This window comes from Colius striatus, chromosome 10 (assembly GCF_028858725.1).
Source record: "Colius striatus isolate bColStr4 chromosome 10, bColStr4.1.hap1, whole genome shotgun sequence".
Classification (NCBI taxonomy): Eukaryota; Metazoa; Chordata; class Aves; order Coliiformes; family Coliidae; genus Colius; species Colius striatus.
The window spans coordinates 29,915,342-30,024,642 of record NC_084768.1 but is presented as its reverse complement, the minus strand read 5'-3'; the positions used below and the strand labels follow the sequence as shown (position 1 = coordinate 30,024,642).

Genomic DNA, 109,301 nt, shown 5'->3' with positions numbered 1-109,301 from the left:
AGGAAATAATTATGCACCTTTGCTATGCCATGAGGTACCTCCAAGCCCCTCCACAGGACTCAGAGGGAAAGAACTGGATCTCAGGAATGTCGTGAGAGCAGGCTGAGCTGCCTCAAGGAGAGATCTCCATTTTAGAGAATAAGCCACATGCTAATCAATGAAGGTCAGGAAGAGGTTTTCCTTGAAGGCTGAGGTGTTCTTTGCCGCTGCAGGTCTCATTCGAGATAATCAGCGCTAACTGGCAGCAGGGCCTGGCCACAGGCAGCAGCTACACACAGAACTGTTTACATTCCCCCCAGGAATCATGTCCCCATTTCTTTAACCCCAAAGGGCATTTCGCTCTCCATAAGAAATTGTTGTGACAGGGAGCACGCGCGAGCGCAGCATTTTGCCCCTCACCTTGGTTCACCATGGTGGCAGCAGGACCTGGGGGGACAAGAAGGGCTTTGTCCACCTTTGTCTCTCCCTGGCTGCAAAGAAGGACCTGGAGAGGCCATCCCAAAGCACCCTCCTGCCCCAAGGAAGAGCGCATCTTCCCAGCAGAGACCAGTCCAGCAGGATCTTAAGCTCCTCTGATGGCGGAGGCTGCGGGCTGCGGCACTACCACAGCCCGACTGCCTGGGAGTTTCTGCTGGCACTCGTGTCCCCCTGCAGCCACTGGCTCTGCTGAGGTAGAGGCTGGGACACAGCACCCCAGCTTGCCTGGGCCCTCTGTCACCAGTCTCTGCAGACCTCCCCTAGTGACAACCTTGCCTGTCCTTACTTACGTCGTCCCCGGAGGATGCCAATAAAGAGGATTTCAGACTTCAGCCCGAGCAGGGATGTTACTCATTCCCGACAAGCTGACTTTTCACTGCATAAAATGTATAATCCAGACTCAAATCAAAGCAAGGTCGGTGCAGTGGCTGGCCACTCTGTCTCTGGGGGGGTTAGCATGTTATTTCAAAGACAAATAAATTTATTTTTCCTCTCCCTCTTCATCTGAACATTTGTTGCTCCCCATTCCTCGCTGCCTCTCCCCGTGCCTCTCATTGCTGCCTTGAATTTCACGAGGGGGGAGCTCTCCTCCTCCCAGAGAACACGGGCAGACCTCTTCTCCCCAGGGAAGGATGCGAAATGTCAGCCTCCCGCCCAGCCCCTGATGCTGCTCATTCAGAGCCTGGAACCAGGTACATCAATAATTCACGGCACACTTTCCTGAGCCCAGCCATTTGCTGAGCCTCTGACACCGGCAGCCTCGATTCCCTTCCTGGCTTTGAGGCTGTTTGATCAGGGTCTGCTCACGCTGTGACCCACCTACTCCAGCCCTTCTGGCCCAAGCACTAGTGGTATTCACAGAGTGCTGATTTTTCATACAGGCCTCAGAAAGCATTGTATTTCAAGTCCCTGACTAGGAAATTTACTGAGCAAAGGGACCGGATCCCCCATGGCTCTTACACTGCAGTTAGGCAGCACTGCAATGCAATGTCATGGGAAGCTCTCTGGGTGCCAGCTCAGACAGGAGCTCAGCTTTAAGTTGCAGGTGCTATGGGGCAAGAAATCTGCTTTCCTTTTGCTGGAAACTAAATTCAAGAGCCCTAAAAAGAGGAGAGAGGAGAAAGCTGCTGTGGAGATGCCCTCTGCGGGTTTACTGGCACCTGTGCTTTGTTTTGTGGCAGACAGTAAGTGCTGGTAGGTGCCACATCTCAGGTGCCATCTCCTTGGCTGCTCCCACCTGCAACTTTGTATAGCTGCTCTCCTCTCTCCCCACCATGTCCAGACCCATCCTACGGAGAAAGATTGTCTTTCCCTGGGAATTTTCCCCTCTCTTGGATGCTCCTGTGCCTCTTTGGCATTGCTTTGACTCTGCACAGTCGATGTTGTGCCCTTGCTAACATGGGTAATGCTGGCTGAGCCTTGCAGAGATGACAACAGTGAACACCAAGAAAGTCCTCTGATGGCAGATGAAGATATGCAAGAGCAGCAGAAGCTTTATGGCCAATTAACTGTGAGGAAGGAGCTAGATAGCAGGGTGCAGGCAGCTGGTGAGCTCCTGCTCTGGTCACCCAGAGGATTTGCTGCTCCAAAAGCAACCAAAGTTGAGCTTATCATCAGCCAAGGTCCCTGCTGCAGCCCCCAGCCCTGGGCTCCCCTGAGAAGCATGGCTGTTTCTGCATTTCCCAAATTGCTGGTGCCATTCAGAGGAGAGGCAGGAGGGAAAGGCCACGGGGGGTAACCCAGCCTGCAGCTCCCCTGCCTTAGTGCACTCAGGAGCAGAGAGATCTGTTGCCCAGGATAGTTATTCCTTAGCATCCCTGTCGATCTGATGTCCATGAAGAGACAGGGAGCATCACTTTATGCAATATTTGGCTTTGCAAGCAAGAGGAGGAATATCTTGGTTTGGTTGCCTCTGGAGCTGAGCACCATTTTCAGATTCTCCAGTGCCTAGTAAGGTGACTGACAAAGCCTGTCTGAGCTGGAGAGTTTTGCCATCGAGCTGTTTGAGTCCCCCATGGATTCTCCACTGACTCATTAGTGCTGAGTTATTGCTGTGCTCCTCCTTCAGCAGGGACTCTAATAAAGCTGCTTTTCGCTAGCCAGACAGTTATTTTATGAAACTTTTCCAGGACTCGCAATCCCAGGAACCCTCTTCAGGTGTGACTGCAATTGTCTGTGTACTCAAAAGGGAAATGCAAGGACTGAAAGTACCATCTCCCCTCTCCCAGCACGGGCTGAACTCAAAGACTGGGTGTGGGATGGCTGCTCTCACCCTCACTTTGATACAAGAACAGCTCTGCTTGTCTGTATGTCCCTGTATCTGCTCAGGGATGTGTAAGTTTAAAGCAGCGGATGCTTAGGGGAGCTGCAGACTCTCTACCCTTTGTCTACTGCCAAGGGGGATAGTAATCCCTGGCAAAAACGTTGGCCCATCTTTGATCCACCCAGTACCACGCTATGTGATCCCTAGGGCAGCCTCCTCCACGGGCACCAGGAGTTAGGGCCTGGCAGGGATCCTGGAGAGCCTCAGCAGGAGGCTGGGATAGGTGAGAGGCAAGTCCTGCTGCAGGGATGCGGTCTGTGGGGCAGGGGGAAAGGTTGGGTAACTCCTTCTTGCAGCTGGGGAGGGGTCACACAGGAGCAGAGGGGCAGGAGGAATGGGTAGATGGTCTGGGGCAGCAGCGAGGAAGAAGGGAAAATGGAGTGAGGTGCTCAGGTACCAGGTGTCAGGCTGGGATCGGGCAGACCCAGACTCCCCCTCGTACAAGACCAGAGAATTACTGCTGTTGGGAGCTGTTGTTGCCTCTCTCCCATACACACATTACATCTCTGGCTTGCCAGGGCTGCCTTCCCCCAGCCCCCATAAGATTAGCAAAGTGCTGAGCCTCTGCCTTGCCATGGAGAGTTCTGCACCCTTCCAGCAAACACATTTGCTGTGCAGGCCAGCAATTAAGCACAGAGGAGCTGCTGGGCAAAGCCCCTTGGCTTCCAGGAGAAATGGTCACCTCGCTAGCGTGGAGTCTAAAAGCACAGAGTGCTCCAGAGAGTCACTCAGCCCCGTGGCACAGAGCAAAGTACCTCCTGGCCGGGCAGGGGGCTGAGCTCAGCAGGAAGCAGCGTCTCAGCTGATCAGCCGCTGAAGCTCCCACCCTCTCATTAGAGATGCTAAAATAGGCAGGGAATCATTTCCCAGGATACAAGAGTATGAATAGACGATGGTGAAGCGAGGTGTAAGCAGTGCTCCTGGCAGCCTGCAGCAGCAGCTCTGCTCCAGCTTCGGAGGCACGAGCTGGGTGGCACGTGGGAGTCAGGGCAGGGCTGGGGTCAGCCCTGCACCCGCCGTCACCCAGCGCACGCTCCCCTTTCCTGGGCAGGGAGCTGAGTGCAGGGCACACTGTAAGCCCTTAGAGTGTCACAGCCTTCAACACTCTTCCCCAGTGGTTATTACAACGTCAGTGGCTCTGAGCACTGACTTCCAGGAGAGGAGGAAGAGGTTAAACTGACGGGGAATGACATGCTGAGACAAATCCACTTTGTTTTTCAGGAGATGAGATCTGCAATGGTGGGAACACACAGATTCTCTGAGCTAAATAAGCAATGCAGAGGGGTTGGGAAATGGGCAAAGTCACACTCAAACAGGAGCTACAAAATCTTAGTGATGGAGTGAAACAAGCAGGGGCACAAGAGAGCTGCGGAGCCCTGCAGGCACGAAGCCGGGACGGGATCCTCTGGGTGGGCAGAGCACAGGGACGGATGATTGGCTGGCACGGTATGAATCCCCACAGCTGATTGGCTGAGAGGATACAATGCACCACGGCTGATTGGCTGGGAGGTTACAATGCGCCACAGCTGATTGGCTGGGAGGTGACAATACCCCATGGCTGATTAGCTTAGAGGATACAATGTGCCATGGCTGATTGGCTGAGAGGATACTGTGCCCCATTGGCTGGGAGATTACAATGCTGCACAGCTGATTGGCTGAGAGGCTACAATGCTGTGCGTCCGATTGGCTGGGGGATTGCAATGCTGCGCTGCTGATTGGCTGGGAAGCGCCAGTGCCACAGGGATGATTGGCTGGTCGGCGACATCGCTGGATGTTGATTGGCTTTGTGGCTTTACTACTGCATATTCATTTGCTGGGTGGCCTTATGATGGCATGCTGATTGGCTGGGCAAAAACAACCCCAACTAACTAATGACAAACCATCTTTGACAAAAGTCAGGTCATTTCAGCCCAATTTAGACTCTTTCTCCTCGTGCCAGGTGCTGCTGGTTTTGCAGCTGGGGACAGTTTCGCCAGCCCTGCTGAGCTGCCGTCCTCAGGCCCCTCTCAGCAGCAGGTGTCAGGAGCCAGAGATCAGACACCTGGGCTGGGACACTCCTTACCATTCATTTCAATAATCGATTCCAAAGCCATCTCCACGGGCATGTCTGTGTGGAGAGGAAGAGGAAAGGCTCCATCCTGCGACCTCATCCACACAGAGGTCCTCTTCCAGCAGATGGTAGCAAAGCTTTGTCAGAGGCGCCTGCAGTCCCAGCATGAGGCTGTGCCACTTGAAGCCACCCAGTGCAAGAGTAGAATGTGGCAGCTCAAGCGTTGCACCCAGCTCAGTCTGAAAAGAGACAGATGGAGAGAGACGTGGCAAATGTCCTCTCACATGGCAGCTCAAAAGGAGTAGCTTCTCAGCAAAAAACAGGAGTAGCAGTTTTAGGAAAGCTCCTACAAATGCAAGGACCAGGATGGGATCCAGCCTCAGCCTTGGGTTCTGTGACAGAAATCCACGTATGTCAGGCTGGCAGGATGTCTCTCCTTGGCGTGTTGGGTGGGCTTTGTCTGCTCACATGGAGATCACTTCAACCCCTCAGTCAAAACTATAAATAACAGGAGAAAACTATTCCCTCCCTGCCATTGTCCATCGGTAGTGAGCAAAGATCAGGGCTAGAAACCAGCAGCACAGAGAAACGGCTGCTTGGCTTTTGCACTGCAATGGCCAAACCATGCTGGGTGGACAAAGAGAAGAGGCAAAGCCTCGCAAAGCTGCATCACAGTGGCACTGGGAAGATCTGTGCAGGACTGAGAGAGCCTTGATTATCCCATGGTGCTGTGCCTCCGGCTCTGCCTCCCCAAAACACTCTGGACCCAGCAGATGGGAGGGAAAGAGCTGGGATGGGTCTCTCGTAGGACAGCAAATGGCTGTGGAGAGAGTTGGAGGCCTTTGGAGGGAGCTTTTGGAGGAAACAATGGGACAGGCAAACCTACTGAATGCACCTTTGCTTAAAAGTCAGAGAGGTGCCTCCCCACTCTGTCCCTGGGGGCTGCTTTGGGATTGCTCTGCTCTCCCTCTGCCAGCAGATGAAAGGTGGGTCAAGCCAAGGCATTTGAAAACCCAGGTCCTGGGCTCTGTCCCACCAGTGGCCTCATGCCCAGCCAGGCCCTGTGACTGGTGCCGGGCAGCCAGATGGGAATGAACGAGGCCAAGATGGGATGGGCTTCCTCAGCCCGTCTCCAACAGCCTCCACCAGCGGCCGTGCAGGGGCCACGAGGCGCTGGGGCTGGCTCCTTCCCCCGGCTGTTTCTCTGCTCTGTCCCATCTCCTCGGGTGACGCCACGCTGGGATGAACCTGGAGACCTACTCACCAGGGACGTCAGCAAGTTGGCCAAAGACACTCTCTCCAGCCCTCGTTGTCCAGCTCCCAGCCCACGACAGAAGGCAGCAGCCTTCACCCTGACCTCATGGAAGCAAGAGGGGCCCAGCTGGGCTGGGCTTTGAGGGGACAGAAATGCAGCCTCCCACAGTTATTTTGCCTAACAACAGTGATCCCTCTGTATATTTTCATTCTGTTTTCCTAGGCTCAGCTGCCTCCTCAATGAAATGTTTCCAAAGCAGCCTGGCTTGGCAGCACGCCAGCCCCGGCTGCAAGATGAATGGGCAGAGGAGGAGGGACCCATTCCTCTTCTTGACACAGCATCGCTGCACAAGAGGCCTCTGTTGACACTAGGACTGGCTGTTCCCCCTCCCCTGTGAGGATCTTGGCAAGAGGAGCACACTGGGCCAAGGCTGCATGTGATGTGGGGCTGGGATCTGTCCTCCTCCAGGCTGGTGGCACAGCCATGGTACCAGGGTACCACGGCACAGCACTGCCAGGGCCTGAAGTCAGCCCCAGCTTCTTGCCCTGGGCCATCCTCTGCTGAGCCAGCCCCCCTGGCAGCCAAGCACTCCTTGGGGCTCTTTGACTCCTACTAACAGCATCACTCCCAGAGACATCAGTGATGTGAAGAGACCATTAATTCCCCCAAAACACCTCTCTTCCACTTGTCTTTGAGCAAAGCTCCTCAGCATCACAGGAGTGCAGACACCGACATAGGTTTTGCAGAGCTCCAGCTCTCTGGCACCTTTCAGGGGGAACGATGCCATGGGGGCCACAAGTACAGCACCTCCCAAATCCTTCAGACCTTTGGACAACAATATGTAGAGCAGCAACTTCACCCTATACTCTTGCCATCGCTCAGATGTGTAGCACTTCACCCAAACAGTGGCACAGCTCTTTCTCATGCCTCAATTTCTCTACCCAAAGCAAGACACTAAACAAGCTTTCAGGGCTGGAAGTTTGTCTCCTGTGAGGTAACCAAATGATAGCAGTGCAGCACAGTGACACCGGACAACCCACCCACCACCAGATGTGATCCCTCCACCTGCCACTGCTAATTGCAGGTCTGCCAGTCAGGAGGGGAATGCACCTCTAGGCACACCCCACTCATCACGAGCCACCTCCTCACCCAGGACACTTTCAGGAGCTGCACAGGCCTGTGGCACTTAACCAAAGGGCTGAGGAAGCATCAGAAGGCAAAAGAAAGAGATAAAAGTCATCAGCATCCTTCCAGTCTGCAGCTCTCCCCTCTAACCAGCTCCCCTGGCATCTCCTGCAGTGGGGCCAGAGGCTGGGTCGGAGCAGCACCCAGCAGCACAACTGCTCCCACCAGCTGTGGTGGGGAGAGGGCTCTGCCTGGGTCTGGTGGAAAGGAGGCCAACCACACAGCGCTAAGATGAATTAGTTGCCTCAGCAGCACTGGCAAAATGAGCGAGAGGAGCGGAGCCCGTGAGGCCCGGCCTGCTTTGTTTCAATTACAGCAGCTGCCAGAAGAAAAAGATAACCTCAATATTGATGGCAGGAGCAGCAGACAGAGGTGCCCTTGCAGGCTGCTGGGAGCAGGTAGAGGAGGAAGGGGGGAGGAGGAGGGAGGGAGCAAGAGAGATGGAAGAGGGGGAGCAAGGTCTCAGCCAGTGACCGGCGTCAGAGAGCCTGGCTGGCTTCCCCGGGCTGGTGAGAAAGACCCACTTGACCCTGTTGCCCTCATCCCCACGAGGAAGAGCTCCTCTTCACCCTGGCTCTTGTCTCAGTAACTGTCCAGACCATCCCCCTGCAGAGAGAAGGCAGAGAGGTGCAGCCTCTGAGGGTGTGGGGCAGAAATTCAGCTCAGAGCGTCGTCAGCAGGACACGCACCACAGCAGGACACACACCACAGCATGGTGCCAGATAATGCTGAGCAGAACAAACGTCTCCTGCTCCCTACTCAGGCTACGGGGCCCAGAGAGGAGAGGCATTGAGCTGGGACTGTGTGAGGTGATTGATGGAGCTGGAGTGAAGGGCTAGGGGGCTGAGGCAGGCATGGGGCAGCTAGGGATGCAGCCCCACGCTGTGTGTGCAACGGAGGCCAGGCTGGGCACTGAGGGCAAGATATCCAAGGTGACAACTTCATCCCCATGACAGCAGCCCAGGGCAGGAGCCTCAACATCACACCTACGAGCCAGAGATCCAGGTGCTGAGACAAACTTCTTGCTGGCAGTGTGGGGTTAATGTCCTGTCCTGGACGAGGGGCTGAGCCCTGGCTTCACATCCTGGCAGGAGGTAACCAGAAGGTACGAAGAGATGAGGTCTTTGCGGTCTTTTACCTCCAGGTATCTACACCAGCTGCTGCTTCAAGGGGTCCACATCCAGCCCCAAGCGCCCCCTGCCTCCAAGCCAAGAGAAGCCTCCGTGGCCATCCCAGCACTGAGCAAGCCCCCCACCCCTGGGGCAGGCACCCCAGCAGCAAGGCCAGGCCAAGCAGGACTCACTTCACAGAGGTTTTATTCATACTCCAGATATCTGCATCACCCTCCGATCTCGCTTCTCCCCCGGGACAGACCCCGGGACCCTCCCCCCTGCTCTCCCAGGTCTGTGGGCCCCGGGTACAGCCCCCAGGCTTCCAAAAGGGACAAGGCCACCATCTTGCGGCCACCCATCACCACTGCACATCCCTGTCTGCAAGGCCTGGAGGGTCCCCGGGATGTCACAGCTACGGGGGGTACAGGGTTTGGACCTCCCACTGCTCCCAGTGTCCCCATCCCCTGCGACTGCGTCCTGCGGGGCACACGCTGTGCCCCCCCCCCGCTTCCCGGCCAGGACACCCGGGGTGCCAGGACACCCGGGGTGCCGGGACAGGCAGGGCATGCGGGCAGTGCTGCTCCCGTCCCGGCTCTGGCCCCTCCACCCCTGCCCCGCTGCTCCGTGCGGTGTCAGCCGGCAGCGACCGGGGACTCCCGGATTGCACGGCAGGCGTCATTGAGCACGGAAAGGCAGGCAGCGGCAGACAAAGGCTCAGACCCGAGCCCTGGGGCTGAAAAGGCAGCACCTCGAGGGGTCTGAGGGAGATTTTGGTCCCCGGTCACAGCCTAGGAGTACAGCCCACATGGGGGATGCTGGAGAGAGGTGTAATACCGATGCCGCGGGTGAGCAGCAGCCCAAAGCGAGTCCTCCTGTGCCTCTGGGAAGCGAGCTGGCATACTCTGCACACTACTGGGTTCTGCGAGGCTGCCCAGCCTGGCTTAATGCTCATTGCCCTCCTCCTGCTCCTTCCCCCCATGATGAGGCTGCCCACGGTCTCCGTGGTGGCGATGAACACGGGTGGCAGGTTTGGGGTCCCCCCTCGCGTCTGCAGCTCTCTCGCTGCTGATCTCGTGGTGGTGGTGAGGATGGAGGGGGTTGTGGCGGTGGATGGGGGCCTCTGACTCCTTCTCCTCTTGTTTGGGAAGCGGACTTGGGGTTACAGGGACCTCCATGGTACTGTTAGCCTGAGGAAAGCAACAGCAGGGATGGTGCAGTGTGTGAGGACACACAGAGTGGCACAGCGAGCCTGCCAGCATGGCTGTGAGCTGGGATGAAAGCAGCCGAGCATCAGTCACACAGGATGCAGGGGTCAGAGCGAAGGCTCTCCAGCTCTGACCCAGGGCACGGGGAGGACAGGAGAGGCTAGAGCACATGGAGCACAAGTGTCTGTATCCTCATCACTTGGCTCGAGCTGTCTGTGCTCCAGGGAATTCCTGAGGCAAGAGACTTTGTATTTAGTATTTCTGGATGGATTTTTCTCTTAGGAAGTGACTGAAGCCTGCTGAGCCCAGAGCTATGTCCTTCTTTACTTTTTGCCATCTCTGGGTCCACTGCCCGCCCTTTTCTTATGGCAAAGCAGCCAGCTACCTTAGTTAACTATTCCAGACCTGGGCTACTTAGTCCATTTAGTCCATTCCTTCTCAGCTGGAAAGGTCTGACCTATTTAACTGCCCTTATTCCAGACCTTTCATCACCTTCCCTCTCAACCACAGCTGAGAGTTGCTGCCAACCAAGAACTCGTCCCCGACGTGCAGGTAGGGTTGGTTTTATCCTGATAGGCAATGCCAGAGGAGAGAAGAGAGACCGAGCTCCAGCCGCCATCCCCGCCGCTTACCTCCCAGGTGGTGTTGGGGTAGAGGGAGCAGTTCCCGCAGAAGTCCTTGCCGTGGGTGAAGCGGATGGCCGACTCCACGTAGGGGAAGTGGAGGAAGCTGTATGGCAGCTGGATGTGGAAGGCCAGGCGGCCGCACCTGCGGGGACACGCCACGGCCTGGCTCAAGGCAGGGGGTCTGGGGTCTCCTGGCCACAGGGGAGCTCATCAAACACCCCGTAACCCCCCTGGGAAAGCCTCGGCCGAGATGGGGCCACTCACCGGTCGTAGATGAGGAAGTCGTCCTTGTCCCCACCCAAGACCTGCCAGACATCGGGGTCCTCCGGCTCCGGCTGGAGGACAGGGACGCCCGGCGGGGCCTGGCGCCGCAGCTCCCCCAGCATGGCGCGGGACAGCGGGGCCTTCTCGTTGATGATCATGTAGCGGACGTGGAGCGTGCCCTGCCGGGACAGCTTCTCCCGCAGGCCCCCGAGGCTGTGGGAAGGAGCTGCTGCGAGGGGGCCAGGCTGTGGGGGGACCCCCGCGTGCCGTGCCCCAGGATGGCAGGGCTGGGTGTGGGGGAGGGAAGCAGGGCTGACCTGCGGGCCTGCTGCAGGCAGAAGTGTCAGCTGGCCTTCAGCAGGGCCACCACTGTCACCTGCCCCGCCGCCCCAGCCATGGGGCTCGACCCGTTGATGCTCCACTCCGGTGCCTCCTGGCAGATCCGGCTACTGTTGGTCACCTCCTCAGAGGCTGAGGCCAGCCCCAGCCAGGTGGCCAGGGCCAGCACCAGCAGCCCCATCCCGGACCTCTGGGTCTGGCACAGGGGAAGCGGGGCATTAATCCCTCACAGGAACCTCCTGATATCCCTCTGCCCCAGGACTCGATCCCAGGACTCCTCCCAGCCTCACTGTGACCTCAAACCACCTCCCCACACAGCCCTCTGGGGCAGACAAAGATTGGTGGGCAGTATCATGCTGGTCCCAGCACAGCACTGGGAGCAGGACACCCACGCTGGGGGGTTGAGGAAAGGAAGATGAAGCTGGTGGACTGAGGTGTCTGTCTCTCCCCGTGGCCGCAGGGAAGGTCCCTCTCTGTCTGTGAGCCTTCTCCACCTCCCCAGCCCCAAAAGCCAGCCCCAGCTGTGGCCAGGATTCTGTCTTCGCCTCAGGGGTGGGCAGAGATGCAGCCCTCTTCATTCTGGCTATGGGCACGGAGTCAGTGGGACTGGGATGGTTTCACCTTCAAGTCACCTTGAGAGCTTTCAGTGCCCTACAAAGTGCTTGAGGGGTGCACAGAGCCTTTAATCCCCCTACCCCCAATATCTGCCTGAAACCCCTTTGCCCCACATTCCCTAACTCTGCCCACCCCAAGACACTCCCGTCCCTCCAGGTTTCAGCACATTTGACGGGCAGGAGGAGGACACGGGGCTGGGGAAAATGCTGCAGCGAGGTAGGGAAGGAGGGCTGCAGTTCCTGGTCAGGACAGATGTACCCCCTATCCCCACGGATGCACACCCCATCCCCAGCCCTCTCACCCAGGAGCCCTCAATACCGCACTCCTCCTCACCGCCGTCCTCTGGCCAGGCCTGGCTCCCAGCCCCAGCAGCTCTTGGCAATGCCCAGCCAGCCCTGGGCTCCCTTTTATCTTCTGTCCACTCCCCCCGCCCAGGAGGGAGGAGAAGAGGCCGGCTGGAGCTGCGGGGATTGCTCTCCGGCCGCCACCGCCTGCCTGGGGATGGCAACAAGGCAGCCACTGTGCCCCTGGGTGCCACACGGCCTCGGGGCCCGTGGAGCCTGGTGCCGGGCTGGTGCAGACAGTGCCAGGCAGTGCCATGGCGAGCAGGTGGGCACGGCGGCTTGAAACCACCCCTCAAGCACAGGAGGGCCAGGGGCATGGCCGAGGGCACCGCTTGCACCAAAGTGCTGCGGGACCGTGGGATGACACGCGTGAGGCCCTGGGGGAGCGGCCAGCCCAGCCTCCGCCACCTTGCAGCCAAAAAGATGTGTGTTTGTCCCCTGTCCCCTGGGCGCCAGAGCTGCCTGCCCCGCCGGGTGCCATCCCAAGGGCCGTGCCCTCCCGCCACATGGTGCCACGGCTGCTCTTGGGCCTCAGAGCGAGCCTCCCGCATCCAGCCCCGCGCCTCCTGCCCAGCCCTGCAGAGCAGGGGCTGTGGCGGCCTCCGGAGCCGGGGCTCCCTTGGGAAATCGCAGTGCTGGTGGATTCTCCCCCCCAGCCAAACAAGAGGAGATCGCTGCTGTGGCTGCACACGGACATCTCTGCAAATATTTGAGCAGTTTATTGTACCTGGGCTCGGTACAAAAACATGATAAGGCAGGGAAGGGCAGCAGGCACGGACACAACAGGGACAGAGACACAATCCCCACGGGTCAGTCCCATCCTGTGTCCAATGCCTGACCCTCCACGAAGCTGTCACACACCCCCAATCCCACGCTGCTCTCCCCAAGCCCCCACCGGGTACTCCAGGCTCCGTGAACACCCAGCACTGGGCAGGAGCTCGTACCCCCCTGCCCCAACGGGATTCGGGCCGGCAGGGAGCCACCCAGCACCGACATGAGCCACTGGCCCCACGGGACCGCCCCTCCATCGCCTGGCAGCCGGTTCACGGCCTCCCTTCGCTCATCCCCAAGCCCGTGCCTGCGGTTATCAGCCTGGGCAGCTCTTAGCTCTGCAAACACAGCCCGGCACCTCCGGCTCCGACACAGCTTGGCCGCAGGGCCCCGCTGCTCTCAGGGCGCCGGGGCAGCTCCCCGGTGCCGTCTGCCGGCCCCGACCCTCCCCAGGGCAGCGCCCACACATCGCCCCCGCCACGGAGCCCGCCCCTCGGCGGCGGCACTTCGCTCCGCAGCCCCCTCCGCACCGCCAACCGCTTTCCCGGTCCCGCCGGGGAGGGGCGAATCGAACCGCCTCTCCAGGGCCGGCCCCTGCCCCGGCATCCCCTTCGCCCGCAGCCTTGACCCCGGTGAGCCGCTGGCCAAGGGCGAGCAGGGGCCCCGCGGGGCCGGGGGGTGGCGGGGCTGGGGCTGGCGGGGCGGGGATGGGCGCGGGGACGGCGGGAGCGGGGCTGGAGCCGCGGCGGCGGGAGGGAGCGAGCACCGGCCCCGCACACGTGCTCGTCCGATGTGCTCAGCGGAGAGAGGCACCAGCAGGGCCTCCCCTGCCCGGTGCTGGTGCGGAGCAGCTGGGGGTCCCGAGGGCCGGCTCCCTGCTCCCCCGGGCTGGGGGGGGCCCTGGTTGTAGCACAGCCTCCCCTGTCGCCAGCCCGGCAGAGCCCTGGGCCGGGACACACAGCACACGGCCCTTTTTGGGGATGGTCTTGAGAGGTGATGCCAAGTGAGTTTTTGGGCAGCCGGTATTTGGATGGGGAAGGAGGTCTCTGTTCCTGGGTGTCCCTCTTATTTCACCCTCTGCACCCCTAGGGCAAGGTCCCTGCCCTGAGCCTGCTGCAGGGAGTGCCCCACGCTGTCCTTGCCGGGGAGGGGAAGGACACAGCAGCCTGCCATGCTCCCACTGCTCCTCTCCACTTGTGGGACAGCACGGGAGCCTTTTAGCTGTAACCAGGGTGTTGCTCCATATTTAGCAGTCCCATCTCCATGTTCCTGGTACAGGACATTCACGCCCTCCAACCATTGTCCCCATAGACTTTCTTACACACGCAGCACACCTCCCTCACCTGAATTCCCTGCTGCCTTGCCTGGAGAGACACCTGGCTCCAGAGGGGACCACAGCCATTCCTCCTCTGCCACCTCATAGCAAAGGGCTGGTGGGCCAACTCGGCCTCCTCAGGCAGCTCCTTGCAGCTGGGGTGCCCTGGCACATGGCTCGTGAGACCCACTTATTTCAAACAGCCTCACAGGGCACACATCCTCCGTGTGCATCCACCTGTGCAGGCGCCCTGGGGCTCTGTGCGAGGTGGGCGAATGGCTCTGACCCCCTGCGTCCTCCCCGCAGCCCGCCCGGCCATGGCAGCCTCGCTGAGCCGCCCCTGCTTCATCTCCCTGCACGTGCCGCACGGGCAGGGCTGGGCGCAGGACCTGGCGCGCAGCTTCGGGCTGCGGGCGGTGGCGGTGCGGGAGACGCGGCGCGTGCGGCAGCTGCTGCTGCAGCGGGGAGCCGCCGTCTTCCTGGCCAACGAGCGCCTGGCGCCGCGGCCCGCCCGCGCTGCCACACACGACTTCCTCTACGACGTGGACCCCCAGCCCGCCGTGGGCACAGCCTCCAACGTCTGCTTCGAGGTGGACGACGTGCCGGGGCTCTGCGAGCGGCTGCAGAGACAGGGATGCTCCCTGCTGGTGCCTCCCACTGAGGTGAGAGATGACAACGGCTCCGTCACCTACGGTGTGGCCGGCTCCATCGTGGGTAACATCAGCCATACCCTTCTGGATCGATCCCACTACCGAGGACCCTTCCTGCCCGGCTTCCAGCCCATCCACGGAGCTCCCTCAGCCAAGGGGGACGGGATCGAGATCAGCCACTTCGACCACATCACGTATGTGTGCCCACGGGGCAGCGCGCGGGCGGCCCTGGACTGGTACCAGCGCTGCTTCGGCTTCCAGCGCTTCCTGCTGAGCCCGCAGGACAGCCCGGCCGAGGGGTACGTGCTGGGGGGGCGGGGAGTGGGCATGCTGCTCCTGGCACTGCAGAGCGCCCAGGCGCGCGGCTGCAAGCTCGTCCTCGCCGAGTCTCTCTCGGAGAACGGCACCAACCAGGTCGACACCTTCCTCGAGCAGCACGGCGGGGGCGGCATCCAGCACGTGGGGCTCGGCACCACTGACATCGTCGGCACGACGCGAGCCCTGCGGCAGCGGGGAGCGCGCTTCCTCACACCCCCCAGCACCTACTACAGCCAGGGGGGCAAAGCGGAGGAGATCCGGGGGGCCGGGCAGGACCCCCACACGCTGGCAGAGCTCGGCGTCCTGCTGGACACCACGGTGCCCGGGCACAGGGGTCAGCTGGGCGCTGGTGATGCCACAGCAAGCCCTTCCCCGGAGTATTTGATGCAGATCTTCACCCGGCCCATCTTCTCGGAGGAGACCTTCTTCCTGGAGCTCATCGAGCGGCGGGGAGCGTTGGGCTTCGGGGAGGGCAACATACGGGCGCTGTGGAAAGCTGTGCAGGTCTATATGGAGCAGCAGCGGTAGGGGCAGTGATGCAATGCTCTTCCCTCAGCTCCCCTCCAACCCTGGGGCAACACACCACTGGAGAGATGCCAGCAGGGAGCTGTGGCACAGCCCAGGAGGGCAGGGACCAAGGGAGAGCTACAGGACACTCCAGACAACAGATCTGGGTAGGAGCAAGTTGCTCATGGTTGAGAGTGAGTAGGGCTCTGAGCATCCCCCAGCATAGAGAGCAATTTCTCCTCCTCCCTGTGCTCCCACTGATTGATTTGTCAACCTCACCTGAAGAACTTTTTGCCTTAATTTCATCTTAATTTAATGAGACTTGTGCCTGCAGCGTGGCCAAGAGTGTTGGCACAGCAATAGCCCCAGGTAGGGATGTTCCTCAGGGGAATGAGGGGCTGCCTGAAAGACAGTGGATAACCCCACAGCCACAGACATGGCCATCAAGTCACCCCCCAGGGCAGGGCCATCCCGTGCCTGGGGGTAAGCTGTGGCCTCTTGTGCCTCTCAATTAAAGAATTAACTTGCAAGCAGTGCTTTGGATTTTTTTCTCCTGCCATTTAAGCTGTGCCAAGTGCCAGGCAAGGATGAAAAGGCCCTTTCTGCCCCTCGAGGCAGGCTGGCCCCAGTCCTGCAATCCTTAACTGGAGGCCCTCTGCCCCCCCTCACCCAGCTCCCAGGCCTGGCCCCCTCCCTGTCCCTGCCATCATCCCTCCAGCTTGTGCCTGTGTGAGGGTGCTCCTGTGCAGCACAGCTGGGCAAAGCCCCAGCACAATGAGGAACAGGCTGATGGAAAAGTGAGGAAGAGGGACAAAACCCTCTTAAAATGCCCAGGGGAGGGTTTCTTGGCCCACTGGAGAAACAGCCCATGAGCAGCAGCTGCACAGGCCCCCAGCGCTGATGCCTGCCCACTGAGGTGCTCCGAGTGCCTTAGTTGGGGTCACAAGCTGCCCACTCCCCACAGCTTTGCACAGGGGAACAGAGGCAGAAAGTCACTTTAAACCCCTCCACCCACTTCAGGATATTTATTATTAGAAAACCCGTGGCTCAAGTTCCATAAAAACGAGTTCAGTATAAAAAGGGCTGTTGGAGGCCAGGAAGGGGTAGAGCAGCACCCCAGCAGGAGTGGCTGGGCAGAGAGGCAGCTGAGGCCAGGGCTGCAGGGCTGAGATGGCCACAGCCCTTCAACTGCCAGAGAAACCCTTGCTGCCCTGGGCGTGCAGGGCCAGAGCTGGGGTGGCTGCAGCCCTCCTGCTGCCCTGGGCTTGCAGGGCCAGAGCTGGGGTGGTTGCAGCCCTCCTGCTGCCCTGGGCTTGCAGGGCCAGAGCTGGGGTGGTTGCAGCCCTCCTGCTGCCCTGGGCGTGCAGGGCCAGAGCTGTGGCTGTATGAGGATGAATAAAGCCAGGAGGGCTCCAGGCAAGGGGAAGGGTAAGCCTGGCTCCAGGGCACATCCAGGACCTGAGTGGCCACATAAAAACACATCCCACGCAGGCTCTGCAGGGAGGGGGAGCCTGCTGGGGGCTGCAGCAGTGTGCGCCCTCCCCATGGCACGGGCAGGCCTGGCCACAGCACAGGGCTCTGCTGTCTCAGCCGTGGGAGCTGTCAGGAGGCAGTGGGTGCCCGCAGGAAGGAGTGGAGGGAGAGCTGTGTCCCGGGGCAGCTGCTGCCTGCTCCCTGTGATTTTGGCCCCCGCTTGCGCTTGGAGCCCTGTGGGAAACACACAGTGGGGCTGAGGCAAACCCCACGGGCCTCCAGCCATCTCCTCTGCAGCCCCTGGTACTGGGGACATCCAGGGCCACTGCCAGCCCCAGACATAGCCCTGCCCAGGTTGAGGATGCTCTGTGGCCTGACCCCAAATCCTGGGGGGGCTCCAGCCACAGGACAAGGCTGGCCCACAGCAACAAGGAACAGCTCCTGGGGCCTCATGGACCCTCCAGCCATCCTCACCTTGACAGGGCTGCTCTCCTTCCCACGCTGCTTCTCATGTGCTTTCAGCACCTGAAGGAGGCACAAGAGAGCGCAGAGCTGAAGAGCAGCTGTGTCTTAGAGCTGGGACAGCCCACACAGGCTCCCCCAGGAACCCAGAAGGAAGGAGGAAAAGGCCCAGGTGCCCCCCAGTACCTTCTTCATGGCCGTGGACACAGCTGAGGCATGGAACTCTTCCTCCGTCACCCAGCGGGATGGGGACAAGGCAGGGTCCAGGGTCACATCCTCATCCAGAGACAAGGCGTAGACCACATACGTCTGGTGGATGTGAGAGAAGACGTGGATGACCTGTGAGAGGATGGGAAGACACATGAAGAGGGAAGCTCAGCAGAACAGAATGTACCACTCACCTGCCCCACAAGCGCCCCGAGCCTGCCAGGGCTCTGAGGAGTGACAGCAGGGAAGGGGAACCCTCTTCCCTCCACGCTACACCCCCCATAGCTGAGCACAGGGGGAAAGCATATGGCATACCTCCAGCTCCAGGCTCACCTCTCCAACAAGCTGCAGGCCTCTGGCTGCCACGGGGCTCCCTGTCCAGGCCTGGAGCTGCTCTGCCAGCATCTCCCTCTGCTTCTCCTCCTGCAGACCCTCAGCCAGCGGGAGACTTGGGAACTCCCAGAGACCAGCCAGGAGACCTGGGGAGGGGCACGATGGCAACAGAGAGTCACTACAGCCCCCAAGGGACACTCTTCCCCACACAGCTTGCTCTGTCCCTTGTGCCCCCCTCCCACGCAGCCCCATTACCTGAGCTGGGTCTCTGCACGATGAGGTACTTGGGGCCCCCGCAGCCCCTCCGTTCCAGCACACACGTGGCTGTCCGTGCTGCCCGTGGCTGCTTCTTCGCTGCTTTCCGGGGGAAGTTGGTGACCCCCAGGCTGCTGTCCCACGGCTCCGTGGCTGGGGGGCACAGGGGACAGCCTCCAACACCTGTAAACGCCAATGGAACAGTTACTGCAGGGCCCAGACCCGCAGCAACAAGAGGGATCTCCTGCTGTGCTTACCACAGTCCTCAACATCAGGCACTGAGGTGGGTTTCCCAAACAGCTTCTGAGAGGCAAAGGCCAATTCCTTCTCCACCTGCAAGGAGGGACAGGAATGAGGGCAGATTCGTTCTCAAGGGAAAACTTCTACCCAGGGAGGGTGCGGAGCCTTCTGGAGGTTTCCAAACCCACCTGGACACGTTCCTGTGCCCCCTGATGGAGGGGAACCTGCTTTAGCAGGGGAGGTTGGGCTGGATGAGCTCTAGAGGTCCCTTCCAGCCCCCACTGTTGCATGATTCTGTGCTGCACCAGCCCACCTTGTCCCTCCAAGACCAGATTTTGGGGTGATACTCACCCTCTGCCATGCTCGGCAGTGCTGCTTCACGGGGCACTCCCCACAGAGCGGGGCCTTGGGCACACACACAGTTGCCCCCAGCTCCATCAGGGCTTGGTTAAAATCCCCTGGGCGGCTCCTGTCTACCAGGGCATTGGCCATGTCCCTGGGAGAAGCAGCAGTGAGTGGTGTGAGGCTCTGTGGGCACAGCCCCACGACCTTTGCCTCCCATCTGCCAGGGGGATGCTCCCGGGTAGGCAGAGCCCACGTGGCTCCACCACTCCCAGCAGCACCAGCTTCCCAAGAGCTCCCACACTTCCCATCTCCCTCCCTTTGCAGGCTCAGCTCCCCATGGCTCCTGGCTGATCTGCCACCAAGGCTGAGCACAGGCACGAGCAGGGCAGGAGGAGGCTCTGGTTGCCCTTACCAGAGCCGGTCGGTGACGGTCGGGCTGCCGGCGTCGGCGCCGATGCAGCGCAGGCGGCACAGCACCCGCACCACGTTCCCATCCACCACACCAGTAGCCTGTGTCACAGCACCAGCAGATGCAGTTTGCACACGAGGGGAGGTGGCCTGTGCTCCAGGGCAGGAGCTGGGGTGATCAGGATGGAGGGGGGACACACGGGAGGCCGACCCGCAGGCCAGGCTGGGCGGTGGGTGAGATGCACCACACAGAGCAGGGAACAGCCAGAGCCACACACAGCCCCGGGAGCCCCCAGCTCGTGAGGCCCAGCAGCAGGAGCAGGGCTGGGGGGCAGAGAGGGCAGATGTGCCCAGTGCTGCCCAGCTCTCACCTGCCCATAGGCAATGGAGGCAATGGCTCCCGCTGTGTACCGGCCCACTCCCGGCAGCAGCTTCTGCAGGTCCTCAGCCCTCCTGGGCATGTGGCCAGCCAGCTCGGACACCACCTGGCACAGAAGGGGTTGGGCTCAGGGGAGCAGCCAGGCTACATGCATGTGACCCGTTTTACCCACAGGAAGATGGGATCCCAGGCTCTGAAGCCTCGGCCTGTGACACACATGCTCAGCGAGGCAGGGCTGACACGAGCCAGGACCAACCCACGGGCCACAGAAGGCTTTGGAAATGTCTCCCACACCCCAGCACCTTCTTTGCTGCCTCCTGCAGACGCTTCCCTCTCGAGTAGTAGCCAAGTCCAGCCCACAGCTCATTCACCTCCTGCTCCAAGAGACATATCACAGCATTGGATGAAGAGCCACGAGGGCAGGGAGAGCATCCAGCCCCAGCAACACTCACCTCCAGAGATGCCTGTGCCAGAGCCTGCAGTGTCGGCCACTTCTGCGGTACCGAGGGAAAGGGACAAGTTAGGGAGAAGCAGAGCTGTGCTCTGCAGCTGGGGATGTGCCTCAGGCAGGAGACAAGGTCTCCAAAGGCCTGTGAGCACAGACTCAGTGAGGAGCAATCACCTGCATCCAGCGGTTGTAGTAGTCGATCACTGTAGCCACCTGTGTCTGCTGGAGCATGATCTCTGACACCCACACTGCAGGGAACAGGGCAGGGATCAGAGCAGAGGGAGTAGGGCAGGGGACACCAACACCACCCACACCTCGTGCTGTGGCCACGTTAGCACTGGCTACAAGCACTACACCAGTGTCCAACCTGTGGGACTCCTTCCCACTCTTCACCTTCCTCACAGGAGCTTCCTCAGGCCTCAAGTGGGCTCTCCCACCCCCCAGCGCCTCACAAGGAGGGACAGTGGCTCCTGTGGCCGCTCCAGGCACCTTGGCCCAGGCAGATGAAGCTTTGTTTCCTCCTGAGACCATATTGCACAACCATGCCAGGAGGCACACGCAGCAGGGCCTCCCCCACAGTCCCTGCTCCTCACCTGCGTACCCCCGTCTGTCAGCATCCGGCTCGGTGGCTGCCTGCAAGGGGAAGGAGGTGCAGTGTGAGACACGAGCTGGCACAGGATCCCTCTGCAGAGGGGACCTGCACATCAAATCAAGTTGCACAAAAACCACTTCCCCCCGTGCTCAGAAGCTCTGAGTTCAGGTTAATCAAGTGACAGCCAGAGCACCTCTCCCTCATGAAACATCCCCCAGCCAAAAGCTCATTGCTAGAGGTTCAGAGATGCCTCCGCAGCAGCTGTCCCAGAGCCGAGCCCCTCTGCCTGGGCTGCCGTCTCTGGCAAGTGCCCTGCAGCTCCCAGCAGCGTTCAGACGTGTTCCTGTCAAGCTGCTGCCCTCCTCCAGCGCCTCAGTCACGGCCCAGCCACTCACAGCCAGGCTGAGCCCAGGACGGGCTCTAACGAAAACGCTTGGCAGGCTTATAGCAAAGAGGTGGAAAAGCCTTCCCACGCAGCGCTCGCTGCTGCAGGGCGCCAGGGAGAGAGCACCAAAACGGCTTCAAGCGACGACAAGGCCGATGTTACCCGAGAAAAGCACCCTGGCTTTGCTCTTCCGACCCACTGGCCACCCACCACGAAGCTGCAGCTCCCCGGCCCCGCCAGCGCTCCCGCTTCCACGCGGCCGGGGACGCTCCGCACGGGGCGGACACCGCGGTCACCTCAGCGACGCTCCCTCGCGGCGAGGGGCTGTCTGCCCGCCACCCCTGCCCCGGGGCCTGTCCTTACCAGCGTCCTCCAGGGCAGGTCCCGCTTGCATCCGTCGTACCAAGCCAGAAGGTTCCCGCGCAGGGCCTCGACCTCGGCCGGGTCGCTGAAGAGGTGCGGGGAGGGCGGCGGAGCGGGAGCTGGAGCCGGGGCCGCTGCAGGGGAGCGGCGCGGCGTCAGGGCGGCGGGGCCGGGCCGGGCCGCGGGGCCGCGCGCCGGCTCTCACGAGGGCACCGGCAGCGGCCCGGTGGCCTCGCCCCGCGGCCGCCCCTGTGTGCCCCCCCCCGCCGCCGGGCACCTCCTTGGGGCGCCGCGCCCGTCCCGCCGCGCCGGGTGCCGGCGGCTGCCGCCCGCAGCGGCCTCATGGCGGAGCCGGGCCCGGGGGCGCCGCGAGCCCCGCGCGAGCCGTTCCCGGGAAAGCGCCGCCCCGCCCCGCGCCGCGCGGGGACGAATCGGAGCGCGCGGCCCCGCCCACCGCCCGCGAGCCAGCCAATCGCAGCGGGGCGCGGGAGGAGACGCGGCCGCAGCACGGCCGGCGGAGGGGGCGGGGCCTCGCGGAGCACCGGAGCCAATCAGCGCTCCGGAGTAGGAACATGCGGCTGGCCCCGCCCCTTCTCCCCAGCCGCTGCACCGCGAGGCCCCCCAGGGGCTGCCGCAGCTAAACGCCCGTTCACATAAACTCCACGTTTTGGTTGAAAACGCGTTTTGGAAAAGCAGGAAAACAAGGCGCGCTGTCGGCTGCCCGGAGCCGGGGCCCCGCGCGGGCAGGCAGCACGAGGCGCGGGCGCCGCGCTCGGCGGGCAGGCGGGCGGCAGGCGGGCGGCAGGCGGGCGGCGGGCCGAGGCCCCGGCGGCGGCGCGGCCATGGCGCGGTGGCGGGTGCCGGTGGTGGACGTGCAGAGCGACAACTTCCGCGAGCTGTGGCCGTCCATGGTGCTGGCGCTGCGCTCCGCCACCTTCGTGGCCGTGGACACGGTGAGGCGGCGCGGGCCGGGCGCGGGGCCGGGCGCGGAGGCGGCGCGGGGCCCTGACGGTGTCTCCCCGCAGGAGCTGAGCGGCCTCGGCGCCAGGAAGTCGCTGCTTAACCCGTGAGTGCCGCGGGCGGGCCCGGGGGTGGGGGACGGCGGCTCCTTCCTCCGCGCTTGCCGGCCGCGGCGGCTCCGAGCGCGTCCCGCCGGTGCCGCCTCTGCCCCGGGGCGGCCGGTGCGAGGGACCGGGGCCGTCAGCTCTCTCCCGCCGCCCAGGTGCATCGAAGAGCGGTACAAAGCCGTCTGCAGCGCGGCCAGGACCCGCTCCGTGCTGTCCCTTGGCGTCGCGTGTTTCAGGCAGCTCCCGGAGAAGGTACGTGCAGGGGCCGGGGAGCGGCGGGCTGCGCTCGTTCCCTGCTCCTCCCCGGGGCTGGCCCCGGCCTTTTACGCAGCTCCCGTGCCAGCCACCCCTGCTTCGCTCTGCAGCCCCAGCACACGTACCTGTGCCAGATCTACAACCTGACGCTGCTCTGCATGGAGGATTATATCGTGGAGCCCCAGTCGGTGCAGTTCCTGGTGCAGCACGGCTTTGACTTCAACAAGCAGTACTCCCGGGGGATCCCTTACCACAAAGGCAATGATAAGGTACAGAAGGACTCTTGTGGAGCAGAGCGAGCTGCACTGGCTGAAGGCTGCTGGGGAGGTTGCTGGCTTACCCCCCACCCCAGCCTCTCCCTCACACAGCTGCTGCATGAAGATGGGCTCAGTGCTGGGGGCTTGGTGCAGATTTATCCCTTTCCCCTCCCTCCCCCTTTATATCTAGCCTTGTAGCTGGATTCCAAGTCTCTGGGTCTCTATTTGGTCGAAGCAAGTCCTAGCTGGAGGCAGTACTCTGCTGCTGCAGGCCTCGAGGACCTCCAGGATGAGGGCAGGTCAAGTCCCTAAGGCTCCTTACCCCCTCTCCCTTCCTGCAGGGCAACGAGAACCAGAGCCAGAGCGTTCGCACCTTCTTCCTGGAGCTGATCCGAGCGAGGAAGCCGCTGGTTCTGCACAACGGCCTCATCGACCTGGTGTTCCTGTACCAGTGCTTCTACGCTCACCTCCCCGACAGCCTCGGCACCTTCACCGCCGACGTCTCAGAGATGTTCCCGGCTGGAATATACGACACCAAATACGCCTCAGAGTTTGAGACTCGCTTCGTAGCGTCCTACCTGGAGTACGCCTACAAGAAGTGGTGAGGGGCATGCTGCTGCTGAAGGCTTATGAGGGGAAAGGCAAAGGGAATGTCAAGTGGTGTGGTTGGTTTTCCAGGCAAAAGGGGCTGGGTCTTTGTGTTACCCCAGGGACTGAAGAAAGGTGTTTTTCCGGTGGCTCTGCCCCGTGCTTTTCCCATTTGTAAGGTGGGGGCTGAGGGCATGTAACACACCTCATCTGTTCAGTGGGCAGCTGCCCAAGGGACTTAAAGACTGGTGCCAGCAGGAGACTGTCCACACAGCTCCTTGATGCAGACTGATTTGCTGGCCAGCTCTTGGGACAAACCATTTAATGGAATGGAAAACGTTTCCCCATTGTCTACCTTGCCCAGGTTGGATGTGTCTGGGTGATGGCTGCTGGGTGCTCTGTGGGATACCTCTTTTTGGAGCATTTTTGCTTTGTCTGTCAACATTCTGAAGACAAACACATCTTACTGCTCTTAATGCTTAAAATCAATGTCCCCTTCTCCCATAACTTCACCAGAGCCACTGTTGTCCCTGCCTATGTGTCAGCATAAGGGAATACAACCTTTCAATCATCATGGAAGCTTCTAATTACTAAAGCTGTTCTCCTGGGACTGAGTTTCTTTCCAGTGAGCTGTCAAGGTGGAGCTCAAGAGTAGGAAACCAGTGGAGTTGAGAGTTGGTGGAGAGCAGTATGTTTGCAGCAGCTCCCCACATTGGTAGCTGCAGTGAGTTCACTGCAGTAACTGCATATTTTTTGCTGCAGCAAACGAGATAACTGCAAGCTGAAGGACTCCAGCAGCCAGCACCTCAGCATCGAGTTCTGCAGCTACCCTGCCAACGTGTCCCGCTACATCGACTATCGCCACTGCACTCTGGAGGAGGAAAGCCACAGCCTGGGAGGGGCAAATAAGGTGCCTGTCTGTGAAAAGTTCTCGGTGAGTACCACCAATCTCTGCTTCCTCCCTGGCTCCATGGACAAAGCCACGTGTGGCCAGAGCAGGAAGTGGCAGGAAAGCACCTGGGTACTTCCTCTTGCTTGCCTCACAGTACAAGGACTTTCAGACTTGAGGTGGCTCCGTGATGCAAAAGGCAATAGCGTGCTCTGTTTGGGGACACTTAATTCCAGAGGCTCTGTCATGACAAAGATATGGCCTTAAATAGGGGGATGGTTTGAGTTACAGTACTCAGTGGTGTCCTGGGACAGCTGTAAGTTACAGAATCTCAAGGGCTGGAAGGGACCTCAAAAGATGATCCGGTCCAATGGCCCCGCCAGAGCAGGACCATCTAGAGTAGGTCACACAGGAACTTGTCCAGTTCTAAATCAGTTTGGCTTGTTCTCTGAGCAACAAATGCCACCTCTGCCCTCCCCCACATCTTGATGAGATATAACAACAGTGTTACCTGTGTGCAGCTTCTGGCACTGTTGCAGTGTGATCCACAGCATCTTGAGTCCTGGTGCTGCTACAGCAGTAAACAAAGAGCCCATCTGATCAGATGGTGACTGGTTTCAGATGCTTCAGAGAGAAAAGCTCTGTCGAGTGTTGCAGAACAGCAGAGGTTGAGGAAGTCTCTGGAAGTTTCTTATCCAACCACCATCTCGGTGTTGCTCAGAGTATTGCTTGAAAGACAGATTACAAAACTCCTCCAGGCTGCAGTTCCAGTGCTTGACTGCTCCTTGTGAAAATGTTTTCCTCTATACTGAGTGAGCATTTCCCCTGTTCCCTCATCACCTTTCCCCGTGTTCCTCAAAGGAGGGACTCAGGGCTCCCAACACAGCCTCAGGAGAGGGCAATAATGAGGTCTGCTCCCATGTTATGGTAATTAAGCTGCTTTAACCAGGAGGCTGGTGGCTACAGAGTTCTCTCTCTTTCTCCTTAGGCCTATGGGTGGTGTCCAAAAGGGGTGAAGTGTCCAGAGTCTCATAACATTGACCTCATAATTGATGAGGATGACAAGTTGCGGGAGGAGAAGCGGAAGAAACGGAAGCACCGCTGGAAGCGTCGGAAGAACGCAGAAGCAGCTGCCGAGGTGCTGGGAGAGGAAAGCTCAGGGCAAGGAACAGAGCGAGCTCAGAATGGGGAGGAGGGGCCACCCCAGAAACAGAGCTGCTATGAGCCTGCAGCTGCTGCAGAGCTGTCAGAGGTCACACCCAACAGCCAGGGCAGGCCCCCAGAGGAGAACTCCATGGACGTGGAAGCAGAGGTCACCAGCGCACAACGGGAAGAGGATCTGGGGAGCACGGAAGGAACTGTTGCCCCAGTAGCAGCTGCTCTGAGCCCTTCTGCCAGGGGAAATGCCTCTGACAGTGACCCAGCAGAGGAGAAGTCAGAGGTTACTGTTGAGGGGGGCTCAGTCAATCATCCAGACATCCCTGAGACTGAAACAGCATGTGCTGCAGAGAAAGCAAGCCCTGGTCCCCCTTCCCAGGGGGGCACCCACCGCGCTGGCTTTGATGCATTCATGACTGGCTATATCATGGCTTATGTCTGGATGCTCAAGAAAGAGAAAACCACAGACACGGAGCCTTGGCTGCCAGACTGCCACAATAAACTGTACCTCAGTGGGAAATCCATGCCACTCCACATAGCGAAGAGCTTGTTTTCTAAATCATCCAAAGCTCACAGCCAGAAGATGAAGTTGGCCTGGGGCAGTGGATAGAGCTGAGAGGACTCCTCACTGAACTGGGCTTTTTTTTACCCCTTAAGTTTTTAAGTTCTTTATTCCATCACAAACTGACCAGAAAGGGAGCAAGTTCCTTACCCTTGTTTTTGTTTTAACGTCTGACCCATTAAATTGCTCTCACCTGGAGTTCCTTCTCTTGTTCCTGAGTGGTATGCTGGGCTCTGAGTGCAGGGGTGAGGCTGGAGAAGAGGGAGGAAAGTTGCACTTCTCCAGCTGCACCCAGGGCTGCAAGTTTCAGTTTACTGCGCTGCACACAAAAAAATAAACAACCACCTAAGTGTTGCCTTTCTGGAAAGAGCCCATGTCAGCTACTTCAGCATGGGCTTCACTTCTTGCAGAAGATGGAAAAAGGTAGTTGTTTCATAACACGAGGAGACAGAGGCCAGAGCTTCCCACATCTTAGGGTGTTAGAGCTCCAGTCTCCTGCCAGGTCTTGCCTTTATCTGTAGTGCTGCCACTTAACCTCCTGGTTTAGGGTGGGACAGACCTTTTCAAGAGGAGCATGTGTAAAAGGTCAAAGTCTGCCTACAGAAACACAGCTGACAGTTCCAAGCTGTTGCCCTGTATAGCCCGCTCTATAGGAACTGCTATAAACAGTCACTAGAGGAAGATGAGAAGCTTCTGCCAGGCTCCAGCTGAAGGCAGGCTCACTCTTCATGCACAGCATGCATTTTAATGAAGGTTCAGTCAAGTGCTTTCAGTCACTGCTGGTAGGGTAACTCACTCTCCTAAGTGGTCCCTTTCTTTCTAAAGAGTTATGAAGGGAAAAAAACAAGACACTGACCATGGTTGGTTCAGAACATGCAGCTGGCAGAGCCATCCCACTTCATAGCTGTACTTCACCTTAATCTTGGTTACAGCAAACAGAGACAAGACCTTTGCTCCTGCAGGAGAAGGTAGGAGAAAGCTTCAGGTAATTGTAGTGCAGGCTACGTGTGTGCAGAACCATGCCACAGCAGGTCTGCAAACTTCCAAGTAAGGAGAGATGCAGTGGGACTTGCAGACAGGTGTAGTCCTCAAACTGCACCATTTCCTGTGTTGCTGAAGCCATTTAGGCCCTGAGCTGAGCAATCACAAAGGTAAGCTCCCTGCAGGCTATTCCCAAAAGCCATCTTGTCCTGTAGGTCACAAGCTCCTGCTACTTTTCAGAGCCCTACAGGGCAGAGCAGGAAAAATAAGTCCTCAAACTTCATGGATTTAATGGTGTAACACCAATAAGGTGCAGGAGAGAAATAACACTGAGTAAGGGTGACAGTTGTTAAAAATTCAGCACCAAATAGTAGTGAATACAATCAAGCCAGGTATTCATGTCATCCACAACTTAAATAAGGGTTTTCTTTAACCTAGAGTTGCCCCTTTAATCACAAGACTCAGGCCTTGATTTCATTTTTATTTCGAAAGCAAGTTGGGAAAGTTTTACAAAACCTGACCAAGAAAAAAAAAATTAAGAAAATATTTAACTGGATTCATCTTTGGTTACTTCTTATTGCAGTTCCAATGAAACATCCACCATCTCCATCACCCCAAAAAAAGTCAGAAGGTCAATCAACATAAAAACAAGAGGTGCTTTTTTACACGGTCATAAATATCCACAACATTAGAAAAGTCGTTTTGCAAAGATTTTTGTTTGGTTGGGTTTTTTTTCTTCTCTCTGGCAGTGATAACTTACTATTATACACAGGCCACAAACTTCTTCCTAAGCCTTTAATTACAAGTCGAGCTATTTACAGACTGCAAAATATTAAGACAGTAAAACTCCTTCATAAATACGAAAATAGATCATCTCGCAAAGATCTTTATACTTAACCAAATATCTGGCTGCCCCTCCTCCCCTCCCCCACAACAAAAAGGTTATTTGTTTTGCATAGAAATGTAGTGACATGCAATATAAACAACAGCATTAAGTGCAAACAGGAATTATTCAAGTGTCTTTAGTTGTACTGGCAAAATATACCAATATTCTGTTACACATAATACATCGATGCCTCTCCAGCAAGTGTAAGTCTACCACAGCCCCTTGTCTGCACTGGTTTTGAGGGGCAGCAATTCACATGCATTCTCTTAGTTGCATTTTATTAACCTGCAACCACAACAAAAATAGCTTATAACAGACATTTAAATGAATTCAACGTAGAAAGGTTTGAAGTGGAATAAAAACGGCCTTGATCTCTTCAGGGAACCTAGCAGTGTGTAGAAAGTGTTTTAAAAGAGCAAGAAGTGCTCCCATAAGAAAGTAAAAAAATCAAGATAAAATCCAATCACAATAAAACTTTGTCATATCACTATAAAACAAGGAGTTTGCTGACCACGTGCTGGTTTTCATGTTCATCAGTAGCTGTCTAAATGGCCCCCTGTTGAAAAGCACCCTCAGGTAGGCAGAAAGCCCAGGAGCAGTTACTAGGTGCAGCTTTACACAGCCAAAAGGATGAGATGTATTGAGTGCCAACTGCAGCCAGACCCTTGGAAACCCTGGGGTTTGGCAAGCACTTGGCTATTTTTAAGTGGCCCTTTGTTTCATACACGTGTCTCTTTTCCCATGCAGACCAAGCCCCCGTAAAGCCTGAGACACTATTCCTTGGTATTTCTCTTTCTGACATCTCCACCTCTATACAAAAGGCTAAGAGAAGCTGACAGCTGTGCCCTGTGCAAGTCAGCTGGCTCTGCTTGGTGGACACTTCAGAAGAGAACATCTGAGCTGTGCTGCTTTGTAAGAGAGATATGCAGGGCAGGATTTTAAGAGACAGCGGTGTATGAAAACAGACAAGGTCACTGGGATGGCTGCCACAGAGGTACCCCTAAAGCCCCACTGCCCAGGCTTTGCAACCAGTGTCAAGAGAGGGCAAAAGGCTTCACAACAAGGTGTCAGTGCTGACAGCCAGAGCTAATGTAAGCCATAGAGCAGCCAGAGGCCTGTGTGCTCTGCCAGAGGCTGCAGGCAGCTGGAGGGGGCTGGACAGCTTCCTCGCAGCCTGCCCAGCCACAGGTAAACTATTCCTTATTATTGCTTGTTTGTCTGAAGTCACACACCTAAATGTACCTTGTGACAACAGGAGCTGGTGCTGATGGTTTCCCTCCCAAACAGCTGCAATTGTGTGAAAGATCAAAGAAGGAAAAAAAAAAACCAAAAAGAGGAGAAAAAACAAGCAGGCACCAGGCAGGCAACTAGCTGGCAATCGAGTTCTGCTGGTTCCCTGTCCTCAAGGGAAATCACACACACACAGTGCTAGCAGCCATTCGAGCTGCTCTGCACTCTGCAGACACCAGCCCTGCAGACAGGAGCAGGGCAGACTACTCTAAGGATCAGCACCATCGAGAGGCAGAGAGGCCAAAAGTAATCTCAGTAAGCACAGGCATTTTCTCTTTCAAAGTGCTAATTTTCTCTTTCAGAGTGCCTAACCTGGCAGGGACTGTGCTAAGTAACTCAGCAGCACCGGTGTCTCATTTAATTCTTCAAAGCCACTGCAAAGGATTAACTGCTGCTCAGGTTAACACATACTTCACGAGAGGGAAGTCATAATTAAGCTCACAGAATAGTTACCTACACCTCTGGAAAGATAAGCATCTCAGCCAAGAAAGTACTAAGGCTTTCTCCTTCATCTTTTCTTTGAGATGGGAAAAGTGTAGGAACAGCGTTGCTTCCACTGGAGGCTAGCTCACGTACTCCATCCTTACAGGAGAGCAGGAAGAGAGTGTAACAGGCTGCCTGGATGAAACTGACTCCACCACATCACCATTTGCTCAGCAGGTGTGCAATGCATATCTCAGGAATGACAATAGAGGTTAAAAAAATAAATCCCCATGTTGTTGGGACAAGGATAGTGAAAAAGGGCAAGATGTTACACAAAGGTCCTCACAGAACAAGCTGTCCCACACATCACATCCCAGAGCAGGGATCCCTGGTTCCAGAAAACAGCATTAAAGCCTACACACCACTGCTGTCACATGTACCTGCTGGTGGAGGGAAGGACAGGAAAGAAAGAGATTATCCTAGACAGTGACAGGAGAAGCCAACGAAGACAACAGCTTCTTGCTGTAGAGGAAAAAATAATCACTTGGGACAAGCAAATTTCCTTCAGTTTGACAATTCAAAGGCCTTCCATGAGTACTGCCTATCCTGTCCAACAGTACTTGTGTGGCTGCAACGCTGCTAGCAACTTCCCCTGAGCAGGAGACTCCTGTCCTCTACCACACACAGTCTGGTTTTCAATAAGGAGCCATCACTACTGCAGAGATGGCAATGAGACGGGTCATACCAGAGAGGGAGGTGAAATGTGACCCTTTGAGCTTAGTGGCAATAGTCAGCTGTGATGCAGATGTTGTATTGAACTAAACAGTCTGCAGAAACAGATCATGATGTCTATTCCTCTATTCAAAAGATGAGAGCCCACACCCCCCAAAAGCTCAGCACAACTGCTGTTTCCTCTGGCTGTTTCTCCAGAAGCCCAGAAATGACAATTGCTGAAATGTGACTCTGGTCTTGTGCCCTGGGCAAATCCTCCTCCACATTTGGGTTGAGGTACATGAAGAGCTGTGAGAAAGTGGTATTTACCACATCCTGCACTTGTGTGTTATATACATCATTACCAAACCCCCAGGGAAAAATTAAACACTAGGGGACAGATTCCTCTTGTCAATTGCAAAGTATTTGTCATGTGACTCAGCCTGCAGATTGCATCCAGCCTGAGGGGGGTTGGTTTTGCTGCTTTTGAAAGAAGAGCTTGTTTAATGCTGCAACAGCATTTGCAGCAGCTCTGGGACCAGACAGCACTCCTGGCTACTCACTGTTAACTCTAGAAGATCTCTGTGCCTGTTTCTAAAACAAAGTCTCTGACTCAAATGCACTGCTGCAGAATATTAATGTGGTTTAGAGCAGCTGGTCAGTCAGTGGAAGATAGAACATATAAGGGTCACTCTTTCTACCCAACATGGAGCTTAAGGCCTTGAAATGCTTCATGCTGGAATCCAGGTCATACACGGTGCCTGCTCTGGCTCCTGCCTCTTGGGAGGACTGTGGGGCCACTCTGGCTGGATTAGCTCCCCCTCCTAATGCAAATCAGGGAAAGGAATAAGCACAGTGTGAAATCAAGTTAAAATAATCAGTCTCTCCAGACACTGGCTGCAGCTGTTTGACAGCCATTTTCTACTATCTGCCGAGTCTCTTTCAAACGCGAAGCCCAGCACTATGGAAAAACAGGGTTTAAGTGACTAGGAACAACTGTTGCCTCAATGACATGTTCGGTTTGAGCCCTCTCTTCATAGAGAGGCAGAGTGCACGCTGCCACTTGCTGAGCTATTGGAGGAGGTCTGGGACAAGGGAGCAGGACTGTCCCCATCCTGCTCCTGGATGGGCCTTGCCTCTCTCTTCAGCTCAGTGGAAGGACTAATGCGGAACAGAGGCTTTGTGGACTCTAGTGGAGTATTTTTCAGTAGGTCATCTTCCACCTCCATCTCTTCAGAAAGGAGACAACCTGCAAACACCTGTGAGGAGCCACGTCCCTCAGAGTTCACTGAATTCTCAACTAGGAGCTTTTTGTAAGAGAGCAGCTCAGACTGGGCCAGCACTAACGGTGGATGACACGTTGGATAGCGACACGTGTTCTCAACAGGGCAAAACCCATTTTCCTCCTGTGTCACTGGCCCATCCGAACAATCCATATCCTCCTCTTGTCCTGGCACAGGAAGAAATCCTGGCCTGTGAGGCTTGGCTTGAAAGGGAGGAATCTCTGCCACGCCATATTTACTGCTACTCAGGAGTTTCTGCCGAACCTCTGCACCTAGCTGGGTCGGGTCACACCTGCTGATAGTTGAGGACAGTCCCCCGAACAGGCCATATTCCTTGTGTGGCAGTTCAGGAGAGAGCGGGAGGGATCTGCATCTCCTCCCTGGGAGGAGGGACAGTTCTTGCCAGTCTGTGCCATAGGCCTGCCGGAACTGGGGCTGGCTGGCTTTCAGGCCTCCACCTGCCTCTGGAGAGTGCAAGTCAAACACGAGGGAAATCACAGACTTGCTTGGCATGTCAAAGAATTTGATCTTCCCTCCCTTGAGGTCCTCCCGGGCACTGAAGGGATTCACTTTCCGGCCTAAGCCTTTGCTTGGTGTGTAGTAGGGGTCCTGCACGTTGATCTTCCTGGAAGGCTTGCGGGAGAAGATATCCGACTGGCTGCGCGACAGCCAGATATTCCGACGCTGCCGGGGTGACTTGGGTGGGATCTTATCGTCCAGGGAACTCAAACGTTTTACTCCTGGTCCTTTTTCAATTGACCCTGAGTAGAAGAAGAGACATATTCTTAGCTTATAGGAGCTATACACCTGCATGTCTGCTCACTCACAGAGCCTTCACGCAGCTTTTTCCTTACAGCCATCATTTTGGATGTTCCGAAGTCTCTTCCATAAGCACATGTCTGGTCTTTCCTTAGAAGTTCCTGCACAAACACAAAAGTACACCATTCTCTTCTCCTCAGTGTACTATTAGTTTCAAACATGGAGATTTGGCAGCCACAGGACCTTTTGTATGTAAGACAGTCAAAAACTACATTTGAAATACTCTAATCAGCCTGAGGAGTGAGTAAAAGTCATCTGGAAGACTTGGGGAAATGCAAATTCAGTTAATGCCATCTTACTCCCCAGATACTTGAAACTAGACTCCTCCTTTACTATTTTTGTGATCAAATTTGCCACCCATATCATGGAGGATGCCAATTTGTCAAGACTATTATCTTCAGAAAAGAGACAAAGTAAAGGAAACCATACAAAAATGTTCATATTTGGTAGGAAAGAGAAAACCTTTCCCTCTTCTAGCCAAACCCTGTGTTTTAGGGCCCTTTCAAACCTCCTTGCTGCCAGTACACTGACACAGCAGGGGTGTCACAGGGTGGTCTTGGAGAGGAACAATTGGCATATTCTGGATTTATCATCCTGGCTTCCAACAGAGGTTGACCAAGATCTGTTGATGATATTGAACATAAAAGACAATAAGTACAACACAGTTGCCAAAGGAATGGGGATTTTTTTCAACCTGATGGGAAAAGTCATAAAATAAATGCCCCTTTTGATTTAAACCATAAAGAGTTTAAATCAGTCCACCTCAGTCTTCATTCAGTACGTGATCCAGTACACAAACTAGAGATACGTGAGAGCTTGACCATAATGAACAGGAGTGTAAAAGTTCTACATATGTGTGTGTATTTATTTGCACACATGTGCACACACACATATATATCACTATAACAGATGGGAAAATTGGAGTTAGTCAGGGAAAGATGCTAACTTCTAGAGTGTTTGCAACATGTGGCTCTCAAGGTGCCTCTGAAAGGCTAGGGCAGAGCAATAATGAATGGATACAAACAAGGGATATCTCCTTTTGATTGCCATTTCCAAAATAAGCACATACAGATTTCCACTTTTCCCTTGAAATACTACCACATTTAGACTGTAGTCACTCCTTGACTATTCAAGTCAAAGATCAGCATGCAACACTTCAAGAAGGTGCAAATCTGGCACATGTGCCAAGGGGGAATGCCAGGAAAATGAAAAGACAAATACAAACCAAAAATATTCCCAAACAAAAAATGTTCCTTTTTAACTTGTTCCTCTTTTAGATGTTTTCCAGGTGTGGGAGAACTACCACATGCATGCATTCCTCAAAGTCTGAAATAGAGAGCTTGCTTCAATCTATATCCATGTTACAGATAGATGTGTCTATGTATTGTGTACGTTTCCAGTGCCAGAAGTCTACTAACATCAAAGCAGAACGCCAGAACGTGCTCCCGCCTGCAAGAACCTCTTGTAGTTTGCTCCCTGCACCAGGTGGCACTAGAGAGCTTTAGAGAAAGCCCTCCCAGGTCAGCATTCCAAAGATCTGGGATTCACCTTTTCCCCAGTCTTTCAGAGTATTTCTAGGCACTTGCATCTTCTCTGCTCTTCCTCCTGAAGGGATTTCCAAGTGTTACATGTAACATACACCACAGGGACCAAGTGTGGCAGAGACAAAGCAGAGGTTGACAGATTTTCATAACACCATTAGCAACATTCCCAAACAAACTGTAAATTTCCCCTCAAAACCTTGTGGGCAGAATCTTTTGAGGCACTTTAAGAAACAGATAGCTTTTTTTCCCAAAGCACACTTTCCAGTGCAAAGTATATAGTGCTGTTCAAAACGAAATGTCAGGCTTTCAGTAAAATCATTCATAAGCTGTAAACAGGTATCAGATAGAGCTGACATCTCAGTCTTCAAAGCAGGAAGTATTCTATCCTCTTGCTATTAGCCTGCAGCAATGTTTGTGCAATACAGACACTTACCTTTGGGTTTTCTTTCACTGTTGTCAAGGTTCAAAAACTTCCTCTCTCTCTCCGAGTCATCGCTTCTCAGGCGGTTTAAAATCTCCTCCAGTGTTTTGACAATATCAGCAAACGAAGGACGCAACTTTGGGTCCATCTGTGAATGCACACAAATCAAGTGAGTTCACGTGGGATTGTCCATGCTATTCTACTTACACAGTGGCCAGGCAGAGGGACAACCTGCTTTGGTAGGAGGGCTGGACTAGATGATCTTTCGAGGTCCCTTCCAACCCTTAAGATTCTGTGAACTCGGGAAATTCAAGACCCTTTGAAGAAGTGTGTTATTGCAAAAAAAAGGGGAAAAGTATTATTCTGTCCTAGTTTATTACACCCCTCACATTTAATAACTGAGTTGTAAATCCTCTATGAAGAGAGCCCAAGTGAAGTACAACCACCCCAATCATCAAGATGCAATCAGTTTGTCTTCATGCTGTGTTTATTTATTCACCCTGTTAGAAACGGATCTCTAAACAAAGTCCAATGCTAAAATTGTACTAGAGGGCAAGCACTTTGATTGAAGTAGCAATGTAGAATGCATTTAGTCATTTTGAACATTGACCTTGTATATATGTTACAAGCTTAACTTATAAGTTTAACTACTGGAGTTAGCAATGTGTAATTCACCAGCTGAAAATTAACTTCACTGCATTATTAAACGTGATTCTGCTTGACCTGATTCCTGTTTCCAGCCCTCTAAAGGCTTTTTCAGAGTGGACAAGTCCAGACAGACCTCACCTTTAGTACAAAGGGAACAGTGGTGCTTTGTATACAACAAACCCCAAAGACCTCCCTAATACTGCCTTGCAGGTCCTACAAGATGGATCTTTGTGAAGAGAACTGCTCTGATCAGTAATGCCAGAACACCTGCTAGCAACCCAGGGTAAAGGGCTAAAAATTCATACACACAGTAAGAAAAACAAGCAAATCACACTTGAAAAGCTCAGGAGCAGCAAGAAAATTGTTCTAATGCAGCAGCTGGAATTTCCCAGCATAGGAAAACATTTTTTCCCCGTTTTCCCTGTAGGAAAACTGCTTTCCCTGTTTCACTGAAGGCACAGGGCAGGGGCAACACCAAAGCACACACATTGTACTCTGACAAACATACTCATTTGGGAACCCCTGGGAGCTGTTGGAAGCTACAAGTAAGAAGAGCGCTCTAGCTATTTTAATTTGTGCTAGGTAAAACCCAGGGCAACAGCAGCAACAGAAAAGTGACTCAAAGTAACATTTGCCTCCTGGAGCAGTCCAGATTCTGCTCAAATGGAACAGAAGGTCCTTCTTCAGGGCAGCAGTTGCCCACAGTTCCAGCCATGCTGGTAAGCTTCTTGCATCATTATACGTTATTACATTTAGAAGTAGTTGCACAAGTAGGCTTATAGTTGTTGAGAATCTTTAAGTTTTAGACTTCCTTGCATATACTTCCTTAAAACCAAACCAAACCTAGTTTATAACAGCAAATTAAAGACATTTTAACGCATTACTCATATCAGCTTTTACTGGTTTTCTTAGGTTGCCCTAGAACATGTTTCCTAGCTGTAGAAAACCTCAGGGCTCTGCACATTAGTTCAGCTCATCAGCTGAGCTATACAGTTTACACTGTTTATTGACCTATTCAATAATAAAAAACTATATAAACACCCATGTTGAAGAGCAAATTATCACACAGATCACCTATTACTGAAGGACAGCATGCTCAGGAAGAAAGCCTTATCTGTTCACCACCTTTTTACTTCTACTAGATAAGTGACAGGTGAACTACAGCATACCCCACACTGAAATCAGCACATTATTGGCTTGATCACAAGACAATCATTTGAGTTTCAATTCAGGGAAGGGACATTTATTACACAGGAAGCAGCATTGGACAATGATTAGTAGGAGAAAATCTTCTCTCTCTGAACACCCCACATTCTTTCATGAGAACATAATGATGATCAGTCACTTCCCCTTTCTTCATGAGCCACTTTACTCTGAATTCCACCTGTGCTGAAAAGTCCATGTGTTTGGATGCAGTACCACTTCTGGAGCTTGCAGGTAGGGAGCTGAGATTTCCAAAGTCAAATCCTACCTCGAGCCAAACCTTTTAGTGCTTATGTAGTCAAAACATATCATAAACATGAGTCAGATGTAGCACTGTCCTGATGAAGCAAGTTTCCCTGTACTAAGGTGAAGAATCATCCACAGGGCTGGAGCACCTCTCCTATGGAGACAGGCTGGGAGAACCTGAAGAAGAGAAGGCTCCAGGGAGACCTTACAGCAGCCTTCCAGTACCTAACAGGGGCCTAACAAAGTGGGAGAGGGACTTTTTCCAAAGGCATGTAGCAACAAGGCAAGGAGTAATGGCTTTAGATTGAGAAAGGGTAGATTTAGATTAGTTATCAGGAAGAAGTTGTTCACTGTGAGGGTGGTGATGCACTGGAACAGGTTACCCAGAGATGTTGTGGATGCCACATTCCTGGAAGTGTTCAAGGCCATCTTGAATAAGGCTTTGAGCAACCTGGTCTAGTGGAAGGTGTCCCTGATCATGGCATGATCTGGATGATCTTTAAGGTCCTTTCCATCCCAACCATTCTGTGTTTCTATGAAATCAGAGTGAAGTAGCTTGTCCAGAGTGAGTTCCACAAACAGTTTTAGAATTAAATTACACTATCTTGTGTCAAGAGCAGCAGTAACCCCACCTGCTCACATCATCACTTTTATACTGCTCTCCCCTTGAGCATGTGTGTTTGTATTAATGCAAAGTAAAGAGATAGCTCAAGAAAAAAAGAGAATGGAAAGGCAGGACTTTTCCTAAAGACACTCACTTGGACACAGTGCTGGTATTGGCTAAAGCATGGCCTGGTTGGAATCCCAGGGAAAGTTTTATGCAACAATGTTTTTAGAAGTTGCCTCAACTTCAGTTGTGCAAACTGGACTTTCCCAACTTCAGCTGAATCTGTTGGAAGCTCAGGATACTTCATAGAAACACTGTTACTATACAAAGGTCCTAGCAACCTATGTTATTGGATAACCCACAAAAGAGATCTGCTTCCTTGGAATTCTCATACTGAGGAGCCATGAAAGTATCTGGCACTATGACAATGTTGTTTAAGTAACCTGCACAAAATACACTCCATAAGCACATTGCCTACGGCCTTACTGGCATTAAGTCATTTGAGTACAAGTTTGGATTTTTTGTAACACTGGCTAGGGATATGGAGGTTCACCCCACTTTCCAAAAGGCAGCATATTAGTGCCTGCTCTTGATTTGTTTGTCCCTTCTGTTTATGAGAACGACTCAGAATTGTTTCTTCACAGCTCAGTAGGTCTGTACACAATAACAGCTGGATTTTGTCAGCCTGAGGGCCAGGCACTGTCAATAGCATACAACCAGTTGTGATCAGCCTGAGCAGCCTGCAAGAAGCTGTTCAGTGTGCCAGATCTGTTTGTTTGGCATGACAGAATTGCATAGAAACGAGGTAGACCTTTTTGCAAGGAGAAGAGAAGGGTTATAAAAACTGCAAAGGACTTCTGAGTTATCTGGATGTACACTGTTTTTATAGGTAGGCTCTGAAGTCTCTTCTGTAAATGCTTTAAGCTCTATCTTCAAAAGCCAGATGGATTTAGAGAACTCTAGTTTAGGCCACTCCCCTTCAAAGAAGATACTCACATTACAGCAGTTGAAGGCCAGCTGGAGGAAGTCAGGGGGACAGTCTCCCACCATGTGCTGGAAGGCATCATAATCTAATCCAAAATTCTGTATAAAAAGCACAGCATAGAGATATAAATGAGAACTGTTATCTGGCCCAAAGCATCTTCTTTTCAGGGGGTCCCTACTTGAAAGTTATCAGGAATAACCACGAGTAACATCTCTCAGCAGCCACATACAGAGGATTTTGAGAAAACTGCAGCATTCCCAATTGGGATCCCTTGATACAAGATACCTGTAAGAGAATGAGCTGACTTTAAAGCCCATTCTTCTCCTTGGACTTATATGCAATCCACTGCACTTGAAATGTTGCCCATGTGGATCTGGAAGTAATATCTTATACTGTGATATTTCACCATGGTGATTTTCACAGTGTAAATTAACAGCCTGCTACAAAACCAGAGGCTTTACTGTGATAAAGAGTTATCAGTTAAAGTGCTTCATTTTTCAGTGGATGGTAGGTGATAATATAAGTTATTCAGTTCCTTAAATGCACTTCTAAAAAATCTGAAGGGCAGAGAAACAAAAGCATCTCTTATCTACTGCAGTTCAAGGCCTAAGTAATTTTCAATTTTCAGGACCAGAGGATAGGCCATTTGCCCCCCCTGAAAGGGCCAAAATCTGCCCTGCAGGTGGGACTCAACTAAAAAGCAACTGAAGAAAGTAAGAAAAATCCTGTTTGATTAGTTGATTCTAGCTCAGACAAACAGTGCTTTGCACAGTCTTTGAAAAATAAGGGTGAACTTACTTCAGCTGCTGCTAACACAGCTCTTGCCCCTTTTACAAGGAGGGACTGCTTAGTAGATGCACTGCACCAGGACAAGAGGCAACGGGTACAAGCTGGAACATAAGAAGTTCCAAAGAAACATAAGGAAAATCTTCACTGTTCAGGTGAGGGAGCACTGGAACAAGCTGCCCAGGTGGGGTGTGGAGTCTCCTTCTCTGGAGACATTCAAAACCCACCTGGATGGGTTCCTGTGTGACCTACTCTAGGTGATCCTGCTCTGACAGAGGGGTTGGGCTGGATGATCTTTCGAGGTATCTTCCAGCCCTTAAGATTCTGGGAAATACTCTGTTCTATAGCTGGCAAGAAGTCTGCAAAAGGAAGGTCACTGCAATGCTCTCAATGTTCTACGAGATAGGGGCAGAAAGGATTTCCCATGAGGACTGCAGCTGGACAAAATCTCTGTGAAAGTGTCTTCAATGGAGTTTCTTACAATAAACAGCACAGAAGAACAAAAGCCTTTTACAGGCTGTTTTCAATGTAACACCTATTCATGCTATCTTTGGCAGCAGTGCCAGAAGTTCTAAAGGGCAGCCATTATCATGGCATGCTGAGCCACCTCCCACCAATGTAATAAACATAACCACTTACCTCTGTGCGAGGGAGATAGTCTGGATCCGCCTGTATTCTTGCTATAATCTCACACAGAATTATACCGTAGGAGAACACATCCGCCTGAGACACACAAAAAGAAAGAGCCCCATGGTTCACCTATGAATACTCAGTGTTCTTATCTGCCACTGAGTTTCTCCTTACCCCAAATGGTTATCGTGAAACAACCCAACCAACACCACAGCCTTGCAACACTATGCAGCTGTGTTATAGCTGACATTTTCCATGTGAACAAACACATGCTCATAGTAAAACATTCTTGTTGCACAAATAACAATGATAGCTTTGGAACTCTGTCATGAATAAAAAAACACCCATCACTAAACCAACTCTTCATTCAGCAGTGTAAAAAAGTTTTCCCTTGTGAAAAGAAAGGTGAAGTGGCATTTGATGACTTACAGATGGGAGAAATTAAAAATACAGCCAAAACGTGACAGGCCTATTTATCACTGTGTTAAAAAGACAGGTTTAGCCTACACATGATCACAGTTTATCCACAACATTCATGCTGTTTCTAAGAAAAATTACCTTTTCCTCATCTCACAGTTCACTACCTCTGAAGACAACAGTGTCCCAAAGCTTGAGATACCCAGTAACATACCTGCATCAGTTTCCATTGGATTTCCATGGCCTTTAGTAATCATTTATCTGGCTACCCCAGCACTGCACAGTTCCTCAGAATTTCACCCACTTGAATCTATCATGCAGTAAAATTCAGGAAAACACAGAATACAAGTCTACAAGAGCAGAACCTGGCATCCCTCATCCCTTCCATACCAGGCAGGCTTCTATGTCATCTTCCATGCCGGTGAGGTATGAGACCTGCTTCCTCTTTCATCCTCGATGCCCTAGGGCTAGTGAAGAATGTGGCACCATAGATTTGGGCACTTTATTATTAATTTAGGTCAACTGGAACTCTTACATTCATTACTGAGGTAGCTACTGCTTTTCTGCAAGTTAAAAGTACTACCAATTAAACAGAGTATTGACTGCTAGCTATAAAAGGTACAGGGATGTGTTCTTTATCACAGAAAAGCTCTGCTGGCAGGGCTGAAGTAGATGATGCCACACACAGGAGAGAAAATCCGGTGTAAGGAAGAGCTTCATTGAAAACACTGTTTCTAAAACCCAGTGTGATCTGATTCTCCTCTGAAAGAAACAATCCCCAGTGCCACAAACAGGAAAACTTAGAAATCTCTTTGGAGAACATTTTTACCCAAGTATCTTACCTTGAGAAATGCTGACTGGTTTTTATTTTTCCATTAATCTCATTGTACAAGTTTGCATACAAACCTTTTCCTTCTACCCAGATTTCACTAATGTATGACCAGGGAAGCCAGCTCAGTACATTGCTCATGAAACTTCATGAAATTCAGTTGTGTTAAACCAACAAGCCAATACCATATTTCTGCACATGGGATGTTTCAGAATGGAAACATTATAACAGTGAATTATGATAAAGGTAATTCTATTCCCATACAAGAATCTACACCATGGATTTAAAATACTAGCTGTTCAACTCATGCTCTCCCTTAGTCTGAACGACCTACTCAGTACAGAAATGTCACAAATGAAAATAACAATCATTTTAGTATTATGGAAACACAAAATGTTGTATACAGCTATTGAAGAGAAACAGCTCACAATTAAAGTCCATTTCTATCATGTACCTACCTTTTCATTGTAAGGTTCATCTCTGAGAACTTCTGGTGCCATCCAAAAGGGTGAACCCACCACTGGTAACTTCTCACTATATAGATATGGGATAGATGTGGGGAAAGGGAGGAGGGTGGTGAGGGGAGAGAGAGGAACCATTAAAATGAAATGGTCAGGCATTGCTACTAAATTTTAATTAACTCCAAGTATCTGAAGAAACTTTCTCCAAAGGGAAGGCAACACAAGTGGGCTCCATATCATACTGTATTTTACAGTGGTTTCTTACTGGAGTCATTGAAACAATCAACAGCAAGAGGAGAAAGTGGAAGAAAAATAAAGCTTCAGTCAATTACTTTTTTATTTCTAGTTCTTAAATGCCTGGCTACTTAAAAAAAAACAAAACAAACTATTTTATTTTAAGGTCACAGCTCCTCAATAGTTTTGAGGTTTATTCATTTTACATAGAAGAAGACACTAGAAAAAATCTGACAGCACATTTCACAGTCAGAATACTCTGAAATACACAAGTCAATATACAGAGGGAATAATGAAACCTTTGTCCTTCATCTCCCTGATAGAGGGATGACAAAAGGACTATTTCTACTGTGACAATAGCTTGTGACAGTCACCTGTGCATTCCTCAAATGAGTTAAGATTATCATTTCATTCTAGGGACAGCAAATTGCTGAGCTACCGATAGGCAGTCGTTTTAATATCTCTTTGTTATAAACCTGGATCTTCACAACTAACCCAGAGGTTAAAGAGTGTCATACTGGAATTCCACCGAATAATGGTTATGAAATGGAATGAAGGTAGTTAAAGACGCTTGGAATCAATAGAGGACACTTGTTACAAAGTTATCCCAATGCAGGATGCTGAACAGTGTTTTTGTGTTTGTTTTGTTGTGGTGTTTTGGGGTTTAGGTTTCTTTGTTTGGGGTTTTATTTGTTAAAAAAACCCAAACCCTGAGAAGCTTGAGCAAATTCCCTACTCACTGGAGCCTTTGGAAGAATAAACGTCACTACTAAATCTATCAAAATGGATAGTAATTCAGACTTGAACATTTTGGTCACCCAGCCTGCAGTTCTAGACTAAAGACTGACATTATTTGTTGCAAATTTCATATCAGAGTGCAATAGTAGCCTCAGGGATCTGGCTCATTAGAGCTTTTGACCTGCAACTGCACTGTATTTTCATTACTTCACGTACCTGTGATCAGGAATTTTCTCTGCCAAACCAAAGTCTCCCACTATTGCTGAGTATCCATTCTCATCATGTTTTATTAAGCAGTTCTGGAAAAAAACAACCAAAAGAGTTATTGACTGTGCATGAAGCCCATATGCCATTGTTTTCTTTCTTTTTAATCTGCAGCAAGAGTACAAGATATTGTTTAGGAGACATTCATCTATGAGGAGCTTTTGTCTGAAAGCAACCACCCTTTTCTCCTACCCTCCCCCCCTCCACAATCACATGTCGGTCAAATTTAAGATGCTGCAAACAGCCTTATACTTAGTTAATAATCCACTTAAAAACTTGCTGAGAAAGCAGGCAGCTACAGGCAGCATGTAGCCAGCTAGGTTCTAGCAACTAAGTTGATTTAGCTCCCTTTCTGCTCAAGTATGCAACACATGCTGTTCTCTATGACACCTTAAATTTACTCTTTACAATGTGCCTGTACCTGACCAGAATACAAGAACACAGCAGACTCTGAATGCCTTTGTGTATTTTGCTACAGTAACCACTTAAACACAACTCATGGCTTTGCAGTAGATTTTCACTCTAAACAATGAGATGTGACAAACTTATACATGCTTTTAAAACCTCAAATGCAATTCCTTTTTCTTCAGGACATCACAAAACGTGTTTTAAAGGAAAAGTCTAATAGGAAAAAGCTGTCAATTCAGATGTGCTTTCCTATGCCAGGAGAAGAGCAGTTTAAGGATACATAATTCTGGTCTGGCAGCATCACATCACATCACATCACATCAGATCACATCCCATCCCATCACATCACATCCCATCCCATCACATCCCATCCCATCACATCCAGAGTATTATCATTTTTTACATATATTTATTTACAACTCTGAGAAATTTGTTTTGACTATTCCAGCATCTCATCTTTTCTCTTCCCAGTGAATGAATCTGTAGTTAACTTCATTCCCTCACCACATGCCTTGCTCTGTATCCCTCTCCAGGCAGTACAATAGCAATGACAGGCAGCAAAGCCACTGCCGACTCCTACAGAGTGGTACCCTGCATTAATTAGCTAAACAGCAGGAAACACTTTCTAGCTTTATTGTGCTTGGATGTACAAAAGCCCCTTGCTGACCCCAGAGCATTAGCTTGTCTGTATAATACAGCTACCAAGAAAAGTGAGTCCCTTGTCTAAAAAGATCAAGTTCAGGTCATCGCTGTTTACATTATTCAGAGATGACTGTGGCTCAGGCCATGAAGTGAGTTTTCTTCTTGCCAATTAAAAGGTTAAGCAAGCTACTCCTGGGATCATATAAAGAAAATGCATGCCAGCCTCTTGAAACAAATGCTGGGCTCCTGAGATGCTAAGTTTTATTTATTTGGCATGACTCAAGTACAGTTAGTTTGGGGATTCATAAACATGTACCAAGTTAAACCAACCATGCTTGCCCAGAGAGCAGCAAAGCTTCTCAGTTACGGGCTTTGTTATCTTTTATCAAAGAGCACATTCATTCAGCTTGCCTCTGTTTAAACATTTGGTCACTCTAAGTGGACTTAAAACTGAGAAGGATAAAACCTTTTCTGTAAAATCTTACTCAAATGATTCAGACAAGTGGAATTTCATCATGTACCACACAGAAACAAGTCCATGAAGGTGCCAGGGACTTTGCAGGGTATAAGAATGCTGATACTCTTTTATATCTCAAAATATCAGGTTATTTTCTGCCATAGATTTCTCAGCAATTAAAGATGATTCATAATTCAACTTCTTTTAAAAAACCCCTCTATGATTCACAAGACAACTAGTTTTAAAATCTAGATTTCCTTCTTGCATTACCTTTGACTACATTCTGTTCACTTTGAGCAGCAAGACTGTAGTAGTTCATATTACATTCTGAGTTTTGTGGATTAGGGTTACTCTTCAATAATTTCAGGGGAATTATTAAATCCAGACTAAAAACTATTTTCAACATACCTAAAAATCTGTAGAAAAAGTTCTACTGAGCCTAAGAATTGCAGTAATTTACAGGACTGTGCTGATACCAAAAGGAGGCTTTTGAAGTGCAATATCATCCTGACACCAAATTTTCCTTCAGCTTCTTCCTAGTATATGATCACATCCCATTAGACAGCAATACATCATCCAATCTCACACATCCCCTTCCCCCTACCCTGCAAGCCCCAGGCAATCTCAGCTCTCAGGTACAGGACTGAACAGCAGATTATTTCTAAATAAATCATAAATTAAGTCAATAGTGTATCCGATTTAGCTGCCAAGTAATGCTACCTGACAGCTCTGAGCTCCTTCCTGCAGGAGCTGCCTGCAGCAGGAGCTGCAGCTCCTTTTCACTGCTGGCCTTTTGAGAAACCAGAGAGGACAGCCCACCTCTGTGGGGTCCAGAGGTCCTGAAGGAGAGGCCAGTACACCATGACAGTGCCATAGGGGAAAAAGCCTAGGGCAACATTTCTACTCTGAAGTACTGATCAATTGTTCTGCTGTGGTGGGCTGCACAATGGTAAATGACATAAAGAAGGAAAGTAAGTTATTCTCTCTCATCAGTGGAAGGTGGGCTTTTGTCTGCATATGAAGAAGTGCTGAGTATTAACTCAAATTCATCAGGATACATATTTCAGTACAAGAGTGACTTATTCATACTTCAATCAGCTGTGGGCAGGTAACATGCACCAGACAAAACCACACTAGTGTCATTACAAACACTCACTGTAGTAAAACTAAACTGATTTAATTCAATTAGTACCAATTCTTCTATGTAGCTAAGCACCATTTTCAAGGAACCCAGAAAGGATGGAAACTTCTTCCTACCAAAATCAGTAGTAAAACCCTTCTGCAGACATGAACGTGGCCAGATGGCACTTTTCAGGCCTGTACTGTTCATTCAGGACAAAGTTCTCCAGATGGCCACACTTCATTCTGTGCTGAGATTCTTCAAATGTTCAAGGCCAGTCCTCAGCATCACCATACTCCTCCTTCACCCTTCCCAGCCCAGTAAAGCCATTACATAACACTGTATCGAATCCAGTTTAGGATGCAGCTCATGCAAAGGTGGCTTACACAGCCTGCAGTAACTGGTAGTTCACGTTCACTCAATAAAAGACATTTCTAAGCGTTCTACTAAGTATAGCTACTGCCAAGATAAATCGGGATCAAAAAAAATAGACAAAGCTTCATTAGAGACTAGAAGGTTGTAAAGAGCTGTTAAATTTAAGCTAGAGGTGATATCTTAGTATGGAAAGTACAACACAGCATACTGCAGTTTCTTCTGACAAAGTGATATTTGTCAGTTTCTACAAAAAAAGAGAATATGTGTATCAATTTGGTATTAAGGAGTTTAATTAATGGATTTTGGCACAGACATGAAGTTTAAATCCTTCTCTAGTGCAAAGAGCCTCTCAAGAACTGCCTATGAGATGAAATGCCAAGCAGCTTTACAACATAGGCTTTAAGAAAAAGCTTTCAACTTCCTATTGCACTATTTGTGTAAGCTGCAAGGCAATAAAACATGACAACCTCCCCAAGCTTTCTCTTTGGAGCTTTACAGACAGGGACGTTCTTTCCTTCGGCAGCTCACACAGTCAGAGAGGACAGTATTCAACTGTTGGGTTCTCCAGGGTTTCTTTTCCCCAAAATGGGGACCCACATCAGTCTTTCCTGAGCCAGTCACTTAATAGAAGCAAGAAGCTCTGTACATGAGCTTTAAAGAGTTAACGGAGCTGTTTATGCAGAGACAGATGTGAAAGAACATAAAGCCTCCTTTGTGTGTTACAGGAGCTTAACATCTGCTTTGCACAGCATAATCCTACTAAGAAGAATGCAATATTCAACTCTCCCTTTTACATAAACAAAAACGAAAACAGTCTCAAAAGTTTCAGAGTTATAAATGAGTTGCTCAGGTGAAGAAACCCCATTGTTTTATGTTATGCTGTGACATACAAGCTGAACTCCTCAGATTTTATTGCACTCCAGAAAATACAGGAATGCTACTGCAGTGTCATTTGCAACCTTCTGATGGTTGTTACTGAATTGAAATACTGAAAAGGCCAGTTGAGATGTATCAGCTGTTTTTAAAGTGCTATCCCCTAAGAGAAACACCATCAGCAATTAAATGCACAACAGGAAGTTTAGAATACTAGATACACTTTTGAGACTAAAGCTCTTGTGTTTAAGGGGCAGGCTCCATTTGGGTCTCAAAGTACCAGTAAAAGTTTAGTATTTAGAAATAGACTATGGTTAGAAATAACAGCTGATTTTTTAAGTACAAGTCCTCCCCTGCAATGCAAAATATCGAGGCAAAAGCTTACTCCAGCACAAAGGGGACCTTACAACTGCAGCAGCGAGCATGAGTCATTGGACAAAGGTTCTGTTCATTGCTTGGGGTTTATTTTGTGTCAAACAAGCAAATAGCATACAAGGTAGGAAGTCAGGATACGTTACTTTCAAGCCCAAAGGCAATGAATTTATGTTACATCAGATAATCCACAGTAATTGCTTACATACATGATTCTGTCCTGTAGTAACTGAGACTACTCTCTCGATGAAAGGAGGGTGAGCCATTATACATCTACTGTCAAGTGAAAGCAGATGGTGGCAGGAATACACACACACGTGTGTATGTGTGTGTATATATATATATACATATATATATATATATGCTTAGAGATAAGAATTTGTTCACACATGGAGCTCACAATGTTCCCTAAAACTGCTCTCAACCTACCATGGATTACAACACCTAGTTTTCAATTGCAGGTAATTCTGTAAAGCTAAAAGGTGTTTGTTTGGGAGTTTGTCTACTTTTAATCAAGTGCTTTGGTATTGGGCTTTTGGGAAGGGGGGTTGTTCAGCTAAGACAGCTCAGCTGCTTGGGGGAACAAACAGATTATATGTTGCAAGCAAATTTTGAAGTAAAAGTACAAATCCTCAAAAAATTTGCCTATGGTATCATACCAGATTTATCATGTTCTCAACTCAAAATGTGATGAGACCTTTGTGTAAGATGCATCTTTTGACATCCCTGCAAAAAATAGACTGAGACAATACATATACTGTGTGAGGAATTTGAAGGAGTAAGGTGACAAGACAGAGCAGGAGTCCAAGCCAGCAGCTGGCAGGGACCAAGACCCAGATCTCTTGGGACAGGATAAAAACCCAAAGACTATTACAAGGGTGTAAGAACCGCAAGCAAAAGAAATACAGGAGAGGGGAAACAGAGCTAACCTGGAGCAGCAGAACAGGGGGAGAGATAGAAATGTTTAAAAATTCTAAAGACACAGGAAGACAGCTTGGATAAAGCATGAAGCAGGAGCAATGGGAAGAGGGTAATGGCCAACAGTCAAACAAGGAGACTGAACAAGAAGGTTGTGAGGCAGGAAAAAGGAAAAGCCTTTGAACAAGGATGAAGAGTCTGGCCAGAGGCTGGCACTGTGCACTAGCAGAAAGGACCAGAGAGTCATCAAGTAGGTATGATCAGTCTTGCGAAAAATAGGCAAACTCATAGGTGTTCACTTCTCACAGTCAAGGAGCCTCTACTGTTCCTCTCTCTCTTTCTGCTCCACAATGAACAGTAGTAATAAATAGTAATTAAAAATACTAGTTCATGTATTAATTATTGTATTAACCAAAACAGCAGATGCCTCTTGAATTTCAAGCTTCTAACCTTCAAATGAAGAGCACAATGCCATTGGGTTTTCACAGTTTTGTTTTTCAAACCAAGCTACACACAACACACAATTTAATATTGCCCAAAAGATGGGATGTAAAACTCACTATGACAATCTCTCTTCTCCCTGTGCACACACATTAAGGTAAAGTCTTTAATTACATGATTGTACGCTTTTCCAGCAGGCAGACATGCCTTTTAGTGCACACAATGGATTCACACTGACAGTGAATTGGGGCAGTACATAAAGCACTTGGATCACTATTTTCAGGATTGTGGCCACTCTTGCCACAGAAGCAGTGAAGTGAAAGAAAGGCTGGGAAGAGATGAAAAAGAAAGCCTGGGCTGGAAATGAAGGTCACCTGCCTCATGATTACCACTATTGCATTGTTACCCCAGGATCTGGATTCTCACCTTCCTCAGCCCCACAGGAGGATTTGACAAGAAAGGTAGTTTAACAAGATATTTCAGAGATTGTTGCTAATTTTGTGCTTTCTATGCTTCCTGGGGCAAACCTGACTATTAATGTGTTGTAACACTTCCAGCTGCCTCTGAGGTCAGTAAGCATATTGCCTTAAACTTAAATATGTGTAAAATGACAAACACTTCAACAAATCCTTAAAACCCATATCCAGTATTCTTGCTTTTAATCTCTTCTGGTAAGGCTGAGTTTATTCATCTCCCTCATCTCAGATACTGCAAGAATAAATTAACTGATTAGGGCAGTCACTGATACAAACTTCTGTGGAAATCAACAGTGCTTCCAGATCAGGGTTTGAATGTAATGCAAATATAGTGTAAACAAGATGTTGAAGGAACTCTCTGTCTAGAAGTAAGATATTTGTTTTGAGGGGTGAGGTACAAAAGGATTTTGCTATATCCTTTTTGCAGGTTGAACGCTTCTTCCCTGTGCCTTCCCAAACACTGTGATTTTAATTGTAGGTAACAAGACAGAATATTGAAAAAACAAGTCAGATTGAGAAAAAACTTTATCACAATCCACCAGTTGCTACTGAAACACTTCCAATCTTTCACACTATGATCTCTCTTTTAATAACTTCATCTTCTAGGGCTAGGATTTTCAGAGTTAAAATTCATAACCAGATCTCCTTGAGAATCACTGAAAGATGAACAAAAGCCTCGAGATTCCAGGATGCAAATCCTCCTTGTGCACATTACAAAAGCCTCAAGATTCCAGGATGCAAATCCTCCTTGTGCACATTACAATGAGCCCCAAATGAAAAACTATTCACAAGGCTTGCAGCAATTCGGACAGGGCACAGGGAAAGAGCCAACGAGGCTGGTTGTCATAATGCATCTACAGCTTCATCTCTGTGTAAACCTCTCCATGACAAGTCAAAAGTGAGGACACCATGTTTACTGGCTTACAAAATGTACAAGGCACCCTGCCCACACTTCTACTATCTGCATCTGGAAACAGCCAATTTGACCACTGCTACCTTCTGACAGAACCAAGTTAGGTTGTTGCTGTCATCAGGGCAGATCAGCCTGATCAGCTACAGCAGCAGCTCAAGCCCAGAGCCCAAGGACTGAGCTGCTCATGGCATGGGTAAGCACCGGTTGTCTGGGCAGCACACATTCTTCTAACTAGCACTGCCTCTCTCTGACAGGAGGGCAGTGGGAAAGGCAGCAGTGGGATGTCAGGGTTGACATCCCCTGTGGGCTGTCACATCGACTATAATGACCTACATCTACTCTTCTCTACCGTTCTTCCCTCTGGCTTTCTGTACTTTCAGTGCTTTTCTGCTACTCTCCACACGGTGCAATTAGGAAGAGAGATCATCCTGCTGTAAACTAATTGTCAAAAACACTTATTTTTCAGTCTTAGATTGGCAGGGGACAGGAACTTTTCCTTCTTCAACTTTTTATGCACTCAGTACATAGAGATGTATGCACTGTCAGAGCAAGACAGCTCTGCTGTCATGGCTGAGAGAATAAACTTTATGTATTTATGCCATCTGCTCCAGGGTGCAGCAGGAATTAGAAGTTTGCTAGGAACAGAAGAAGAAAGGCAAAAGTACTGGTCTAAATTAATCCCAAGTAATTTTTATAGTAAAATTCATATTAGAGGGATAATTTGCAGTGGGCTACTCTGTTAAGTGTAATAGGTAAAGCATGGAGACATTCACGCACTGAAAGTCTCAGCTTCATCCTGTTAACACACATCTCTTCACACACATCTCTTCAAAAATACCTCACTCTCCCCTGCTGCAAACTCAGTATCTGTTCTGACTTCTGCAGATGTCTAAATCCTTGGCTTTGCCTTCATTTCATTATTAAAACATTCACATCAAATCCTGAAGTTTAACAAAGAAGGAAGGACAATATAAAACAGTATTGCATTTGCCTTTCTTCAATCCATATCACAAGTTCTCTCCCAAGGAAAGAGCTCACCACATCTTCCTTCAGCTTGCTCACATGTTGGCTATTGACCAAGAATGAAGATAACTCATCCCATCATCAGTACAAACCCCTCCTCAAGCAGTAGACAAAAGCCACAAAGTTGAAAATTTTAGAGACAGGTTTTTCTATGGGTTTGTTTGGTTGGGTTTTTTTGCTTTGCAACTCCTTTAAAATTCAGCCAGCCACAAGAGAAAAGATTTGCCCAACAGGAGAGTCCTTTGCCCACCAGATTTAATTCTAAAATATATTTCATCACTACAACAATGCACTGATAAAATTCACAAGCACCCAAGCATTTAAAGCCAGGTGTTTCATCTACTTCCCTTCCCAAGGAGGACAAACAAGTGCATTCATCACCTCAAAAACATGAGAAAAAGTAACTTTTTAAAACACTAAAACACCACAAACACCCTCAACCCCAAAACCCAAGAAACTGGAGAATACAGAATATAGCTGATGACTTCAACTTTCATCCTGACAGCTTCCAACCTGACCCACACATGTACCACACCTTTAGTGCTAAGAATCATCCAAATACAATGTAACTGGTAGTAAATTCTTAGCCTTTGCTTGGTTGTTTTTAAAGAACCCTTCCTGTGGCCACTGCTGAGTTTGCAGTTGCAATGAAATCAGGCACTTCTCCCAGCAGGGGTGTTTTCTAAACAATTGCCATTGGATAGCAGGTAACATTGAAACATTGGTAGAGCAGCTCCAGAGAAGGACACACAATTATGCAAAGTTTAGAACAAAGGTTACCACAGAGGTCTCAGGAAATGGATTTTTATATGACTAGTCATTCTGTTGATAAGTGTTGCAGGCACAGAGTTCTTAACAACTTTCATTCCTTGCAGTAGCTCTACTTTCCCACTCTTAAATGTACTAAAAAACATTCTGAAATGGAGAAAAAAGGGAACATTGTGTTACCATTTCAGTTATTTTTATGCATCTCTTACCTGCACACTCCAAGGGGGATGAAATGGAGCTTTCTGAAAGTATCATGTCAAAGTGACTTGACTCCAAGGCTGAGCATTTTTCCTAAGTTTTATATTCTTCCTTGCAGAATTCAGCACCTTTCACTCAAGAGAGCACTCAAGGAAGTATTTTATGACTTCACTGAAATACTTCTTTCACCTACAAGTTGAACTAATTTTTTTCCCCTTGGCTAAATGGACATTCTTCACCTCTAACACTACACAGAGGTAGATTTAAAACAACCAGAATTGTAGGGAGGATCAATAATCACTCTCTTCTGTGAACACACTGTGCTGTGGTTTTCATTTTAAAAGCTGTTTCTCATCTTAAAAAAATAATTCCTTTCAAGCTAAGGTAACGTCCTTCTGGGTGCTTCTCATCGAAGTGACATTATGAAGACTTCCCAAGAACAGTTTTGGAGTACTTTCTTGTTTCAAGTCCCCAGTGAGTTTAAACTAGCTCTTTAGCTTCAGACAAGAGGACAGAGAGTACAGTAAAGCCCTCAGCACAGAGTGCACTGGATGGCAAGACCCAGTGTGAATACTGGGGCAATTTGTTCACAGAGTTTAGTGTTCCTATGTCAATATTTCTAGCTGAGCTTCAATTAGTGGTCTACTTCACCAACTAAATTCGTAAAAGTTGACACCAAAGCAGTTAATTTGTTTTTTTTAAACCTATTCCATTGAAAACTCTGCCATTGTGGTACCATTCTGGAAGAAATTTCTAAGTTTGAAAAATTTCAGTCAACTGTTTTGATCCTGTTGATCTTTAGAAATGAAAGAAACAGAAACCAGGATTGTGCACAACAATGCTGAGTTAGTAACAAAAGGTCAGTCTTCCCGCTGAAGATTTGTGAAATACATAGGGAAACAAAGACAACAAGGAGATTTTAAAGTGCATTTGTAATGATCTCCTCAGTTTGGGGTTTTTATGTGATTGACCTATTCCAAATGTTAGATTGTTAAGCTTAATTATCCAGGGATTTAAATACTTTACTGAATCACAACTCAGAACTAAACAACTCCACAGCTGCTTTCTGGGAAATCCTAATCTCAACTCATTTAAGGAATGACCTTCCTTCAGGTTTGTTATTTCTCCAGGTCCCACACAAACTATCAACATGTTCTGAGGAAATTTTAATTCCATAAGCTGTATTTCAATTTGTTTCTCAAAATGTCTTAGATCACATCTTATACAACAGCAGTTCTCTGTTGGAAGGAGGAGAAAGAACCAAACAACCAGTTATAGTACCTTCATTAGTAAGTTCCCTTTATTTTATAAACAGTACCTTGGATGTAAGGTCTCGGTGGAAAATTCCTTTATAGTGGAGATAACTGATTCCCATAGCAATGTCATAAGCCAGTTTCACCCTTACTGTCCAGGGTAGATGCTGATTACTGTCTAATAGCTGTTCCAGGTTACCACAGTTGATGTACTGGAAAGACAAAGCAACATTTGCAATTAATTGTTTAGCTTCATATCTTGTTAGCTCAGTTACACATCAAAAACTTTATTTTCCTTAAGGGGTAGGCAAGGGAAAAGTTTGTAGATCAGGAGAGGCTGAAAATGTCTCCCTTCACCACCTGTACCAATACTTTTATGTTAAAGATACATGCAACAGTCACCACTGCTTTAACTCTAGGGTATTTAAAAACTGGTATTTACATAGACCCTTCAAAAACATCTACAATATTACCACTCTCTCATTTCAGTGTGAGCAACATAAGGACAACAAGGATGAAGAGCTGGCTCCTGTACAGTATAAGTTCACAAAGAGAGGGCCAAGTAGGCAGGTGTAAGTCACAGAGACTGATCAAGTTCCCAGATATCAATTCCCTTAACTGAAGCAGCATCAAAGAAAAATATTACAACATGATGCTGTAAGTTACAATATTTCACTGCTGCATCTACAAGTCCTAATCAGCAATCTGATTCCTGCTGTGCTCAGTACTACATCAAGCCCATCAAATTGTACCCTCATGAAAAGGAACCTACATTAAGTATAAGATAAATGCTACAAGGGAGTGAAACAAAGCAGCACTCAAGTGATGCTAAGGAAGATAACCCAGGGTTAAGACACGGCAGCTCCACTGCTTAAATAATCATTATAGCAGCACTGGGCTTATGCTTTAGGTATAGACCTTTTATACCACTACAGTAGCTACATCATGCTTGTAAAGCTTCTTGTTTCACTACCAGCCCCAGTCCCCTCACCAGGGACAAAGCAAAAAGACTAGCACACTCTGGAAGGAAAACCTGGCAGCAATGCAGTGACTTCTCTCAAGAAAAAACAAGTGAAGCAGATAGGATCATTTGCTCCCAAGCCTGGTCCCAGCATGTAACACTGCAGCAGGCTGCACCAACTCTGCTCCTCTGTGCCTCTCAAAAGGCTCTGCATTTTCCTGTGTTATTCACCTGAATGAATTATGTGCCACCATTATCACGTTAAAGTTAAAATGTAACTGCAACTCCTGTTATTTCTGAAACTTCCAACTTGTTTGTATTTTGTTGGGCTTCTTTGCATTTTGGAACCTGGGTAACAAGGTAAATGTGAACCACACAACCACACAATAGGGATGTAGTTGATCTCCTCAGATTATGCACACATAAGCCAGACTCTAGGAGTAAAGTCTGTGGGTCATGGCTCACCTAATGGGATAGTCTAGAAAGAAAAATAGCTTCTTCCTTACAGTTAGGCCCTGCCTCCTTCTGAGCTCATCAGATCATTTTGAAGGCCTTTTTCAGCAGATAGGCAAAGTTTCACCAGTTACTATTTAACAAGGCTAAATTGTTCAGGCAGATGAAGCACAACCAGTTTTAACTGTCAAAGCTTACTGGGAAGGAGCATCACAGTGGTGTGAGGGCTCCACTGCTTCCCTCAGTACGCTGCACAACATTCGGGAACTGGAGTCATCCAGCCCACGCACAGCAGCACATTTCACTGGCAGTCTAGAACCTGACCCCTCTCTCTCTTTCTGAAGCTGTTGATGGCTGGACAAGCTGGGAAGTATATGCAGCACACAGACACAAAGCATCCTAGCTCAGTATTTGCTTTTCTCCTTTTCAATATGAAGCCTGATCATAGTGCTGTACATCCACCTTTTGTCCTTCAGCAATAATCAAGGCAAAGGGTGAGTACAAGAGTTACTTGCACTCAATGTTCTTCAAAGAATGATTGACAAATCCAGTCTGGGCCAGACTTTAGAGCTGATATCAACCACCTTTTCATACCAAAGGACATAACCCTACAAAAGGTGCTCAAGTCTAGGAAATACTCCAATATTTCATTGGAGTATTCATATATTCATTGGAGTAATTTCATATTCTCATGACTACTTGGAGATGCTGTTTCATATCTATTGCATTAGACTAACAGCAGGAGTGCAATGGTATGCAGAAAGGTTTTCAGAATAAGGTACAGAAACAAAATGCTTCCTCATATTGACTATTTCTAGACCAAACAGGTAAAATACATTTGTATTTTACAACTAGGCAAGGAAAGCTCTTGAACTCTACAGAGTCATCTGATTGGCTCTTTAAAAATACAGTGTCCTGTTCTTCAGTGAAATCTTAAAATACTAAACTATTATTTTTTTGTGCTGAATTTAATTACTCATAATTGCTCATAATTTGTGCTTAGAGCATATAATTTTGCAAAATAAAATGCTTGCTAGTCCCTCTACCAAAAATTCAGGCTAAACAAGACTTAACACACTAATAAAAATCAAATGTTTAGCCCAGCCACTGGAGCTGCAGAGGAAGGGAGTTGATCAAGTGACTACACTAACAACTAGAAATTGCAAGCTGGTGCAAGCCAGAGATCCAAAACAACTTGTCCCTTATGCTAGGAATTCGTGTGACAGGAGAGCAGAGCGGCTCAGGAACAGGTCACTCAGAGGCTATGCAATCTCCATCCTTGGAGTCTGGACTAGGCTCAGCTAGACAGAGCTGCAGCCAACCTGACTGAATGTTGGAAACAATGCTGCTTTGAGCTTTTCCAACTTTGATCTTTCTTTCTCGTTGCTTTTATTTGAACTCCTAAGGGAGTCAGATGACCTTATAGAGACCTCAAGAAAAAGCCCAACATGCTCAATTTGAGATTCCTTTTCAAATAATCACAAGTTGCTAGTATGCTTAAGGAAAAAATGATGAATAATACTTCTACATTAGCTTCATATAGATATTCCCAGCCTCACTGGAACAGTACAAGCAGTATTTCTCAGTGCCAACGTCTAACAACACTCTCAGAGAAAGAGTTCTTCCTAATATCTAAACTCCTCTGGCACAACTTGAGACCATTTCCTCTTATTCTCTCACTCATTGCTTGGGAGAAGAGATAGATCCTAACTTCACTAGAATCTCCTTTCAGTTAGTTGTAGAGAGTGATCAGCCTCCTCTTCTGCAGACTAAATATCCCCAGTTCCCTCAGCCACTCCTCATCAGACTTGTGCTCCAGATCCTTCACCAGCTTCATTGCCCATCTCTAGATACACTCCAGCACCTCACTGTCTGTCTTGTAGTGAGGAGTCCAAAACTGAACACAGCACCTAAGGTACAGCCTCACCAGCACTGAGCACAGGGGGAAAATCACTGTCCTGGACCTGCTGGCCACCTGGATTCTAGCACAGACTCAGAGAAAACTGGCACACACATAGGATTTAGCATCTGCAAGGGCAAGTATCAAATCTGACTCTAGCACATACACAAAGCCCACCAGGCCCCCAATCTAAAACCAACACCTGGCAAGTGCTCAGACCTGATTCATTACTGATGTGAATTCTGGTTTTGACTCCAATTTCTGATGTATTTCTGTGAAGCACAACAGGCTAATTAATCACCAAGTGAGGAGCTGAACTAAGACTCTCCTATAGACAGTCCTTTAAGACTCCAGCTGATCTCAGATTTTAGCTGGCCAGCAGGTAATATTTTCATGCAGAGCCCTGAATTGTCCCTAAGGCAAGCACCACACAGAGTTCAGTGCTCTCTCAGTGTCACGTAAGTAATCCAATTCTTCTGGTCATTCAGGCTGATCATGCAAACAGCCAGCTTGATGGCCTGGTATTTTTTCAGAGCCCTTCAACAATGCCTTCTTGGAATATGCACAAAACTATGTTATTGGTAATTCTTAATTACCAATGCAACTAAAAGAAAAGCACTTGTTCTACATCTCTTCCTAGCACAAACCAGCTCTGCATGGTAAGAATATCCCCAAGGATTTTAAGTGTCCTTCTCCCAAAGAGAATACTAGATGTTACTCTCTCCCTGAAGAATTTCATTGCTGGTACAGTAAGGCTACAGCATACACATAATCTCAAAGCATTATTCTACTACAACAACAACAACAGCCATTGCGTAAGTGTACAAGCAACTGGAGCAGAGATCTGATTGGGCTATGACAATGAAAGCAAAGGACACTACATTTCATAGAGACCTCACTGCTAAATGGAGCAGTGTTCAGACCTTTTCAAACTCTGTATCATCAGGTTGCAGTGAAACAGCCACCCATTATTCCTACTGCTAGCCTTTTGTCATGTAACAGGACACCAACAGTCAGTGTATCTGGTTGCCAGAGTCTAAAAGTAACTGCTTTAGGTTGTTAATTTTTGCATTTATCACAACACAGCAAATTGAACATTGGTTTAAAAAGACCATTTTAGCTCACAAAAATATACTTTTCCTACAAAATTATCCTCAGTAAGAGTTCATGCTTTTTTTGCTAGAACTTCAGCAAAATTGTATTTGTTACAACTCTCCCAAACCTTATGAGGAAAGAGGACAGTAGCTTCTATTAAGGACAAATTACCTAGAAGCTCAGGCAAACATAGGTGCTTTCCAGATTAAAGAGTGTTGAGGAGTCTTCTGATGTTATTGCTTAATGCTATGAAACATAAAAGTGTCTTAGCCTTCTCCACACAACAGTCATGAGGAGACATGGAATTTCACCTTAATAATAGAATAATAGGACTGCTTCCTTTCAAGACATTTGCAGTCACATTATCAGACTCATGTATGAAATGAAGAACAGAATGAAATTCAGCATATAATGATACTTACACATAACATTACATGCTTTATTTCAAAAGATCAATACTGAAATTCAGCTGTCAGATTTTAGCCTTTAACATTCAAAATAAAGGTTTGGACACACTAATATGACAATCAGAAGCTTTTCAAGAAAAGGCACATCAGATTCACACGATTCCTGCAATTACTGCTCAAAACCAGACTCCAACTATTGCCAGGTCTGAGGGGGAAGGCTGAAGGGAATTGCAAGGAGTTTTTAGTGCTACTTTGGAATGCAATGCTCCTTCAGTTATGCATGTCTAATAAACAAGCCACCAGGTACTGCACAGGAAAGAGAAAAAATTGGTCTGCTTTAAATGTCACTGCTTGCCATTTAAAAACCAACAAATAACCACAAGACTCCCCCATACAGTAGTCTGAATGTCGTCAAAGGCAACACATCAAGTGGTTAAGAAAAGTAGGTGTGGAAAGTGTGTTTAGGATGACAGACCAAATGAAGTAAATGAAGATGAAGAGCTCCAGGGACGCAGAACACTACAAGACAAACACTGAGATAGCAACTATTTAATATACTGGAGATGCCCAATGAAGAAAACAGGCAGAGAAGTGGGAGGAAACAGAAACTAGAAGCACAGCTGTAGCACCTTCAGTGTGAAGTAAGAAACTTCAGTGCAAAAGCTAGACTATGTAGTTGGACCCTAAAGGGACACCTGGAAACAAAATAATGACACTGCAGACATCAGCAACAAGTGCCTTGAAACAGTGTCAAAAGAGACAGAGCTTGCATTGTTGTATCATTTCTAATCCTGGAATTAAGAAGGTAACTCTTGTACCTAATAAAATAAAGTTGAGATTTTTTAAACCCTCAGCTTTCTGCAAAAGTTAAAAAGTTTCAAATCAGCCTTTTCAAGGAGGTGACAACCCAATCTTCAGTTCTCATGTGCTTAACAGTCATATGTCACACTCGACACTAAGTGACTACTTTGAAGACCCCTGGCTGCAAAGCAAGCCAATATACCCTTCTGCTACAACAACTGGCATAATTAACTAAAGTGAGAGGATTGGAAATTCCCTGTTTTCCCCCAGCTGTTTTCATCAGCTTCGATTGTTTAAAACTAGAAAAGGTAGTATCAGAGTGTTCAAAACTACAATACGAGATACTTGAAGTTGATACACTGAGACTGACCACCAGATTAAATTGAATTGGTTTTGAAGCTAGTTCATAGACCTCCACTTGGTTTAAAAACCTATAAAACCACCTCATCTAAGTAGCTCTGAGTAGTAACCTTCCATTTCTATTAAATACCTAACAGCAGTTGCACCAAACACAGTAAATGAAACATTACAACAGAACAAGGCGAACATTTAATTTGGGCTGTATGAGTACATTTTTGGACCTAATGTTGCTAGAGAGAAAAATCACAAGTACTAAAGAGAGTCAGAACATGCAGGTGAATCAAGCACATTTCAGAACAAAACAACTTTTTCATGAAAGACCAGAAGGGCTCAAATGGCTAGGAAAAACAGCCTGATTGAAAGGACAGAAGAAAAGCCAAAAGTCTTCCTCAAAAAGCCACTTTTCTTTCAGACTCTTGGGGGTCAACCAAAGGAAAAAAAAGTCGGTAACCTAAACTCACTCAATGTCTCCTCTGCTTTCAATCAATACAAATGAGTTAATCCTTTAAAAGCAAATACATTATTTTTTTATTGATGTGTTAACCATTACAAGATTAAAATAATCTTGCTTTTATAAGTGTCAGCTGTTTATAAAGGAAAGGGCAAGCTTCCTCAGGCAATTGCCACAGCATGGTTACTGATCAGAACTCACGACCGAAAGCCAAGAAACGTCAAGAGATCACCTCTGTTTCTTCTTCCATATCAGTTGTGGCATTGATTGATCCACTGGCTCTTCCTCCTAAACAGGCATGTATAGGCATGGCTTATTTTGTAAGGGCAAACAAGCACTAACATGCACCAAGGAAGGAGCTGTAATGAAAATCATTTATTGCATTCCAAACATTTAAGTGCTGCCATGGAAAAGAATATGGCAAGATTTATCTTCCTTAATTCTCTATATCCAACAGCTCTTATGGTCAGCATGATGAATTTATCACTTTCCTATCATTCCATTCAATCCAAATTTGAAGTTCACTAGCTTGCCTGCTGCTAGGAACAGACTAGTGTAAGCAAGGTTTCATCTGCAGGAACTATTGCAACCTGCATGCATGAAGGGTTTGAAATACTTCAGGAATTTATTTTGTTAGCACCGGAAAACACTCCCAGTGTATCCATACAAATTGACCTTGATAACCATTCTTCCTGCAATTATATTAGTAGAAAAATACCACAAAGCAAAGAAAGCCTAACAAAACCCCTGCATTTTATAATGTGAAGTCACAACCATTTAGACTTTAAGCAGAGCCTAGTTTCAGTGCAGATAAGAATCTGGGATATGGCAAGCTAGCAATGGCATAAATTAGCACACTGGCACAGAAGTGAAAGTACCTTGTTGCTGACACTGGGAAGAGAAACAGCATCTCTACAATAATACTTCTGTTAAGAGCAGAAGGCTCTGTCCATAATGACAGCATTTTGAACACACTATACACTCCATTCTGCCTAGAACAAGCTGCAGCCCCTGACAAGGAGACTCTTTTTAAATAAAGTCTTTCTCACCTTCCCACAAAAATACCAGCAGCGGCAGCCCACAGACTACATGCCTGCAAGATTCCAGAGAAATACCCTGCTTACTTCATTTTTTCATGTTTGTGACAACTACAAGGATCTACTGAGCAAAAAAGTTACAGCACACAGACACCTCTCATAGCACAAACTTGGTTTAAATTCTGCACAAGGAATACTGGGTTTGAGCTGTTTCAGAGTGCTTTTCCAAACCTTAACACTCCAGCTGTGCCACAACATCCATCATTGGCAACTACAGAACGCATCAAGATCCCCCATTAACAGTGGTGTGCAAAAGCAAACACTAAGAGAATTTTCTTGTACACCTCAGATTCTGAATGGTTTGGATGGCTGATAAGTGAAATGAGGAACTAAAACTACAGAACACTCGTTAATTCAAGAGTATGTTTCCGGGGATCCAGAGTGAAGGGGATGAATGAATTTACTGGAAATGTATACAAAAAGTCCCAGACAAAAAAAAATTCAAGGGCAGCATCACAGTATCTATTTGGATTACATCTTTTCACTAACACAAGAAACAGGAAAATCAACTCCTCAAGACAGCATTCAGTTCTCCTCCCCTCTCTCCCTCTCATGCCTCATGTTCAGAAGTTTGCATCTTCTCACTATTATTAACCTAGACGTATTTCCAGGATATCAGAAAGCCACAATAAAATAATTGCAGGGATTGCAACTCAAGAATATTTTTCCTTTTTGCTTGAGACAATGGTAAATGGTTAAGTAGGCTTATGATGAGTGTCAAAACACTGCTGCTTCCCCAAAAACTGCCACACAACACACACCCCAACCAGCATGTGTGTGCCACATACACAAGGAAGGGAGAGAAGGAATGAGATAATGGAGCTTGCTGTTTGCAGTTCAACAATTATCTGCCCTTTATCTTACTTTCTTCTATCCTTGAGACCTTCTAAGAAGGAGGAAGAGGTTACCACCAGCAAGATGTTTAGCAAGCCTTCCTCAGAACACAACATACTTTGATTTATCTCAACTGAAATAATAAATAAAAAAGGTTCCTTGTGTGCTATTACAGGCTCTGAAGTGAGGAAACAACTCAATTACCCTCCTACAAGAGGGGGGAAAAAAAGAATTTGAAAGAGATTAAAAGAAGATAAAAAGAAATAAAAAAGAGGGAGGTTTGACCATGAGCTTTTAAGCTCACACACAGGCACTTAAGAAAAAGACCAGAATTCAAAAGCTTCCACATCCATAAGTTCTCACTGAAATAACTGGCTGCTCATCACTTCTGATCTAGCACCTGCATGCATAAATATAGATTGTGTGCTTGAAGTTAGACTCATTTTTCCAAAGTCTTGGAGTCTGCCTTTACATAAGGATTTCTTTAGTGTCTCTGAATATGGTACTTTTTACCTCTGAACCTCCTTCTTCTCTGTGAGAATCCACCTTTCTCTCCCTGCCTAACCACTTCTTGAGAATGCAGCTATCAGTTTCACTGTGCCTTCAGCACAATGCAGGGCTTACACGACTTTCAGTAACAGGAGAGACTTTCTCTGCAGAGTTGTGCCCAGTGTGTTTAATTTATCTCGTCACCACCAACCCACAATAGGATTTCCCTTTAACTGATCTGCCAGCACTTCTCTCATGAGAGAGCACCTGTAAGGCCAGCTTGCATCCTCCATTAGACAACATTTTTGCCAGATCTGTTTCCCACAAATGAGCTTTTTACTGCAGCTCTGCAAGATTCCATTTCCACCTTTCTGTAAAGCAAGAACTCAACTGAACATCTTTTACCTATTATTCTAATTCTACACATGTACATGACAGGAAATCACTCTCTTTAAAAAGTTGCATTTGGAGGGAATTAGTCAAATCCCATCAGGCATCCAGCCACAAGAAACACATCCAAATCCAGTAATTAAAGCTTCCTCTTCTCCTCAGAGAAGTGTTGTACCCAAGTACAGCGCTATTTAACTTCCCATCGAATGGGGCTATGCCACATTTAGTCCCCTGCATTCTGTGGGGTTTACTTGCTATAACCAACCCCAAAACTAAGTTTAAAAAAACCCAGAATCCTCTGCTGTTTAGTCTTCTGAAAACCCTGGGTCTTTGATCATTGCAATCAGACTTGATGGTTAGCTTTCATTTATGAAAAACTAAATAGCCATCAGATGTAAGAAAAAAATTGAAAGCTCACTTAAATTAAATAAGATCCTTTAGATGCTTTCCAAGAACCCCACTTTTGAAATTTAAGCACTCAGAATTGCAAAGCTACAAATCAGACAGACTTCGCTTAAACTCCTGTGGAGGCCTCTCATTTTTGCTGGAGAAAGAGCTAAAGGGTCAAGCATACCATGTATGCTACAACATCAGGCTGTAAGAGTATGAACTGGAGATGGAATTTCAGCCAGAACACTAAATTTCCTGCCTTCTGTCATTGAAAGCCAGGCCCCCTTGTGTGATTTTAAATGTACTTTTTTGGTATGTGCAGTACATCAAGCTGTGTTTGGGACTTTCTTCCCTTTATCTAATTCACAAAAATATTTGATTACCAAGGAAAAGAATATAAACAAAGTAAAGAATATGTACTTTGTCTTAAGTTCTATGAAATATCTTCACTTAGACATTGCTTTTTTGTGTTACGAAGTACTTCATGAAGCCCTAAAGTGGTAGCATAAGGTTTAAACAGCGATACACTTTCCAAATACCAATATTACTCTCCCTTTTCTAAGGCTTTTAAACTCCAGTTCCTTTGAACAGTCTAATTTACTTATTACTTATATAATATTTAGATGTAATTTTGCATGCACTGGTGCATACAGAAGAGTCAGGTTTACCTTTAATCAGCCCGACTCAAATCTCACATACAAGCTGCAGTGATGGGCACCAGAGTCTGCAACCCTCTAGCTGTTGCAAAAAACAATTGTCTAGGATCACTCTAAGTGCTGACAGTATTATTTCAACAAAAAGGAGATGTCTTTAGCTGACAAAACAGGACAATGGTGCTCTAACCCTTACTCAGACCTTCACAGAGTTGATAATCGAGATTGAATCATTACTGGAAATGGGATTTTTCCTTTTTGTTTTTCATGCACTCTTTCAAAAAATATAGTTAGGGCACACACTCTTCCCCCAAAAACAATACAGCTAGTTAGTCTATCACTCTCCAGTTAATATTGCATCAGTGTATGACTGCTTATAGAGCTGTCCATGCTTCTTGACAAGGATCAATGGCACAGGAATGAGCCTTTCCATTTCTGCAAGCTGGGAAGTATCGGATATATTAAGCCTTTCACATGTTTATCTCTCAAGTTGGAGAGACATGCTATAGCTCCCTACACAGAACTAATCCACAGGGGAAAAAAAAAAGGACACCACTTTGAAGATGAAACAATATGATTCCTTGTATAGCACAGAGAAAGGTGAGGCAGAGCTGGTCATGAAGCATCACTCTGCATTTGCTGAGAGCACACTCAGGGGCTTGGTATAAACTGAGAAGCTAAGTGAACTGTTACAGCAAAACTGAAGCTGACAGTCCATATGCTGTGATGAGGGCAAAACTGAGATCAAATATGGTTCAAGTGTTGACATGTATTTTCAAAATTCTATTATGAACAATCAAGACATGAAAGGGAAGTGTCTGCAGTGAATCAAGTTTATAAAAAACTCTAACTGTATTTCAAAATGATCAAAGATGTACTAGGAATAATTTTGCAAGCTACACGGGAACAAGAAAAAGCACAAGATCTACATGTGGTCCTGGATAAAGCTATTGAAATAGCTTATTTCAGATACAGACACACATACATGTACCCAGTATTCAAATTCATAGATATTTCTTTTTTTAATGACACAATAATTTAAGAAAAAGCTAATAAATATACTTTCATACAAGAAATCTGAAGCACATCCCAAGGTGTATCAGTTTCAAGATTCAAGATGTTTAAAATTACAGAGATACTGCTAGAGGCTTGGTTTGCCTTGTTATAAACACATTCATCTTGGAATATAAGCAGAAGCTTCTTAACACTTTGTCTCTATGTAAAGTCTGTTACCTACATCTGTCCCTTTTTTTAACTGCTGTATGTGACAAAGGTGATACTTTCAGTCCTTCCTTAGTCTCAGCACTCATGCCCCATGAATTAAAACTCGCAGATAATAGACTTGTCCTTCTGTACATATTCAGTTGGTTGCATTTAACTCAAAGATAGAGCTGATATTCACACATGCCAGTAAGCAAGCACACAGTTAAAGATTTTTGCATCTTGTAGGTTCACCTCAATTCTATTCCCCAAAGTAAAAAGATTCCACAGCTGTATGTGTTTTTAAAAAGGATGATAGAATTAACCAGATAGTTCAAAGCATCTATGAGCTTACAACAGTTTCTCTGTGGTGAGATAGTGTTTTGTGTTTCTGTTTTTAAGAAAATGTACTAAGCAGACAGTGAACAGACCTAACAGATGGGACACATTAATTTTATTTTAGTGCTGGAAAAACATTTGCAATGAAATAGAATACATTTCTCACCTTTTAACATTACAGACTAGTCTAGTCTTCCTAACACCTGAGTTACTGCCTTCTCTGTTTTAAACCTTACTTCTGCTGCCATGACCCTTACTCATCTCAGGTCCTACAGTGAACTTCTTACACAGTCTCCAGTTAAGGGGAGTGCCACTACTGCTGCCATCAGACCAGGTTACAATTACTCTTCTCTAGAGGTCAAGTCCTTGGGGTGCAGTTGGTTTTCTCTTGATGCTGAAGCAAGTGTATGCAAGGCCTGAGTCTTAATGATTCCTGTAAGGGAGAAGCTAACAAAGCCAAGCAACCAAATTAACAGAGGAAATAACACGGATGTGTTCTGGTTGGACATCCAATCCTACAACTGAAGTAGCACAAGGGGCAAGCAAATAATAGCAATAGGTACTCCAGTTTTATACCTCAACCATTCTTATCATCAAAACATTCCTTTCTGGAATTAAATATATTCAGTTCCAACAGCCAAGCCCACAATGGGAGAGATACAAAGTAACCCTAATTTGACAGAGGAGCCCACACCTCTAACACACTTTCGTTAAGGATAAACTGAGACGGGTACTTGGGGTTCATACCTGCAAAGGCCCAGATTGCCTCTACACATTACACTTCCCAGCACTGGAACCACTATAGCACCACTGAAAGAATTCCTCTTCTTATTATTCTCAGGGAAATACAGAAAATGAAGCTGTAGGGCTAATGAATGTTACCAAAAAAATCTGAACTAGGAACAAAGAGAATAAGGCATACAAGTACAGATGTATTACTGTATTAATCCACAGCACATGCTATTCATTGGCTGAGAGATCATATGGATCAGTTTAATCTGCAGAATTTTACACATACTTAGAGTTCTTACAAAGTTTAAACAGCCAGGCATCCTGTGGCATCTGTGGCATCCTACAGCCAGGAGGTATTCCAAAATGCCAGCTGTTGGCTGCTGAAAGTCATCTGAAAGATATCCTTTACCATCATACCATGCTACTTTGTATCAAGACTCATCCACCTAAAACCAAGACCCTTAGAAATAGCAGGTATCTTCTCAGAGCTGTCAACAGAAACATCCAAGAGAAAGCTTGCAGTTTTTCACTTCACTTCTTCAGAAAGTCACAGCAGCTGCCAGTTCCACAAGATCATAACATACTGCTTGAGACCTCTAACACACTCAAGCAAGATGCCCAAACGGGACTAGAATCATGCACACAAATTGGACCAGAATTAGGGACCAAATCTGAGGAGAGAAATAGGATCAAAACATCTCTAGCATTTCCCCACCTCTCTGCTTTTTTGCTTCTCCTCTGGAGTTTTCTTTTTCCAATGCCACAGTCAGAAAGACTATACAAAGTGTCTAAGCAAGGGTAGTTAATGAAAAAGACAAGAGGTTGAGGAATAGAAACTGATCTGGAAACCTCTAATCAGTGTGACTCAACTACACACATTAGGTAATATCTAAACCTTTAATCTTACATGCAGAATTCCCCTAATAATTCTCTAAATTGATTTCTTGCTAGAAATTGGAGAGCAGGATCCAGGAGATGAGTAACATTATCTAACAGGACTGAGAGTCCTTTAATTTCTTCTAATTTTCTACTTGGTGCCACCTTTAACAGTGCTTTAATCTTCTCTTCAGTTGTCTCCAAGCTCAAGCTAATCAATTTAGCACTGTAGCTATTCTCTTCAGAGACAGCCAGCAGAGCCATCTTATCCAGGAACTAAACTTGAGCTGGTAAACCGGTAACTACTTAAACTGGGAACAATTCCTTTGACATATGGAATATTTGCAGAATGACTGACAACAGGAACTACAGTTCTAAAGACACTAAGTTCCCTAGGGCTGGCAGGGTAGCCTACTGTTAAATATTTGCAGTGCTACATGAGTAAAATGAAAATTATTCAAACAACATGAATCACACTGATAGAATAACAGCAGGGATTAAGCAAGTGTTGCAGGAGATGGGGGAGGAGGGAGCAGGGAGGAACAATGTTTCCAAGCTTTTAAAAACACTCCAAAGTGTGCAATTGCCACCTGGAAGGCAAGGTATGCCTATAGTTTTTGCTGTAGCATAGAAGAGACCTAAGTGATGTCTGTCTGGTTTCCTCCATATCAGGGTCAGAAGCTGTCCACAGAAAGTTGCATGAGAACTGAGGATGTAAAGAGAAAGAAGGAAAATTACTTATTTTTAGTGATAGATTCTGCCTGTGGAAGTTGCACTTCAGAAGGATCTTCTCACTTGAAGAACTTGCTTTCCCTTTCTTGTAAAAGCATAATTTTAACAAATCTGAGAATGTTAAGCTTTTAATATTTTTTCTTTTCAATCAGTGCTGTCAGTGCTAAGGCTTAAAAACCAAAATACTACAAAAAGGAAGGTCTCCAAAGGCCTGAAACTCCACTAAATGCATTCATAGTCTATTTAGATTAGTGTTGTTGAGAAGAGAGAAGGAGAGTTTTTAGTTATCACAGAACTTATTGAAAAAAAAAATTCCTTCTTGAAAAGCCACAAGTTCTTTCATTGAGATGAACTTTGGAAGTACAAAAGGGATACATTGTGCAAGGAAGGGAAAAAAAGAAGTCTTCTCCAAACTGCTACATAACAGCATTCTTGTCTCAAAACAATGAATTGTGGCTGATGCAAAAACCAGCTGTGTTAAATTCAGTAAGCTATTACAGTACAACCTGTTGAAATTGTCCAATAGCAATTATCTTGCCCAAGATACAAACTTAATGTGTCTGGAAGGATTTCTGTGGTAATTCTTTTTTCCTGAGATTTATGACACAGCTATTAAAAAAAAAAAAATAATTGAAGTGAAAATGTGCACAAGTTACAAGAATTCTGTGGATTCTCTTTAAAAAGCCAAAGCAGAAGTCAAGACTTTTCTTACAGCACTTTTGGCACACACGTCTGCCTGAAACTCTGTTGTCCACACTATATATTGCCAGAGTGTATTATTACAGACACCACCACTCTGAGCATCCAGGAAACATTCTAGACTTCAGGGCACTTCCATGAACCCCCACACACAGCATCTATAAAGTGCAGTACGTAAGGAAAACTCACCAAATGGGATGCACTGGAGGAGTCAAGTGCCCAGGAAGGCTGGCTCACCTCTTACGCCCCTCACTGTTGCTCCCATGATGTTGGCACAGCACCTTAAAATCAAGGCTGCCTAAATAAGACCCACAAGACATCTAATACCACAACAGACACTCAGGATGGAATCAGGACTGACTAGGCAGTACATGTGCAAGAGGAAAGGCTGCAGCAGAGGCATGTCAGGCAGACAGCAGATCCAGTTGCTGGCTGAAACAGTATTGTCCATCCCTCCGTCACAGATTGTGTGTTCCTATCACACTGCCACAGCCCTGCTCCCTGGCTTAGAAAGCACCAATGCATGTCAGACCCTGCACTGAGCAAGTAAAGCTAAAGCTTCAGATTGTGGCAGCAGAGTACTTGTGCACTTTTTTACTAATAGCCATAATATCTCTGTTGTAACAATTAGCTATTGTTTGTGAAGCACTGCAGTTTCAAGATATCCTAATCAACACAGAACTCTCCCTTGCTCATCTTCTACACACACAGCTGTCAAGGTTTTCATTTCCTCCAAGAAGGAATTATCAGGCTGTATGACTCATTCTGTACATAACACATACACATCTAATTATAACAAGATTTGAGCCTGACCTCTCTCTTAGAAATTCAGATGACAAGAGTCCAACAAAAATTTCAAGATCTGCAGAAAGGTATTAGGTTTTTTACATGCTGGACTGTATGCTATGTTATCTGCTTCAGTGTAATAGCATAGGCCTATTGAACCTGCAACACACAAATTTGTTTGCCTCCCATCTAAAAGAGATGCCCACTTGTGCGCCCATTCCATGGTAAATGTACACAGGACAAGATGCTGTTGCTATTACACCATGGCTGCTCCACACTAACTGGCTCACAGCTCCATGTCCTCTGGAGGGTATGCTGTCTGCTAACCTCCTGGCAGTCCCTCAGCACTGGTCTCTAAATGCTCAGCAGTATCTCATGCTAACTGACACCAGAGCTCAAACTACTACACAAGTTTCTCCAAATCTGAGGATGCTGTATGCCAGGAAATTAAGAAATGGAAGAGAACAGACAGTTGTCAGGTTAGGAAGGTAGCCAGAAAACAGCAAGAAGCTTGAAGGAAAGGTTGAAATTAGGTTACAGGGGCATGTAAGTATGGCAGGAAGCCCTGCAGATTCTGTTAGCTACAGATTAAAGCTGAGTACTGAGAAAGAAATACCCAGCTCCTGGATTTCCAGAAAATGAGTACAACAAATCTGTGCCCACCAGCTCAAAGTCAATGAGCAGTCCAAAGCCTGATCTGAGTGGCACACTTCTTAAAGCATCAATTTCACTTTCCTTCAATGTTTTCTAACTATATGCCTGCAAGGAGAGAGGTTCCTGCCAGCCCAAACCATTCTATGACTCTAAGGATAGACACTGAACTACTTCAGAAGAGACATATGCCATATCTTCTGGCTTGATTAGAACTTCAAAAATAATATTGTATATTTAAAAACTGAAGTGAACCCACTGAACCCTGAATTTAGATCAAGGCCAAAGTCCTAGTGCAGTCTATAATTAAACAACCCCATTCTTATTTTGAAAAACTCAAACCAAAACAAAACAGAAACTGCTTCTTACCCAACAGTTTTAAAAACAAAAGCCACTTGAGAGAGGACAACTAAAAAAAGGTAAAAGGCTGCCAAAAGGGAAAAACCCAAGGCCTCCATACAATCAACACCCTCTGCAAGCAAAAAACCTGCTCTGCATGATCCACTGTTTAGTCTCCCATGTGACCAAACACGCAAGGAAAGAAATTTGTGACATGTCAGGCCCTGCCTTCCAATAGCAAAGTGCTGTTTATTACTAATGTAGCCCCTAATAAAGTAATAAAATCCTCAAGGCTCATCTAACACTATTTGTGGTTGTTGCCCTGCCTGTTAATAACACAGGCAGCTATTAAGTACAAGCTGGCTAAATCCATTCATCGAATATTTGCCACAAACTCTAAACTTCTGTCATGGAAACATATACATACAAATAAACATGATTTCCCATCATGTCCTCACATATAAGCTCTAAGGGATGCTATATCTCTTATTTAGGTTTATTCTTAACTGTTCTCAAAACACAAGTAGGGCTAATTAAGCTCCTTACAGAACAGGTCCAGCAAAAGCTAGTGCAAGAGAGAATTCTTGCAGTGACTCAGACACCTATAGAACAATGGGCCTTGAATTAACTGTTTCATCTCCAAAGAAGCGAAACCCTGACAGAAGCTCTCTGAGTGCTAGTAACATCAGGCTAATACCAATTACGTTGAGGACTGGAAGCTAGGAGACCACCTTTTTGGACCACAAGCTGAAAAAAGCCACAAGAGAGAGTCTGTTTATCCTCCTTGGCTATATTTGAACTGGTGATTCACCACGTCAGTCTTATTAACTTATTCCTTCAGTTAGCCATTTCAGCCCCCTCCTCTAACCTACAGAAGTCTTCAGAAGTCAGTTATTACTCTACACACACTTAGAGATGTAAAATGACACCACTGTTTCCAGAAAACACAAACAATTCCACCACTTGGAACGTACACAGCTCTTTACTTTTAAAAGCTCTGTAAAACCAAAGAACAACTACTGTATTGGACAAAATGGAACGTGGCTTCCCTACAACATCAACTTAAGATGGCCTTAGTTGTGTTTATTCCTGTTGAAGGTATTAAATGCCCATCTTGATCCACATAAGAAAAGCAGTGTTCCTACTTTTATACAACATCACTAAAGCTATTCTGTTCCTCGAAATTTTGCAGCAAACTTCTACATTCTAAAACTTTTCCTCTTTGGTCTCAAGATGCCTCAGGAATCTCATCTGTTATTCTGAATTACAACTATAAAAAGTTATTCTTTGAAGTCTTTCTTAGATTTATTTGCTTGCCAAGAACTCAAAAATAGCTGAACAAAGCAAGTAGCTACAGAGTTAGCTCTCCATGAGGAAGCATTTGTGCTGGTTTCATTTTCTTGGCTTTCTGGGTGGGGAGTAACATTTAAATAGCAAGCAACTGGGACCAAGAGGGGAACAAACAAACAAAACAATCCCAAAACCCAAAAAACCCACCACACGGAGGAAGATCTGCCAAGACTTAGTACAAAGCTCTGTCTCTTCTAGGTCATGTATAGTGAGTGGAAGGGCATGAAACCTCCCTGTTTTAACTGATCTAGAAGAAATTGGCAAAGCTTGCCTGAAGAACTGAATTAGTTATCTAATGCCAAGTCTTAGACATGTTCCCTACACTGAGCACAGGGGAAAACACTAGAAATACAGCATCTGTGAACTAGTGTGCATTACTTTAATAGTAGCTAGGATTAGAACTGCAGAATTGTCAGCTCATAAGGTGAAGAAATTCACTGCTCACATAACGTGCATCTTTGCCTCAGAGTTACATATTAAAGTTACAGAAAGCAGTGGCCACATATACCCTGATAATTGTCCTACAGCTATCCAGTCTCCTCATCTTACTGTAGTTCTTGCCAACCACACCAGGAACCTGCTTTAATAGCTAATTAACAACATACTTGTGGGAAAGGGTTAATCTTTTAATTGAGAAGTTCCTACAAAATCTAAGTAAATAAGAAATCTTAGCTTTACAAAACATGGTTTTCCCCTCCATCTGTACTCAGGCAGGAACACTATTTTATTGATTTTGACTCTGAACAGACAATGCTATTCCTAACATGACAATACCCTCTTCTTGTTTTTCCCCGAGCAGTTTACTGGGAGACCTAATATACAACCCAGTAAAACTTAGTGGTGAGACTCACATGAATGCAAACTTCAGTTTCTCATTTGATACTTCAATCTTGACAAGGGTAGATGGGCAGTGGAGTAATTCCTTTTCATGAGACCCAGATTAAGCTGTAATCTTGATGTTATTTCAAATAAGGAAATAGTAGGGACTGAATACACTAATATCACCCATTTGAAATGTGCCAGATTCACATGTGAAACACACACAACCAGAGTATAAATAAGACTTAAATACAATGTCACTGAAACAAATAACATTTAGGGGCAGCTCAACAGTAATACACATCTCATTATTTTATCAGTGACATTTTATGTTCCAACTGTGATTTTTTTCTTTCACTCTAGTAAGCACTTCTGATGAGAAGAGACATACGAGGGCTGAGGGAAGCACAGTTCAGAGGCCTGATTCTGCAATTTTTCCACCACATAGCAAGCAGCACGTGATTAACTCGCTAGTCACCAGAAAAGAAACTATCACTCAAAGTGAACAGTAGCTGCAGAATCTGGCCTGACAACTGTATCATCTTGAGTATGTATATCATGAAACAGTCTTACCTCAGTAAGTGCGTGCAGCTGTCCTTGATGCACACAGACACCCATAAACCTACAAGAAACAAGAAAAGAAAAGTGGTTTGGGCTTTTTTCCCCCCCTCTTTTATTTCTCTTTAAAGAAACTATGATAATAAGCAGCACTGGACATGCCAAGAGAAAAGGAAAACAAATAAATTTAGCCCCAAATACACTGCACACCTCAAGGCTGATTATTTAAACATCTCAGCACAAAATGAGATCATGTGTCTACGCTACAATACAACTTGAATTAGCAGTTCCAAGAGACAGCTCAACTTCAAGATGGAAAGTTACTGATTTGACTATAAGCAAAGGCCAGCATATAATGATTTATGCAGAAAGAAACTGTTTTAGAGTTCTGTTTTAAGGAAGTTTAAGCCAAGTAATCCATTGTTGGTCTGCATAAATAGAAAATTACTTCCCTTTTCATTTTGCTGCTTAAGCATAAAGATGTTCCTTCCTATCCCATTCCTAACCACTCAGGAATATGAGAGCACATACATGCAGTGCACTTCCCCTCCTCAACCCCTCATTTCCAACACTTAGATCAAAGCAAGTTTCAGTAGTATCCAGTACACATACATTTCCCAGAAGTTACCTATGCTGCACAAGGTCCAAACTCCTGCTCTTAACAGTCATGACTGTCACCCTTGATTTTTCTGGAAAGCGATAGAGAATATGCCACACATTTAACATAGAAAGAAAAACTGAAAGCTCACTTTTACCACCACACAAGCTGAAGTGAAAAGTGACAAAATGTGATTAATATTAATGGTAGACATCTCCCATGAGAAAGCTCGGTAAAACTTGAATTGCAGGCATTTAGAGCCCTCCCTGCACAGTTTAAGTATTGGTTATTTTTTAGATTAACTGATTTTCAGTATTAGCATTTAGCTCTTGGTCTCAACAAGCAAAAGCACATCATCTGTTATTTCCACAATGTTCAGAAACTTGTACTTTGCAGGCAAAGGGTAGAAATGCACAATTTCATTACATGTGACAGAGTAATCTTGCAGAGAGCAACTTGAAGAAACTTTTACATACTCAACTCTTTCAAAATTAAAACCAAAATGATGCAAGACAAATGTAATACTAGCTCAGCTAAGCTGCTTTTGAAGAAATGAATGATCCCCACTGTTCCCTTGTCTAACAGCTGACTAGCAAATTGCAAGCAGACAAAGAAAAATAATATAGGTAAGGACCTTTGCATAAGCTGAGCTGTGGAAATCTGGTTTTGTAACGAAAGAAGCAGCAGGACTTGCACTTGAACATCTATTGCCTGTTCTCATCTCAAATAGTAGGCCTCGAATTAAGTGTGTAAAGTGTGATTTGAGAAAGAATGAAAATGCAATTACTCTTGTTCGATGAAGAACAACAAGGCATGAGCAAGTATTCAGTGGAAAGGGAAGAAGGGTTCTTCTAGATCTACCATCTACACAGAACATGGCTGTTTCTGAATTTCACTTCATACAGCAAATGTGTATGAACAGTTTGGCAAACAAATTGACAAATTAAGCTCCCTGAAATTAAGAAATCCAGGCTCCTCCACAGTACAAATGTTTCCTCCTTAATGCATTCTGAAAGTCTTCAGAGCACGGTGTTAATGGCTTTGTTCACAAAGGAAAATGGAAAAATAAATCCAAGGTATGAATTGCACTATTAGACAACTTCTTAAAGTATTCTTTTTTTTCCTTTTATGAAACATGCTAATGACACAAGGTTAACCCAGTTATGCAGTATTTTCATTGAACAAAAAATGAGGCTAATTAAAAACAATTATGTTTTCATCTAGATATCAACTCTTCCTTGGTAGAGATGTAAAACAACTTTAAAATGAGAAACTCATTGTATTTGACTTCATTCTAAAATATGAATGCTATTAAAAATGTATCAACATTTTAGCAAAATTCTTCCTTATCATTGTCAAACAGGAAAAACATTGCTGTAACCCAAAGAAAGGTAGACCTCAACTGTTTCTGTCAACCTGTTTTGATCAAGGAAATCTCAATGGAAATATACTCATTACTTTTGGGACCCTGTCCTTAAGGGAGAAAAGACACAGGAGCTCAAGTTCCCCCAAGTAAGAGTTTAAAACTTCTTAAACTTTCAGGGTTTTTACTGGGAATCAGGTATACATTGCTAACTTTAAATCAGCTCCAATATCATGATCTCATGAAAATCTGGACATAAAGATACATTTCTAAACCCCACATCTTTAGAAGTTATTACCCAGGAAAAGAGAAACCAGATACATTGATAAAGACAGAATTAATGAGTTTACAAGCAATATATTGAAGTAATTTAAACTTTGTGTCAAGAATCTCAGTTTTCAGACTCTGGAAAATATATTTATGGTAGAGACCTCTAGTGATCCAAATTCCTGGAAAACTTCTTAGCTGCTGTATCAAGCCATAATAAGCCTCTTGGTTAAGCCAAGTACTGCTACAAAACACTGTTGGAAAGCATTTTCACTATAATACATGCAGTTGCTACCAGGAAATACAGTTACCAAGCAAGACTTAACATAAGACTCCCATTTCTGAGATAGCTCTAGATGAGTTTCCAAGTTCTGTGGACAGGAAGTTTACATGCTGGACCTGGACAGCTGAGATTATTCCTGTTGGCTAGACATACTGTCTCCAGAGCCAAAATGTGCCTGTAGGTAACTTCAGCAGAATGTCTTGTCAGCCAAAGGTTATACTTCCTATGAGCATTTCTAGTTGGAAGAAGCTTCAATGAGCCTGTCATCCACAGAACAGACCATTTGCAGATGTAAGGAAGTTTAACTTCAAGACAGTGTATCTGGCCTTATCAGGAAAGCTGAAGTGCTTCCAAAACCCTCACTAGCAGTTGGAAAAGTTTCTCCAGAAGCTGCAAATACAATGATGCTATTTGAGTCCACCCTACTAAGTACAGCACAGTGCACTTCCAACACAAAATACTTTCTAACAAATGTCAGCAATATTCAGTTGTCAGAAGTCTCTTTCCACAAACCAGGCTACTCCTCACAATCAATATGGAACACCTGCCCTTCTAGACAAGAGCAAGAGAAGGTACTTTCTTAGATGAAGGATATTTCTTAGTCTGTTACAGCAGATAACCAAAGGGTTTTTAGTTCAGTTTAACTGCAAGGGAGAAAGTTCTGGATTGGAAGGCAGAGGCTAAGAACTGTAGCCTCAGCCTGCAATTTTTGACTCCCTGATAAAAATCAAGCAAAACTAATATCCAGATTATACAGCCACTGTGGACATCTAGACATGGAACACATGCTTCCCATTACTTCAGTGAGACACGTCCCCATTCTGTGGATAAACCCAGGGCAGCTGCATTCCAACATAAACTGGTATCTTCTGAAATCTACTGCTTATATGAGAAAATTCAGTAGTCTGATGGTAACATTAAACATAAGAAACATGTCAAACACCCTAATGCAACAGTCGCACTCATATGAGCTCAGTTACACAGAGAGACATAAAGTTAAAGACACACGCTTATTTCATCACGCTGCCTGTGGGAGAAGAAAGAGGGCAAGTAAGAGTATTAAATCTGCATTAAAACACTCTTCAATGTTTTAGGTACCATGCTAGATTAAAAATATATTTTAAGTTTTCTACACTTGCATTTTGGTTCCAGACAAAGAAGGTATTTAATCTATCCTTTCTGTAACATACTATACAAGGCACACAGCCTCTCTTCTGCTGTATTGTACAGAGATTTCTAATACTCCTTTTTGATAACCACATCACACAGAGAGAAGAAGTATTTTTCTTTCCTGTTAAAGCACTGTTCAATACAGCACAAAGGACGCTAAAAGACAAAAGCCATCATTCTGCCTGTTGTAACAAAGTCCACGAGAAGTAATTTCACAGAAATGAAGGTCTGAAAGAAGAAAATTACAAACACAAACACCTGGTATTGTGCTCTCAGGGTGCTAGATTTATCTGAAAGGAGGTGAAACAAAATTCTCTCTTACAGAAGCTCATGTAATAGGCACAGTGGTTGCTTATTTGTGTGTGTGCATGTGCACACAAGAAGGTGGATTTAATCAATGAGTCAATCTGCCTGCACGCTCATTGCCAAACACGCAGCAATACCTCCAAGTGCTCCCGTGAGAGCACTTAAGACATGAGCTAAGGCTTTCTGTGCAAAGAATGTTTTAAATGAAGTCCCCAAGGTGCAGATCAAATAAAGAAACACTTTTTCATGCAAACAGTAGTGATATTAAGAACTGAAATTCAATCTGAAAATTGAAGAGGCACTAATTTAAGAGACAGCATAGGAGATGAAGAATCTGCGTTAGCACACCACTTCATTTGTGACAATGAGAAAAACACACCTGTTAGACATTACCAGCATGAAAAGATATCAGTGTCTCAGGCTGCAGCCCTAAGGCTCCCAAGCCCAGGACACAAGGATAGTGATTTCTTGAGTCTTTTCCAGACCTATTTGGGTAAAAACTCATGTCTATAGCAGCACATCAGCATTCAGAGAAGCAGCAGAGCAGTAAAATAGTTCTAGAAGCATACACTAGACCTTTCATAACCCTGGTAGATCTAATCCAAGCTTTGAACAGCACTGTGCTTTCAATGTGACAAACCAATAAGGAAATAAAGAAAGGCTCCAAAAGTTACAGCCTTGTCATGTATCAGCCAATCTGTATTAAAGAGGCTATGGTAAACGTTGCATGTGTAAAACAACTCCAGCTCACTTTTCCACTCCTGCTCTCACCATCTGTTTTGAGGGAAGATGTGATGAAACCAGCACATCTTATACCCAGGGCAGGGAGAAGTGTAAATCAGAGGCAGTTTTCCATGTTTAGCTTGCATGCAGGAGTGAGGTGGAGAGAGGAGATGAGGTTAATAGCAGAAACAGAGCAGAACATTCCATGAACACCACTAGCCTGCTTCTGCCTAAACTGATCATAGTTTCATGTGATTGCCAGACAATGACCAAACAAAAAGTTACTACATTACAGTTAACATCTACTCTGGAAACACATCTGCTGATTGAAATAGGAAGCAAGAGGAAGGGAGACAAGCACAAAACCTCTAAATCCCCTTATTTTTACCATCATGACAACATAGCCACAAGAGCTGAAGTCTTCTATTCCAAAATGTCCTTAACAGACTGACAAAGAAGCTCCATTTTGGCCCAAATAATCCCTCTAATAGAGAGCAGTTTCTCATTTTCCAGATGGAAAGCACATTAGAAAATTATTTTTAGATAAATGTATATATTTGACCACTGGAATCTTTATGATGCTACCATGGGGATGATATAATTACCAGGGACTTGGCAAGTGGAAATTAAGCTCTTCACTTACATCAGCCTTCTGATCAAGATGGATCTACATAGCTGGCCAAGAGCAGAATTTGAGCACAGAAACATTGAAATGAGCAGGGATATTTAAAGTTAGCTTTTCCCTTTAGGTCCAGAAATGAGAGTTATTTTTAACAAAATAACCAGACAGATACTTTGCCAAACATAAGAAGCAGACAAACTGAAACACCTCGACACAACTCCATTTCCTGAAGTAGTACAGAAGTGTCACTAAGATAAAAACACAGACCAGTCTCTAGCTAACCTCTACTGAGCTATGGAATGGAAGAAAGTCAGCAAGTATTGACAAGCTCACACTCCAGAATGGTGGGTGACTGTAAACTAGAAAAAAAACCTCAGAAGGCATCTGTAATTGAAAAATAGGTTGATAGGGCCAGCACAGAAGAAGAGGTTTCAAATAGTCAACAATATTTATTATTCAGATCAACACAATCAATGGCAAAAATACAAGAATCTTTGCCATAAGATCCTGAAGTTAACTGTGAGCACGCTGGAATTGCCAGCCAGTTGCTATATACTTTGGAGCACTGGCAAGGGGATGGGATTTTTAGTCATCCAAAGAATAACAATAATTTTTGGCTACCAAATACACTACTAGCAAGAGGAATCTCTTATCACTTCCACATCACCTAGTTCATGTGAACCAGGGGAAGAGTTCTAGAACATAAACACTGATTCAGTTAGACATGTTCAGCGCCAAAGCTTCAGGATGTTCAAAGATATAACCACACACTCAGATTAAGGAAGATTCTAGCATACTAAAATAAATGCATCTTTCCAAAATGTTAACTGAACAAATTGCACATGCTGAAATAGGTTGGGAGCAGATTTTGGATGCCATAAGGCCAGTATCTACCCAATTTAATAATTTTATGAGCCATTTGATACCAGAGCACCTCACAGCTCTCTACTTGCTACAATTAACTACTGCACAACATATACTGTCAACATTTCAGACTAAGAATCCACAAGTATTCTTAGTGTCAAACAACAGATCAGCACTCAGAAAGTAACTTCTTTACAGCTTAAGTTAACAGCAGGTAGTCCTAGAGCTTACAGAAGATAAAGAAGCTCAGATGTATACATGATATAAAATCAGAGTATACCTTTAAGGCATGTGGAGGAGATCCACTGACTAATCAATAAATAGTTAAATTATATTACTGACAAAACAGTTTATTCAGCAATATAGAGGAAGAATTCATAAGACAGAAATTAAGTGACAAAATTTAACATCAAACTAGGGTAGCTCATGGTCCCTGGAAACTGAAAGTTATACATTAGAACTTCTTCAACGAGTGTTAGTATTGAAAGGGAATGATCCAAGTTTAACATTTCCAAAGCTGATCCCAGAAAATGTTACAGTAAGAACATATTGCAGAACATTTCCTTAGTGATCTCTCAGCAATTCTACTCCATCTGCTCTTAACTGACAACACAATGTTTTCACCTCTCGCCACTTTACAACAAAAGTAAATCGTTATCAAATATTGTTAATGTGTTACTAAAGTGGGAAATAGGTCCTAAACTACTTTTTACAGCACTAGTAGAAACACAAATGATTTCTAGCTTTCTGAAGCATAGATACAGACACTTGCACACACACGTGTGTATATTTACAGGTGGATATAGACAGAGGCAGGTAACACATAAAAATGGCAAAATGTTCTCCCAGATAAAGGGACTGGAAACACTGAATGATTTTAAATCTAAAATCAAATGACACAACAAACACACAAAACTACCACTTTATCTCGTACAATGTGAAAACTTGTTTATCTATGAAATAAATAACTTATTACTGATAAATTCCAGATACCAAAATCATGCAGATTTTCAATTTGCTCAAGTCTTTTCTTCCTCTTCCCCTTCTTTCATTAAATTATAGGCTGAGAGTGAGATATCCACAACAGATACAACTATATTTTTTTTAAAAAGGAAATAGGAAAGCTCTCATTCAGAAAAGAGGGCTAGTATACCTTAAGATGTTTGGATGTGAGAGTCTATTCATAAGCTGAACCTCCTTCAGCATGTTTGCTCTGTTGCTGTTCAGTGTGTTCATCTTCAAAGCCATTACCTGGTCTGAAGTTCTGTGCCTTACCTATGGAATACAAGCAAAAAACGGTTAAGGATTTGAAATGCAAGTCTGAAAAAACAGAACTGTAGTAGCACAACTTTGAGATCCTTTATGACAAATGGCTTGATCTATACTCCATTTTCTGCAGTCTTTATCACACAGATGACTTTCTATAAGCACACTATCCAAATACAAAAAGGTATTTTGTTGTTCTCTTGCAACTGGTGACAACAGAAATCTTGACAAGTTGAAAAAAAAACCACCTATCAGCTTCTTAGTAAAAGTGAAGGAAGTCCAAAGAGAGAAAGTTTCCTACTCCAAGACCTATGAAATTCACCATCATTTCACCCATAACCCTCCTCTTCCCACCACAGTGGTTGGTGCCATTGTTCCACAGAATGGGCTATGAGAGGACCTGCTGGTTACAGCTACAGGGCAGATTTCAGAGGTATTCAATGTTTATTTGTGAATCAAGACTATGGACCAGATGATACATTCAGTGGACAGGAAGCATTCATACCAACTCCTGGCACAAAGCAGAGAGGTGACTGCACACAGTATCACCTGGTCTAGGATGTTAGTAGTGGCTGCAGAGTGTCAGCATGAGAAAAGATATTTCTCTAACAACTGAGCAGAACCAGCACATCATTCAGTTACCTTCCTGAGTCAGAAATGCATGCATAGAAATGCATGTGCATGCATTAGAAATGAGAGTATCATTTCTAATATGATACTCTCAAACTAGCCCATCCATCATCAGCAAACAGACCAATACTATGCAGATATGTGCTACGACTAGAAAAAATTGTCGCAGTAATATAAACCCTGCCAATCCTTCACATTTCCCTTCAGCTGGGCATTCCCACATACATACTGATAGTATTCATGGAAACTTTGTTCCCATTATTTTCTTCCTACATCAGTACCTGCAGCTCAAACAGAAAATATGTGCTTCTCAAACCACTGAACCACCACCGTGGCAAATTCATTCATGCTTACGGAGATTAGTGTTTAAAAAGTCTATGATGCAACAATTTCAGACTCTCATCAGCTTTCTAATTTAAAACAGAAATCTACATAATGATGTAGGTCCACAGGAACTACCTACATTCTAAACAGGGTCAGCCTGCCTCCTTTCATTCTGGGAAACTGCTCATCTTTTCTAGTAAAAGGCTTCTTCGGCTGTGATATGGGAGTTCAGAAAGAACAGCTGATCTCATGATAAATAGATGCAAGAAGACAGCAGGGTCTGGTTTTTGGAGGTGAGGCTCATCGGTAGGCCTCAGGCAGCAAGTGATAGTCATTTTCAACTTTTACTTGCACACCATATCTGCAAGAATAAGGAGCATTTGGCAACTAAACATTCTCAGCTAGCCACAAAGCACCAGGGATTCAGCACAGTAATGTACTGGGAGAAAAGGGTGTCATATTTCAGATGGGTGTCTGACTTAATGCTTCCAAGTTGCTTATTGTGTCCTACTTTGAAGTATAGGGTAGCACTCAAAACACCAGTTAAGCATGGTAAACAATATTGATGGACCAAGCCAGCAGAAAAATAGCCCACACATGCTTTTTCTCCTGCTTCTCCCCCAGCCAATACACATAAGCTCCTCAGACACCTCACCCACAGTCACCCAGTAATCCCGGTACAAGAAGGATCAGAGAAAGGAGGTGGAGAAGGATATAGAAACCAACACTTGAGAGCACAAGCCAACAGCATATATATATATGGGACTCCTCCTTTCAATAGCAACACTGGCTTTAAAATAAAACTGGTCCAACTACAGCCTTAGAACATTATAACAAGATAACCTAGTATCCCTCTGCACACAACCCGCCTTGCCTGTTTGGCCTGCTTATTGGTTTTAAGCAGGATGATTGCATGTTAAGTTGATGAGGTTTATTGTTACCTGGCAGGTTTCTTGTGTCTACTGTGTGCTTTCATTAATTTTTAATTTTACACACCTTTTGCTTAGCCAGCCAACGTGAATGAACAAGCTAAGCTGGACAGATCACTGTCTATATACAGACTTTAAAAACATTTTTTAGTTACTTATTAGGTTTTATTAGCAGTAATGCTTTTGCCAAGGAATAAAACACTTTAAAAATGCTTTCATAGACTTAAAGGGAGATTTGTCTCAACAATGCAAATTTAAGAGAAAAGGACAATTTAGAAGCTTTGAATCTATATACAGTAGATATCAGCACATTTCCTCTGGGAGGAGAGTTTGGAATCTTGGGCTTTGTGGTGAAGTCATTTGGGGTTTGTAGGGAATGGGAAAGAATTGGAAGGAACTTAACTCCTGCAGGCAGAGAGATTCAATAGAGATATTCAATATCCTTCTTAATAGAACCTCCTCAGAAATTAGCTTTCTACTAACATAGAAGGGTCTGCCAACAAGGAATGAATAGAGGTAGGCGAGCAGGAACTCAAATGGAGTGTGGCCTTAAATAGCAATTGTTTTCTCATTAACTTCTGCTAGCTACCTCTTAATTCCCTGCACATATCTGTATTTCTCTCTGCTCCATGCCACCATTTCAAGTCCTTTTGCCTCAACTCTGAGATTAAAAAAACAGTAGAATCTAACATAGAACCTTCTTCCTTGTTCTTTGCCATTTCCCTGTTCTGCACACCTTCTTCAGCTAGTGGAACCTCAGAGAAGAGTGTGGGTAAGTTTTTGGGGCACTGTGTCCTGCACACTTCCTGGATTTTAACCAGAGGAAGTGGTTAACAACAGCTTCTCAAAGGTCTAGCTGTCCACAGTATTAATTCCACATCCAGAGAAAATGGAGCTGCTTTTGCAAAGACGAAATGTTTCATCTTCCATTTCAGAAGGATAACCTGCAAGCTTCTCAATCTTGAGAGCTTGAACAGGGTTCTGTGGTGAGGTTCAAGGGGTTTTCCATCCATTTTATACAATCATCTTGGAAATAACATAGACTTCTAGCATATATAGTATATCCTGCCTATGTAACTGCTCTCTAAACAGCTCCAAATACTGCACTATGCTTTGTTTCACTTAGACACTGTAAGGTTAACACCAGCAATTTCATTTCAATTTTCATATACTGTTCTGATGTTGGAGGACGTATTCCTGCCAAATCTGATAGAACAGCAAATTACCTAATCAAACTAAAGGAGAGGTGGGAATAAAAATCAAATACCAGTTCATATATTACAGAACACAATGCTAATCACTTGGAGTACACACAAGCCTAATTGTGTTCTCCCCTCTAAAGCACTGCTGGCAAACAGTTCCATGGCAAGAACAGACTGCCAACAGAAAACAGACAAGTCTCATCTTTAAGGTCTCAATCAAGCTCCGGATCATCTACCTAGAAGCTATTAGTTACACCACCCTCTGTGTCTACTTACCTGTCAGTCATACCCTAGATAAAATTTGGCTCTGTTTTGGTATCCCCTACCCAAAACCCTGCCAAACTGTTTAATTTTAATCCTTTGACTCCTTTCAGGACACCTCTGTGCAATGAAAGCATGGAAGTGATGTTTCAACCACCTGACCACTCCAGAAGGAAAATATTTCTAAATATTTTGGAAATATTGCTGATTCAATTTAATGTTTGTTTACAAGGCAGTTTTGCCCCAGGCATATGGCTGTATACCCAACAAAAACTCATGCAAGGCAAACCTTCCACTGATGCAACTTGCAGACTGCTGTAAAGCTTTTAAAGCTGTTGACAGTATTATTAATTAGGGTTCCTTACATATTAGAGCAAGTAACCTTTCAGCAATGTCTGGATGACCATGTCTCTGCTTAGAAATATTCTGACAATCCCACAGCTGCTTTCCCATGCTGCTTTGCATTTCTCAGCCTGCTTACCTATGCATCTCCATCTCTGAGGTCACAGTAACCAGATATGGCCTCCCTATTTTATTGCTGGCAGGCAGTTAAACTGCCTCTTTGCACTCTAATTCTTCTAGGATCAAAGTACTTTGTAAGTACTTTGGCCTGGGTATGACTAGCTGCATGGCCTGCCTGCTCACTGTGTCTCCAAACCATGTTCTGATCCTGGACCTTCCTGCTTCCTTTACAAGTTGGAAGCAGAGGAAGTTATGGATTCAGGTGTAGAAATAGTAATAAATTTGAAGAAAATCTCATAATAGTGACTGAGCAGGGCTCATAGTTAAAAGAACCAGTCACCACATAAACACTCTATTGAAGAGTATCCTGCAAAAATTGGTGGTTCTAATTTTCAGCTTGCCACTTAGATACAGAGTTCCTTATTAAAAAAAACACCTAAATTTCACTCCTACAATTATGTATTACATCACAGAGATGTGTCAGGGCTTCCTGAAAATCCAAACATTTCTATTACTTCCACTTTTTGCCTGAACTAAAGGGGAAGAACACTTATGCAATAGCTGAAGCCTAGCTTGACTTCATCTTTCACAAAGCCTTTTGATCTGTGTTAACTGTACCTTTCCAGGTGGCCTTGGAATAAGCATCTGAAGAACATTTCCCAGTATTGCTGTTCTAAAACTGCCTATACAGCTTTCAGCTTTGCTCCTAGCTTTTCACTGCATTTTCTATTTTCCAAATCATCGTTATATAGCTGGCAGTATTTTGTCACAATTTTTTCCAAACCTGCATTGCTTGCCAGTTTTTCCTTACCCTCCCCTCCTCTGGTAGCCACTCTCACTGTTGAATTGCATACACAGATCTTTGCTTACACAGCCTACTACATAAAATCATGTTGCCTCTCCAGCTCTACCACTCACACCAATTCTTTCTTCATTTGTTTACACACCTCAGTCTTCATCTGGCATCTCACCTTCACCTTTCCTGCCATGTCTCCAAAGTACTGCTTTAAAAAGCAAGCCCTCTAGTCCAAATACCTGTCCTTCCCCGAGTTTACTTCCTGTTTCTGAGCTCACTCTATTATCCACAAAAATGTTGCACATCTTAACTTTACCTATACTGGCTCATCAGCCTTACACTCACCAACCCAAACCTTTCCTCCACACTGAGCCAGCAGTCTTCATGTTAGTGAATTACAGCAAAGGTCAAATGCCTTTTTACTTATCTATGCCAACTTCTATCAAGCTCTTTTTTGTAACAGTCTATGTCTTCATTACAAGTATTTTCACTTGCAATGACAAGAGATGAACACGTTACCTTAGTTACCTCTTTAGGCTGTTTGCACTAGCTATGCTTATATATCCTAACTTCGACTGAGTCCACAAGAAAGTTAGTGAGACACATGAGAAGATAAAAACAATTATTAGAAAGAAAAGACTGCATTACAGAACTCTGTATTAAACAACAGGGAAAAAGACCTGAAGCAGACCAGTATTAAGTTCTGATGCAAGACCTCTCTCAAACAACCTTCTTCCTTGCTGTGACAGCAGAATAAGTCTTGACAAAAAGTTGGGGTCAGCTGCATTTTATCCAAGTCTCACAGTCAAACCACCAAGTCATCCCACTCATATGGACATATATTCATGCCTTGAGGATGACCATATTAAAAGGATGCCTAAACTCCATGTTTGATTGAAGAAAGCTCCCTTTAATTGAGAAGGCAAACCTGTTCTTCAGCTCTGATCACACTGCTTGTAAAACTGGAATTGCAAATGTTTTTCTAAGCACTAAAATGAAGCCACAGTCAGACACATATATTCATAGTAGTGATGCCTGTATCAAGCCACAAATTTCATGTCACTGGGAAAATTTGCAGTGACAAATAGAAGCTTAAAGAAATACAACATCCAGGTAATATTAAGCTACTACATTGATGCTAAAGGAGTCAGACTGGGTTGTGGATGTTTTCATAGTAGTATATAATGTCACTATACTCTGACTTCTTGCAGCAAGACAGAAGCCTGCCAAGTGTAACAAAATTTTGCCAAACAAAACTAGTCAGCATGTGTTAGAATAGCTGAAGCATGGGTTCTGAAGATGTACAGAAGCTAGGCAGAAGATGAAAGTCCAAGCCTTTTAAAGGCCTGACATTAATTGTGATTCCACCAATTTCTATTACTAAAAACAGTTGTGAGAAATTCAGAGAACCTTGGAGCCTTTACCACTTCCCCTTTAGTACAAAGGCTTGGTATTGGTCATCAAACAAAGTCCCAACTTCAATAACTTTAGTTAAACTTCTAGCATTGCCAATTCAGGAGAAGAGCAAGTTCACTTACTCCACCATATTCCACACCTACAGTCAAATGAATCCTCCAGTTCTGTTTCCACGCTAAAGTGAATTTACAATTAGCCAGACAGCAGTACCATTGATACTTCATAAATCCACTTGTGTGTGCCAAAAAACCCTCAATGTGTTTTGTATTTTGTTTTTCTTCATTGCCCACTGTAATGTAGAACCAGAGCCCAATGTACAGTACTCATTTATTTGAAACAAATATTTTATTAATAGGACTCTCCACATATCTCTACTGTTATGATTTGATTGAGATCAGGATAAAAGCAAAAAGAAAGTACAGTCTTATTTTGAGAGAAAGCACAAATTAATCTGAGGACTATTGCTCCAGTTTGAGATGAGATATAAACAGGCACAGCCTGGGTGGGGAAGCTGAGGGATTTTGTAGCCAGTTCAGTAGAATGTAGCCACATAAATTTTCCTTTTCAATCCAGAAGGAACAGGGACTCACCTCTTAAGTGGGTCTCTAGACAAGAAAATGCAGAATGAGTATTGATATACCCCAGCCTCAGTATACAGCTCAGCTATGTACTTCACACCCGAGTCTAACGTCACAGTCAGAAAAGAAAAAGGAATACTGAGTTTGAAGTATAGAATTGGGATCTTATTCTTCATTTCTACTGTTAGCTATCACCAGCTCATTGAACAGTCCTGGGCATACTGCATCACTTATTTTCATTACCTTTTTATCTAAGAAAATGGAGGTGATATTTGCAATGTACCTTCCAGGGAAACTGGAAGCGTGACATCTGCAAATGACCACTGTAACATCCAAAGATAACACATAATTAGATACTGTATCTGTGTCCCTATTCTCCTATGTAATTTTTAATATCTATGGTTAAAGATTTCCCATGTTACTATGCATTTACCCTGTATAAAAACTGACAGTATTTACATAACCTGCAGGTGCTTTTGAAGCAAAAAAGACTTCAGGCTGAGTTTTCCTGAAATATAATTGCACTTTCAGTCTTTTACAGTATATTAACTGTTTGGTACTGAACACACAGTCCCCTCACTGTAACAATGATGTCATCGTATCTATTCATCAAACACAGTTGTTGGATTTGTTTTCACCATCTGTATGGGAACCCAGACAGAAAGTTTTATTTTAGGCAGAAATAATTTCCTTAAATTTCCTTTATAAATCTTTCAAATAAATATTACCATGCCAGAGGTATGGAAGCCTACCTCACAGTTCAGAACAGAGCCTGCTTGCATATAACATTGGCTACTACAATCACAGTTACAGCACTAGGACTCAACCACAAATACAAAGACAGAAGGGAGTATGAAGGAGCTACATTTTGCTTACTTGAGGATACATCTAATAGCTTTCACACTACAGCCAAAACCAAAAATTCTAAGTAGTTTCTTGTTATTTAAGCTTTCATGGAACTCCTGTTCTTGAGAATTAAGTTCTCCTAGCAAAAAAAAGTAGTTCATTAAATATGTTGTGCAATTTCACGTGTGTCTAATCATTATTAATAAAAGCTAGGAAGCACAAGAACTGCATTTGCAGGACTTGATTGCAGGCAGCTCATGTGAAAGTTACAAACAGTAGTGACTCTGTTAGACACACTGTCAGCCATGGATTAGTTAACAAAGCAATGCTGCCCCAGTATTGATTGTTCCAGCGGATGTTTCATAGCTGTCCTCTCCTCAACCCCTAATCCAACAAGGCCACCAAAGCAGAGGCCCCATCTAGGCAGAGCAGTGCCTGCTGCTGCTGCCCTGCACCAAGGGCCATGCAGCCACCCTGCAGGGTTCTCAGGCTGTTGGTCAGCAGTTGCAGCCACTCTCAAGCACAGGGAGCTCACATGGACAGGAGAGAGGAGTCCCTTTAATTTGGATATGGCCTCAGCAGCTATTGGGGAAAAAGGATGTTTGGAGGACTTGCACACAGAATTCCCAACAACTGGAGCAGTAAAGTCTAACAGAAGCCATATCATATAGGTTTTGGAGTTCTTTATCGTTACTGATGGCTATGAAGGGGCCATGAGGAAGCATTCCTTATGGACTGTAAACAACACCTCTTTTTCACTTACTGCCATCAATAATAATTTGCACTCATTTTGAGATTTGGTATGAGCCAGTGACACATGCATGTGTATTACCAGCACACAAACCTCCAGACACAGGCAGTGAAATATACATATATATATATGTATAAAAATATATATAACTTCTCCCACCCAACCCAGTAAATAAGTTTTCAGAGGAGTGTCGCAATGATCTTAAGTGACACACTCTTGTTCTCTAGGCACAGTCCTGTTAATACTGGACATTTGCCAGCATGGTTATTTGAAGAACAGTAAATCAGCACCTGTCTCTCAGCACCAGCTATGAATGAGCTTACACAAACGTGCATGTTTGCCAGCTGGCAAAATGCAGAAAATCCCAGAGCTGCCAGCCCAGCACATCTCCATCCAGAACATAAAACTAAACAGATCATTGAACCGTGCTTGAGAAATTATTACAGAAAACAAGACAAAAAGCACACAAACAATTCTGTGCCAAGGGAATCTTGCCACCTGCTTTGTCTCTGGGAAACTGCACAATGATACTCAGATTGGCACAACTTTTCTGCCTGAAGAAAATCAAAGGCCCAAAGGACTCTGAACTACAGCAGTCACTGTACTAAACACAATATCCAACCAGGGGGTTATCTCTTGTTGCAAGGTCCCACTTGTTAAAGTATCAGAGGGCTTTTCTCACTGTTAACAGAATCTGTGAGCATTCTCTCCAGTTGAGAGGACAAGACAGACTTACAATGGACATTTGGCATAGCTGCTTAATAAGAGTTAGAAAAGGACAACTTTCAAACAAGTGGTAAGTACATTTCATGATGGACAACTTGCCATTCACTTATATTCTTTTCTTTGACTGGCTACTCTTTCAGTATGAAGTCTGTTTCAGTGATTTTTGTTACCACTTTTCATTAAAGAAGCAAATCCTTCACTTTCAGGGTACAGTAATTCTGACATATTTTCCAAAGACTTTTTTCTTCAGCAAAGAAGCTGGCTGACCAAAATCAGAGAAAGGGAAACATGGTGTAGGCAATGTTTTTCCCCCCATTTCAGTTTGCTTCACTCAGTGTATTTTTAGACTTTACTTGCAGTGATGCCAAGTAGGACTGTAGGAAAAAGCATTATAGAACTATGAATTTGAAAATGTTCTTGAAATTCTTCAGCACTATTACAAAAGGCAGAGTTTTCATTAGCTCTGCTACCTGGTAACAGCTTTTAAGTCACTCTCAGTGTTTCCTCATCTGATGTTATAAGGTGATTATAACATGCATATCATAAAACTTCTAACCAAAAAATAAGTAAATAAAAATCAGGACTTATATCAGGTAGTAAATGTGAACTAGTCCTCCATTCTACATTGCATTTCAAAGCATCTCAATACTGCTAAATTTAAGTCAGACAGATCATTCTGAATTTTAATCTCACACATGAGCAGGGATGAAGTGAGTATTTGACCCTGATTATGCAATCCATAAAGAATAATAATGCAGATTAGGTTTTTCATTCCTGCTTTAATGACCTGTTGGAGTAAGGCCTATTTATTTTCACTTCTCCCCACAACCCTACCAAAGCACTGGCTAATTAAGTGACAAGGACTAAGATGACAGCGACTTGGCACCTCAATAACAAAAAAACATCATTAGCAAGAGCAAGACAACTATCTGGTTTAGTGGTCACCATACAAATCACCTTAGCAGTTGGTAGAAGGGTCCCAAAACACTGACACTTTCCATATCGGTGTGATACAAATCAAACTTACAAGACTTCTACTTTGACTAAGAAAGCACCTGCATCCACAACACTTCTGCCCCATCTCCATTCCAGAATAGTGCTTCTTCCTACTCCTGACGAGTATCAGAGTAGAAAGAGACTGATTAGAACCACCTGTCTGGTGTAACTGAAGAGCCTGAAATGAAGTTTCAAAGTTATTCTAGCTTTCTTGGCCAGTTTATACAATAGAACAACTGTACTCTCCAGCAAGCAATTAATGGTGTCTTTTAACACCACACCTTCACATAAGATACCTTAAGCCTCAAATATCTCACTTCTGTCATCCTGAGAAAAGTGAGTTTCCTTTACATGCCAAAGCAGAAGATTTTCAGCTTAAAATCATGCCACTAAAATAAGAAATTAGACCAAAAGTCATGCGCATCCAAGAAGATTTACTGTATGTCTTTCTAACAGGTATCCCGTCACACAGGGAGGACAGTGGCAGTTGCAGTGATTCTGTGTCACTAAGAATAAAAGAAGAAATTTAGAAGAGGAACAACACAGCACACCTGGGTTAGGAAAGACACGCACTGCTCAAATGGATGCCGCTTCAGTCATAAGCTATATTCCCCATGCCTACAAGACCAAATACTGTATCTTTGTAACCAATATGTAAGATGACTACACTGTACACTGACTCATTGTCTACTCATTTTCCAACCTGCATGGACTTCTTCTGCCACTTATGTTAGAAGCAGAGCCTGAAGTATTTCACTTTCCCTGATGCAGCAACACCAAATCTCTAGGAGACAAAACTCAAACACTTCAATTAAAAAAATTAAAATCCAGTTGTCCAGACCATCAGATTCCAAAAATTGGTGGCCTTAAACTGTTAGTAGCTATAAGTTTCTCACCACACTGAGAAGCTTAATCAAAACCATTCTCAAAAACCAAGATGACTACAAATAGCATCAATGAACCAAAAGCAGAGAGAAGACAATTTCTGGTTGGTAAGGCTATTCTCACAGCCTTTTTTTGTTTAAAAATAAGCACATTTCTTATCACAGCTTGTAGCTACCGAGCCTCACTATGCCTTTTTTTTTCACTACATTGAAGAATACTTTCAAATAACTCTTCTCATTGTAAGATTATTTATGCACTGTAATGACATCATATTTATACACCGAAGACATTTAAGACTGAAGTCATTCATTGAATCGTTTTCTAGTTACTCAACTATTTTTTATAGTTAATTTTTCCCCATGTGTTGACACCAAGTGTTACAGTTCTCCAACTATAGAAAAATCAAGTATCCAATATAGAAGAAATATTACATACAACTAGACAGCTTCCTACAAATACTTCATATGGTAACTAAAATAAAATGCCTTTTAAGCCTATCAAATGGTCCCACAAATACCAAGGATACAGTGTGACTTCACCTGTAATGTTTTACAAAGCTTTTGAAGAACACCTATGTTTGTTTAGGCTGCTAATTCCAGAGGCAATCAAAAGAGGATTGCATTTCCTAGGGCAAACCTCACAATGTTCACATCAACACACTGAGAACTAGAGAACTTTGAAACTGAAGCAGTAAGAGCAAACTAAAAGCGTGAGATAGGTTTGAGGTTTCCTGTGAAATTTCACATTATCAGCTGATTTCTATTTCATTGCAGCCTTCAGAATATTTTTAACCTGAATACCAGAAATACTTCCTTATGAGTTACGCAGAAAGATATTTTTGTTCTACTTCAAATGTCTACATAGACAATGTGGGTGTTTTGTTCCTTAAGACAAAACAGTATTCATTCTAAATAAAAAAAGTATGGGGAAAGCACATATAGAGGATGGAAAGCAAATCTCTCAGATGCTTTCCCACTTCCTCAGTAGAATTTACCATCCCTCTGCCAAGAGCTTTTACCCTCCCAGCTCAACCAGATGAAGGGGCTGTTTCTGCACATCGTCTTCACAGGAAGTCTGAGTAGCCTAATCTACTACTAGAGATTTTTAAGTCCCATGTGGCTTATGATGCAAGCACTCCTCTCTTGCTCAGTAAAATTGATTATTTGGAGATACCTGGGAGTTAGCATCTTCCACTGCAGCAATGTCTACTGTCAGCTTTAAAAAACTGGCTAAAGAAATGTCCATGAAGAATAACAGATAAAGCTGCTTTTGCCCTGAGACAAAAAGGTTGAAGAGTTAAATGACATGAAGTCTTTTCCAAACCTGTATTTTTGACTCCTCAAATCTCTGAAGCAAAGAAAAACACAAAAAGATGCACATTGTGTTAGGAAGGCCTGAACAGTAATAAAATTGACAAAGCTTGACACAAGCAAAACTTGCAGAAAGCAATTGTGTTACTTGGTAAGAATTAGTTTCCAAGAAAAATAAAAGTACATTACTAACGACAAGAGGAAAACTCTTGTCCCTGCATCATAAGTCTGGGGACATGATACAAGTCCACACATGCCCCGTGTTAAACAAGCTATGGTTCTAGCAACACTAAATCCCATATACAACAGCTAGCATAAAGGAAAACTCCTACACATCTTCTTCTCTATAAAAGACACATAAGCATTCTGCCCAATTAAGTGATTCTATGGTGATATTAATGTCACCTTGAAGAACGTAATGTTGTCCTAAAGTCGCATGACAAAGCAATGGAACTGTTCCAAAGCAAAAGTTAGAGTTGTACAAAGAGCCAAATTCATCTCTTAGTTTGATATAACAAAGAAATGAGCTCTTTCCTGTTGTCTCTGTTTATGCCATGAATTTTGAAACAATAATCAAAATGCTATGTCAGGATTAAGATTTGTCACCATTTGGAATGCCCAGAGTCTCCTTGATCTATGCTGATATTTAACCCCTTCCTCCTTAAAAGAATTCAAGGGGAAGCTCTTGGTTGACAGTCCTAAAGACTGACGTCCCATTTGAGGCAAACTGGTGCACACTGAGGAAACAGTGAGAATATGCTTGTAGAGTCTTGGGGGTGTGTTGGGACCTTGTGCTGCAGGAGGGAGCTCCATACCAGTTCCATTGTTGGCCATCCTGCAAAGGCTGGCAATAATATCCAGGCTTGTACTTAGATTTAAAACACATTGACAGTTAAAATATTGCAATGGCTGCTTATCTGTCAAAACCCAAGCTAATGAACCAAGCATCAGCAACCTTGCCTTGAATTCAGATTCTCTTGCCCTTTCTTCTGCACCTTTTCCATGTCCTTTTTGCAGTCATCCTCTCCTTTCCATTTGAACTGACGTTCCCTTCTCTGCATGCTCATTTATAAAACTACTCAAGCATCTCTTTCCATACATTCCCAGACATTTTACTCTTGGAAGAAGGCCTCTGTTGACATGAGATATCACTACACAACGCAGGAAAACTGAACTCTGTCAGTAACAAGTTGCCAGCAGAGTCAATAAGCAAATAGACTGGACCAGCTTTAGAAACAACTCAAATGAGGATGTTCTACCAAAGGAGGTTTTAGGGTCTTTAGAGTCTTCTACACTGGAAGTTACAAGAGCCAGTTGAAAACAGCTGCCAAGAACAGATCACATGTACTTAAGTCTGGTGGAGCTAAGGATACCATAGTAGTTTTCACAACATTCCTTCCCAGCTTTACCTTAATTTTAAAATTAGGTGATAAGTTTTGTTAAGTTAATTGTATACACATTTTACAATAGCAATATACATACACAAACACACAGACTCCTGTAAGGCATCTGACTTCGTGCCACAACCCACTACCACTAGATTAAAGACTGGCTAAAGATTGGCTCGAGACACAGTTGTACGTGAGAAAGTAGCATAAGATAGGGAAGTCTTTTACTGAGCATCCAGGGGAACTCAACAAGGCCTCCTGTTACTCAAGTGTTCACTTCCAGCTCACTGATGAAAGTTGCCACTCAGAAAACTTTGAAACTTCTAAGCTTGTAGCATTACCTTGTTCACTTTATTTCACTAAGTAGTGAAGTTCACATCTCAGGTCCATTTGGGAAAAAGTGAACACACCTAAATGAAAAACTTCACTACAAATATGCACCAAAGGCTACAGGAGACCCACACCCATGAAACATAAGGTACTAACATGATGATAACAAGTGGTGTGTGCTATAAGAGAGTGACAAAGTAAAAAGATAGATTTACATGTCAATAAGAACAAAACTACAGCATTCAGAGCTACGATGTCCTCTTTAAGATACAGATGTTCAAAACACTTCAATCTATATTGCAATAAGGACTTAGTTCTCAGAGTGGGGATGGGGCAGGGACCGGAGAGAAATTGAGAGTCCTTAAAACACTAAAAAGGTCCAAGTCCAGCTTGATAGCACACATCAAGTTCTACAGAGAGCAAAGAAGATATACTAATAAGATGCTGTCCCAGACAAAACAATGCAAAGAACAAGTGCACAGACTAGCAGGTCCAGAGATGTCAAGTTAGGTACAAATTCACAACAGTGAGATCATACACTGAGGACTGGAATCCATGATACCATGTTTGAGGTCTTCAGTTCTGAATTTAATTCAAAAAAACAACACTGGGGGTGGTGAGGTGTATCTGTGTTGTATGCGGTATCAGTACATGCTGTAGATAAAATAGCAGTTACTGATAAAATATAATGACCTTTGATATACGAGGCAGTGTGTGTGTAGATGATCTAATAACTCCTCCAAGTCTTAACTGTTTGAGAAGTCCATGATGCCTTTGTTTTTAAAATAGACATTCATGCCAATCAAGACAGATATTTTTAGGAGGTTTTTGTCAACTGACCTGGCTACTCTCATAACTTTTGTGTCTGAAGTCCTAGGAATTAGTCTCTCATTTACCCTATTGTACATTTCTTACTCTGCACTGTTTATTCTAGTTAGCAAGTTCTGTCAAACCTAGGTCAGAGGCCATAAGAGGAAAGTGACATCAAGCATTTCTGCACTGGACTCCTCAAGGCCTGTAAAATTATAGACAAAGAGATGTTAAGCAGAATGGTAATCAAGTCATGTGGCACACACGAAACCAAAAAGAAAACAAAAACCTCAATGAGTCACATTCAGAAAGTCAGATCAGCATTATCTCTCAGATCTACCAGTCAGATGTTTCAGACATCATGCCCACCAGCACGACAATGTGCCTGAGACGTAATATCATAAAGGTACAAAACAGGAATGATAAAAGATAGTGTACATTACAGGTAACAGAATTACCAGTTCTATCTTAAGTACAAGTATTTGATTAAAAAAAGATATAGACATATATATATGTATTCTTCCCATTGCCCTTAAGCACAGTTCCACATCAGCCCTGTTCCTCCTTTCACATTAGACATCTAATTGCCGCTTATCTTTAAGGCACTTTGAAGACATTAAATACAAGAAACAGGATCCTAGCCTCAGGCATAAGGTATATATTTAGACAAGTGCACATTCCCTGAGCAATCAGCACTTTTTAAACTCAGAGCAGGTGAATTTGACCATACAAAATGAAGACTAACGACTAATGATGAATTGAGGACCATCATTCCCAGGTATTCAAAATAGGAGGCCTCACAGCATAAACACATACAGCATGAATGTTCTGAGGGTAATGACCTAGTTCCATTCACTATCCCTCTTTTTAAGTCAACCAAAAGTATATTGCTGCCTTCTTGTACTCAGATTTGGCCTTGCACCTGGAGAGTGCTAGTTTCACAGGCTATGCAGCCCATATGTCACAGAATAGCACTGACGTGTTTCCAGCGTTGCTTCCTCAAAGGTATCTCTGTCATATTGGCATTAAGACTCACCCTACCTTGTTTTTCATATGGCTTCAACTCATCCTACAAAATATCTTCATAAATAAGCCAGATAAATGTGGTCAAGAAGATACTACTATAAAGTAGCAATGTAAAACCATAATCAAAAGAGCTCATGGTTCACTAGGAAACTGGAAAGATTATCAAGCAGGACTCTGGACAAATCTGCCTAAAGTCAAATCAAGGACTGAAGGAGGGTCAAGCATTTCTGAGGCAAGATTAGAATTCAAAGTGACCTTGAAAAATGAAGAACTGTTTGAAGGCAGGGCAACACAAAAGAAAAAAAAAGTCAGCATTATTTAACCCAGTAGGGGTTGCTAGGTAAAATCACAAGTGCCAAAATGGGGAAACTGTGTAGCCAGAAGATCTCAGGTTCTAAGGGATCATAAACCGAGTGTGTAGTGCCTGGTGCTGTCAGTTTGTGTGCTGATAGGAAAGCCGACTTCTATCTTTTAACAAGTGCTTCATCACTTACCTTTTTTTTTTTTTTAAGGTATTGTGCACCTTTTTCACTGCCCACATGAATAAGCATACCCCTTAGGACGGTTAAGATGCAAACTCTTGACACCTTGCTTAGACTGTTTCCTAAGATGGATTTTTTTTCCTCCAATAACTAAGTTTGAATAGTAAACCTCTTGAGTCCTACAAGGTTAAAAGTACAGTTTAAGGTGCTCAAGACTGTGGCCTTGTAACTGGAGTTCTGCCTTCAAAGTTGATCTCTGTATGTCCTAAAGACAATCTCTGAGAGGCTGCACTAGCTTGAGCAGTTGTCAGAGCATGCTCCCTGACATACAGAAAGTATTTTTCTCTCTTATACATATGTCAGCTCTCTAGCTGTTGGGGAGGGGGGAGCTTTCAACAGCCAAGCCCATCATAACAGCAGCAGTGAGGTGTCTCCACACTACAGAACTAATCAGTGACCCAAACATCAATTGTTTTCCTCCTCTTGAATTACCTTCCAATAGTACTGGTAATTAGATGTTAGGCATCTTTAAAACAGAAGAATTGTCTTCAGTGAAACACTATTTTAGCATCCAGAACTACACAAGACAAAAGCATGAATTCTTCCCTGGATGTCAAAAGATTTCACCCTTTCTCAACAGTCAGAATCCTCCAATACCCCGTCAGCCACACCTGTCCAGCAACACAACCTTCCCAACACACAAACACACAGGAAACCAAACTTGCAGAATTCTATGTTGGATTGGTGATCCCTGCTTTCATGCCTACATAAATAAACAAACAGAAAAATATCCATATTTAACATTCAACCAAACTGTAACAATATTTCCAGTGTGTCTCAAAAATTGAGCTACAGAATGTAGTCAACAAGAATGTCTGAAGGAATTTTACAGCAATCTGAATGTACTGGCTTTGAACCTGAAGGTGTATGTGAACAGCAAAAAAATCCTGGATTTCAGTCTGACTACTGTTCCAACACACACATTTTATACTGACTAGTACCTATTTCCTAACATGGTATTTAGTTTCAGTACGATACTTATTTCTCCCATGATTACTTCCAGCTCCATCAGCTCTTACTGGTCTTCCCAGTAAGGAAATTAAAGGTTTGAGATAATCGTTGGCCATTGTTTATTTACATAAATAGTCTTTGCCTCACTCAATCTTAAAAGCAAACCTCCATGTGATGCACTTGCTGTTGAAAATCAGAACAGGCACTAGGCAGGCAGCTGCTCCAAACTGGATTGCTAATAGTTTGAAGACGTGCAGCCTCGAGTCCCATTGCCAAGTTAAGAGAAGGCAACTTCTATCCACTGTGACAGATTATATTTTAAAAAGGAGTTTTCACAGACAAGGATGGAGGGGGAAAAAAAAAAAGTCAGTGAAAACAACTGTCAGTTACATCACAAAACAGAAATCCCAAACCCTCAAAGCACCCAACTATTCTTTGCCAAATCACCCGACTGAACCCAAAGTATGACAATCACAAAACAACAGATGAATACATAATTAAAAAACCTCTGGTGATATGAGGTTTTGGAGACATCTTTGCTAATTTCATTGCTCTTGTAAAGTTGCTTACACAGTAAGTCTAGAATTTTTCTCAAGTTCAATCGTTTAGCTGTGAGCCTGTAGATCTGCCTGAACTTTAACTGTGTCAAACCATAAGGCTCTCCTTCCTGGAAGCATATCAAGGTTCTTGGATGAAACCTGATCATCAGAAGAGTAGGATTAATGACAGCGGTGGTCAGGCTGATAAACCAGCAGAACAGAAACTTGCTTAAATTAGCGTGGAACTGCATCTAAGATAAAGTCGTAATGCATTCTCTTTCCTTTGTGCCAAAACTGAAGTGACACCTTGTTTAAAACTGATGTGAAAGAAAAGGCTTTATCCCTCATTGTGACCCTGCAGGAGGTCTGTGGATGTTTCTGGAAAAACAGACACTAGATACTGACACTACTACCATCAGTCTCTTAGAGTAATGCCACTGAATGCAGAGTGACACCATGCAATGTTTAGTTTAGTTTACTGAGAGGAGGAATGGCAGGGGAAGGTCTTTGAAGGGTGAGCAGACTTAATTATGCACAGGAAGGTAAATTAGGTATCCCTGTAAAAGTACTCAAACAGCTGTTTACTTCTGTATGTTGCTCTTAAAATAAAATCCTCCTAATAAATCAATTACTAGGAACGCTGAAAACTTTACTTTTAGCTACTTTTCCCCCCACCAACATCTACTACTTTTGTTTCCCAGCAATCAATAACACCATACCTTTCTGCTGGATATGCAAGCACATTGCTTGAGGGAGCCTCTCCACCGTATTCCTCATCACTGCACCACAGAATTTTACAGCTATCTGACCTAGAAAGTCTGTTCACAAAGTATGTAACTATTCAACTAAAAAGTTTTTTGAAGTCCCAACATAAATATGATTGTCACTACCACTGTAGGAGAAATTCATAGCCCAAGCACTGGAACATACAAGTATTAAGAGACAGCTAAATGCTGCATTTAGAGGTTGTGTCCTTTCCTGTTCTATAATCAGCAACATGGAGTGGTTTTGTCTTACCTTCATCTCAAACATGAATTCTGAAATTCTCACAAAGAAACTGAGGTCTGTTTTTTCCCCAGTTACTTACATATGACCCAACTCTATTGATACTCATACATTTCACAGCAGTTTTGCCATAAAAGCTGTAAAGATGAGTTTCAGTAGCACGCAGAACTTAAAAAATCAGTTAATTTCATATTAACAAGTGTCTGGATACAAAGACAGTTGCTACAAAATGCATTACAGAAAAGTTTTCCAAACAGGAAAATAAGAACAACAAACAAAACCCTCCCTTGTTTGCAAACAGTATACACACTTTATCAAGAGCTGGCCTGTACCAAGTTTCCTACATACCCCAAATAAAATTATTTGAAAGAACTAAAAACTTCTGTTAGTGGAAAATAAACTTCATATATCTAGCTAAACAGAAAAACTTCTTTACACAAGAGAAAGTAGATATAAAGGGATATAGATGGAGATTTTAATGCCTTTGGGTACTGAAGCAACATAAAAGTAATTTTCTAATTTATAGCAATAAAGCTAAGAGAGTTTTTTTAAATTTAACTTGTTAAAGAAAAGATCCCAGGAAGTGTCATGGAATAAACATAATATACTGTGAGATAACGTTTTCTGACATTTCACTACAATGGAAATAACTTGAAGTGTGACTTCATTGAAAAATCAGCAACTAGACAAGGAAACAACATTATTTTTGCAATGCCTGAAAGCCTGGAAGTCAACTCAATGTCCTATTCCTCTGTGATAAACCTTACCAAAACAGTATGAACAGCAGAAGTATCAGCCCTATAAAACTCGGGTTGACTCTATGGTTCCACAAACTGCTCTACAAAGATCATGCCCACTTTCCAGATTCAGAGCAGCAAGTAACTGACAACATCAGGTTTTCTTATTCATACTCTTTACTTCAAATCAATCTCTGCTTATTTGAGTTAGAGGCAAAACAAGCAGCAAAGAGAGAAGAGTAGCTAATTGTGTCTTAACTTTAGTTTCAAAGTTTGTGGTTTCAAATTCAGGAATCAAGTGTAGATCTCAACACGTGCATCTAGTGTTGGGAGGCAAAGACTACCGAAAGAATGAGTACAATCCCACAAAACTATTGTTATAGGGACATTCACACTCACATATGAATCAATAGCCATTGGTGTTTAACGCACTACATGGATGCAAAAATACATGGCAGAGACCAAAAGATAGGCCAATTATTTTATATTTTTTCCCCAGCTTTTACTGTTTGTCCCAAACAGCCTCTGACAACTCCTCAAATAAATTACAAGTGATACAAAACAGCTGGAAGAGTGAGAGAGAAAATATTTGAGACCCATAAATTCTTCATCGCCCACTCATCCTGAATAAAGTCAGCAAACAGTTGACTTCAGTGAAAAGTACTTCTGCCGATACTTAGGTGCATTCTCAGCACCAAACATGAAGCAATCGTCATGAAGAGAGGAAAGAAATAAACACACACCTTGAACACCTCAGAGAAGAAACCAGAGCCAATTTTCTCACAAGTGAAGTCATCAAGACGAGTGAGTCTGGAAAAGGCACTTATCAGGGCTCTGTATGAAGAGGTACAAACTCTTCCTATTTGGGATACAGTCCCCTCTCCTCCAGCGCCACCATCGAAGTCTTCAGCGCGCTCCAAGCGTGGTGGAAATCCTGCTATTGAATTCCGTTTACTTCGGTCCATTTTGAAAACAAGCTTTTACTTTGCTAAGGGAGAACTTCTCACATCTTAGGTACTGTGCTGTCTTCTCTAGTCTTGCTGGATCCTAAAACACAGGAAATTGAGAATGCCATTATTACAAACATATTAGAGAAGTTTGATAGGACTCCAACACAGCTTACACCACTTTAAAGGGAAAAATAGCAGAAGATATCCAAGTAGGGGCACAAAAACCCAAAGGGAAAAAAACTACCACCACCAACCACACAGCATCATCAGTAAAAACAGAAAATCTAATGATTTTTTTCCTTTAGATTTATGGAACTCTGCTATGCTCTGGTTATTGTGAGACGAATAGGTTTAGAACTCAAAATTCAACTGGTAACAAACAACTTTGATTCCCTCCCCTCCACCTCTTTCTTTTTTATTGAAGTTCTGGTAGCTAAGCAATGAAGCAAAAGGTACATTGCATTCTACTTCAGTAGCAGTTGGTGACCAATCCACTGCTATTGCAAGCAATCATTTCACACTAAGGACTGAACAAAGGATCCCTAACTATAATAACAGATCAACTTTCAGTTGACATCAAGAATATTATTGCTTGTCAATAACAGCTGCTGGAACACCAAAACCTTTGTTTTTAAAGCTTCCACCTGTGAGTGTTCCAAGACTAATTCCTTAACCACAAATTCTTACCCACTAAAGAGCTAGCCCCCAAATTTACAAACACATCAACAATCCTGTTACAAACCCAAAGTATTTTTATAAGAAACTGCCAGAACAATTCTCCCCACAAACATACTTTTTAAATTTATAGTAATCTTAGTTCAACTGAAAACACAGGAAACAAGCTACACTTGCCAAGTCCAAGGGGGAAAAAAAGCCAAAACAACACCAAGGGAAAAACCCCACAGTAAGGGAATCTATTTTTTTTTTCTTTTTAAGAGGATGATGAAGTAATCAGGATGACTCTGGAGCCCATCAAATTCAGCTTGGACTGGCAGACTTGACAGGTGGCCTACTTTTTTTTTACTCCCTCTTTAAACCTTAGACTCAGGAGGTTATTCATCTTTTCCACACTTAACTGCTCATTTACAGCCATTTGGTGTGCCCTTATAAAACCTGAGCAAAGTGGGCAGTCACAGAGAGGATGGATTTGTTTCTCTCTCTTTTTTTTTGACTAGAGTGGAAGGAAACAATAGTTTTTTTAATATATGATTAAAAAAAACAGGTGGGCGAAGTAATCACAAAGCAGGGAGAAGTCCAGGCAATTACACTTCTATTTGCACAGATGTACAGAACCTGAACAATATACTAAATGTGAAGAGCATCACCAAAACAGAGGCACACCAGCTGTCCTCTGAATATATAGCAGTGCTGCTGTACCCGTGTTTTGTATGCAGTGTATCTTTCAGAGACGCCCTGTGCCAACCCATCAGAGGAACACACAGTCTTTCTCTGCCTTCAGAAGAGCTGTTGAACTGCATCAAATTCATCTCAGACAGCCCTCTCTAAAAAATCAAAATGATTTTTTTTAAAAAAAATAATCACTCCATATTTTTGGAGGGTGTTTATTTCAAACACCTCAACACTTACCTCTCTAAACAGGAATTGGTGAGTGTAAGAGAGCTTTACCAAGGCCTGATTAAGAAAATTTAAGCTCTGGCAAAGTCCCACATTGTGGTATTCCTACAGAACTGTATATGCAGACTCACACATGCAGGAGCTTACTGCACTTTTCAGATGAGAATAATACATGGTCTAATGTTATGGTGTGGCTGATTGCCACACAGAAGATAAGGATCCAATTTCTGATCTCATATTCTTGCTCCATGAGCTCGAGGGTCTGGAAATGGTACAGAAGCACCATGGGAAGACAAAGCCTCCTCAGCTGAGAAAAATAACCCAGAGAACCTCTCCAGCTATAGTGAAGATGCCCAGGAATTTCCAAGGCACACTTAAATAATTCCTTTTGATCTGAGAGGAACAAACTATCATTTAGTTACTTTTCAAGGAGATAAAGAAAGAACTGTCTATGGAAGGAGGACAGACAAGACACCATGGAGTTAACAATTTGCTTTCTGGAACAGAAGATGCAAGTATCTTTGGAGACTGACTAGAAAACCTGCTGTAACTGAAGAAACTATCTTTTAGAACTTAATTGCAGAGTAGTACCTATATGCACTAAACACGTTCCAAGGCAAGAAGCAAGCATTTGCCCAAGAAATGCCCAGTCTGATAATCCAGTATCACAGTTACGTCATATGAAGCAGACCTTGGAGCTCACAGACAGCCCTGCTAAATCTAGTGCAACACCACATCCCCACTGCAGCCCAGCAAACTAAAGCAACTTGTAAATCAGGAAATTGAGTTTAAGTTCTCAAGCAAAGCAAGATAACGCATAGGAATAAAATAAGGATGACTGTTGTGTTACTAAAGGAAGATACCAAGTTAGGTAAGCAGTCTTAAACAGAAGGAAAAGCCTAACTCTGTCTTCAGTATCCAGATACCATTAACAGAAGATCAGCTCTCAAGATAGTCTCTCAACCTAGTTAAAAAAAGACAAAAATCTCCCTCATACATACACCTCCCTTTGATTGAAATCACATGGTGAACTTTGCAAAACTGTATACAAATCCACAATGAAAGATGAGATTCAAAGTACTTCACACAACATAAACCCCAAAAGGTTTTGCCATCTGGATTCCTAAGTAACCTATTCTTTCATTTTTGCCTGTTAGAGTTTGCCTTCTTTCCAAACAGCTATACAAAATCTTCAAAAATTATTAGGATAGAGCTCCATTTGTCTAGTATTCTGCCTAGGACTGCATACACAGAATTAGAGAAAAATTTCAAGTGGGCACAATTCCAAGTGGGCCTCCTGTCATTTTGGCCAATTATACTAATGATCACATTTGCAATGATCCAAGGTTTAATTGACTGTCAAGACAGTCTGAGGTACTTTAATTTACTACCTTGTACGGTTAATTAAAGTGCACTGAACAGAATCCAAGACTATCCTCCAAATCCTGCAACCAGCTAAAAGGTTGCTGGGTATCTTTTTTCATACAAAAGTTCAGCTTAAAAACTCCTAAGATGTGCTCAACAGCCAGTTTAAACAATGCAGTAAACACTCTAAAAAAAATTATTTCCCAATAACTTCTCAGGTTTTTTTTCTGATATCCTTACACAACAAAAAATATACCTCGCTCTGCCAAGGCAAAAGTAAATTACAATAACACACCTGCATTAGATTATACCTGCTCTACTCATCCATTTGTTATATTAAGGAAAGCAAAATTTCAGGATGTTTCATGCCCTATCATGTTTTAATTTCTTGGTTAAAAAAAAAATCCCAATTCTTAAAGAAAAAGAAAGTTAATTTTATGTTCAGATCAGTTTCTCCACTGCATGAATAAATTCATTTTTTAATTACAGAAATTACTCTAAATGCAAATAGTATCAGCATTTATTTGTTAATTAGATGTTTGGCTTCTGAAACCAATGCCTAAGCCTGTAAATATTTAAAGATAGAAACCCCCCAATATCACATTAAAATATACCCCACATATCAATGTAAAACTAACAGGTGACATATTAGCCAGTACTTAACACTTTATACCTCATAGACATAAAAACGGGTAAAGGCTTCTCAACTTCAGCCATCCCTTTAATGCTTCAGGGTATAAAACAAGATGATTTGAAAAACCATTTCAGTGTGTTACCCAGCCATTTTCCATCCCCAGGATCTTTATAAATACGTGCATATTTGCACTCATATGTCAAATTCTCAATTTCCTAAAAGATGGTCTTAACAACAACCACCACCATTTTTAGACACAGAAAACTGTCACTAGGCATTCGGCCTGGAAAGCAATAAATCTGGTGGATGTGTGTTATTAATATGAAAAGGTTTTCTGAAGAACAAGATGCCAAAGGTTTGACATAAGTCATTTGCCAAGAGTTAACTATCAAAGCTACATCAGGCTATGAGTTTAAAACTTCAGCACTACAAAAACATGAAGGAATTATGCTGGCAAATGTCACTCAAAGTAATCACTTGGGGAAGAAAACAATAAAACCACTGTAGTAATGTGCAAGTTTCAGAAAAGCTTCAAAGGAATATAAAGGACAAAAATCTTCCAAAGACTGAATTGACTTCAAGTTCCATAGCTTGGAGAGGGGGGAAAAAAAAAAAAAAAAAAAGAAAAACGTGAAAAAAAAAGTTTGGGAATGAAGCACAAGAAACCAAACCAAACAGGTAAAGAGAACCAGACATTCCACGACTTTCTTCTCATCCACTTTCCTAACAGGAAAGTTCCTCAGTTTGTCCACAACTTAACTTCTTGTCTTTCACAGAAAAATAGTATCAAATATTTACAGACAAGGTGGCTAACAAGTACCAGAGCTTGCACTATTTTTGGCCCAACTCATCCTGAAGCTAAAGTCTTTTTGACTGCTTTTACAGGGTAAGTCTTAAGGTCTAGTTTATAGTCTTAGTCACGACACTGCACTGGAAGGTGAAAATCTCGACATTTTCTATTTTCATTTAGGTAACATTTTGCTTTAATTTCCTCTCCGCTGCAGGGGATAATTCCTAGCTCTACCCAGTATTCTCATAGCATAAGCTTCCCACAAGCAGAGCTGACATTCCTTAGCAGAGGCCTGCATTAGCCCTACAACACCACTCCAGAAACTGGAAGTCTGCTGAACTGCATCGTGGTTTTAGAATGCAAACAAACCTCCACAAGAGGCTAAGCTGAAACAAACAGTTCATTTATTTTGTGACTGTAGCCAAGTTTTAAATCAGTAAGAGAGACTAGCCATTAACTTACTGCAGAGATCAGGATTCAGGGCCAAGGTTGGAGGTTTAAAAATATTTGCATCAAGCACAGGCACATATTTAGAAGGCAAATATAAATGTGGGGGTGGGGTGTATTAAAAACTCAAACAAACAGAATGCCACTTGACTCTTACGCATGCAGCATAACTGCCAGTAGTTTCTAGGGTCTAATTATAAGACAAAACTAAACCTTTACAGAAGGATCTTGCAAAAAAATCCATTCCTCTCTTAGCCTAGTTTTAGTCACTCCAGTCCACACAGCAGACAGACTCAAGCTTAGTTACAGAGCATCTTTAGAGTTAAATACTCATTCAAGTAGATCATCTACAACACACAGCTGATGTTTCAAATGGGTAATTTTAATATACTATGTTTGCCTAACAAAACAGCTCAGTAAAGATACTGAGAAGCCTTTCATGCCTTCCAGGTGTCAGCAAGCTGACATTTGCTTAGGTCTTGAGAAAAACAATTGGAATCAAAGCCTTCCAATGCCAACAGGTACTGTGACGTCTCAATAATCAAGGAATTTCCCCCTCAGCCTCTCCAACAGGTTTATGACTGAGAATTGACAGCTCTATTAGCACAGGGAGTGGGGGTGTTTGTAGGATTCAGACAGCAACTTTTCTGTTGTTTCAATGCAGTCAGTGAGACAATTCAACACAGTAAAGGCAAGAAGAGAGAACAAGAATCCTAGAGAGAGGCGAAGATAAAGTAAGCAGCCTGAATTTCATAGCTGTCTGATCTCTCTTGGACACAATCATACATGCATACACCATCACTCAAGCTAGTCAATATTTGTATTTTCCAGCTAAAAGTATCATCTCCACAAATATTTAACACATGCAGTAATCCACTTTTAAAATACAGCTGAAACACCAATCCGTGTGACTGGTTTCATGTTACAGTGAAACACCCAGTCCCATGTTCAATTCAGGTACCAGCAGCACAAACGGAACAAGAACATCATCCTGACTCATTTATGAATTTCTGGAGTGAGAACAGAGCTTCCCCAGTTTGTTCTCGTTAAGATATTGCAGATATTGATATATAGATCTGAAGTGCCCTGAGCACCAAGGGGAAAACACACAATTCAGAGTGTAGGAGCTACAGACCCGGAGAGTAAAAAGTCAGCCTTCAAAAGCTGGACTAACTCTGCTCCTGGTTGCAAAAACTATCACAGCTCTCCAGTGCAACCATTGGGATGATCATATAAAAGAAAAAAAGAGGCTTAGCCACTACCAGAAATGTGTTCAAGTTAAGAAAAAGTGACAGGTCCATATGAAGAGAAGCTTACTACCTAAGTCAGAAAGAGGACTGAGCATCAGACAACAGATGGAGCCAGTGTGATACAGTTAACAATTATCAGATGTACTTACTGATAAATACACGACTTCAAATGAACACATTAGGGAGCTAATAAGTAGGAAAAAGGGTTTTAAAAACCCAAACATTGACCTTTTCTAATCTTGCCTAGAAAAGCATTTATTTTCTGTGCCAGGATGCAAGCTGTCATGCTGCAAGAATACAATAAAAAGCTTTGCCATTGTGCAAATGCATGGTTCTCAGCTACGGGAAGAATACAGAAAGGGAACCCATGATGCAAGTGAACCACAAGCTTCATTCTTTCCTGCAGCAGACACAGAAGCAGCAGTGCCCTCCTTTAACCCTGCAACTCTTTCACGAATTTGTGAAATCATTTGCATAAATAATTACAACGGCAAAAGGGAATGTGTAGAAGTGGAGAGTATACCTAGGTTTCAGGAGGCCTGTACCAACAGAACACCTCATTCAGCTCAACCTCCTCCTTCCACAGTCACAAAAATACTAAGCACTGAAGCAAGGATTGCTCTGTCCCTACCTCCCACTCTGTTCCCACTGCTAGTGGCTCATCCTAATGAAACAGCACGAAACAAAGGCCAAACAAAAACCACAGAGGAGCACACACTTGCCACCAGGTACAGGAAACCCACCTCTCTTGCCTTCAGCTCATGCTCCTCACGTTTTGCATGCAAGTTTTACATGAAGACAAACCAAAAGGGACAACGGAATTACTCAGCCGTGTCTACAGCTGTTTGATATACTTCTGCAAGAGTCAGAAAATGACATTTTTATTGGCCTATGAGGATATCATATGCAATGATAATTTCCAGAGATGATGACTAAATGGAAAGGTTTATTGCAAGTCTGCTGGGCATATCAGAGTTTCTCATTTAAAAAAAAAAAAATCTTATCTTAGGTTGTAAATTCCACTGCCTAATTAAGTCCATAGAACTGTAAGTCTGTTGATTCTGCAGACAATAAAATATGCTAGAACTCTGATCTCTAATTAAAACAATGGTTGAAGCACAAAGGCTTCTCATAAACTTGCCTCAATCCTACCTGTAAGTCTTTTCTAGGGAAACGAACAGAAAGGTATGAACTTCAATAAAATTCAGCTCAGTACTATCGAAATTTTAGCTGTCAACTATCAAGGTACCATCTAGAAGAATACCCAGGTGGAAAGTCCCCCCTACTTAAAGCAAATACACTTCCCACCCTCAAAGGAATGCAACATTAAGAGTGATCGTCTGTACTTATACAGCACCTTTCATCTGAAGACCATAAAGCAAACATAAGTGCGCATACTCCTGAACAGTCAAGCCCATCATTAAAACATGATTCATGTATTCTTACAGGGTAGCACTTAAAGCAGCAAAACCCGAGCCAAGTTTTCGCTCCTCTTGGCAAAGTGACCGTTTTCAACGCAGCCCCTCACGAGCCTGGGCAAAGATCCTGGCCGCGCTCAGCCAGACCCTTGCCCCCGGATCAGGGCACGTCTTTCCCCGCAGAGTTCAGCCGTCCCCCGCTGCACCAGCTCCGCCTCATATCTCACCCCCAGGACGAACGCTGCCCCTCCACGCACCTGCCCGCCGAAACGCATCCTCATCTGACGGCACGGCGGGCGCGGGGGGACACCGCGTTACCCTCCGCCAGCAGCGAGCGTGCCCGCCCCCGCCGCGGCTCCTCTCCTCCCTCACTGCCTTTTGGGGGTGCCCCCGCCCAGACATTCCCCTCGCCAGCTGCCCCCGGAGAACAGCCTAGCCTAGCCTAGCCTAGCCTCCCGTCCCGTCCCCGCGCGCGCCGGCCGTTACCTGAGCGGCAGCGCCAGCAGGGCCTGAGGGCGGCGCGGGCTCTCATGGCCGCATATCCCACTCGCGGCCAACCCTCAGCAAGCCGGGGAGGGTCTGCCCCGCCGCTGCCGCAAGCGAGGGGGCCCCATGTGAGGCGTGAGCCCAGCTGTGCCACCCGTGGCCGTGATCGCTGCGGCTCCTCCTCCCCCGGCCGCGGCCCCCGCCTCCGCCTCCTCACGCGTCCGCCCCTGCCGCCGTCGAGCCGCCCACAGCGCGGGGGCGGCACCCGAGCAGCAGCCGCCCTGCCCTGACAGCCAATCGGCGCCGGGCGACGCCGGATGGACAGGGGCGCTCGGCCAATGGGGCAAGGGAAACGGGGCGGAAGGACGGGCAAACAGTCCATGTGAGTGCCCCTTCCTAATTGGACAGAAGCCACTTAAGGGGCAAGCAGCTTGACCAACCATGAGAGGGAAAACAACTCCCGGGAGCAGAGCGGGAGCCAATGGCAGGAAAGCGATGGAGGCGTTGCTAGGGGCGCCTCCGGGGGCGGGCTATAACTACGAGAGTTAGCCAATAGGCGCGCGATGCGCGCGGTGACGGGCGGGCGGAGGAACCAATCGCCTCGTGTTTATAGGCAGCGGTGGGCGGGGAGCTGTCAGCGGGACGGGTCCCGGCGGCCCGCGCGCGGCTGCCATGGCGACGGCGGCCGAGGAGCCGCGGCGGGCTCGGGCCGGGGGCCGGGGCAGCCGCCGCCGCCTGTCCGTGCGCACCTCGGGCCTGCGCCGGGGCGTGCTGCAAGCGCCGCTGGGTTTCGGCCCTAGAAGCTGTGCAACGCTCAGCTGGGGCTTGAGAGGGCCCGTAACCGGGGTCCGCGGCGGCGTCCCTGCCGTCGCTGCCTCTAGTCACCCGTCACCCGCTGCCTTTTGCCCAGGGTTCACCCCTTGCTCGGGGCTTTTCCTCCTTCCAAGTCTGGCAACTCGAGCGTTTTACTCCAGGCCTTCCCTTTCGCTCCAGCCGTGGTGCCGGCCGCAACGGGAGCTGGCTGCACCGAGTCCCGCTCAGCCCCTCAGGCCGCTGCTTAGTGCGCCTCGAATATCCCCAGGCTTTGGCTGCCAGGCTGTAAAGAGTCCATCATTTTCACACACGGGCTGTCATTTCGCAAATGATAACTTCTCCACGTGTAGGCAGCCTGTAACAGCTATAGGAAAGATACTTTTCTTCCTCCTAGGACACGCTGCCAAGCTTCCAAGTATCCATTCCAAAGCACGGCAGGACAGGAACGTCTCATTAAACGCTTGTGAGAGCGGTTGGGTTTTGTTTCACCTTGGCACAGGACTGATTTTTTCCCCTCTGACCTCATCTTTGGCAAAGGCTGAGCTATTTTTACTGAAACTCTTCAAAAAATGAAGTTCACTTGCTGTAGAGTCTTGGACAGAATAACCAAATCCCAGTTAAAACCAGCAGAGTTGTAACTAAAA

At 45.2% G+C, this 109,301-nt stretch overlaps 5 protein-coding genes across 7 annotated transcripts; 2 read left to right on the top strand and 3 right to left on the bottom strand.

Annotated features, from left to right (window-relative positions):
- Positions 1-9,343: 9,343 nt before the first annotated feature.
- LOC133626292 (selenoprotein Pb-like) lies at positions 9,344-11,017 on the bottom strand. Its single transcript, XM_062004213.1, has 4 exons — positions 10,815-11,017; positions 10,498-10,710; positions 10,240-10,375; positions 9,344-9,589 (listed from the first exon to the last, which is right to left on the bottom strand). Exons 1-4 carry the CDS (start codon positions 11,015-11,017, stop codon positions 9,344-9,346), a joined length of 798 nt encoding a protein of 265 aa, XP_061860197.1.
- A 3,166-nt stretch (positions 11,018-14,183) lies between these two features.
- HPDL (4-hydroxyphenylpyruvate dioxygenase like) lies at positions 14,184-15,882 on the top strand. Its single transcript, XM_062003830.1, has one exon. The coding sequence runs from the start codon at positions 14,199-14,201 to the stop codon at positions 15,375-15,377; it is 1,179 nt and encodes a 392-aa protein (XP_061859814.1). The 5' UTR covers positions 14,184-14,198; the 3' UTR covers positions 15,378-15,882.
- A 519-nt stretch (positions 15,883-16,401) lies between these two features.
- MUTYH (mutY DNA glycosylase) lies at positions 16,402-21,590 on the bottom strand. Its single transcript, XM_062004366.1, has 15 exons — positions 21,524-21,590; positions 21,247-21,380; positions 20,500-20,539; positions 20,081-20,154; positions 19,911-19,952; positions 19,761-19,832; positions 19,451-19,564; positions 19,084-19,181; positions 18,678-18,822; positions 18,344-18,419; positions 18,087-18,269; positions 17,832-17,977; positions 17,478-17,630; positions 17,304-17,354; positions 16,402-17,063 (listed from the first exon to the last, which is right to left on the bottom strand). The coding sequence occupies exons 1-15, from the start codon at positions 21,588-21,590 to the stop codon at positions 16,959-16,961; spliced, it is 1,500 nt and encodes a 499-aa protein (XP_061860350.1). The 3' UTR covers positions 16,402-16,958.
- A 475-nt stretch (positions 21,591-22,065) lies between these two features.
- Positions 22,066-26,213, top strand: TOE1 (target of EGR1, exonuclease). 2 transcript variants are annotated; one of them, XM_062003631.1, is made up of 7 exons: positions 22,066-22,199; positions 22,272-22,312; positions 22,469-22,565; positions 22,679-22,837; positions 23,167-23,426; positions 24,176-24,347; positions 25,291-26,213. In XM_062003631.1, the coding sequence occupies exons 1-7, from the start codon at positions 22,089-22,091 to the stop codon at positions 26,068-26,070; spliced, it is 1,620 nt and encodes a 539-aa protein (XP_061859615.1). In that variant the 5' UTR covers positions 22,066-22,088; the 3' UTR covers positions 26,071-26,213. The 2 variants fall into 2 exon arrangements, with proteins under 2 accessions (XP_061859615.1, XP_061859613.1); XM_062003629.1 differs by having other exon boundaries at positions 22,066-22,312.
- Positions 26,214-27,471: 1,258 nt separating this feature from the next.
- TESK2 (testis associated actin remodelling kinase 2) lies at positions 27,472-108,037 on the bottom strand. 2 transcript variants are annotated; one of them, XM_062004012.1, is made up of 11 exons: positions 107,845-108,037; positions 99,673-99,976; positions 79,377-79,498; positions 72,043-72,091; positions 52,731-52,877; positions 42,381-42,463; positions 41,190-41,265; positions 39,495-39,578; positions 38,081-38,167; positions 34,393-34,528; positions 27,472-32,357 (listed from the first exon to the last, which is right to left on the bottom strand). In XM_062004012.1, exons 2-11 carry the CDS (start codon positions 99,892-99,894, stop codon positions 31,348-31,350), a joined length of 2,016 nt encoding a protein of 671 aa, XP_061859996.1. In that variant the 5' UTR covers positions 99,895-99,976; positions 107,845-108,037; the 3' UTR covers positions 27,472-31,347. The 2 variants fall into 2 exon arrangements, with proteins under 2 accessions (XP_061859996.1, XP_061859997.1); XM_062004013.1 differs by lacking the exons at positions 79,377-79,498; positions 99,673-99,976; positions 107,845-108,037 and adding an exon at positions 79,217-79,259.
- Positions 108,038-109,301: the final 1,264 nt, after the last annotated feature.

Excerpts from the sequence above, each read along its gene's own strand:
- TOE1 (XM_062003629.1), top strand. The coding sequence starts at position 22,089 with ATGGCGCGGTGGCGGGTGCCGGTGGTGGACGTGCAGAGCGACAACTTC. Across the intron at positions 22,313-22,468 it reads AGGAAGTCGCTGCTTAACCC|GTGCATCGAAGAGCGGTACA; the intron begins GTGAGTGCCGCG and ends CCCGCCGCCCAG. Across the intron at positions 24,348-25,290 it reads CTGTCTGTGAAAAGTTCTCG|GCCTATGGGTGGTGTCCAAA; the intron begins GTGAGTACCACC and ends CTTTCTCCTTAG.
- MUTYH (XM_062004366.1), bottom strand. The coding sequence starts at position 21,590 with ATGAGGCCGCTGCGGGCGGCAGCCGCCGGCACCCGGCGCGGCGGGACG. Across the intron at positions 18,270-18,343 it reads GCCTGATGTTGAGGACTGTG|GTGTTGGAGGCTGTCCCCTG; the intron begins GTAAGCACAGCA and ends TGGCGTTTACAG. Across the intron at positions 17,064-17,303 it reads AGGAGAGCAGCCCTGTCAAG|GGCTCCAAGCGCAAGCGGGG; the intron begins GTGAGGATGGCT and ends TGTTTCCCACAG.
- TESK2 (XM_062004012.1), bottom strand. The coding sequence starts at position 99,894 with ATGGACCGAAGTAAACGGAATTCAATAGCAGGATTTCCACCACGCTTG. Across the intron at positions 52,878-72,042 it reads AGCTGCACGCACTTACTGAG|TACATCAACTGTGGTAACCT; the intron begins GTAAGACTGTTT and ends TTGTCTTTCCAG. Across the intron at positions 32,358-34,392 it reads CAGTGAAAGAAAACCCAAAG|GGTCAATTGAAAAAGGACCA; the intron begins GTAAGTGTCTGT and ends TCTTCTACTCAG.
- HPDL (XM_062003830.1), top strand. The coding sequence starts at position 14,199 with ATGGCAGCCTCGCTGAGCCGCCCCTGCTTCATCTCCCTGCACGTGCCG.